General features: G+C 38.3%; 1 protein-coding gene across 1 annotated transcript; it reads left to right on the top strand.

Moving 5' to 3' along the window:
- The first annotated feature begins 15532 nt into the window (after positions 1-15532).
- Positions 15533-78511, top strand: pdlim5a (PDZ and LIM domain 5a). The gene is made up of 13 exons (XM_062416844.1): positions 15533-15638; positions 16160-16429; positions 32664-32815; positions 53851-53890; positions 54338-54765; positions 59869-60055; positions 60261-60289; positions 71142-71224; positions 73767-73962; positions 75307-75487; positions 77396-77516; positions 77783-77898; positions 78422-78511. The coding sequence occupies exons 2-13, from the start codon at positions 16331-16333 to the stop codon at positions 78509-78511; spliced, it is 1722 nt and encodes a 573-aa protein (XP_062272828.1). The 5' UTR covers positions 15533-15638; positions 16160-16330.
- Positions 78512-111107: the final 32596 nt, after the last annotated feature.

The raw sequence follows: 111107 nt of genomic DNA, 5'->3' as shown, positions 1-111107 counted from the left end.
TGATAGTGCAACCCTGGATTATGTTTAGTGACCACATTTTTGCAGATTTGATGCCACCATTTAATATATTATTTATATATGGATGTGCATGGAAATTACAATATGGTTAAAGAGAAAGTGTGGCAAAAAAACATTACAGCAAATAACCAGTGGTTAGTGTATGATATGGGTGTACATCAAACAAATGAGTGGCAGCCCAGGGACCCAGAGGTGTTAACAAAAATGTGTGTTCAATAAGTTTGAATATCATTTTAATCACAAAAAAGCTCTTGGTTCTTTGTTCTTCATGCAGAAAAAAAGATCAGCAAAAAAACAAAACAAAACAAAAAAAAAACACCTGAAATTTTGTGTACATGATAAACGACACATAATAATATGGTGTGTAGTATTTGGGCTACACCACAGGAGCAGATGATAAAGCTGAATGTTTGTTTAGGATGTTTTTCTGTTTTGTGTATTCATTTTTGTTGTAAATCTTTAACCACCCTACTCATAAATTCCAATATTTCAGAGTTAGAGGAATTTTAAATTCCTGATGCTGAATTTAAGCAGTTGGTGCAGCTTATTTTGGGCTGCCATATGGACAAGAGGAGAAGAGGAAAAATCTCCTCACATAGCTCCCTGAAGATTACTTCATTAATGAATAATAATGTTTCTAATGAAGCACATTATGTGCTGTATGTTGTTACTATTTCACAGTCAAATTATACTGAATTAAACAGAATAATGGTAAGAGTGAAATGGGGGAGTAAAGTTAGTCTTGCATTGGGGACTACAGTGTCACTTTTGGCATGATTTATTGCTCTTCCTCCTCTGGCTCCACAGTTTTATCAGCACTGGGTTAAACTGCTCTGAACATGTTACTTTCCAGAAATACCCTTTAGGACTCAAATCTGATTTAACAACACGTTAATTTGTCACTTTTTGCACATTGGTTTGAAAACCACTGAGGGGCTGCATACCAGTGCTCAGTATATACAAATACACTGTAGAGCAGATAGTTGGTGCTTTGGAGCATTTGGAATGAAACAATACAGCAGTTTCTCTTTAGAGCCTATTAATTCCCACTTGAAATATTTTTAACATTCAACTATCCAACTATCCCACTATCCATACATCCATGAATAACATTATAAATGCAAACACTAGGGCTCTCTTTCTTCACAAAGTATTTGAATACATTAAATGCAAAGCTCCAATGAAACTCACAGCACACTTCACTTACATCAACTAGATGAAAGTGCAGGATTTAACAGAGATAAGTCCCACTTTTTTACCCACTTGATTTACCAAATGTGTTTTCATGTTACAGGCTGATTGTGTGATATGTTTTTTCAGGCCACACTGGTGGTTTTATGATACTTCTTTTTTTCAAGATGGCATTTGCTGTTTTATGTACTGCTTTCCTTTCCATTGTGCTGCTGAAATAATGACTAAGATATAGTTCCTGCAGGTACAATAAAGTTATTTTTTCATCATTGGACATTTGTAAGCTACTGCACATGCACTCATGGTACAATAATTGCTCTTAAAATGAATAGAGCTGTGTAGAACTCCAGTCTGCACAACTGTTTCACTGCACCAAAGTAGGTTCAGGAAATATGTTTGACATAGAATAAAGGAAATAGATTTAGTCAGTTTTTTATTCTAACGTGGCTACATTAAGAATTATTTTAGTGTTGTGTTAAAAGATAGACTTGCCTCCAGCTACACTCTATACATTAGCTGTACATGCATTTGTAAGTCGATGGGTATTCATGCTTCATGAAACCTCTGGTTTCAGCAGAATAACAGATTGAAATACAAACTCAGACAAAGAATTTAAGGTTCTTACTGGCATGTGTCTAGGGTTTTTAGAACAGACAGACAGTGGGTTTATAATAATAATAATAAGTCATGCCAGCTCACTGGCATGGCTTACTAGTACACTTAGAGAGAAACAAACGTTAAAGGATAGTTTAATCATTTTTTAAGTTAGTCTTAAAACAAAAGTCAGTTGCCTATATGAACAGTGAAAAAGGTTTTCCTAGCTGTAATCATTCCTGTTCATACTGACTATTAAAATAAATAAATTAAATAATAATATATTTTTGCAAAAATGGCTTTAAAAGTTTATCTGAGCCTTAAATGAGGCTTATATGAGGCTGGATATCTGCCAGTCTATTTAGACTTGAACTGTGGTGGAACGTATATAGTAATATTGTTTTATGGAAAGAAAAACCCAAAAAACAAAACAGAACCCTGACACAAAGCCAAAAGCTAGCAACAGGCACCATACCCCACTACTACTACCACTGTCAATGTGCATGGTTATTTTATATGTAATGACAGCAATACACCACAAGAGAGAGGTAGTGAATCATATTTCTAGTGGTAATGAATTCACCCACTGTGTAAGAGGACGGAGCTTGTTTCTTTTGTGGCATTCGTGTGGTGTCAGAATAATCGGGAAAAAAACATCAAAACGAAGAATTGGCAGACGAAAGTAAATGTTTTGTTGGTGGCAAGAAACTGCATATCATTTTTTTTGCTCACATTTAGTTTGTAATATGTTACTGTAACCGTTAATTGCTGTCCATACAAGTCAGGTAAAGCAATATTTTAGTGTTAATAAACTGGTGCAGAAAAATCTGTGACAAAACACAACATATCTTTGTAGTGTCCATTTTGTTTCCACGACTTTTATTAAAATCTCAACACATTGAAGTCGGAAGAACAAGGAGTATTTTTCGAGGAGCACAATTTCGAGGAGCATGTGAATGCTGCATTTCTTTCACTATACTTTCTATTTCAAGCAGGAAAGCAAAAGAAAAAACCTAAAATTTCACATAACTCATAACGCGAGAGAAGATGCACCTATCATCCCAAACAATCAGAAAACTGAAATTGACTCTTCAGGCAACAGGTTTGACTTTTTTATTGTATTTTTTATATGACGACATCATGAAGCTAGACCTAAATCCGACCTGCAGTTTGAGACTGTTTCAAGTGGACAGAGGATGAAATATAACCCAATAAAAAACAACAACCATATAATACTACTATACTACTGCATTATTGTCCATTCACCCAACACTTAATGACAGACAGATGTATAAGAGTGTACTCTGAGAGAGAGAGAGAGAGAGAGAGAGAGAGAGAGAGAGAGAGAGAGAGAGAGAGAGAGAGAGAGAGAGAAAGAGAGATTACATCATCATGCAGGGAAGCGTAAGCGCGTGCAGTGAAACCAAAGCTGCTCCCAACTGAAACTGGAGATACACAATAACCAGTTAACAAGCATAACTTGCCTCTGATGTAAGTCATACCTGGCAGGAGACACCCTCCTTTAATGTGGACCAGTGTGACCGACCCCGCCTACCACGCACGCGCAAAGGAGCCCACTATGTACACACCTGGTCTGAGGTTTGTATCGGTCACTGTTAGCTTCATTTAAAATGTTTTTAAATCAATAAAAGCACAGTTCACACAATTTTCAGTTTAATTCTTAGTTAGGGTCCACACCCACCATGGCAGATGCCATGGTTACCATCACTTTATTTTAAGTTTTTTTATGGGGCCCGAGCACTGACAAGTCAGTGAGGGACCTATTGCTTTTGCCAAGATTCTTATTATTAGGGCCCGAGCAATATTAGGACCTATTTTTAATGCCAGGATTTTTCTCTTTTATTAGGGCCCGAGCACTGACAAGTCAGTGAGGGACCTATTGTTATTGCCAGGATTTTTCTCTTTTATTATTATTTTCGCTCTTATGCCGCCAAATGAATCGCATTTTTGGCGGCTTGAACATACATGAAAACTCATGAAATTCTGCACACACGTCACAGCTGGTGAAAATGTATTTAATTCAACGTGATTGGACGCAAGCATGGTAAGGGGACTCGCTAGCGCCCCCTAACGTCGGGTCATGTGACCACAAATCCTCTCGGATCGGCATGAAATTTAAATATGTTACAGCTCTCATCGGATCATGGGGAAATTAATTTTGTGGAATTTTTTTACCAAACAGGAAGTTGACCACGCGGCGTGGCGTGCACCGATTTCCGATTTTTCGAACACCGCTTTGAGGACTTTATGATGTTCACAGAATCATGAAACCTGCCACGTAGGTTTCAAATCATGAGTTCTTTCATCTGATACCACATTTGCCCAACATTTTGCCCCAACAGCTCAGTAGCGCCCCCTAATGCCTTTTCCCACCTAGGATGTACTGACAAACTCTAAAACTCACCAAATTGGACACACTCGTCAAGACTCACAAATATTATTTTTTGGTATAACCGCAACCTTTTAAGTGCCAAAATGACTCTACAGCGCCCCCTAGAACATGAAAAGTTGAAGCCCCGCCTTCTACATGCACGTACATGAACGAAATTTAGGATTCATATATATCATGACCAGACGCACAAAAAAGCCTCTTGGACCCATACCGTAACTCCAACACGAAGTCGGCCATGTTGGATCACAGGTGCATTTTTTCCGCCATTATCCCCATTTTCAGGCCTCGTACTTTAAAAAGCTCTTCCTACAGTTTTGACTCCAGAGACTTCAGATTCGAACTGTATCATCCTCAGACCTTGATGATGTAAACTTTACGACAGATTTTACCTACGTTATACCAGGTGGGCGTGGCAGTCGTTTGTTTGTATAAACTAGGGTGACCATATTTTGATTTCCAAAAAAGAGGACACTCAGCCCGGCCACGAGATAGCCTACTTAAATGATATTCGCAGTTTACTCAAAGATTCCTTATAATTTTAATATATTTAAAGTTTATATGTATGGATAGAATATTTTGTTATATTACAAAATAATATCTCTCAAAGACAGAAATGCAGATAGGCTTCTCAGAGGTTACTTAACTTTCTTTATTATGCCTCAATTGTAAAATATATATATATATATATATATAAAAATGTAAAATAAATGTAAAATCTCTGGAATAAAATAATGATAGAAATAATGTTTCTTCTGTGTTAGAAAAATCAACTTGTAAAATAATAGCTCTCTTTTCAAGTCTTAGTGGACAAATAAATAAATAAATAATATGAAATAATGTTCTAAATAATACCTCTTCTCTATTAGAAAAACCTGTAGCTGTGGTGGTGTTTCACAGTATGAAATGCCAACGCACCCTCCGCTGCATTTACAGCATTCTCTGTTTTTCCGGGTTTCACAAAGAACTCAGTCAACTTTGCTGAACTACTCGCACTTCGCACTGCTTTTTCATGTTTCTCTGTGTCCATGTGAGTTGTGAGGTCCCCGGCACCTTTATTGGACACAGACACATATGTACCAGCTTCGCACACGGTGCACTCAGCCAGTCCCGACCGGGTCGGTAAACTGGGAATTTTTCGCAGTTCATCTGTGAACGTGCATTTGCGCTTTGGCATCTTGAACGCTTCAGCTGCACCGCCGGTGTCTGCTGCTTTCTTGTTGTGAGTTTTGGAGATCCGCCCACAGGGCAGCCTCTAGGCCGGGGATTACGTTACACACGCTAACCCAAACAATGACAACCGGGGTAGAGGGGGCACACACATATACACACATACACACACACACAGAAGGAAAACCGGACATTATCATCAATTAATAAAACCCCCCCGGACGCCCCGGACGGGACGTAAAAAGTGGACATGTCCGGGGAAAAGAGGACGTTTGGTCAGCCTAGTATAAACAAACAACTCCTTATAACTCCTCCATACATTGTCGGATGTTTATACATGCAGCGCGTGAAAAGTCACACTTGGTGACGCCATTTCAATTTCAACATCATTGGGGGTGGGTGTGGCAAGGGGTCTCCATAGAGCCCCCTAACAGCAGGTCATGTGACCAAAAACTTTGTCTGATCTTAGTGAAATTTACAGGACTCATAGCAGTCATGGGTAAACCCCCAAATTAATTTTTTCAAAATGTTCACTCTAACAGGAAGTGAGTTATTGTGCATTTCCTGCGTCAATTTTCCGTTTTTCCCACATATTTTAGAGGACTTTCCCATCTTCACAGAATCACCAAATTTCCCACATAGGTTCACACTCAGGCGCACTTTCATTTGAGACCATAATTGCCCCTGGGCGTGGCACAACAGCTCAATAGCGCCCCCTAATGCCTTTATCCATTTTGTACATTTTACAAAACTCCTACATTCACTAAATTGTACACATACGTCAACAGTCACACATATTGACTACTGACAAAGTTTGGGATTTTTAAGTGAGAAGATGACTCCACAGCGCCCCCTGGAAGATTTCAATGTTTAAGCCCCGCCTTCTACATTGACATAGAAAAATGAAATTGACAACTCCTATGTATTATGTCAAGACGCACAAAAAAGCCTCTTGGACCCATACCATAAGTCCAACAGGAAGTCGGCCATCCAGGCAAAAATGCTAAATCTTGATGATTTTTTGGGCCTTCACCCACATTCCTTTGTGCTGAGAAGTCACCCAGACTCATTTGTGGTCTTAGTTTGCCATCTAGTGGAGACATTAACCGCATCACACAATGTTCAATTAAAGGCACAGGAGCAAAGACATCTACATGCCAGTTTTGACAGCCCTGCCACTGCCGCACGCACCAACGTGCACGTACGGCACGCGTTACAGTTGGGGGGAAAACTGGGGGGTGCGAGGGCCCTTCGACACTGCTTGCAGTTTTAATTTGTAGTTTACTTTGTTTAGGCTACATTTTGTCGTTAGCCTATTGGCTGTCATTTTGTAGTATTTTTCACTTCTCATATTATCCAATTGTTAAGGTTTGACTTTATTTCATGCATGGCAGGCTCTCCCAATTCTTTGGTGGTATGCCAATTGGTTAGGAGATTGGGAAAACGATAAAAACGTGATGGGCCAACAACTCAAAGTAACTTTCCAAACCTTGCTGTTCGGAGTTGAAGTAAGTCATTATTATTCATTGCCCTAGACGGTGTTAGGCTATAGTTTATTATTATTATTACTATTATTATTATTATCATTATTATTATTATTATTGATAATAATAATAATAATAATAATAATAATAATAATAATTATTGCCAATTGGTTAGGAGTAGGAATAATAATAATAATAATTATTATTATTAATAATAATAATAATAATAATAATAATAATAATAATAATAATAATAATAATTTTAAAAAATCATATTTGTTCAAATTTATGTTAATTTGCACATATTTTATTTGTGCTATTAAATCAAGCTCATACAGTTCATCTTTGGTTGTTATGATTGTCTTTGCAGGTTACAGATGAAATCAAGATCAGCCTATGTGAGTCGATGGCAGATAGAAAGAAGGTAATATAATAATGAGAGGCATGTAAATGTTCCTTATCATGTAAGATTGCACTAAGAAATAGATAAATAAAAACATAAATACATAAATTGTGTAAATATATACCCCCACATATTACAGAGGGAGGGAGGTGTAGGGAGAGTGTGGGGGGTGGGGTAGTATTGATGTTTGGTCATGCCTTAGTCTGTGCTGAATGGAACAGATGCTTTGAGTGTCCCTTGAGACCCTGCTCACATTAAAGCTCTGCCTCTGGTCACTGATATATGGACTGGGGTGGTAGTAATTTACACACACATATGCACACACTCACACATGCACACACATACATACACACATAGTTAAACATAATATAGGCTGAGGTTCAGTTGAATTATGATTACTTTGTCATCAATTTTTTTTGTTTGTTTGTACCTTTTCCCATCATGCTTTCGCCACCAGATGGTGGTGTGGGTAACTTAAAATAATGTCAAGTTTAGCAGAAATATGAAAAATAAACACTTTCATTTCTAAACATTTTGTCTATAAAAGGTACTGTTACAAATAATGTTCATAGTATGTGATGAAATATGAAAGTGACAAGTGCAGGGATTAAATGAGACGTGAAATGTAAAGTCCAGTTTGATAACCCCATCTCCCTTTTATGTGACCATTGTACAATATTTGATGCAATCTTTAGTCCATAGGCAGGTTAGAGTTAGGGAAGGGAACACACATTCAACTTCTGTTTTAAAGTTGTCTGCTGTGGGTCAGCTTCATTCCATTTCAAATTGACACCATTCAGCTGCAGTCACAACTATCCGGATGCAAACGCCACCTGTGTTGTGTGTGAAGGGGGAATTCATGAATTCACACACACAATCTCAGTTACATAACATAGCACAAAAAGTATAACAGCTCAGATAACAACACAACCGAAAGATAATGATTCAAACATTTACGCTTTTTGGTTTCAGTGATAACAGCATTCATAACAACTGTCATAACACTGATGGAAAGACCTGAAAGAATCATTGTAATTGGCAATGTAAACATCATATATTCAGTGAATGAAGATTATGAACATAAAATGCACATTTCTCACTAGAAATGTTACCAAAATGCATTTTAATACGGAAACTTACGGAATCTTAAAATATTGCAATTTCCACTGATATTAAAAAAAATACATAAAAGGAATAAAAGAAAAAGCCTCTTTTTTGGTTTGTTTTCACAGAAGGAAACTTGACAACAGCACATGGCCTTCGAGGCCTGTAAGCCTCCACCAACATTGGCTCATTGAAATAAACGGGTGGAAACCGCCCCCTGAACAAACTCATGGGCTTAGTAGGCCCCTACTACTCCATCTATTTGGCACAGATGTGTGATGATAATGTCTGTTCAATCATCTGATAACAGTCAAACCGGATATGCAGTCTTATCAGTCTTACTTCACCTCTCAACTTTCTTGATATCCTGTGTTTATTTCTTCCATCTCTCTGCAGTCAACAAAGAACAGCTGCTATCTACTACGGAGGAAGGAAGTAACGCATTGGAAAGACACAGAAGCTTACTCACTGTACCACAGACTGTCTTCTCTTTGCTTGTGAGTTCATGGGAGCATGTTAGCCTAAAAGTGGTAGGAAGCACACCATCCATGCATAATTCATAATCTGTCAAAGTCTGTGTCATGACATTGAGGCCGAGATTATGAATTCAGTCTGCTTTAGGCATAGCTCAAAAGTTATGACACAGCAAACTGTCAAGTAAGAAGACTCCAGGCATTTTGAGATGGCAATATCACACACAAGTGCTATCTGTGATACAATCAACACATGTTACAGATGATATTACTGGGCATTATGAGCTGTATTTGAGAGAAAATGTATTTTGGTCATGCCACCATAGTTGCATGACTGAAGCGTTGTCCAAGTTATATAGTATATGTACTAACGCTATCAAGAGTGGTCTCATTGCCATGTTGTTTGAGCAGTTAGTAAACAATATTCAGGAAATCATACAAGACGTGCGCCAGTAGACAACTATCATACTGCAATTTGTGAAACGTTGGAAAGCTACTGCCAATTTCAAATTTGGAAACTTAACAAAAAGTCTTCTGACTTGACAGTTTGCTATGTCATAACTTTTGAGTTATGCCTCAGACTGCATTCATAATCTCGGCCTCAATGTCGTGACACAGACTTTGATAGATAATGAATTATGCATGGATGGTGTGCTTCCTATCACTTTTAGGCTAACATGCTCCCGTGAACTCACAAGCAAAGAGAAGACAGTCTGTGGTACAGTGAGTAAGCTTCGGTGTCTTTCCAATGCGTTACTTCCTTCCTCTGTAGTAGATAGCAGCTGTTCTTTGTTGACTGCAGAGAAAGATGGAATAAATAAACACATGATATCAAGAAAGGTAAGAGGTGAAGTAGGACTGATAAGACTGCATATCTGGTCTTTTTCCTAAGATTTATTTATTTATTTTTGCTTTCCAAGATGTTTCTGGAGCTGTCTCACCAAATAGTAAATAGCTGCTCCATTTCTTTTGTGTATTACATTATGAGATCATAGTATCCATCAATACTGCACTCAAGAACCCTGTAAATAGTGTGCATCTTTGACTTTTCTTCTTTCTGTCACCTTTTCAGTCTCAAAAGCTGCTGCAATGTTTAATACAACCCATGATTCAAAGGTATTTCATCTTACAGACTCACCAGTAGAGGGGTTACTAATGTACCATTTATCCTTAGTCTAATCCTAAAGTAAAGATAGTGATTCATCTTCTGATGGGCATGAATATCATGACAATCTGCTTATAAGATTTTGATTTTGATTGTGAGGCTAGCGCTACAAAAAGGAGATGTTAGTGTCTTGAGTACTCTCCTTCCAAGTAGGCGTAGTAGATAACGATTAAGAGCAGCTGATCCCAAATGGTCTCTTTGTATGCAGTTTTTCCCAGAGGCGACATTACAGTTGGCTTTTAAAATGCCCCTCTTTGATTGACCCAGACTTGACCCAAACATTAATCAGTTGTGTACATTTGTGGTCAGAGAGAGAGAGAGAGAGAGAGAGAGAGAGAGAGAGAGAGAGAGAGAGAGAGAGAGAGAGAGAGCACCTGTGTTCATGTCTCTTTGAGGCTGAAGCCAGATTTCTTTCAGTTTATCTTTCATAGGAGGGACAATCGTTTGGGCTGAACTATGTCTCTCAGCATGTAAGTCTGTCTATCTCTGTCTGTCTGGTTGGCTGGTAAGCTGGGAGTAATATTTTCCACTGTGAAAGCTAGCAGTTATAAACAGTGACTGAGCTCAGACAGGAGATACAGGGTTCTGATAATAAGCCCATCTCTGGATTCCAGACATGCTGTCAGTGTTTATGTGTCTTGGGACAAAACGTGAATCTCAATAATAACATTGACTTTGTGTGGTATGTTTGAGTTTTACAATGATTTACAATCTTCTGTCCATCCAATCAAAATTATGTTTTAGTATTTTGCTTTGACTTCACTTCCGATTTTCCAAAAGAGCTACTGAATTAAAGGTATCAGTTTCATTTAGAAAAAAGTTCATTCTCATTTTTAATATGTATTACAGTTCAGTGGTGAAACAGTCTATACACTTTAAAAATTTTAAGACATTTGTCTGACTGGTGTGCCTGAATGCTTCCCAGTAGCATTTATTTGACAACTAATAATCATTAATTTCTGTTTATGGAGTGAATACTACCACTCGTGGTTTGGACAGTCACTCTGGACAGGAACCATTTCATCACTGTATTAGTAAAAACCAAAAAACCTTAGGAAAGAGAAGGCTACAGCACTAACTTTGCAGTATTTACAGAGATGGGTTGGAGGATTAGTTTGGCTTATATCAGTCTGGAGGGGTCAGACTGAGTAGATGGTCAGCAGACAAATACTCTCCCCAAAGTAAACAGCTTATACATGTTTGTCTGCCTACCTGTGTATGAAAATATGTGTATATACACCTGCGACTAAATTCATGTTTGTATACAGCATAATTTCTTTGTGTTATTATGGGGTTTTGTGTGTGTGTCTGCGCTCTCAGTGTAGGTTATTTAGGCTGGCATGCTGCCATTTCTTCCAAGTTCAGTCTAAGTGATGGAGACAGCAAAATACCTACAATTTCCACTCCTCTATTTTCCACTAAATAAAATTGCCTCGCCAAGGTATTTTGAAGTAATTTATTTAAATCAGATTATCTTTGTTTTGTCATGATGCTGTAAGGCATAGACATCCCTTTTGTAATATAAAATCACCTCTACTCTTTTTTCCACAGTTTTAAGATCCTATTTTTTTTAAACAAAACATGACAGAATAATCTTCTCTTTTTTAACATACAGTTAGATGTGCTTACATCAGGGAGTTGCCTATCATAGTATATTTATATTTTGAACAGTATACATTTCCCTGAAAGGGTTTTGAACTGACTTAGAATTGTTGTTTTTCACATCACAGCTGAGTGAGAGAGAGAGAGAGTGTGTGTGTGGGGGGGCAGCTGGCAGAATAGGGGGCGGGTGTCCCCCTTTATTCACGTTGGTGATGCATTAAATGTCATTTAGAGGGGCAGATTATCATACCATTAAGGGGTGGAGCTTGTCTCAATTTGTGTGTATGCGTGTGTGTGAGTGTGGGCATGTGTTTGGCTGGAGGCTGCTAAGCTGTGATCATTAAGCATGTGGAGAGGTGAGCATATGGGGACTGGAATAGACTATTTGACAGAACAAAGGACTGGCAGGGTGTCTGAGGTTTTGTGATATAGCACACTCTCTATTGTTAGTGTTTGATATCAATATCCTGTGGCCCGAAAATCTCCTTTGTTCTCTCTGTTACAGTTCTTGGCCAGTGGCCATTTTTGACAATACAAGCAAATAATCAAATGTCTTAGGATAGTGAAATAGATTGGCAGGCCAATAGGAAGGCCCATATTTTAGATATTATATCTACAATGGACTTAAAATCAGTCCTTGTTACATGGGAATTGGCATTGAAATATGTCACGTGCACCTTCGTTCACAGAGTCTTTTTTTTTGTTTAATTACAGTTTATACTTACCAGAGAGACTCATATCAAACCCCATTCTTTGTGTTTCCAAAAAGATGGCTTGTTTATAAAACCAGTCATTAAACCTGTGGTTAAGTGAAACATCACTTATTTCTGTGAAGGTGTGTTCTTTTAAATCTGACAGGAAACAAATGAAACAAAAATGTTTACCCTTAAGTGAGGGCAACTTGTTCATCTTTTTAAGGGCAATGCTGGGTCTCCTGTTTTGGGCAAAGGCGATCTGTTAAGTAAGGAATTCATCATTGTACACCACACTAGAAGGAAGGACCTTTTGATCTTTCAACCACTCTCAAATTATACCCTGAAGTTCAAAGTGGTCCTGCTCAAGCAACATTTCTGGATGCCGTTCTCTTGATGTGTAGGACATATGATTTATATCCTTACACATTTTGTTTAAAGTGTTGTTAAACAGGCCTACGTGTCACTGTGACAGTCATAGTAACCGTAGACTTGCTGGATGTTTCTGCCCTAGTGAGACATTTTACATAGTCAAGCCCTAAGAAGAATGACAAAGTACACTGGTAAATGGGCTTAAGCTTCCTGTGGTGACAATCTATGAATTTGTCAGACTGTTGATACTGTAATGTGTTTCTTCCTTATGACAATCAGACTGGACATGTTAGATCACCAAATATACTGGGATTTTAAAGCTTTGCCTAAAAGACTGTTCTGCCCTGAAATTAGAAGCATTAATCATTTGTCCAAAAGCGAAAACAAACTGACAAAAATGGCGATTTTGGACTGACAAGCATCCTATTATGTTGTTTCGTATCATTATTTTTTTAAATTTAGATTTGTGGTGACTACACTATTAATCACAATGCATGCACTCTCCAGATTAACTGTATGTTGTTGTTTTTTCTCATCTCTCAATTTGGATTTACAGATATTTGAGTCAGTCTTCTCTACTTTCCACAGGGCCTAGGTTCAATATCATAGACTTAACACTTCACTTTCCACCTCTCCACATTCCCAGCGGACTTACTGTTGGTCTCTGTTTACCTTGGATACCCCTGACCTTATACATTCTGTCCTAAATGAGAGCTGTTATCTAAAAGGGAAAGAAAAGGATGTTATGGTAGCTGATGTGTGGCCGGCTGTTGCAAGATGTGACATATGAACAATGATTATATCTGATCTGTGCCCTGTTTATAATTAATTTAACCATCTGGTGAAAATTCTCATTGTACCTTTATAGCAGACTCCCCCTGACTGTGACCTACTGGGCCAGGCAGGTCTGAGAAGGGTTAGCTCCCATGGTGTTCACCCCAGGATCAAACAGGGCCAACTAGAGCTTACACATAATCCATGTCATCTCCCCAAATAAAGTTGTGGTTTGTCCTTTTTACAACAGGCATGAGCAGCCATCTGTGCTATAGCTTAAAACAAACACTGCCTTTTGTAATTACATTTGCAGTAAAATTGTAGATAGCTATAACCCCTTTAAGACCCCCTCAGCTCTGCAGCGGAAACATTGTTAATGACTCCTTCGTCTCTGCTCCTCCCAGGATTTGCTCTATTGTTAAACGTGGCTGCTTTGGAGAAGTGCACACTGTCCACGTTGGACACTCCATGGGAACTTTTATTAACAGACTAATGAAGAGCATCTTGTTTTTATGTGCATGTTTTTGAGAGTGTTTGATCTTCTTTTGCATCCATCATGATATTATTTTATAGAAGGTGTTAGAGGCAGGGTAAATGTAATATTCATATTGTTTTATGGTGCAGAGGTCCAATGTTAGCCTGCTTCCTCCTCCTGTCTCTCAATCGTACATCTGTGTAATTCCTCTTTCTTTCTTTTTTATGTATCTTGAAGATCTTCCAGCCCCTGTCCAGCTACCTCTCTTCCAAGTTTATATCTATCTTCTTTCTCAGGCTTCCACTCTCCATCTCATTCTGATATTTTTTCATGAGAGATAGTCTTTTGACTATAGACTGAGCAGGCCTCTTTAACAAGCCCAGTGAACAAAGTACTGAGCTGTGACTTGGCAAGATTTACTATAGCATGTGTATGTGTGGTCAGGGCCAAGAAAGGAATTGGATGAGCGTTTAATTGAGCCACTACTATATCAGTTTAAATGCAAAGTCAATATTGATCTGTCTGGGCTAGAAAAGGGGAATGGACAAAAGCCAGTGCAGAAGGAGAAGATCTGCCAGCTGTCTCTAGATATAAATAATGAGGAAATGTACGAACAATGTTAAAAGATTAAATGGTGGTGCTGCACTTTAGCACTAGATTGTTTATTGATGCCAAATAGAATTGTCATCTCTGTAGCAAAATGCACAGATATCTTAAGCTATCTGATATGTTTATTTGTTTATTTGGAGTACAAGGATACTCTACCAAGAACAGTAAAATGTACATATATATTCAGATAATGCAGATATCAGTTAATCTCTTGATTGGTTAAACTTGTTTTTCAATTTTGGTAGGAGGTAGAGATATGAAACACGAAGACTACTGAGGTTGATTTGTTTAGGGCTAAAGCACTTTGAATACAATGGATCATTGTGGGTGACACAGTTAATTTAGTGGTGGTTTAAACATGTGAGTGTGACATCACCTGAAAGACAATCTAGTCACTGCATGGCTTTTCCAAAATGCCGGGGTAACACTGCTGCATGACATCAACATCACCCCAACAAGTCCTTTTAAAGGTGACCTTTGAGAGACCTTTTAATTCACGCCTTTGGGATGTGTTCTCAGGTCATGATCTGGGTATGGCTCATTCTGCTTTAAATGAAGCAGCCTGCAGCTCTGAGTCCATGTTCCCAAAATATCTGGATGAAAGATAAACCGTCCCCTCTTCTCTGCCTCCTCTCCCTCCCCTTGTCATTTTCTATGTGTGCCTTGCTCCCACACTCTTTTCTTTAATCCCTCTTTTAGCCCCCTTTTTGTCCCCCCCTCGTTTTCTCAGTGTTGTCTCCTCCCATCCCCTAATCTCCCCCTTCATATCATCTCCCTAATTTCTCCTTCTCTTCTCTGTTCCACTCACTCCACCCATAGCCTATTCCCCTCCTCTTTCTCCACCCTCTCTCCTCCCATCCTAACCTCTACCCGTTCTTCCTCTCGCCTCCCTCTTCTCCTCTCCCCTCCTCCACCTTTCCCCTCCCCTCTGTCATTAGCTAGTATATAAGAGCATTGCATCTCTGTCTACCTCTTTCACACACATACACACACACACACAGTTTGTTTGCTGGGAAGGGGATATTCCAGGGGAAACTGGGAATTATATTGTCTACCTGCCTGCAAAGGATTTATTTTCCTCTCTGGAATTTCCATTTAAGAGGTACAGTGTTTTTCATAATAATAATAACACTAAGGAAATGTGTTGCAGTTATATTGTTAGCAGTTCAAATGTCCTCTTGTGAGGGTTTTCTGCAGGATATTCTAAGTGTTTTATGGTACTGAACTGCTGCAGTGTGCTCTAGTGTAGTGAGATAAAAAAAAAAAATTGTGCTTTGCATGTCTATGTATTTATATTTTCACTCACTAAAGAGTGTGGAGCCACTTCAATGAATACATTTTTAATCTTTTTTTAATTTTGTTTTTACATTCTCTGCCATGAAATTAATGGTCAGTATGTACATTGTGTGCGGCTATAACATGAGTGTTTTAATAATATAATGTATTTATATATTTTCTCTTTTGTAATTTTCTCTTGCTTCACTTATCCGCCCTTTGCATCTGCTTGACCACTCTTTTCCTCTCCTTAACATCCATCACAGCATTTTCTCCTTGCCTCTTTTGTCTGATATAACCATACATTAACACATCTAATGTATACCTTTCTTTCATATCTTCCCTTAGCTCTTGGAACAACATCTTAAAGGGAGCTGTAGCACTTCTGGCTGAAATCTTATCTGTCATCAAAACTCAGTGACATCATTGTCATTATCACCTGATCTGCAACATATTTTCCTGCCATCAACATCATCACTTGCCAGCAACATCAACACCGGGTGCATCATCGAGGAGAACATGAGCAGCAACTACAGTGTCACTCTCTTAGGCCCTGCCCCCTGGGGCTTCAGGCTGCAAGGAGGGAAAGACTTCAACATGCCCCTCACCATCTCCAGGGTAAGACTAAAACACACACATATAAATCTGACACACACAGATAGACATATGATGATAGGTATATTCAAATACACTTTTCAGAATTTTGCATAACGTGGTAAAAGTACATGCTCCTGTTTCATCTCCACACACATGCACATGCACTCATTCATCTGAGGGCAGCTGTAGAGTGGTATTCCAGCAATCCCATTTGGCTGATAAGTGACTTTTAAAAAAAAAGCTGAAAACTGATTTCCATGCCTCTCTCCTTCCCTTCTTTCTCTCACCCGTCTCCATCTTTACACCACCTCTAGTGTCCACTTGACTCAACCCCCACTAACACGGTCATAGTAGCTCAACGGAATAATATGCCATCTGCCATGTATTGACCAGGGAGGAAAAGCCTTCTCGCTTTCCATGCATTTCACTTCTGTAGTGAATGTGCAGCAATCAAAGTTCTGGCTCACAACTCTTGGCTTCAGTCCTTCAGCTTGAACAAGTAACTTGATGGTCCCTTGGTTTCTATATCTTTCAGTGCCTACTCCTAACATTACCTCTTGTTGCCCTCACAGTCTGCTGTTCACTCCCAAACCCACACATGAAAGTTCATACAAGTGTTTCCTTCACCACTTAAACTATAGTGTGATGCTGAAACATGATAATCCATTTCTAAGCTTCTGTCATGTTCTGCTGTGGCTTCATTGGCACACACACTTAATTCAGTGAAGCATACAGACACACACACACACACACACACACACACACACACACACACACACACACACACACACACACACACACACACACACACACACTCACACACACACACACACACACACACACACACACACACACACATCACTAAAATTGGCAGTGTACAGGCGTATGGCAACATGAGACTGATGATGAATGGCTTGCAAGGTCCTATGCCAATCCCCCTTGAAGCCACTCTGGGTTACCATGTTTGTGTTATTACTTTGGATGTGATACTTTTCCCACTAACTGAAGCCATGTGAATTTTTACCACAATTGTGTATGTGTGTGTGTGCATGGATATAAAATTGAGGGATAACTTAAGAGAAAGAAGTGACATATACAAGACAGAAATAGCAAAATAAAAAATGTGTATGCTGTTACAACTGAGATCCTGACACAGTTCTGCACACTATTACATTGCAAATAATGTTTTTTAAAGAAAGGTGGCATTTTATAATAAAGAAAAGATGATAAATGGAAATACTTGGTGATGTTAATGTTGGTCAGTGAAGTTTTTCTTTTTCCCAGAGACGTAGGCAGTAAGTAAATTATAATTGTCTCAGCAGCTCACTCTAGCCTTTATTGCAATATCCCAATGACAGTTATATGGTTTGAGGTTTCAATACATTGGCAGCACTAAGAGTAAAGCACTGGTGCAGTTTGTGGTGCTGATACAGTAAACTTATGTTAGGTAAAACCATTGAGTGTACCATAAGAGGATGACATAGATGTATATACTTGTGTGAGCAATGTACACTGTTGCAGTTTCTTAAAGAAGCTGTGCACATATATATTTCCAGGTCCACATTTATATTCTGGGTCTGTACTGCTATAACATTGCATGATTTACACTTCACGAAAGTCCTTATTTAACTTATACTGGTCCTTCATGCAGCCCCTCAGTTCAGCCCCTCCCCTCCCCCCTAATGAGACCACTCTGATTTGTTAGTTTCTAGAAATTTAAACAAACAATAATAAAAGGATTTCGCTTCTTTTCGCCTTCTTTACTCAATAAAGTTCTCAAATACATCTGTACATGTTTTAGCCAAAATCCAATCTGAAATATACGAGTGGACAATGTGAACAATCTGTGAAACAGCTTTAGCAACAAAGGCTACTGAACGGGCGGCTGTTTGTTGGCATATATGAACAATCTGACATCATCACGAGGAGGCTTCTGACTTTAAGGGAGCATTTTTTATACATTCACCTGAAGTTTTAGACTTTTGACCATATTAAACACAGATATTTGACATTTTAAGAGTATAAAGTTAACTGAAAATCACAAAAAGAATGATACATCTTCATTAAGGCTCAATATTTATTTATTTTTGAAAAAAACAAACAAAATACATTTAAAACAGAACAGCAGTGCGTCGGTTTGGGAAGACTTATACTGAGTGGAGGGAGAGCATTGTGTAACTAAGAGAAGAGAAATTGAGATTAGCAGAGGAGAGGGAGAATGTGACTGAAGGTAAGGTGACATGATATATAGTGCATGGAAATCAATCTGTATACACTACACTTGGCTTATAGGCTAAGTGCAACTAAAGACTGATGACAGCCTCAGCCTATGTGACACAAACATATGATGTCACTCATCAGGTCATCTATCCGGCTGTTAAGTCACGACGTCACGCATGACGAAAATTCTATTTCCGGGTCCAATCCCCAGAGCGGCTCCGTTTGTGCAGTATGCCACAGTGTTGTGTCCCGTGTTGTCTCAACAGATCTGAATCAAAAAACGACATCAAGTTGTCGTTTTTGCGACTGCCTGATTCTCAACACGTATCTGCACTTTAAAAAATCCATCCTCAAACTGCTGTCAATCTATCTATCTGTTCTTACTTTAGCTGAGTGGCTAGCCGCTTATACTATTACGGCTGTGAGCAACCATATAATTCGTGAGTGGTCTTGAATGAATGAGGGCAATCTAAGCTTTCTAACAATGTATGGCATTAATATATATGTTTAAGGGTTGGTGTTTAAAACATTCAGAAGAACTTTCGCTACCTCACAACTTCCGACCTGTCCTGTTGGCAGAACAGCGTGTTTTAAACGGTTAAAGTTAAACCTGAAGAGTATGGTCCTTTTATATACAGTCTATGGTATGGTCTAGACCTACTCTATATGTTAAGTGCCTTGAGATGACTTTGTTGTGATTTGGCGCTATATAAATAAAGATTGATTGATTGATTGATTGAACGTGCAAACTAACCGCTAACTCACCTCAACTTTGTACACTTTCTTTTTCATTGATGCCTGGACAGTGCCCTTAATTAAACCATCAGGAAGAACAGTTACACCCTGTACTCTATTGGAATTATACGAATTCAGTCCCTTTTTCACTCTCACAGACATGTCACTACAATAAGAGGTGATCGTAAAAAGGTTCACGGGTTCCGCCATTGTTGTTGATTACTAATCGATGCCTTTGGACCCGGAAATAGAATTTTCGTCGTGCGTGACGTCAGACTTAACAGCCGGATAGATTTGTCTCTCTGCCCTCCTCATTCTTGTCATATTGTCACTTCTCAAACCTCCCGACTTGTTTCTCTCCCTCTATGTGTTTCTTAGATCTAGGACATGACTCACTCCTAACAGTACCAGTCAAAAGTTTGGATGCATCTTCCCATTCCCTTGAGCGAGAAAGTGTGTCCAAACTCTTTACTGGTAGTATAGTTTTCAGTGTAGATACAAGGATCAAGCCAGACCCTAATCTTATCCAACCCATTAAATCCAGATTATGATGATAAAGGGCATGGTTTCTGACCACTGATCACTGACACATACCCACATATGCCCATATACACTTAAACACAACAAACACACATAGATTGCTCACTGCCAGCCTAACCATAGAGTTGGTTCTAAGAAGGGACCACAGAGTATCGGTTATTAGAGAATGCAGCACCACTGCCAAACCACACTCACCCTAACAGCTGCTGTTGCTAAACTGTGGATGTATGTGAATATACTGTGTTTTTAGTTGATGGCCCTAGTCACAGCTGCGGTATTATCACACTGTACCAGTATTGCATCATGGGGTCAAGTAGTTGTAACCACGACCATACATCCTCCGCTATCTGTCCAGTAACTGCTGTTTATGCAAATTATACTCACTACTTGGTTTTTTCTTTTTTTGTCTGCTTTTTACAGTATAGAAAAACAGTTTTATAACAGGCCAAGATTGACGGTGTTGCTCCTCGAAGTGCCAATGAAACATTTTACCACGGCATCCCAGTTTGACATTGTCCATAAAAGGAAACATTTGGCAAAGAAAGGAATGCACACTGGCTGATTTTTTAGCAAAGTCAGCCAGTGTGCGTGAAGGAGAAGTATTGCTAGTTTTCTTCAAATATATGTATTGGTAGGCTGCAGTTTAATTTATTTTGAATTTGTTCTGCAGCCTTTGCCAAAATTCTATACACAATCATAACAATAACAAATACAATTTACAATTTAACTAATGCTTTTCACCATTCTGGTTTTCTATGAGCACACAAGTAAGGGGTTTTGCTCAGGGACAAATGGCTGATTGATAGAGAGTGGTGGTAGTTGATGCTGTAAGTTTTTAGCTATAATCTGTAACCAAACATTTAATTCATTTTCTGTTAAAATGATTTTATGAGATAATATGATAAGAGATAATAGTGTCGTTACTGTTAATTCCCATTAAAACTATTTCTTGTTAAAATCCATTTACTGATTCTGGGATTTTCAAGAGCAAGGTCCTTCATTTGAAGAGACTGAAAATATCTGCCATCTATTCCCAGTTACATTTACTACACAGTGAATCAATATTTAAAGCCTTCTGAGGGCAGCCCATTTACAGGATTCACTGCTAAAATAATTTAAGCGGAGTCAGCCAGGGGAGCATGTGCATTAAGCTCCTAAGAATAGATGCATCATCTCACAGGTCAGCTGCCATGACCACACCCACTCATGAGAAAAACTGGTCTCAGAGCTGTGGCCCTGTTTTACAAGCTCCTCTGTCAGGGCTGAATGTTGACCAGCATGAATTTAGTATTTCAGAAATGACATGACAGACTACAGGTACATGTTTGTTTTCAGTATTCTGTTCTTATTCCATAATATTGCATCTGAAAGAACTACAGTTGCATCATTTTTCTAGAGTTCTATATTTTTATAACTTGATAAAAACAGGTTTTGAAGTAATCACACTTGTCAGTGCTGTAACTACAGCAGAAAGAGCGGACAGCTTATCTATGTTAAAACCTGTTCATGGAAAAATGCAGTTCCTGGAACTACATCAGCAATGGTTGCCCCCTGCTTCCCCAGAGATGCTTTTCAAGAGGCGATAATAACAACTGACCACAGTGATGGGTCTATTTCAAAGTCTGTTCAGTTCTATATATAGTCTCTTTCTTTCTTCTCTCTTTCTGACTCTCTCTGTCCCCGCCCCTTACATGCTGAAGTGGCCCAAGTCCTTTTTTTTTTTTTTTGAGGGGGAAGGGGACACAGATCGCCCTTTTTTCACAGAAGTTTGGACCAACCAAATCAGTTCTTTTTCATTTTATATTTTGGCAACGTGCATACGTATGTGGTTCTACATTTGATTCAAATCCAATCTCTGGCTATGCAACCACTGTAAGAACAGTTAGATCAGAATTCAGGTGGACCTTTTTAACATCTCAGTTCTCTGCGCATGTGCATATTGCGAGATGTCATCATTCAGTGGTGGCACCTCACAACCTTCTTGTTCTCATGGTCAGCATGTGTATGGTCTGCCGACCTAAATAACAAATAACCCTGGACATGTATGCTAGCTCAGCCATTTCATCTATGTTCATGATATGACTTTTGCAGAACTGACAATATTGTTAATATTCTTGTATGCATGTGGCTCACATTTCAGTTTAGGACCTCAATAGTGTTCAAACCAGAGCTGAATATAAGTCTCTTAAGCATGAAAGTGAACCAAAAAGAAAATTCAGCTCTAACTAAACAATCGGAACTGCGCATTAAGGCCTGTAATGTAAATGTAGCCATATGTTGCTTTCGCACTAACAGTGTATCACTAAGTCTCAAAAATATATTGTTGCAAGCATCATGTTTTAAACTTTAATATCAGACGAGAGCCAGTTGACAGCTCCTCTATATTACTTAATAATACTAAAAAATCTATCTCAATAAAACAAGTTCCAACATACTTTCCTCTGAGTAGCTATCTATCTTAGTGAAATAGTCCCAGAGCTCATTCTCTGTGGCTTATTGTCATATCTTTAATTTTCTGAATTTGTCCGGCTGGTGTGTATTAGTATACAGGTGATGAATTTAGAGATTGTGCACATTGGGTGTTGAAAGTATCTGATGCCGGTGACCTCACTAAGGCATTTCTGTCTTCACCGGTAATGGACTGAATAATCCATTGTAAAAGCCCCGTCATTGTCTCACATGCCAATACAAGAACCATGCTGAAACGAAAATCACACTTAAAATACTTTTGGTAGTAAAAAGCATTTACAGTTTTTCTGAAAGGGTCATGTTTGTTACAATAGAGTTGAGTGATAATTTACTTCATTTGAGGTATTGAAATAGGTTACAGCATTTGAAAGGCTGTATCACTGATTCATAGTAAACACACCTTAGGAGGGATTTTATCAGGCAGCTTATCCATAGTGGTCAATTTTAGGACATCATAATTACTATCATCATTTACTGTAGCCTTGAGATGGTAATGTAACTAATTATTTTATCTGTTTAATGGCCAATAGATACGATTTTGAAAGACTGACATAATACCTTTACCACATGTCATTAAATATGTTAATTTGAGTAACACTGGTTCTTAAAAAGGTTATTTTATTGTGACTGGAATGAACTGAATTGTTTGAGGCCAGAGAAGTTTTATAACCGTGGCAGAACAGCACAGCCAGGTCATAACATGTACTTTAGTGAATTCACAATGAAGAGACTTGAATAACCTATTGTTTAATGTGGCTATAATGAATTTTCCACAGCGGCTACTTCTCCCGCCATGTCTCCTCTGTCTTCCTCTCAGGATACAGGGCTCATGGCTGGTATCATGCTTATTCATTATAATATTTGTTGAATACAGAGACTGACATAGATATGATTTAAGTGACTGTGGTAAAGAAGTCCAAGAGACACAAAAGAAAACTGTGTGTAAGAGCAGAAGCTGTCTTTTTACTTCTCTACTGAGCCTTTGTTTTAACCTTGTGAAATGAAGCCTAGACCCATCTGTGCCTCCTGGCCGAATAGAGGACCAAACTAGTAATGGCTATAATTCGACCAACTTTTAACTAGTCATTTATAAATGCCTGTTGCTCACTTGGTGCCTGAGAAGTTTTTATATTGCTGTTTACAGAAGCTGTCCATATATTAGGATACAAGAAGAATCAAATTAACACCAGTAGTCAGTAGCTATATAAACTCCCCCTTTCCTAAATTTATGGGTTTACATTTTTGTTTGCTAACTTTGCTGATTTGATTCTGAATTGGATTGCTTATTTTAAGGACCTTACAGGTGCTAATGAGTCTCTCTTTCCTTGTAATCTAAATATCAGGTTTTAAGATATTGTTCACCTTCATGCCTTCACTGAACTCTGAGGTACAAACCTACTCTAAAAGCAGTGAGTAATAATACTCATGTAGTTTTGTTCAGAAAATAATCGGAAAATAATTTAATCTATAACTAATTTTATTGTTTTCTGGCCAGATTTCTCTTTTCAGATGTTGACTACAAGATATTAGAAAGTATTGCACACACATTAAACATGGCACATTCTGTAAACTTTAATCATCACCTTCTTTTTTCATTATTCACACCCTCTGTGTTGTAGGTGTGTGACACTGATGAGGCACAAGTAACTTGCTGTGTTTCCATTTGGAGTAAAAACAATTCAGTCTTGTGCTCATATGGCTGTATTCCTAAATGTGTGTCCACCGGCTCCGCTCATGCTTCCAGTCCCTCAGCACCATGACAATCACATCATTGAGTCTGGCTGTGAATACTGGCTTGTTTGCTTCTAGTTTAGCAAAGTGCTGTTAGCTTTTACTACACAAAATAATGATGTGGATTAGTTGATGCTGGTCCTGTGGGATTTTTTAAACAATATTGCCCTCTGTTACATCACTATGTTAAGAAATGACCAACCTTTATTACTTGCATTTTGTGAAACTCAAAAATATGACAGGAATTATATTGTGAAAGTGTTTATTTTGTTGGTATACACAATCGACCTGCCGTGTCTGCTGCAATCGTGCACAACCAAAAATTACTTAAGAATTTGGTCACAAAGGTTTGTTCTTAGTGCACACAATGTATTGTCTTTCTTTGGCAACTTATCCACCGGACTAAAAAAAGATACACCACACTGACTCAGCACAATTTCTTTAATTGTTATTTTAATTTTTTAGGGAAATCCTGGTTTTACTGGTGTCTAAAACAACTTAGTATTAGTACTTTTTTGATATAAATAATATAATGCCTATCAGCGTGTATCAACTGGATTATGGTTGAACGGGGAGGCTCCTTGTAACCAGTTCTTTGCAAATTTCTCAATCTCATGTGTAAAGCCTTATGTGTAATGTGCACAATGTGTTTTTGTGGGTTTGGCAGCCATAGCTGCAGTGAATTATCCATGGGAACCCAATACGATATAGCTTTTTATTATTATGGTCTCTGTCTTTAACGTGCAGTTTTAGGGAAAGAAACCATTATTTTCAGATGGTTTTATTAGATTGAAAGTATGTGTGTTTGTGTGCCAGCATCAGGATAGGCATGACTACACATGCACATGCACAAACGCACATATGCATACACTATTACAGGAACGTTCAATCATTTAGAGCCCTAAAAAACCTGCTCAATACATTATATTGATATGCTATATTGATGGCAGTTGGAGTGCTGCCTTTTCTATGAAAAATATAATCTTCAGAGTCTTTATTGAATATGTTCCTCCAGTCTCTCTTTTATATTATTGTATCATGGCGTATGGTGTTCTCATTCTTTAAACCCATTTTAACTTCTGTGTGCTGATGTTATGGTTGTTAGACATGTCAGTAAGGTGTATTGTATGTTTCTATATACATTAATGGTGCAGTGGGTTTTAGATTCATTGGTCTGATCATCATTTTCAAGAACTTACCTTTTAACCTTCAGCCAGTCTGCCAACAGCAGACAAAAAGATGGAAGTGAAATGCACTTTTTGCACAGCTGAAAGACTGGTGGATTTTGTCAGATGAACACTTGATCCTGTTTCAGGTATTTCCACAATAGTGCTGACATAACCGCATGATTTACTTCATTCAGGACTATAAATTTCGACTGGAACGTTGCTTAACACAGTTTACTGTGTGTTAGTGATGGGTCCATAAAATAGATGGATCCATAAAGGTGAGTTGAGGTGATGTCTGCTTGTGCTTCTGTCTCCTGCACTTTCTTAATCTTCCTCCCTCTCTTTCTGCTATTTCGTTCAGTCTCAGCCTCATCAAACACACAGGGGAGTGTTTGATGAAATATACAGAATTTCACATTTTAAACATTATTCTGCTATTTCTGTGCATTTGCTAAAATAATTTAGTTTGCTCTTGTTGATAAAATCACTGAAGTGCCAGTGGACTGACATTGCTACAGAAACCAATGCGGTTCTGAGACAGCTATGTTCAGTACATCATCACCAGTAACTTGCTTTGCACTGCGTCATCTGAATAAATACCTCCACCTATTTGCTCCTCTCCTCCCACCTGTTCACCGTGCGTGTGTTGGGCTTGGAACCAAAATACACAGACAGGCAAAACAAATTCAGGAAATGATTGAAGTGCTGCTTGCTTTAGTTGTTATAATCAGTAAGTAGAGGCTTCAACTGTCTCTCTCACTTGCTCACTCTCTCTCACCAAAATAACCTGTTACCTATTGCATAAAAATAACAATCAGCAAGTCAAGTCATTCACAAAAAACTTCAGCATAATAGTTCAATGATCATCTTGGGGAGGTTTAACCTCCCCTAGTGCCCCCTGTCTTTACCTTTTTCATAAATCTCCCTCACCCTTTATTTCTTCCGCTATGTCTAACTACACTTTAATCTGTGTCTGCTTCCTCATAAAATGGCCTTGTTATTATTTAGTGGTTTTCTTGCTTAGAGGTCAAGAGCGCTGTAGTTATGTTATTCTTGAGCTGGCCAATAAACAATAATGTGTTTAATAACGATTATATTGTTAGAAAAATTGCTCTTGAGCCTTTTCTTGAGCATCAGTATGTTGTTTCCCGCATGGGATTCAAACATACCATTATTTTCTGTCAGATCACAGTAAAAACAACCTATTGGACATCTCTGCTTCTGACACAACAAGATCTGAAATAAACATTTCTACAAGGTACAGTTCAAGTATTTGTGTCTCCTGCTCAGTGTTTTAGTCATAGCGTGATGTGAACCATCTGCCTGTCATCTCTGTCACTCCTTGTGCTGAAAGCAGGCATTGTTCAAAGCACTCAAACTGGTCAGTGCATTTTCAAACCAGACAATGTTGAAGCACTCCTGCAAGGTTTTATTACTATGTGTTGAAACCAGATTTTTTCTTTCGGAAAGCACTCAAATCAAACAGTTTATGTGTTGAAAACTGACTTGCTGGAAGCATTGTGGCAAGTTCAGCTGTGAAGACTTTAACACACTGCATGTGTGTTTCTCATTCTTTTGCATAAGTGTTGACACAAGTACTCCCCATTTCACTTTTTTACATGAATATTTAATAAGTTATTGGCAGTATGTTGAATCCATATAGTGGATGTCAAAACAACATGCTGACTTTTGTACATTGTAGCATTTAGTTAGAGCTGTATTAAGTAATGTTTTGGGCCACCTGGAGGCAGAATATCTCAACACCATCCTAAAGACACTGATTCGGGATTATATATTTATAAACTTTTAATGATGTTTGCAGTTGTGAACAGTACTGTAATTACACATTTGGCCGATACAGAGTAACATTAACATTCAAATGTAGGCTTTCTGACATCTGATAATCATACCTTCCTTCCTTCCTTGACTTGTCTTCACCAAGTAGGGTTGGGTATTGTTCAAACATTTTTGATACCTGTACCTGTACTGATACCATAAAGTTGATACCGGTTCCTGAATGACACAAAAATAGTTTTATTTAGCCAGGTTAACAGATCAAAAAGAAGCAAGTGGTGGCAACAGTGTCTACAGCAGCTTCATCACTAACAGGTGATTGGAACAAAACATGTGACCTGCAGGTAAGACAAGACAAAGCTGTATTAAAATATCAGATACATCAAAACAGCTGTGGTTTGGCACCTTTCTAACAGCTGCTAAACTTGCAGAGCAGTCTCTATTTGACGATAACACTGAACATAACACAGGAGTCCACAGCTAATGTTTGCTAACGTTAGTCAAGCCTCACAAGACACTGTTGTCAGCCATTCACCAGCTGCTGCTGAACCACTACTGTTATGATGTCAAACGACCATCTTTCCGTATCTGCAGGTTACATGTTTTAGCACAACCTGTTTCAGAAGAAGCGGCTGTGGATGCTGCTGCTGCCTCCTCCATTGCTGTTTTTGTTGAGAAGCTACAGCCAGATGTTTCAGAAAGCTTTGCTCCCCCTGGGTATCGAAATTTGGCACCAAATGACAAGGCATTCGACAGTATTGAAGCAATTTGGTCGCTGCCATAACAGCATCAAAGTTTGGTATCCATCCATATCACCAACTGCTGAAAAAAAAAAGAAATTAATATGTGTTTCTGCTGTTTGGTTCTGGTACACTTGGTTTATCAGCACTTGTTTTCTAAAAACACCTGCTTGCTGCTGCCATTGGAAGTGGGTTTGATGAGAGAGGAATTTGCAGGCCATGCAACATGAACAATGAGCTAACAGAAGCTAAAAAGCTCTGTAGAGCTGCAGTAAAGGTGGACATGCATTGAGTTGAGTGATAATTCTCTATGGCTGTGTTACTATGATTTACACCTTTGACATCAGAAGTTATCATTTCATCCATGTTATTATAGAAAATATAATTCGGTGGTGCTTTACAGCAGATTTAAACTCTATTATATCTCTGTCCAAAGCAGCCACAGTCCCTGTTGTTGCAAATGAAAGATCATGAAAGAAGTTAAGCAAAATTTCTGTTCTTATTCCATATCGTTGACAGTGCTTGTTATCTGTTTTACTAATTATTTTTCACTGTTTGGATGTTTGTATTAGTGGTTCATCAAAGGGATTCCTGGGAAGATATTATTATACGCTGTGGTCAAGTGTTAACCGATGTCTCTGCACATTTGGAGCTCAAGTCAGCTGCTGTCAGAGAGTGTGTTTGATGAAACACCATATACATGTATGCGTGTGTGTGTTGTCTGCATACTAGTCTCCAGTAGACATGCGGGTAGTGTTAAAGCTGCTGTTTTCGGTCATGGCCCAAGTAACAATCCCATAAATCAAATATCCTGAGAAAGTTGTAGTGCTTGGCTTGTTGCACAGATAGATTATTTAGATTTCTGGTTCTGATTTTCTCAATGATTTCTTTCTATGTCTTTGATGTGAAAATTGAGACTACTTTGAGCTCTGAAATCGTTTTAATCATTGTGATTGAAAACAAATGTTTGCATTTCAAATCAGTTTTCCTTGTAACAAGGGCGATTTCTTTAAAACGTATATGAAATTAAGGCATACAGCTTAAATACTTAAATTAAAAATGCCGTTCTACTCTATTGTATAGCATCGCACCTAGTTATTTGAATGCAAGTTGCTTTGATGTACAAAAACGAGTAACTAATTTCATTGTTGTCATTTACACCACATCATCATGAAGTGCAGCATGCACAATGTTTAGATTTCAGTTTAATGATCTTTGGAATTCGATTTAAAGTGTTTCAGTGTTTCTTAAGGTCACGTGTGTTTCTGTTGCTGTTATAGGGGGCAGAAACAGAGCAGTAATTGGGGGCAGTGTTGCCAACTCCTCAGTAAGGAAAGTAGCTATTGGCTGTCCTAAAAGTCGCTAGAAGTCGCTAAATGACGTCATCACCTAATTTGCATAATTTTAGATTTGCGTGTAATTATAATGGACGCTGTAGGAGAGAGGAATAACATCAAAAAAACCTAAATATGTTTAGAAACTACAAATTAATATTCTTATGTTGATTATTGGTTTGTTTATTAAATTTAAATCAATTTTGTTCTGTATTGTTAAATGTCAGAATATTACATTTAATCAAAAGACTGTAATGCGGGGTGGAATTGCGCAATTTTTTTGCAGTCTGGATGCGGAGTGGTGTGGGTCTCCTCTCTGCTCTGACTGCAGCTGTGTCTGCTGCGCGAGGCTACTGTGAACCTGACTGCCTGTGCGTGCTTTGGGACGGGGGAGGGACTCACGGCAGCACCCGCTGCTCGTTGAGGACAGTAACTGCAGAGCTATACTTCAGTCTCAAAAACACCAGAAAAGTCTCCAATAACATCAGAAAAAGTCACTAGATTTGTCGCTAGTCGCCTTTGAGGAAAAAAGTCGCTAAGAGGGTTTGGAAAGTCGCCAGATTTAGCGAGAAAGTCGCCAAGTTGGCAACACTGATTGGGGGGAAACCATTTTGTAGTGAGCATTTTGTTCATAACACTGCCAGTGGTTAGCATACATGCACCACTGGTATATATGTCAAAATGTACAGAATAAAGAGCCCACGGATTCAGGATACTCAGTAGCGGTGTTTTTCACCCTTCCTCTCCATGCACACAATTGTAATCAATGCCAAGTCCATCCCTCATTACCTTCTTCTTCCTGCCCTCTGTGGTTGAGAAAGGTGGTGAGTGATGTTGCGTGTGCTGGGCTAATATGGCTATAAAAGGTTGGGGCCACAGAGCCTTAACACTAATCCGTTAGCAGAACCTCTTTTATTAGCCCTGCCTATGTCTGTCTGTCTTTGTGTGTGTGTGTGTGTGTGTGTGTGTGTGTGTGTGTGTGTGTGTGTGTGTGTGTGCACACGCATGTGTGTATGAGAGACAAAGATTGAAGCAAAGGAAACAGAAAGAGAGGGGGGTGTAACACACAAAAGACATCTCTACATCTACACATACACTTTCTAATCCTTCAACTCTTGTTTTATATTCAGCAGAAACACATTTTTTGGAAAGGCACCCAATTCAATAGCTACATTTGAAGTGATACTTGTCAGCTGAAAGAGTAAGTGCCACTTCACAGAGCGAGTAGTCAGTGTCCATGTGTGACCAAGAATGGTCAGAACTACAGCTGCAGTGGGGTTTTGTTCCCTAAAGACTCAATGTCAAAACAATATCTCAGTGCCATCTTATTGACATAAAAACATACAAAGCCAAGTTGTGTTTGACCACATGAGGTGAAGTTGTTTGACCCCTTACAGTGTATGCTCATTTATCAAAGTGAATTGTTGTAATAACCCAGGAAAAAGGTCATGGGAAAAAGATAAGTGATATAGTGTGTTACATCCCACGCACATTTCCAAATTTGTCACCATCTTCCCTTTGTCTACTGATAAGAATGGCTCTGGATTATATGTCACATGCTGATACAGTGATTGCCCTCTCTGTTGGGTTCAAGTAATAAAATACCCACTAACAGATGCTAATACTGTATTTCAGGTCATTAGGTTTTGTATTTTGGACAAAATTCACCTTACAGAATTATTTTGCAGTAAATAAACAGAATTTGATTTAATTTTTCTCCTAAATCTTTCACCCATAAGACAATATATTTCATTTCTTAAAGATCAGATATATCCCATCTATATAAATCTACATGATCACACATACTTCAACTTTACAAAGAAAGAAACAGGGCTAATTTCGGCATGATGCATGGTGCACAAATATAGAGAGCACATAATTACACATTTAATCCAATTAGATTTTATTTTGGTGTGGACTCAGGCCCACTTGTGTGCTTGTTAAATGCTTTGTTGCCTCGCAACATTTCTCCAACTCTTGTTTACAAAATATGTTCAGCATTGCTCCCAAATACACAGACAACAGTGGGTTACTTATGGGTGTGGAAAATGTTAGTTGTTTCCATTGCATAATTATAATTAGATATTCAACAGTAATGTCAAGAGCAGAATTGATACAGTACAGGATTTGTGCATGTTGAACAACAGGGTTTGTATCAAATACTCATCCTGCTGTTCAACGTGGGTTCTTTTGTGTGGGTTGAATCTGTTTCAAATTAACCAACTTCCCCCAGCCTAGGGGAAGCTGCAATTAAACTTTGTTTAGATGCAGATACTTAAAAACCATACCCACACAATATCATGGAAGACACTGAAAAAACACAGACATGAGAAATGGAGTGTGTGTGTATTTTATGAAGCATGCAAGCTAAGAGTTGTCTAGCTTGTAATTGCTGTTTCCTCAAAGTCCATAAAACTGGTATGCATCCACACCATGTAGAGTCCCATTAGCCATTTGTCACCTTTTAAACAGTGTTTTGTATGGAGTATAATGTCATAATTGCTTTGAAACATGGACATTTTAGTTACATTACTGCTGCTGTTGAAATTTGGTTCTTCAGTCAGGAGAAAAGACCTGCAGTGTCTGCTTTCTTTATGTCAACATCCATATGGTTCCCAATCATGCTCCACTAGTAGATCATCACTATGTTCTTCGTAGTTTAATTTTTTACTGTTCACCTAACCAAATATGCATTCAAAATGTCGTTTTAGTTGTAAGTTTAAAAAAAAAAAAAAAAAATAGGTGTCATTTCCCTGCAAGTGTGTGTGCACAGCATAGGAAATAAATGTTCCAATTGCAATCTTCCTGATTGATTTTTTTTTTGATTCGTGTTTTTTGCCATAATTTTCATCAAACAACCTACCAATTAGAAATAACTACTTGATATAAGGTAGTGAAGATATTTGACACAAAGACTACATTATGGCTTTTTTCAAACATGCTGTGGTTAAAAGACCTTTTGAGATATTTTCACTAACAAGCTGTAAGCCCAGTATGGCAGCAGGTCTTAAAGAAGGTCGGTAGTTAACTCAAAGATGAAGGGTCCTGCTATTAGACACACATCAATGAACATACAGGAATAGGGCTGGGCAATATATCGATGTTATATCGATATCGTAATATGAGACTAGATATCGTCATATAATTTGGATATATTTTAATATCGTGATATGGCATAAGTGTTGTTTTTTCCTGGTTTTGAAGGCTGCATTAAAGTAAAATTATGAAATTTTTTGAACTTACTGTACCAGACTGTTCTAGCTGTTCAATTATTTGCCTTTACCCACTTTGTCATTATATCCAAATTACTGATGATTATTTATCAAAAATCTAATTGTGTAAATATTTTGTGAAAGTACCAATAGTCATACCTTTCATTAGGTTTGTCCAAACACTTTTGTAGCTGAATAGAACAGAATGAGTGTGTACTTCCCACATCACCTTGACCTACCCGACTTAATGACTGTGATACTGTAATGGTTAAATAAATAATTGAATCTGTGTTGTTTTTGGTTTTCTGAAGCTGACAGATGGTGGAAAGGCAGCTAAAGGTGGTATTGCTGTTGGAGACATGGTTCTGTCCATTGACGGCATTGCCACAGAGGGAATGAACCACCTGGAGGCTCAGAACAAGATCAAAAGCTGCAATGGCAACCTAAGTCTTAACCTGCAAAAGTAAGTCATGAGCTCATACTCACACTGTGTGTGTGTGTGTGTGTGTGTGTGTGTGTGTGTGTGTGTAGTACTGGACTATAAAGCCAAAACCAAGCCACTTCACTTTCCAATGATTTAACGTGTGAATGTGAATGGGTAGCCATTTATCTCTATGACAGCACAGGATCCATATACTCCCTTCAAAACATTCCCAAACAATCCATCTCTGCATCAAATTTGTCCATGTTTCCCCTTTCAACCCCGGACGTCCCGCATACAGACAGATGTTCACTGTTGTTGTAGGAGTTAATCTTAGCTCTAACACACTGCACCACCATTAGTTCTGCCTGATCTAACATTCCTTAAAGGGAAGAGGAATAACTGAAATCACAGTGAGAGCATCACACATGTGGACCACCCCCTGTTCCCCAAGGTCTACTCCTTAGTATTTTGGTGGAATCCTGTTGTACAGTGGAGCTGATTTATCACAAGCAGTTGTGTTTAAGTGTGTGTGTGTGTGTGTGTGTGTGTCTAGATTCATATTGGTTCTCATGTGGTTTGAATTGTCTGGTTCCTTGGCAGCACTTGTAGGCATGTGTGTTTTTGTTTAAACACTGCGAGATGTTCAGAGCTCCCACACTTGTCCTTTTAGTTTCGTCATCATGAAAGACAGAGCGGATATGCAGGATACCATACATGCAGAGGTAGAATTAACTAAACTGACTAAAGTAATAAAATACTCAGTTTTCTTCTCTTTGTCTTTGTTTTGTTGTGTTTTTTCTTCTCTGTCTCAATATCAGTTTTCATCTTTCTTTCACCCTAACCCTCATTTGAGGCTAACTGAGTGTGTCCTTTAATTTGTGTCCAAATGATGACAGAATAAAGATGTTTTCTTTTGGTTGGTGGGCAGAAAACACATACCGTAGCACCACAGGGCTTATAATAACTCAAGGTCAGTGTGTGGAAAGAGAGAACTACGATCAAACTCTTCATTAAGACGAGGGGGGCAGCTCTTCAAATAACAAATGACGAAAGGTCATCGATGGATAAGTTACCTGTCAAAGTGGGAATTTACATTCCGATGGATGGCCAAGGTTTTTACACTGAATAAGGTCACCAAGTTTTGCTGACAGCAGTTTGGAGCATATGCAGCCACTGAAAATGAAATTGTTTTTGCAGCGGACAGTAGCAGTCATTTGATTCATACTTGAATCTATTTATATTTTGAATACGCAGCACTGCCTGACTCAGCAAATGGCTAAAACATCAAAAAAGGTTTCTTAGTGATTCATTTTTATAATCATTAGTTTTAAACAGATTAGGGCAAGTACAATTTGTATTTAGAAATGATCCAAACTCTGGCTCATGGTTTATATAGTCAAACAATATAACTAACCATCTGCTTATAAAGCTGCATTAGAAATGTGGTTAATAGATCCAAAATTTCATCTTTGGTTTGGCATGGTGAAAGAGGTTGATATGACTATGCTGCTTTGCAACAATTTTCACATAACAAAAACCTGTCAAACATATTATTTGTTACTGTCACACCATAACGTCACTTAAAGTAATAGTTTGATATTTTGGGAAATCTGATTATTCTCTTTCATGTCTAGAGGAAGATGAGAGGATGACTCATGTCTGCTCATTTAATATGATGCTACATAGTTTAGCTTAGCATAAAAGGAAGGCGCTCCAGTGGCCTTGCTGTCCAAAGGTAAAACAAATCTGTTCAGTCCAGCATATTACATCTTGTAAAACCACAGGTAGTCATTTGATATTTGCACATATTTTTTTCCCTGGTGGTGGTTTCGATCTTCTCATCTAACTCATGGCAAGGAAGGAATAAGTGTTTTTCCTAAAATGTCAAACTGTCCCTTTAACACTCATTAATCTTTTCATTGTCAGTGTTTTTCAAATGTTGTGACAACCAAAGCTAGATCTAAAACTGTCCTATACTTTTGTTTTCAATTAAGGTGCCAAAAGAGCTGCCAAGTGCCAGTGTAACTGAACAAATCTCATGTAAGGGTGCGCTTGTTTGGGAGACCAGTTAAAGGATTATCTGTTCTGTATCGCTCTGTGCTTTGGGGCAGACATCAGCCCTTGAAGGGTTGATTAATGCCCTATTGGAAACACATGGTAGGGCTTGTTTCATTAAGAGGCAGTATTACATTATTAAGGATGTGCGACCAGGCAGCCTCTCTGGGGACAGCTGGCTCCATCTTCTGCTTTACTAGGATACTAAAGGGCCCAGAAGAGTGACAATAATCCCAGTGCTGTCTTCAGACTCCACATACAATAAGAAATAATATCAGAGTTTAAGGTTTTCTGTTTGATGCTGGGCATTCATTGACACTATGAGTTAGACATATGGTATATTCAAAGAGTGTCATGCCTAGGTCAGCATCTGGACTTTAATGGGTTTACACGCGTAATGGAAAGAACCAATCTAGTCCCCTTGTTTCTGTTAATTTTTATAGGCGTCACTCACTTCTCTTCATTTTTCCTCTCTGCCTGCACATTTTGAGTGAGTTTGTCACTGGTTCAGATAGCAAAAGGAATGATAACAGTGAGAAGGTACAGAGAAATGCTAACAATGCAATGTGGTGTCTGTATGTGTGTATTTTAAAAGGAGACAGGTTGTTATTGCTTTTCCAAATAAAGGGGTGATTTAGGAGGAGGGATGGGTGGAAAGAGATGGGCAGCAGATGTGAGAAGGACGAGAATGAGCAATTCTGTAAAGTAAAGTTGTCTACAGAAGAAACATTTAAGCTGACATAAAGCAGATTTTGTCCCAGCAACAATTATTTTTTAGATTAGATGACCAACAGGCAAAATTATCCTGGCACTGACCAACCTCTCCATCCAGTAAAAAAGCTTGAACTGAACCAGGATTTATTAACTATAAAGTAAAGCCAGATAAATGCATGAATGCAAATACCATGGTTACAAGAGCAACCATTGCACATCAACATTCATTTAGCTATCTGTGAGACTTGCGTACCAGTGGAAAACATATTAATGCAATCAGTGCTGAAATTGTTAATACCGGGCAACAGGTGCCAACACATCAGGGAAGGTTTGTTGTTGTTCCCTTCATCAGATCAACGAGTCTCAGCTGATCTAAGCTGCATAGAAACAGATTTAAAGAGTTCAAATGAGCAACAAGAAATCTGTGCATTATGTTACAGAGATTACACTCTGAGGAGAAGCAGATCAAAGATGTCTTTGATATTCTCTTACTCCTTTCACAAAACTTGTTTCAAATTTTTAAAGTAGGTTCTGGCAGTCATCCTATCGGGTGCGATCGGTCTAATAAGCGGCAACACAGAGTTATAAGGATGCTTTGCTCTCACACACGCTGCATTTATAGTCACACAAACACACACGCGCGCTGTCACGCTCTAGTGTGCACTCTTGCTCGTTCACTCAAGATTCCGGGAGAATACGTCTCATTTGCGGGCGTCATGGAGACACTATCAATATGCGGGAGACTCCCGGAACTTCCGGGAGAGTTGGGATGCGAGCGGTGTAGAGTTGTCTGACTGGTGGTGGGTGGCGCATCAGGCCAAAACACAAAATGACAACATAAACATTACTTGTGGGCTGCCACTTAGTTTTTCAAATGTGAATATTCTGGCTGGACTACTAATGCCATTGATATCAGTGTTTGAAATTAACATGATTCCTTAATGTCTGGTGACATATCAGGGCCATTTTATGATTTCTTGGAATATATTTCTGACATACAGCTACTTTAACATTTTAGACTGTTAGTCAGACAAAACAACAACACTGAAGACATCACGAGGCCTCTGAGAAATTGTGTCATCCTCGTTGTGTTTGTTGTTTTACTTAAACTAACACTCCTTACCAGAGTTTGTTCTTCTGCCTAGGAATGCACTCTGTATTGTTATGTCAATAATAGCTCTCAAAACACAAACTTTTAGTTCATGACCTTTGGAACCTTCATGGATTCCTGTCAAACAGTGTCAGTGGAAGTGTGTATTTGTTTATGCAGCTCTCCTGCTAAGAAAGGGAGGTAAACATAGTGAAAGAAAAAGAAATAGGAAAGAAAGGAGGATGGAAAGAGCTAAAAGACATCCAAAGAAGTCAAGTGGAAGAAACAGCATGGAAAGAGATGAAAGAGATATAAACAGTGATGGAGATGAATTCTCCACGGCCTACAGTTTCTGATCAACTTGGCTGACTTATGCAGTTTCTGTAAACAATGGATCACCCTGTTTGATGGCACCAAGCAAGAATGTTAAAACATCACTGCTACATGTTTAGATTCATAGATATCCATAAAGTTTTACTATGATTGCTTGCACACAGCTGTGGAAAAAATGTAGTCAAGTTTCTGGGAATATTTTCTTTTCAATGAATAATTTTTCCATTCTTATCTTCAGTATCAATCTGAATTCAATTTGATGAGACCCATAAAAACAACTATCTTGTTTGCCAGGCGAACTGTTTTACTTTGTATGACATGTCACATGTGGAGCACATGTGTTTGTAACACACACACACACACACACACACACACACACACACACACACACACACACACAGACACACACACACACGCATGCATGCACACACACACACACATACAGAAAGAGAGAGAAACACAAATAGACTGTCAAAGGCTTGTTGGTTTGGTTTTGGCACATTCCATTGGACATCCTTGGTTCCTGTAAAAAAGAACAGATGACAATGGACAACTTTACTTCCCTTTGTCTCCTGTCTTCTATATAAATTAAGATTATATACAACAAATAAATATGAGCAAATTGTAAATAATTAAATAACCCACTCTGTGCAACTAAAACATGATTATATTTTTGTGATTATCTTTATTAAAAACACTTGGTTAAGATTAGAGAAATATTGTGGTATTGTTTTGTTATTTAAATGAAACAGTCAATAGTGTTATTAGGCACCAGACAGGAAGTGTTCACTTTATTAACATTTAACCAACACCGTGCACGTTTCCACACCTAAACTAGAGTGCTTTTGTTGCCTATACCAAACTATATGTGGGAGTCAGGATGCAAATCGAAGCAGAATTTTTTCAGGCTTTCTATCGTTGGACAAACCACGTTGTTGCATGGTGTTTGAATCATTGTCTTTGTGGTGTGTAATTATCTAAGCTGTTATGTTGTTTGTGTTGTTTTATGTAACTGGTGGTTATGTTCTTTCAATTGAAAATTTCTTTAAATAATATCTTTAACATTTCTCAACACAAAAACATGAAAGTCGTCTTTGTAGCTCAACAGTGCAATAGGTTAATGTTAAGGCCATCAGTTTTGATTATTTCTCCAGAAATTAACCAACATCAAACCGACCACCTCCTTCTGATTCCAACATATTGTATCTGACGCACTTCCCACGCTAGGAAAACAACTTTGCCAAGGAAAATAAACCAGGCAGCAATTACATTTCCCATCAAAACATGACTGGAAATACTAATTGGTAGTATATAAATGTAATTACTAGGAGACATTATTGCAGTGCAGGGTTAGGGTTCTCAGGGAGGGGTCAGCAGAGTAGGACGGACAGAGAAATGGTTAGGGAAACAAGTGAGTTGGTGGGTAAAAAAAAAACTTAATCAGGTACTTTAGAGCATAAAACAATGGAGTGTAGCTTAACATTTGGACATTTCTGAACACTTGCACAACCAGAAAGATCCTTCCTCTAAGCTGATGGTTTTGTCCTGGAGCAGTCCCACTAATATAGTGCAATCACTAGTTTCAACGCTTAAATTAGGCTCTTTAGCAGTGTAATTATTCTCTTTAGAGGTACAACAAAGTATTAAACTGTTCATTTCAACCAATCATGCAGTACCTCAACAAAACCACCTTTGTGTTACACTGTTATGTACGTCAACTGCCAGTGTCTGGCTAAATGCTTTATTCCCCACAGTAAAGTCTTTTCGAAGCCGATTTGACTATTTAATGGGCCTGTGTGCATGTGTTTATTTGAGTGCCTTCCAGTTGTAATGGCACAGTCTCAAAGTCTTTATGTTTTTGAGGGAGTTAAAAGCTTTAAACTGAAACACAGTTGACCTGATGCACTCATCCACATATACGTAGGAACATCACAGTACATAGGGAATGAATGCATGATTTGAGCAAACAAGCTACCAGGCAAAGAAGAAAGGTTTTGAAGCAGCTTTGTGTTATGCTGAGTTAATTGGTTCCACTTCTCTTTTTATCAAAGTGGAGATCTCACTCTGTTGAAAGGACTTCAAATAGAATAATTATAGTGTTTGACAGGTTGGTTCTTTGTGACTGAGTGTCTCAATGGTGGAGTTGTCACACACATTTATAATAGGGAAGGTTATGCATTCATGTAGAACACCACAAGGACAGGCCATAATAAGTCATGGATAAACACAATCAGCTTTTATATCTCTTATGCATGTGTGGTTCAACGCAGTGGGTGTTGTTGTTTTGCTGCGGTGTTATTGATGTACGGGCCTCCCCTGCACATGTAAAAACACACTCACATCAGTCAGCAATGATATTAAGGTCACCTAAGCACTCTCTGTCTTGTACACACATTAATTTGAACTCCTTGGCCACATGGTTAAAGGTACCTTGTGGAGTGTTCTGACCCTTTATGAGTGGGATCCCATTTGTTTGTATTGTGCATGTGGGTAACACGCACAATACAAGTGGCTGTGATGTAACAAGGAACATAGCCATGCACCAGCAAAGGCCCAGAAGAATGACATGTAGCCTACATGTATGTAAACAATGCAGGATTTAAGGGGACCTATGATACTTTTCCTTATTTCCAGGTATATATGTAATGTTATAATAATATAATATAACCAAAGCGTCAAATAATGAGTTGAATGTACGTAAAAGTAATCCCTGTGAGCAAAAAGCACCAGCTTCAGACTGTTCTGAATGCTCGGTTTCTACTTTTCTTTTTTCTACTTTGAGCCCCAACCAATGTAGGATTGTTTAGGATTTTATTACATGGTCATTTGCTTCATGCACAGCATGCAAGTTCACCTCTCTGCTCCACTAACATTATGGCATTTTCCCATTGTTTTGGGGGTAGTCATGCCGAGCTATGACTTGAGTTGAGCTGGTATGCTGTAACTGTCTTTCCATTACACAGCAGGGCAATGTAAAATAAGTAGTTTACCTGTTTGAGGGGTGCTAGTTGTCTGCAGATCCTCATCAAACATCATCATCACTGTGATTGTTTCTGCTTGTACTATCTCTCCCTGCATTATTTCTAACTGATCTGAACAAATAGCTCCAAATGTTGTTGTATCAACTGGCTTTTAGTGCTGCTAATGAAGCTCTACTTATTTGGTGAGGAACAGGTTTAATTTCCTGGAAATTCTTTACAATAAAAGTCTCCTGTATTTCAGTTTTTTAAACATTTTGAATGTGAAGCAGGAAATCTTGTGTTTGCATTGGCAGTAACTTCACATGACCCTGATACAGCTGCCTCTCAGCAGGCTTCCTGAAAGCTGCCCATAAGAACAGAGTGGGCTCATTGGGATGGGAGCCTTAAAGAGACAGGAGCTGCAATGACCTGTTAAGAGACAGAGGCTGCAGCAGCAGATTTCTTTATGAGGAAGGAAGTGCATTCAGCTTGTTTGTTAGACCTAAACGATACAGACAATGGGTCAGATGCAAGAAACACCAATGATTCACCAATTTTCTCGTATTAAGGATTTTCTCTAAGGTACGAATAAAATTTACAATTGACAAAGAGTGTCGTACCTGTCACGCACAACCAACCTGTTGTTCTCCAAAGCAATAAAACATGACTTGTTGCTGTCCAATTGTCTAATGGTAGTGTGCCAACGATATCATGTCTTTTAGGGGAACTCAAATTTTTCCGGGGTGGGGGGTGGGCTGACATCGTATGGATAGGCAACATATGATAATTAATTAATGAACACATAACACCTCCATACGGGTATCAAGACCAAACAACACTGTATGATACAATACAGCCAAGCATGGTACGGTAGCTATACTTTGCGGAGTGATGTAGCCTATTTTAGTTTATCAGCACAAATAAGACACGGAGAGGCCGAGCTGTTGAACTGTTACCCTCATCTCCAACTTCTTCTGCCGGCTTGTCCTGCGTTGTCATCCCGGGTGATAGCAGGTCTGTGCTGACAGCAGTCCCGGCAGCAGGTGTAACATCAGCGGTTGTCACTAACATAACATTTGTGGTAGAAGATGCCACTGCCTCTGGTCTTCAGAGTCAACTGACATGGATTTTCTTTGTAACATCACTGTATGCTGACTACCACATTAAAGAGAAATTAATTATGTCGATTTGCAGGCTGACCATATATTATTTTTGTCAGTATTTTAGAAACCCCTCCGCAAAAAAAAGTCACAAATCAAGGGCGCTCATGTCTTATTGAGGAGAGCCAAGCTCCCCCTGGCTCCTCTGTAGTTCAGACCCAGAGTAATGGGTTATGTCCCGTTCATTGAATTGCACTTCTGAAGCCATAATCATGATGACTTTACTCTGTTTCCAAAAGTATTTAGGCTACTTTAGTATAAAGTAGTAGGCTATTTAACGATTTAGGTAGATATATTTATATTTATGTCATTTAAATTGACAATTGAAACTATGATATAATGCAAGCTTACAATATATCTATTAGCGGCTGAAACTACAAAGGGACTTGTCCACAGTTAGGCCTACTTTTCCACAACACAAACTGACTATTTATTAATTACTTTTATTCATTTAATTAAAAATATTGTTGATCGAAATTATAGTTTAGCTCCCTGGCTGATGACACCCCTAGCGAGATATTTTTGGCATCTTATTCATGTTAAATCATTTTAGTTTTTTATTTCTGTGACGGTGTGTGCAACAGCCGAGACAACGTTCACAGCACGGGTCATTTCTGTAGAAATGTTGAGGATATAAGTAAAATTCGTCAGTAAATTATCCGGTCTTCCCGGGACCTATGAAGACACAGCAGAGGTAAAATTTCCTGGTTAAATATTGAGTAATAAAGCGTTTATGTTTTTAAAGTAATATATTCGTGGATTACTGGATTTTAATCAACAGATTACATTTCGGGGCTATTTTAAGAACTGCCATGAGACTTGGTTGCGCAGGCGCACTGATCACTCGTGTTACTACATGTATTTAAATTCGTATGATGTCATACGAAAAGTAGTGCACAAATTTTCGTAGGATATCATCTGAACAGAGGATGAGAACGGCATGTTGGGTGCGTCATTCATGTTAATTTACTATTCTCGGGAACACGCATTCATTTAGAACAGGTGGGATTCATCATGTTTATAAATGTCATTTACAACTGTTTCCTGGTGATACGAGTGTTTGATGAATCCGACGTGGCACACTCGTAAATTCCACCTCATGAAAAAAGTATGACAGATTTAAGAAAAAAAAAATACAAACATGTTCTTGCATCTGGCCCAATGTGTTCTGGAGTCAATGAATGGATTACTTTTGTTTGTTCACAAAAAAACTCCACAGTGCTCCTTCAAACTTGGAGATATGTAGATACTGAATGTTTGTCTCAGAACTAATGATCATTCTTAACAAACTAATGCACACAAAGCGACAAATATAATCATGCACACTCAAAGAGGTTTCTCACTGACAGCTGCTTCAGTTATTTTGAGTCTGGGAGTTGGCTCTGGGTGCTCTGGCAAATGGTTGGGTGAGGGATGTTTATGTAGAGTCAGGGTATCTGTTTTCATTATGACTTTGTGTTCTTTGAATAGAGACAACAATATTCCAGAGTTGTACTTGCATATATTGATGCTTATGCACAGTCACATGTCCAGGAAACACAGGCATAAACTCATGCACATGCACCGGAGATGCCAATTAACTATAGCATGTTATAATCTAGTACTTGGCTATTGGCTACTTCCAACACATAATTGGATGTCACACTTTCTTTAAATGCATGGCTGTGAATTCAAAAAAGACTGTACACACTCTAGTCCATATCAATACTTATTTATAATTTTATTATCCTTAGCATATACTGGACTACTGACCTCTCATCATATCAGAAATGTGACAATATATCAGTCGCATAATTAGTCAGCCTAAGTGCTATATTTTCACTTTGGTTGGAATTAAATCTGTTGGAGCTGAACATTACTAGTGTGCAATAATGTATAAGAAAATCATTAAACAGTTTTAAAGCCAGTGTATGTTCACATAAATATTACTTGTATGTTCTGGAGGCTTGTGGACCTTGAGGGTGAGCTATAACTAAAGTTGTGTTTATCTCTCAGTGTATGGCTGGCTCATTATAGCCCCATCTTATAATTTTGATGGCAGTGGCTTTACCAGTACTGACATTATGTGTCAACAACAGTTAATACTACAGATGTCTAACTCACTGACAAAGAAGAGCCCTATAATGATGAACTTAACCCAACAATTAATAACTATTACCTCTTATGTTGATCTGCTTGTTAATTAAACACCATAAATCTAGTCAAAATGTGGCACATACTGATATTACAAGAATAGTTTTGGCTTGAAAAGTTACAACTTGGTAGAATTGTTCTATAGTTGCAGATATTCACAGCCCTATGCAAATCCTCTGTACTAATACACACCGTGCAGCTGCCATTGTCACTTACTTGCCTCTGATATTTGCCAAAGATGTTCCAAAGCCAAGGGTATTAAAGTGGGCTCACCTGTCTCTGTCTTTCACTAGTCTGTCGTATTTGCCAAAGTTCCTCTAAAACTGATAGCCGTAATCTTTGGCAAGGCATGTAGCAATGGTCAGTAATATCCTAATACCAAGAGAATGTAGCTACAGCTAGACACACCTGTCTCTGCCTGTCTTTTGCTAGCCTGTTGTTTTAGCCAAAGAAAATATGAATCCCAAGAACATTAGGGGTCTGTGAAGGTAGCCCACAGATATTCTTAGGCCAAGAACACTGTGTTAAGCTCATCTGTCTCTGCTTTTTTTTTTTTTTTTTTTTTTTTAACTCTTCTCTGCTGTTTGCCAAATATATCTCACTGTAAGCAAAGAGCACTCATCTTTAGGCCAGCCAGCATTGTTAAATGATATGCAAACGGGCAGCTGGAACAGTGTGAAGAATCATCTGGAATGATTAATTAGAAGCTACATCTCATAAGCACTGAATAATTACTATCAGTGGGATTTCAGGGTGTCAGGTCAAGTAAACTACATATTCAGCAGTTTTACTCCAAATAAAATAAACTTATAATCATAGTTACAAATGAATCTATAATAAATTGTAATCAACATATTTTGAAACCCAAGACAGTTATACAGTATGTCCCAGACACAATTTGCAGTTTCGTGTCAGTTCCTACTCAAAGCTGTTGTGGAAGTCTGCCCTGTTATCAGTTCAGATTGGCCAGGATACATTTAAATTCACCCAAATGACTCATTGTGTGTTTATTTTTTCCCTGATTATATCACATAATCAGATGACACCATGTTCAACTCAGGGAATGTAGTCCCAAGAAGCATGTGAGATTTTGATAGAGTGTGTCTTTTTCAGATAACATATAGTCAGTGTTACTTTTACACATACTGAATGTTAATGACAAAATACATATACATATACAATATCAACAGTTTTACACAACAGTGCAAACCTTTTAATGTGTACCTCGTTCACTCTCATCCCTCCCTAACTTCTTTCCACCATTCTGCTCTCTAAGCTCATCTGTTGAAAATACTATGATTTTATAGTGGAAAAAAGAAGTTGATGGAATCCCGTATCTTCAGGTATTTGTTCGATATCAGAGCCAGGATTACTTTACAATCACTGCCATATCACTGTTGTATTACTTTATAAGACATGTGACTTTCAGTGTCGCTCAGAGAACTAATGGAGCACAATGTGTGTGAGAGTTAGGGAAAGAGTCAGAGAGAGAGAAAGCAAGAATGATTCCAGGTAAATAGAAACAGAAAGTTGGACACTGATTGGAGAATCCCAAATAAGATGGAAAAAAATACAGAAGAAAAGCAAAAAATAAGCCAGTAAATTGTGCATCACTGTGAGTGAATCTTCCTGAATGATACTGATGCACATTGATACCCATAACCCTTTCAACAGACTTACGGCCAGATGTTGAATATGGAAAACACTTCATCGTCCAGCTGCGGATCATTTTGATGGGCAGGCTGTCTCAGGCGCTGAGAGTTGGACCCAGTGGGTGTGCTGTCTCTTTAGCCTGTCTTTCTTTTTTCTACATAATGCACTGTGGTGTTTCTTGTTTTTGGTGCCTTAACAATAACTATAAACTGATAGAAAAAAGGAAGTGTTAAGTAGACAACACTAAAATAACTTTTTCCCACTCTTACTCACATTAAATAAGCATTTTAGGTAGTGTTGTACTCTTCATTATTCCATTGTTTATTCTTCTGTTGAGTTGATGTTGTAAACAATTTAAGACCAGAGTTTAATGCTGGATAAACCATACAAACCGCAGCTCTAAGGGCTTTAAAGGGGTTTCTGGTTTAATTCATCCCATTCGGGGCCCCCTTGAATCATGTGAATGTCCTCATCCAGTTTGGGCCCCCCGTACCACAGCTTCCCCTTACAGAACCCCAGCATGTACAGAGTTTGCCTTTAAGGCAGGGATTCCTAAACTTCTTCTACCCAGGACCCACTCTTGAAACATTGCAGTCTTCATCTGAGTCTTATGAAATCAGGCCGATGTTTCAGTAATGTTGTATGGTTTGAGTCAAGCTTGTCATGGTGTATTTCTTCAGTCATATCCAGTGAGAATGACAGCTTGCTTTTCTGCATTTCTTTATATCCTGTGTGTGTGGCTGCAGTAGAAATATCTTGTAAGTCTTTCACAAATAGGATGGCTGAACTCCAATGGCAGTCCATGCAGCCATTAATTTATTCAGTTACACTTTAAATCTTTTAAACGATGATGGCAATGTTCAGTGTGGGAGTTGCCATGAAGTGAGAGCAGAGGTATGATTCTTGGCTGGTTTCAGGTCAAGAGTCATTAACAATGAGTTGAAATTGCTTTAAACATGCCAAGGTGTGTTGGAAGAACATATTGTGTAAATGCATGAGTAGGCTGTGTTTTGTGTGTGTGACTACGTGTGATGATGTCGGTCCTGTCTCTGTTTGCCTTTCTTTGTTTCTCTGTTTATATGTACTTTTACTTCTTTGTCAGTCTGCTTTGAAACAAAGCTATAAAAGTTTAAATTAGATTTCAAAAGACAACAGAGGATTCCAGTCTTCCCATCTACTGTTTTACTACCCCGTGATTCCAGAGACAGGACAGGCAGTCAGACTGATGACGAAAGCACAGTCAACTAAATTACTCCTATAGAACCTAACATTAACCTAGCGGTTGCATTACTGTTTCACGTAAAAATAAAACATCTGTCCCCTGTGCTTTTAAAAGACGTGTACACACACACACACACACACACATATATATATGGAGATATATATATATATATATATATATATATCTACATAAATCCAGTATTACATTAGATTACTTTTATGATCTTTGGAAAACATGAAGAATTACATGCTGTTAAAGAAAGTCCTGTTCATGTGTTTTATAAACCTAAATTTGATATAAATATGAAGTTTGGTGTGCCATTAGATATATATACTACAGCAGTAACTCTTCTTCTTTGAAGTCGGAAAAGTGTCCATACAGTGTCTAAGATTTTACGGTTTGTCCCAGATATATTGTCTGCACCCTTTTTATTTGCAGTTTAACAGACTTCATGTCACCATTGCCCAAACTTGCTAAAATATGTGTACAGGAAAAGCAGTATGTTCAAGCTTAGCTATTTACATACCTATTCTATTTTCATCCATTTCTTTTGTTTTATTACCTTTACTTAGATAGATTTGCTGAGCTGTAGTTGGTCCTTGCTTGAGAAATAGATGTACTGCTCACCCCTTCTCCTGTTTTCCGTCGGACTTTAGATGCAGTACTGTTGAACTACAGGCTATTGGAGACATTGCCTCCTTTCTCTTGTCCTGGTGGGGCTGAACTTAATGTGTCTGTTTCCTCTCATGGTCTACCTTTAAGACGCCTTAGGGCACCAGTCTACTGCTGCTTGTTTTTCTTAGAAAGTGAGCTACTATAAAATGTGCTTGTTTGTTGCTATGTAACCACAGAAAACAGGGTTTCAGTATTGCATGTTTGGGCATTTTCTGACAGTTCTATGTCTTATTTTGCATTCACTCACAATTAAAAAGAGGACTTTACAGGAGTAATCAGAATCTCTGATTATATCCATATATTTTTATGGTTTCAACCAAAAGAAAGTAATAAAAAATGTGTTACATCTACCAACTACAGTAGCTTAAAACCAACCATGTGGTAAGACATATTGACCTGAATGTGAAACAGGGCTGTATTGACTCTGTGTAAAGCTTTTGTTTTTTATTAGATAAACAAAAAACAGGCGTCTAATAGGACTTGGCGATATGGATAAAGCCAAATATAACGATGTTTTGGACAAAATACCTGGATGTCGATATTGCAACAATATTGTAGAGATTATTATAGACTATTGGTGCTTTTAATGATATATTTGATAAATAATCATCAGTAATGTGGATATATATGGATATAATATTGATATATTGTCCAGCCCTAGCAGCTAATATGAGACCCTCTTTCATGGTGACAACTACTATGCAGTGGATTTGTAGCCTAAGGCTTTTTGTCTAGACATATTGATCTGTAGCTGGGGATAAAGAAACATGAACATTACACCAAATGTGTAACATAATACCTAACTGCTAACATGGACTACATGGTGCGTTGCTTGAGAAAATGTATTAGTGGGGAAACTGATGGATTGATTGTTGAAATTCAACAATGGAAATTTGATTTAAGTTTTTCAAACAAATGGTGCTTTTCCTCAGAGTTTATTTTACTGAGTAATGTTGTTTTTGTAGTGAAACCTCTGCAGTTTTAACTTTTTCCTTGGTCTGGTCAGTGTCAAAGCTTCTTTTGGGATCTCATGTGATGTCATTTTCAGCTGAAAAGCCTATCAAGGCCTCTGTGGAGATAGTAGTGGGAGGTAGTAGATAAGGAATTGGGAGGATCACACACACACACACACACACAAAATATACAGACCTACAGTACTTGCCACAGTATGTGCTCTGTAGGTGACCCCTGTCTCTTATGGTCTTGCCTAATGTGAGGCCTGATAAAGACAGACAGACTCAGCTTCTAGATCTATTTAAAGGCCATTTCTAGATAAATTCACATATGGTCCTTGAAATAGCAGATACAAGTGCTGTTTGTGTACAGTATGTAATCACTCCAGCAAAGAAATGTTACACCAACTGGTGAAATCAGGGGTTATAGTCTACATTCACTCATCATCTTTCTTTCTCTCTTCGAGTATGCACCCATAACAACATCTTACTCACACTGAGTCCTTCTCTCTCTCCCTAACCCCAAACTACCACCACCACTACAAACACATGTACACACACACAAACACATAAACTCACTCACTGTAGACACCCAAACGCTGAACCACACGTGGCAATAATTCTGCCAGTCACTCTGTTCTTACTCGGTGCCCTGGCATCCTCTCCTGGTCACGTTGGTTTGTCTGCTTCAGTTTAAGGTAAAACTAAAAACCCCTGAAACCAAACCGGCCCACTCTTTTCCCTTTTTCCTAATAAGGCACAGAAAGTGAAATAAATAGAGAAGGGCTCTGAGCGTGTGTCCCACCTTCAGGGAATGACGACTGCATACATTTCAGAGGGCCTTGTTTCAATAATCATTATCACTTTTGTTTAAAAAAGGCTGACCTCATTCCAGGGGAAGACAAAAGAGGGCATAAAATGCAAGAAGGAGTAAGTAAAAGGAAGGTAGCATGATAATTAGAACAGAACAAAGTATAATGGAAAGGTACAGAGAGGGGATAAGAAAAGAGAAAAAGAGGTGAGAATAGAAATAGAAAGAAAAATAAGTCAAATGCAAAATGTTTTTTTAGTTAGACAAAAACAAACAAAAAACAAAGTTAGAACTTAATGGCTCTGGAGTGCAGTTTTGCCTCTACATAAACTGCCAAAGTGCAACAGTTCCTGATTTATAGAGTAAGAGAAGGACGTTTCTTTCTATCAAAATCATGTGTTTCATAGTTGAATCTGTTTCTACATCCATTGGAAAGAAATACAAGTTTGATCTAGTCAAAGTGTGGGTCACTGACATATATTCACATACATGGATGCACAGACATACAAAGACAATGTTATCAAAATATTGCCAAGTCACTGTGTGAGTTTCTTTCTCACTGTATGTTTCCCATCACTTCTAGTATGTGCTACCAAACCAAGTCAAAGGGAAGGAAGGGAAAAACAATTCTGAAGTCAGAATGAAAAAGGATATAATGTCAAATATTAAAAAACATTGATTTTTCAAACACTGGACTGATTTATTGACTTACAGTGTTCTGACATTTCCTTCTGTCCTTGACACATACTAGACCTGCCAAGAAATGTCTCAACAAGATAAATTGGATGCAAGTCGACGATAAGATCACAGCTTATAAAAAGCAGACTGGATTTGAGGGAAATATGACCAGAATACAGCTCAGGTGAAGGAAAGTCTTCTTTCACTTGGCTGATCAAGTTTTCTGCACATTAGAGTATGACAAAAGTATTTGGGCATATCCGTATTGGGTGAAGCTAATCTAAAAGTAAACTTTGGTACATATACACTGTTTGTCTGCATGTATGGATGCATTCATTTGCATGTGCTGATGCAAATAAATGCATGCTGATGCTGTGGAGTGTATAACCTGGTCTTTATAGTCTGTGTTATTGCACTATGCCAGTTACATTTCCTGTCATGCCTGAAATCACAGTCACCCCACCCTACACAATATATCACTGTGTGTATGTGTGTATATATCTGTGCATGTCAACTGGCCTTTTTCCATTTATTACTTTTAAAGATTCTGTCATCTGAATGGCAGCACACTTCATTAAAGACCTGGTTTATGCTCAAATACAATGATGCGTGCATGGGTGTGTAGTTTTGTAAACAAGATTGACAAACATATATATTTGCAAGGAGCTATACATATGCAGTTTGTGCATGTCTTTGTATATGTATCATTTTTCAAGTTACACCCACGTGGTTAGTTTTTGTGTTTGAGTAAATATACAAAGACTTTCTGACACATTCCCTATATGAGGGGTCAAACACATGAAGGCGCCATGTGACAGAATCACTTCCACTTGTAAAATTCCTCCAGACGTGTAGCGTGAATGTGTGTGTTCCTTGTTTTTGTATCTGCGCCTATATTTGCGTTTGGGTAATGTAGAGTGAGTGTATGGCTTCTGGTGGTGTTGCTAACCAGTCAGTGCCACCTCCACTTAAACCACTCCTGCTACATGACAACCCCTATTTAAGACCTAATACCACACATACAGACACACACATACAGGGAACAATCTCTTATTGATTCAGTATGGCTGGGTGCTTGCTAGTGTAGTTGATGGCATGTCAGGGCACAGCCCTGGAAACATCGGTCAATGAGCTCACTGGAGTAAGAATAGACCAGAGAGATTAAACACAAATGCACAACTAAGAACACAGAACAGCCGCAGGACCAGGGGTGATTTGAGAGGAGATGAAGAATAGATGGCATTCTCCTTATCATGACAAATCAATTTAATACATGTGCATATAGTATATATTGTAGACTATAGGGAAAGCTGTAAAGATATTCAAAGTCACATAAATGTAATATATGATGACACATTAAAACAGAAGATGGAGCTGGAAAGAGGATATAACAACAAAAACCATGCAGTTTTGTTCTACTTCATTTGACTGCAACAATGCACATATTATTATGTAGTGTTATATAATAATAACTAGCATTTGAAGAGATGTAGATAAAAATATTGCCCAGAGGCTCGGAGAATGGTAGAAAACACAGGGCTTGTGCATAATAACAGGAAGACCTAAAAAAAAGAAGAAGATATATATATATAAAAGATATAACACCACACAAAATTGGCTCAAAAATGTACATATACTGTAGTTTAAACATCCTAACACAGGTGCATAAAACAGTTAAACATTACACCAACAGTATTTTCTGTGGGTTATTGCACTGGATTGCATTATTTTGTAAAGTGCCCTGTTTTTCTGTCCATTCCAAAAAAGAAAAATGTTGGAGAGCGGAAACAACACAAGGAAAATGGAGCAGCCCATGAAAACTTGTTGCATGCTATCAGTGTTACATAAAAGCTTTATATCTCCAAAATATGTCAGGAAATCACCCCAAATCAAATGAAGGAGAGAACTTAGAAAACATGTTTAAAATGATTATACACACACAAACACTGTTGATCAATCTTCAAAGACTTCTTCACAGAAGCAGACTGAATATTATCTTAAATTATTTTTTATAGTGTATTATTTTTAACAAAATATGGAAATATGTTTAAGCACTGCCACTGTTTCCACAGCATACACTCGGATGTGGTAATGTATCAAAGCAAGACCAAAATAGCTGTCACCACAAAGAATTGCCAGGGAAACAGAATCACGAACAGACCTATTTTTCTGTTATATGATTTAAAACCTCACCATGAACATGAAACAGAGTAAAGGTAACACAGACACATAAAGCCTGACAGTTAATATGGAACACACATAGTTTCAAATGCAAACACAGGGAACAGAAACATGTTTAATAGCAACTGCTCTTAAACTGAATCAAATTAGATATTGGTGGGTCTCCACACAGAGGCGAAGCACATACATGTACAGCCTGGTGAAAGTCTCCATTTGGTGTCCAGGAGGTAATCATATAATATGTCATGTTTGTCACTGTCACATTGACACTGTTTTGCATCCACTTAACTCTCTGACCCTCACACATTTGAGTTATGGAGAAACATTCCTGTGGCTGATAGAGGGTGCAAGGTCCTGTTGTTGTCTTGGTATACTGTGAGCACCCAACACAGAGGCTCAAACTCTAGTCTCACATGTTTTATGTTTCAGTTTAGTTACTGCTATTTTAATGTTTACAGTATCCAACCAATGCAGCACAAATCACACAACTTTCTCTAAGGCTCCACTGATAATGACAGTTTTATTTCAGAAAGATAAAGCCACTGAAGATAGTTGTAAGTAACATAGGCTCTGGCTAGACCTGAGGGTAAAGATTCAAAAGCCTCAGTTTAATTAGAGTTACATTAAAATCTGATGCTTTTTCTCCCCCTTACCAAATGACCCCAACACATTTCCATGTTGGAGTTCCCCTTATATCTGTAGTGTATTATGGGCTACAGCACAGGGAAATGACAGTGACATATTTAAAATGCATACTTAGTTCAGTACAGACTTTCTGTTAAGGCAGCGTACAAATCCCACCTTATTTTTTATATGCATTCTTTAGGAATTGTATGCCTTATTAAGTAGCAATGGTTGAGAGATGACAGGAAATGTATGAGGAGTGAGATGGGAAGCAACAAAGGTGCAAATCTTGGATGTGGATGTGGATGTGGATGTCCAGTAGGCTACTGGCCAATTCCTCCCTCTTTACTATGATTTTCAATCCATAACCACAATCAGGGTTCTAACAATAAACCCTAGTATTTGATTGGTAAACCTTGTTGGGTACAGTACATACACTAGGAGGTTCACTTTAGAGCAGATTTAGCTAAGATGTTCATCATTCTCCTACTCTCCTCTCCATTCTTCTTTGAACTTCGCTTGCCCTCTTAGTTGGATATGGGAAGTCCAACAAGCACATTCTCTCAAAAGATTATTGCCAAAATCCTCAGTTAGGATGAAAGTTGTCGTGTGACTGCTCAAAATAGGATTGAGGCTGTTTCCCAGAACTGCTCCTGTGGCAGTTCAGGGGAATAATTGAGTTATTTTATGGTACAATGTCCTTTTGCTTCTGGTGTTAATATCATGTAAAACTCCCTCAACTGACGAGGAATGAACACAACAGCTATATCAGGGCACTGTTGGCACGATATAGCTAGCGGGGCACAAGTGTCAGACAGCAGGAAGCCAGGCGTATGAGTAGCTGTATCTGCAGACTGACGTGTTTCTAGCTACTACAAGGCTGTCTGTTCTAATTTACAGAGGTGAAGGACATGAACGTCCCTGAGGAAGTTTCTATAAGGGCTGTTCTGATAGGAATGCAGGGCTGCTGACATTCACATGTCTTAAGTTACTGCACAGTTTACATAACCTTTGATTTACATATTTTTCAATGAAGTTGTGATGCAATGAACAACCATTTAAAATACATTAATATGTTCCATGTGTATATCTGTACTTTTAAAATATTTTAACTAAATAACAAACAAATCCACTGATTCTTAACTGTAAATTAATTAAAACCTGATCCAGTTTACTTTTGCGTCCAGAAATATCATTGTAAGCCAGGCAGGTCAACCAAGAACCAAATGTATCAGTGTGAAGAGAGATGAAATGATCTCAGTAAAATTAATATTACGATGACGTGTGTAGCTGAGGTGACTTCTGAGTAAATTTAACAGTGTGTTTACAGTAATGTTCCACAGATGACCTTTATGGGAGCACATTGCTCCAAAAGGGCATCAAGCGTATCAAAACCCAAGAGTATCAGATTGATACAAGCCTTTATGGACTAAAAACAGCTGCCTTCAAAAGCATTAAGAGAGACCACACTTTTCAGCCCCAGCAACTCATGTTTCATAGTCTGACATGCAGACACAGAGAGACAGAAACCTCTCCATGTTGGTCTCTGATGGCTCAGGTTTAGTCGTAATTAACCATAACCACATTTTCTGTAAACCCCAATAAGATCTGAACATTTTACAATGTAGTCTTAACAGTTGTGAATGGCTCCATAAATAAAATGACATTTTTGAAAAGCTTTTGCTATTTACGCACATGGTGTTGGCCGACAGAAATGTATACCTATAATACAATTAAATGTAGAGATTTTTCAAATTAAATATTAAAATGAAAATGAATTTTTTGGGTTGTACAATTTTAAATAATGGCCTCTGTCTCCCACTAATTTTCAGGGCCTCCAGTGTTCCCAAACCTCCTCCTGTGGCACCAAAGGTAAAGTACCAGAGTCACTGAAATAACAGAATTGTTTTCTTTTTTACACTTGCGGGCATTGTGTTTTTATTTTTTGACAGAATAATTATATTTTAGTTGTAATAGACTTCCATGCTATAAGTGCTTTGATTATTTTTCTTGAGTGACTACATCCTTCTGAAACGATGCAATGCATACATTTTTGTTGCATGAGAACTATTTTCATATTTTTATAGTAAATGTCAGTTAATCATACTGACGCCTCTCTATACCCAGAATACATTTAGATTAATGAAACTGATTGATCAAACGTTGATATATGGACAAACTATTGCTTGCATTTAGAGCCTATAGGACAAAACCGATTTGAACCCATACATTATACATGTGAGAGGCATCAGTATAGTGTGTGCTGTGCTGTGATGTGTTTTTTGTGTGTATTTGCATGTTCTTCCCTCACACTGGTAGGTTGACAGATCAGACATCATAAAACCAGTGGCCATCACCCATCCTCCTCCTCCACCCCTACCCCAACCTCACTCCTACAGCCCTTCCACTGTCCCTCACAACAGGGCCCCCAGACCTTATGGGGGCTGCGGATCAGAGAGTGAATACCCTCCTTCACAGTCCCCTTTTGCTGCCTTCATTCCATCCCCATCCTCTGCCTTCACCCCTGCCTCCTCCCACACAAGTCCTCCTCCACCTCCACCTCCTGTTTCTTACCCATCCTCTTCCTCCTCCTCCTCCTCCCCCCCTGTCCTCGTTCCGCCTCAGCCATTAGTGTATAACACACCAATCAACCTCTACTCCACTGAGAATGCGTGTGAGGTTGCCATGGGGCAGAGGCGGGGCCTATTGGAGAATCAAGGTGGAGCCTTGCCAATGCAGTTTAATGGGTGAGTGGTGGTCTTGCTATCCAATCAAATAAATCAATTATTTCACTGTCTCCAACATTCCCTTGTCTTGGTTCTGTTCAAGGTGTGAAATGGAAGCTTCTTGATGTGTCTGTTGGCTGTCTGTTGATACTCACAGATTCATACAAGAATTACAAAAAAGGGTGCAGTAGCCACACCATTTGTAAGATGGTGTTTCTAAGCTTTTGTAAAAAAAAAAAAAAAAAAATCAAAGAGAAAAAGAAAGTATATTGATAAGTATACAATTTAGAAAGAAAGAAAAACATCCACTTATGTCATGAGTTTATGTTCCTGAATGAATTGTTAACTCCATGCAGTCCCCCTGACCAGGCACGCCACAATCCATCTTAAAATCTTGGCAATGATTTTCAAAGTTCATCTATAGAAGAAAAACAAACAAACAACAACAACATAGGAATTTATTGCTGTAGTGCGCACACAGTAATGAGATACATGGTGGAGTTTGCAGGAAAAGGCCAATTACGATGCCTCTGTTTGCCACTGTTGTTTATTGTAGTTTTAAAAAGTGACTGTCACAGCTTAGGAAATGTGCCATTAAGAAAAGTCTGGAAAGACTGATATATTCATTATTGCACCATTTGCTTATCGTAAGAACTCTGGAAGGGATATTCTGTCAAAGAGATATTTCATCTTGTGATGGAAAATAAATATATGCCGCAACTTGGCCTTGTGGAACACCAGCTTGAAGTTGCCCTATCGCACGGGCCCTTTCAGATCAGTCAAACATGGCATGCTTATTCTTGGAGCAGACACCAACTGACCTGCTCACAGGTCCTGATTGGTACCTGATTGTCAGTGCCTGGGGGTACCAGAAGCACAAAAACAAGAGTCAATAGCAACAGCAAAATAAGCTGTTTGGCATTGGCAGAGAAGATTTGCCACATTTTTCATGGGCGCAACCCACATACTCAGCTCTGCTGCTCATCCCACAAATGCATGTTCCTTACAAATGTGGCACCATTTAAAAGGGAAATAAACAGGCTTTCCAATGGTTTATTTAGATGTATTGCCAAGAAGCATTGTTACAACAAAGAAATACTCTACCAAACACAAATGTCCTTATTTTTTGTGCTATTTTTATGAGATATAGATTTTACATTTTTCAACATTATTTTGCCCTGCTAAAATAATGTATTTAATGTATAAATAAAGTATTTAACATAAACATATGGTTTAGAAATGGATATAGAATTGAAATCACTATTTATATATGTATGCAAGGAGAAAGTAAATAATTCATGTTCCATGAATTATTGATATTATTCTGTAAAAACACATCTTTGTTCCACTACTGTTGAAAAAGTGGACCTCTCCACTATATTCTAAGTGGAAGTTCAACAGGGGTCATCAGTATTAACATGTCAATAACATTTGAAGAGAACCGATATTGAGTCTAAACTCACCCTCACCTACTATGTTTGCCTTCTCTGCCTCTTCCTCCTTTTTCTGTCAATCCACAGTATGTATTAATTCATTATGTTTCATTTTTCCGCTGTCATGCCTCACACCCAAGCTGTCCACTCCTATCTTTCTCAACATAATTCCTGCCATCATCTACCATCTACCCCTCCTCTCTGTTTTTGTCTTAACCCCAACTCTTCTCAGTTCAGAGGCATAGTGAGTATAACTATGTTATGATGCTATGACTAAACTGAGTATATATAGTCTGTGTTGGTAACTCAAGCTGTGTGGCATTCTCTTTGCTCTAGTAGCAAATGAGTCAGTCGGTATGGATTTCAACCTGAAATCCATGTAGCTTTACACATACTCTCTCTCTCCTCACAGACTAACACAAGTTCACCAAACTTTTTTTATTCACTCATTCAGCCAAATGTACTGAATGTGCTCCTTTTCTTACTCACAATCTATACATTTATTTCAAGTTTATGCTCACTGTGCTCTTTTCTCTGAGCAATACACTGACAAAAGGATCACTAGTTTCTCTTTCTTTGAGAATCAGCAGACATCAGTAATCTGTACAATATAATCTTTCACCATGCAACCATGCAACACACATAAGCACACTAGCTGCAATTCAGTTGGGTACATAGCTTTCTCCAAGCATCACATATTACATTTAGTAGCATACACAACTTTATTGAAGCAGGATCTTGTCTGTATTTGTATAGTTTTTACTTCTTTACTTTCTTCCTCCACACGGACATTTCCTTGTTTATAGACAGTTACTGTAGGAGTGGTACCTTTTTATTGACTTTGCGGTAGATTGTGCTGGCAAAGTCATGTTATACTCATCAGCACACTGTGGACTAGATAAGACCATAAGATGACAGCCTGTTAGCTTGACATGATCTATTACTTTTGGCTGATTAATGTTGAGTATATGTGCATTATCAAGTGAATATGTATGTATTTTAAATTGTATAGTTGTCTGTTCAACAGTAGAGATCAGCATACAGGTTCACTGTAACTGATAATCAATATACAGTTGCAGGTATATGTTGTGTAGTCAATAATTAATTATGGACTGCACACTGTAATAATATAATGATTCCTTTTGGGAACGCACTTTTCCTTTAATATTTGAAAATTACTCAAATTAACAATTTTCCTCACTTCTCTGTAGAAATAGCAGCATTGTTTTCCTTCCAGTATCTGTTCTTTTTTTTTTTCTTTTATGGACAGTAAGGCAGCATGTCCATCCTTGCATGCTGTTTTCGTGCTGTAAATGAGCTGTGTGGTGTGCTTCGTTTCAGAGGGAATTTTTTGCTTTACAGTTTTGAATAATAATACTGTAAAATGGCAAGAATTTGGACATGTGTATGTCATTTTTCTCTGTTTTCTCTGTTCCTTTCAAACTGTGTTTCTCTGCCTTGCAGACTGCAGCAGCTCAAGTCACAAAGTTAGTCTCTGAAGCATGTCTGATTCTGACTGCATCCCATCTTTTTGAACCTTCCACCTCTTTCTGCCTATGTGTGCCAACTGTATTGTGACATCCGCATGCATTTGCTTATTAGTTTACTGCAGAGCATTGTTCTTGATGACGTTTTATAGTTTAATTTTCCTAAGTATGTTATGCAAAACTCCACACATGCATTCAGCTAATTAAACTGAAAAAAATTATCAAACTGTTTGTATGTGATACAATATGCCAATGCCGCAATATATTTTTACCTCAACTGTAAATGTGTCACACACACGCGCGCGCGCACGCACGCACACAAACACACACACACACACACACACACACACACACACACACACACACACACACACACACACACACACACACACACACACACAAAGACACAGGCTATACGTGTCAGACACTTCCAGTAAACCTGTAAGTGTGGGACCAAGCTCGCATAGAGCTGTCAACATTCCCACACCAACACAGCTGCTGTTGTGACAAAAATGTGTTGAGAGACACCCATAAATCAGTCTATTCAGTGCGCTAGGTGAGTGTGGTGGGTGTGTGTATTTATAGGTGATTTATTGACAGCAGTGCCTAAGAAGTCTTCAATGCCCCTGTGTATGGATGTGTGTGTATGTATCCTGGGAGTTGATTTATTGACAGCCAATTAGTAAGGGGCCTGTCAGCACCCTGTTGCCAAGGAAAACTGAAGGATACACAGACGCACGCATGCATGCATGCATTCACATGCAGACATACATACACAGACATAGTCATTATAACTTTAATTTTGCTGCAAACTCACCAAACAATGTTTTTCAATACCAGTTGAATACATATAAATACTCAGTAATACTTAATACTTTCCCAACTGTACAAATAATGACTAACAGTTGAATACTAGACAGTTATGCAGCACCACCATGTGGCTGAAAATAGAACTGACTTAGTTTACAAGTTCACCTTTCCTCATCTTGATGCTAACAGATGTCTCCATGGATATTTGTCTCTGTGTTATGCACTGCATGCATGCACTGGCAGTTGTGGTCCATAAAGTCATGTTTTTCTATTTTCTTCACTTGTTAACATTCAGTCTGATTCATTCTTAATTGTTTAATTCATTCTCAATACTCTATTTCTTGATTGACCTATTCTACTTTACCTTCCCTCTAGTGGACCTCATAGTATCTTGAAGTAAGTCTTTTCACACAATTCTATTGTGTGTGTATATGACTGTAGTGTATGTGTTTGTTGTATTTTTCTCTGCCTTTATTTAGTATATTTTATGTTTATTTCATTTTCCTCTGTTTTTCTCTTTTTTTCTCTGTCATTAATTTTCAAGAAAACCCCAACCACCAAGGTATCAACCTTGTTCAAACTAGACAGTAAACATATTTAACAAAGTGTGGTATGATTTTTCTTGTCTCATAGGAACATATTGTAGTTGATTAGTGTTGTGATGTCTGCCTCATCCCACCTCATGAAACCTGCATTATAAACAACAACAGTTAAACTGACTTATTGTTTGTTAACACATGTATTTAATCTATTTAAAACACCATTGAAAGTAACCTCCTAAAAAATCTAAAACGTGTCTTTGCCTCATGTCATGCTGATTAATTACAATAGAAGGTCGAAGATTATAAAACGTTTTATAGGTTCCTGCAGAATTTAACTTATTTTTCAACCTGGACCCTATTTTCATCTTTATGTGTCTAATTGACTAATGGGGACAATCATTTTTTAAAAATTGGTCCAGTATTGAGTCAGAGCACTGCAACTGGCACCCGCAAAACAGGCGGTAATGTAATCTGACAGGGTTAACGCCCATCAATGTACATCCACTAAAAGTGCTTATTTATTTACTAACAAATTGTTATTATATGTGTCTGACACATAATAGAAAAGACCATACAGAGAAATAGAACATAATTCTACCGAGACTTGCTCAAAGAGAATTCTTGTTTTAAACTTTTGCGAGAGTTGAGTTGTTGTTGAAATCAGCAACATTTTCACCCAGTGAGACATAAAAATAAAAAAAATGGAAAAATGTGGTTCAGATTGAAAAATACTGAAGATTCCCTTCAAGCAGCTTATAATACCTTTATGGTTATATAACATGACAGAGAAATGTAAAATGAATAGAACATTTGCTAATATCATCTATTCTGTTCCATTCTGCCCTTCCTCAGAACTCCCAGGAAACATGTTGTGGACACAGACATTCATTTTTACCATGTGCCCACCCATGCTGATGCCAGCAGGAAACGCATAACGGAGGACACAGAAGACTGGCGCCCGCGCACCGGGACCACTCAGTCCAGATCCTTCAAGATTCTGGCCCAGATCACTGGTACCGAGAATGGTATGTCACAGGCTGTTGTTACTGCACTGTTAGTTGCTCAATACATATGGCATACACACATACCTGAACTGTCGTGCTGATATGGAACCATTTCCGTCTAAATCAAAAGCTCAGTAAAGCACGCATTTAGATTGACAAATTCTAAAAGTTACAGCTAATGGTGTTCTCAAAAACATTCATTAATGTTTCTGTTTTGCCCCATGTGCAGTAGCTCAAGAGGAAGAATCTGACACAGCCAAGAAGACAAAGTAAGTGCCTGGCAATGGTTGTGATAAACCTTAATATCCTATCACTGGTTATTGTTGTCTGGAAAATCGCATTTTCTGGAATTGAAATACCAGCATGTATTTCTCCAATTGATTTTCATAATGTTAGTTCATTTAACCATTTTGATTGGGTGCCTCTAACATATAAACGCTACACTTATGCAGCAACAGAAATCTCTTTCTAAATCTCTCTGGCACAGAGATGATTTTTATTGCTGTGTCAGGGAAGAGTTGTATTGATGCTGTGTGGGCTCTTCCTGTCTAGACAGCAGAGAAAAGGTCACATTTAAGTCATTATGTCAAAGCCAGACCTCTGTACTGTACAGTATGTCCAGTATGTCCAGAAAGCACTTCTGATTCATTTGCCCTCTCAGATTGAATGTTGATTTTAAACACTGTTATGTCAGCGGAAGAAAGTGTTTCTGCCTCTGCTTACCAGTTAAAGTGTGGATAGATGTGATAGTTTCTCTTCTCCTCATTGTTGTTTGTGCATTTGGTTGTTGCAGTGCTGCATGTTGTATAACCTGTGATTGTGTTGTTGACAATCATGGCTGGACTGTGGTCTTGTTTTCAGTGTGATGTGATCCATTGGCTGTCCATCTCTCTTGCTGGCTTGTGGCGATACATGTGATCACCATGTGTTTGTGATCACTTGTGTTAACTTGCAGACAGTCCCACTGACTGTGGGTGTTGATGTGTGACTTCATGACTGAGTGAAATCATCATTTCAGGCCATATTTCATGGGTAGTATTTTGACATAAATAAATACAGACTCTTTTGACACAGGAAATGATTAGATTGCAGATTACTGTATAGTCCTTCAGCCCCATTTGAGCCATCTTAACTGCATCTACATATTTCCTGTGTGTCATCAGCTTTTCGTGTGTGGTAATAGCTCTTACTGTATCATCCAATTTTCCTTGTGGCATGGCATATAGTGTGTCTCACCACAGTTTGCAGGATAACAACTTCTCCTACAGTAAATCCTTTTTTTCTCTCCCTTTTGGTTTGTTTTTCTTTTCTTTTTCCCTCTTCTTACTCGTGTGTCCTGGATGGCAGAATGAACAAGACCACTCGGTTGGTGATTGGCCCTAAGTACAACGAGCTGCGAGACTGGCATCATGGAGTGTCTGCTCGCACCCTCAATGTCCAGTAGACAGTGTGTCTACGTAGTGTGTATGTGTGTGTGCCTGTGTGTGATTGTCTTTCTATAACTGTGTATGTGCACACACTATATCAATTGGACTGTTGTAGGTGGTCATTTATGATTTGGACTGTTGAAGTGCTAAAAGCTTGAAGACTGACGGGAAAAGGGCACGTAAAGAAAAAACTACTGACATGAGAGCTTGTAAAAGAACTGTTAGAGTACTTTTGTGTGTTTGTGTGTGTGTGTGTGTGGGCTTGTCCTTAATTATTATTTTATATGTGCACTGCATACGCCTCATTCAGACCTTTAATTAAGTGTTGGATACGTGCTGAGCCCACTCCACTGAAGTGGAAAAATGTATTAATAGACATCCTTTTATCAGTGTGTGTCCACTTTGACTTCATTGTACATTAATTTTGAGTTAGATTACAGTGCATTCTACTCTCTGTGAACACTTGAAATCTGTCACTGATTTCATAAACATGGAAGTATTTTCATACTAGTTAACATCAAAACATGAAATATGATTATTATGATGATAAACTCTACAGGAAATAACCTTTCCTTGTGTGGCTGTGTGTGACATCATTTTCCAATGTAACAAAGATGAGAAACAAGAAATCTTAAGGGATCTAATATAGTTGTCACATATGTCAATGTCAATCCACATCAATGCCTTTCTCAGTACTCATAACAATACATGTAGTCTTGACTGCAGTACATTTTACTGATTGTACTGATGTGTAGTATGTAGTACATATGTGCTGTATGTCAGTGCTGGCTGCCATAGAAACAATGAAAAAAAACAGTTCCCACAGTAATGAGAAAAGACAAACAGCCTGAGGCAGCCTGCTGAGAGATTTGCAGATAAAACATTATGAATCATTCATAATGATTCATTCTTTTTGAAACATGGTGATGATACACAGAATTCCTGATTTATGGCTAGACACATCATGCACCATGCGTTCTGGAAGTCTACGTACATCTACTGAGAAAGCAACACATAGAAAAGATTGTTATTCCCACTATTTACATATACACTACTTTAATAGGCTGGTGTTTCACCCTAGTTGCCTTCTGTACCACTAAAATGTACATGTGACATGAAGTCTGTGTGTGTGTGTGTGTGTGTGTGTGTGTGTGTGTGTGTGTGTGTGTGTGCGTGTGTGCGTGCGTGTGTGTTAGAAGAAGGGCTCTAATTTAGTGATTATTTAAGTGGCAAATCCAACATCAGTCTACCTGACAGTACACTGTGTACATCTAAATACAGGAACTTGACTGTATTTTATCGATTTAAAAGCTTTAATTGCTTGTTTACATCTGTTGTATCTTTTAACTTTGGCTCTAATTTGGCCTGTATGTTACAAACAATGGCTGGTGTTTAAATCATAAGAAGAGATTACAATCTGTCAAGTATTTATGCGTATACAAACCACATGCTATGCTGCTGGGATGTAACAATCCAGGGTGGTGCTTTGAGACATTTTGTATGGTACAAGGATTTTGCAAGTTAAGATGGTTATTTTCAGTGAGCTCGTTGTTGAGGTTTGATGGTGTGCAAAGTAACTGTATAAACGCTCTACATGGTTTTTAATGCAAAAGTGTTATTTTAAGGCCCTTGCAATGTAAAATATTTCTCCAGTGCCTACATTTACAATATGTCATCCCTATGTTTACTGATTATGCTAACTTTGATATATAGATTGAAATAGTGTTACCTTTTGAAAACAGATGGAAATCTAGTGGCTGAAATCTCTCTCCTCTGTGTTTTGAGTTTGAAAAAGTATTATTCTCTATTGTAGCTAATAAAGTGATTGCATTTTTTTCTTGTCTCCTTTTCTCTCTGCTTCTGGTGTCCCTCCTTTCTTTACTCACTGTCCTTTCTTCCTACCTCCCCTACTTCTTTGGTTCCTGCACTCTCTCCTCCACAAGATGCCTCACTGAATCTGAGACAGACAGTGGGGAGGTCAGGTATAAATCATGAACTAACTGAACTTGTGACATCACCTTTTCACCTTGTATTGTCCCTCAACACAGTAATCACAAAACAGTCACATAAAGGCCTTTCATTAAGTTACATGAACTAACTGACCACTTCTAGTCTTGTGAAATAAAAAACAAAAAAACACTCTACAATAATATTCTACAGCCTGAAAATGTAATCCCTATAGTTTAATTTGATGCACCTGGATATCGCTAGCTTTATCACTTATTTCACATAGGTGCCTGTTTTTCAGACTTTCACTTTCACGCTAATTACACTAAAATACACTTTCTTTTCTATCTACACAATTTCTATTTAAAGTGTTCTTTTAAAATATACCAACCCAATAGTATTATACTCTGCTATCTGTTATCTGCCAGTGACAGATCTCCAGTACATCAATCCTCTGACCAAGCTGGGGTTTTATGCACAACCTTCAGTGGAATGAATAATGCAGAGGCCACACCAACATCTCTTTACTTTGATCAACTACAGCCACAGACAGCAGTGTCATCTGCCAGTCAGCAACGGCCGGAGGAGGATGCTACAATACCCGACCATGTCCTCATTTCCAATCCTGGCAGCATCTTAAAAGCCCAAAATCAAGAGAACCATGTGCCATCTACAACACACCTTCATGTAGTTGCCATCCCAATGTCATACTCAAGTTCTGTTGACATGTTTCGTCACATGCACCCAACATGTTCATCTAGTATGAACTATCCATTAGCTCCATTGCTGGTACCTTTAAACTACACTAGCCAAAGCCAATTACCATCTTTCAAAGATATGCCCCAGTCTTTTCTTGGGCCAAGTCCTGTTTGTACTCAGACTTTAGAATCCTATTCACCTGTTTTTAATGTATTACCAGCTCAAACAGTAGGACTTTATTCTTCAGCTTGTAGCAACTCTTCACTAGTTCAAAACCAATCACCAGAGAGATCTTCTGATTTTGTACCTGTCCAAAGACCAGCTGCTTCAGATGGCGCCTTTACAGAACCACCAAGCTTTGAACTGTGCACCTCTAAAAGGTACATTGAACCAGGGATGTTTTATGAAAGCACACATTATTACCCTAATATGCATAAAAGATACACAAATGGCTTTGTCAAAAAAATCTAACTTCAAATAATTTTTGCCCTGGTCTAGCAGTTCTCCTTTGCCACCACTAGAGGACAGCACAGACTCAGAACATTTTGGGTCAAGACACTGCGTGACAAAGTATGATGACCATGAATTAAACAGAGCTGTTATTGGGTCTCTAAATGCATCACAAGCTCAGTTGGACCTTTCACCTAAACACAGGTGCTGTATACAGCTGTAATACATTTTGGTGTCTTTGAGTTTTCAGTGACAGGTAATTTAATAGCTTTAACTATCTGTCCAATCTCTGTCCTCTCAGTTCCCAAGGCCAAGTCAATAGTTGTCATCATGTATTATCTACCAAACCAGTCAGGTACAAGGTTATGATGATTTTTGAAGTTCAATGCCAAGCGGCCATACTTACTTACACAACATTGTTGTTTATTTCGTCTGCGTTTTCGGTTGAGACATTTAATAGCACCAACTGTTTTGTGTTCCTGTCTTCTGCCGTTGTCTTACTGTATATGGGAATGTGTATGTGTGTGTGTATTTGTAAATAGGGGAGAGCTCCTGTTAAGTCCTTTGGAGTTCTTGCCCAGAGCCGCACCCTACCCCCCTCCCCTAACCCTCAGTGCTCCAAAACAGCCCACACCAAACATGCACGCTGAGTGCAGTAGTCCATTTCAGGCAAGGTAAATAGAGTATGCCAATGTAGTGTGTGTGGATTTGTTTTTGCTCTTTCAGTGTATTCTCCATCAACAACCTATTTCTTTCATCTTTTAATTAAATTCCCCTTCAAACCCTTTTGTCTTTCCCAATGTGTGATGAATGGTCAGAGTAACTGATCAGAGCAAACCGGGCTGGCCTCCTGAGAAGGCAGTGTCTCAGTCATTATTGGACGCTCTGCTCATCACTCCGATAACTCAGGGTCCACCGCTACGCTTGAGGAAGAAGAAGCAACGTTGCGTCAGTGAACTGCATCTGCCAAAGAACAAGAGGTAGATAGGGCAGACCTGGACAAAACTAGCATTAGCTGTAAAGCTAAGCAATAGTCTAAATTGCTTAAGAACTGCTGTTTTAATCAAAACAATCACTATTTAATTACAGCATTCTTCACATTGTTGTTATTTTTGTTTAATTTTTTAAAATACAGTTTTGTTCAGGTCTGAGTCCAGAGAAGAGTGACTACATAATATAATCATGTAGTTCACAAATAGTGTGATACCTTGTGTTGAGACTCATTCACTGTGGATACAAACATGCTGTGATGCATGCAGCTTGCCAATAATAGCACTCATCAACTAATTGCTTGATAGCACTAGCAAACCTATGGACTTTAGGATAGAAAATACTGTTCATCTTTATTGTTGTAACACTGGATTCTAAAGCAAAGGCTGCTTATTCATTCTTACCATAAGATTGTTAAATTAGGATTATAAATATTTTGTTAAGTATATTTTAACCCACGGTCCAAACAATGTCCTTGAGTCCACTGTACATATCACTCATGGCAGTGCAAAAGCCCTGTTTGTTCATACCACTCCAACACCAGAAGACACGGTCCATATGTCTCTGTGGAGACAGCTCATACCAACTATGACATTCTGTGGTCACTGAGAAACAACTTGGCAGCATCTCACAGAGATCCGTCATTGGCTAGTCGACACAACTGTGCGCATTTAAACCATAAGTATGAAAAGCGTGTCTGCGTGTGAGTCTGGGTGGGTGTCTGTATACAGTAGATGGATGTCTTTGTTGTTGTGAGTGTTTGTGTGTGTGAAATTGTGCACGCGTGCATGGTATAGTGTGTGTGAGGATTGAATTTGATCCAAAGAATATCACAGTGTTAAATTATAGACCATCTGTTGTGTGGTGGAGAGAGCTGCTGGGCAGCAGTCAGCTATGTTAATGGACCATTTGTTCAATGCTCAACAAAACCAACACATTTATGAGATGCATAATAAGTCCTGCATAAGTTCTTGTTGGAGCTACAGTACACAAGGGGTTACTTTACATATGTGAACCGTGGGGGGACTGAAATATATTCTTTTTGTCTCATTATCATGTAATATTAGCATACAAGAAGTCTCATTATCAGGCATCATGTAGCACTATAAATAGACTTCAGGCAAACATATAAGATAAGACAAACACAGGAACAAAAAAAAAGAAGATGAATAGCATGGCCACCGATAAATTTGTGATACATAAGTGTAAAAGATGGTGATGTTTTACTGTAACAAACGGTTAGGGTTAGGGTCAGGGTTAGACAAAACAGGAGAGATAAAAAAGACAGACATGAATATATTCTTCTCTCTAGGCCTTCTTCCTACCATTTCTCTTTAATCATCCCTTCAGTTAACAAGGTTCATATGTGGCCCAGTACATCCAGATGGTCAGCGCTCTAACTGGCTGCTATTGAATCAAAACAGTGGGGTTCTCCATTAATCAACCAATCACAGTCTAGCAGAACACAATTAAGCTCCCCTGTAATTGTCCTGAATGGTGGAGAATATTAACGAGCAACGCTGTAATTGGCTCTAATGAATGAAGGACTGGGGAGCATCTTATTTCCTGTTCTACTTGTCACCTGTTGTTAGCCAATTACCCCAGCTAATGTGAATGAATGTTGTTAGCTTGTTCACATAGATAATTTGAAAAGATGGCGCTATAGCCTGTAATCTCATAGAGCTAAAATAGCCTAATAGCATGATGAGGATGATGTGTTTCCTGTTCTTTACAGGGTAATTTTACTCAATAGGATGATGTTATCAAAACATTTGAGGAGGTCACAAGGCAAAAAGTTTGGAGCCACTGACTAAAGTATCATAATACAGACAGGAAAATCAAATTCACAAAGAGAAGCAATAGAGTCAGCAGCAGAGTGACCTTTTAAATGAATCCAACCTGTAAATTGTTAGAATTAATCTGATTACTTTCATTTTATTCACATTTACAAGCAGTTATATTGCAGAATTGGAGAAGAGAAACTAAAAGCAGGGGTGGAGCTGCAGATCATTTATGTAAAATTGTTATAATAGTTACAATGTAAATGTAATAAAGAGGGTAATGGTATGGCAGTCATTTGGGACTATGGCCAAACTCATTCAGTTGTGTCATTGGCTGTAGCTGTAAGAAGTCAGTGAGCACTGTAGCGTACAAAATGATGAGCTGATAATGAGAATGAAAAGATATGTTCTGCAGTCTGACAGTCTCTTTCCTGTGGGATTACTTAGATTAGGACTGTGCCGGCTATAGGCTGATTAGCTGGAATCAATGCTAACACAACAATCTGCTGGGTGCATTTATCACAATCCTTGTCATTACAATGGGCTTGTTTATTGTTTAACAACGTGTATATTAATCAGAAGCCCCTTCTAATCATTTATCCATTCAGGGGAAATTCACCTTTTCGGAGTGCACTGAAAGTAACAACTACTAAATAAAATGTGACCAATTGTATGAGGATGCCATTTTTGACAGCTGTTTGACCAACTCTCTCTCTCTCTCTCTCTCTCTCTCTCTCTCTCTCTCTCTCTCTCTCTCTCTCTCTCTCTCTCTCTCTCCCTCTCTCTCTCTCTCTCTCTCTCTCTCTCTCTCTCTCTCTCTCTCTCTCTCTCTCTCTCTCTCTCTCTCTGTCAAATGGTGTTTATTGTAGTAGTTTATACACTGTAATATATGATACTTCTCTTCTTACATCAAAGGGTATCTTGGCATCAATCAGCTACAGAGGAGGGAGACCCTCTCTTCTCCTCTCCAGTTAATGCTGTCTATGTCTTTAGGTAAATGTACCCTCTCCTTTGCTCTCCTCTTCTCTCCTCTCTTCTCCTCTCCACATATGTCACAACTATACATAGTTGAATTCTTCAAGTTTAGAACGTTTGTATCAATGATTTTGGAGGTAGTCCTGTGTGGTGAAACAAATCAAGTGCTGCTCTTTAGGGAGCATTTGATATTATGGATGTCCTGTGTGTTGAGATGAATTGTGTGACCAGGGAAGGTCACAGCGGAGGCAGGGAGGGCAGCTGAAACACAGAACATCTACTGAGACGAAGCCAGCACACACACAAGTGCAACATTCTTACTCTTTCTTTCTCTCTGTCTCTCCCAGCTTATCTATTCACCTCTCAGACTCTCTCTCTGTCTCTGTCTTTCTATCCCACTCACACACAGGCACAACTCAATGTAACTATGACTGCAGTTGCCATAACACTTGTCTCCCATGAGTCCCCTAACAGCCAGGCACAAGGGGAAGACAGCAATGATCCAACTGCTGGCATTGGCTGCAACTATGCATTATGGGTGTAATATGTCTGGGGAGAGGTTGTTGGCCCACCCAAGTTCCTCAGCTGCCCCTGATGAACACACATATATTTAAACATGCTTACACGCACTCCATTTTACTCATAGATAGGTTTTTCATTTTGCATCATTTTTAAAAGGCATTGGAGAGTTTGAGGCCTGGGGGAATGTTTGATTGAAGAGCAGAGACATTTTATTTCCCTTGACGTCGATAGCTGGATAAGCTCTGGCATCTCTTTACAGCAGTGATGCCTACAAGATAGGAAGTTAATTGAGAAAATTAGTTTCAAAGGTCCTCCATACTGTTCTTTAAAACCTACAAAACATATTTTTCAAAAGCAAAATCAAGGAAGTCTTGCTAGATATTTGTCCTTAAGTGGTGCAGACAACCATGAAAAAAACTAAGGCAATACGTCTCCAGGTTAAATAACATAGTGAATTTATTCTTTCAGCATAGGCATCAGGGTCTCACAGACTCCCTGATGAAGACTTAAAGTTGATACGCGTTGGTCTGCTTGATTGTCTGTGCTCAAAAAAAAATTTTCACTATGTAATTTAACCTGAAGACAGAGTGCCTTAGTTTTTTCCATGGCTGTCTGCACAACTTCAGGACAAATATCTTTTGATAGACATCCTGGATTTTGTAGGATCCATCAGAAACATGCAATGCTTCCTCCTGTTCCTAATAATAATAAACCTAATAATGACATATAAGGTGATATAATAATTTCAGATGTTTATTGAATAGTTATAATTAGTGGCCAGTTCATCAATGCAATCCTAAAGACAATTACAGTTTTCTTAAAGGAAGTCTGTCTACCAGAAGTGTTTTTCCCCCAATAAAAGCATTTTTGGCTCTCAACAACTGTATTATGAGGGAGTATTTAGCTAAGAGACACATGTTTTGTCTTGTAAGGGAACATTTTGACCTGAGAGAGAATGTGTGACCCTCTAAGAGAATATTTTGCCAACAGAAAAAATGTGCTCTCTTAGATCTTGCCATGTTAAACCTTGGACCAGTTTTCAAAACAATGCCGCAAATAAAAAAGTGTTTATATTTCTTTGGAGACTAAATCTGTCACCCTTTGCCACAATGCTATTCATAGCATATGAACACAGTGCTAGTATTCACAGAATATGAACTGACAACCTAGCATAGCATTATGTGCTAAATGTATCTATTTTGTGTAGAGAGCCTAGAAATACAGTATGCTTGGTCCCATGAGGTCATTTCTCTATTCCGTCATTTGAATTAGTCTGCTGGTATCATTTGATGTGATCACTGCTAAATATTACTGCAGTCTCTTAAAATCACTCAGCCTTTGACCCAAATGTGAAATTTGGTTTTATATCCTGGGGCCCATGAAAATGGACAGCCAGTGTTACCAGGCCCATTGAGTTTCCTCACAACCTCAGTGAAGTGTCCAAACCCATATAATATGCCTTCAGAAAAGGGGTGGTTAGAATATTTACCTGTATGTACACTACTTGTTGAAAAATTATACACAGAAACTTCACAAAGCGGAGTGAAATGAATGTGGTCAAACTCTGCGCTCCAGCACGAGAACATTGTCTCCCCTCCATCAATAGCACTGGTAGTCTGGCATCTGTCTGCACTGCATCTGGAATAGGCAGTTTATTCATTACACCACGCTATTTTTCACTCCACTGTTGTCAATTACCCTCTGTTGAGTCATTTAAATTGTGCTATGCAAACCCACTCGTCTCATATCCATCATGAGCTGCAGTGACCTGGACTCTGTTCTGCTGTGAAAGTGGCACATGGGCAACATTTTTGTGCGTACTGTAATCATAAGTAGGAAGTGCAGCATGAAGTTGAGTACTGTACTGTTTTGGCTGCAGCTGAATGCTGTGTTTTGGTTGGTCCCATATTTGTCTCTGCTCTGTCAGCAGGTAGGTGGTCTGGAGTCTGTCTAACTGTATTTTGACAGGAACTTGAAAGATTAGACTGTGGTAATCTTTTTTTTTTTCTTGTCGTTATGCTTGTCCTTTATTTTTTGACTGTGGCTATGAGTACAGTGTGCTCCTGAAGATATTTTGCTGGGGATGACATCTTTGTAAATATAGAAAGTTGCGTACATACTACACAGTACATACACACAGAAGACAGATTTGACTGAGCAGAATGCAAATAGTAATTAGGTATTTTGCAATTTTGGGATACAAATTATGTTCATTAAACATTTGATGTGGAGTGGAAGGGTTTCTGGTGTGTTATTCTTAATTAAATACATTTAATTACAAAACATATTGATTAACATCTCATCTGCTCTCTATTTTTCACTCCACACAGTGAGGAGGGAGAGGAGCCAGAGCTCAGCAGCCATGAGTCTGCAGTTGTCAAGACCATGATCAAAGGACCTGCAGCAACCCAGGGTAAACACTGTGTGTGTGTGTGTGTGTTCTCAACTGTCCACTTGTGATAGCAGCATATCTTAAAAGGGATTTTATTCACTTTTTTCCACACAATTCACAATGAGTGCTAGTTATTATGATTGCCAGCTGTCTTTTTCCCTGATGTTTAAAATGTGATGTATGGACTTGGAGCGAAACCACATATGGCATGTCTCTTATTAACTGACTGAAATAACATTTCCACCTTCGTGAACACATATTACAGATTACAGTATAAATACATAATACATGGGTTTCAGTGACTAAAATACATTTTTTGTTGAACCAATTGCTGCATAAAATCTGTGGAACAGTACATTAACTATGCTGCCAAATTCAACAAAAGTATATATGTGTGCCTATGTGTGATGGTTTTTCTTTTTACTGTAGGCATGTTGTGGTGTTTTTTTACTAAATTAACTAGTGGAATAGGTGCCTGAGCTGTTTTCTTAGAATAAGTCACGGGAAATGCATGCATACTCAAAATGTAGACTCCCCCAAATATAATCCTCAAAATAAACTCTCATTTAGAAATTGAACACAATCTTCTTTCAAGTATGTGCTTTTATTGATGAATATATCCCTCTACAGTTAAAAAGTGTTATTTTTACTCAAACTAAAAAATGTTTGGTCCCAAATCCTGGCAAAGTGTAAAACTGATTTACTGCTGTTGGACTGAATGTTGTTGCAGCCAGTTAGCAAGGGGAAAGAGGCTTATTTTCCATGGTTGAAGCGTGACATATGTTGTGAAATAGGTCATTTCAGACTTTCTTTTTCTTTTCTGGTCTTTTTCCTCTGTGGAAGCCCATTAAGCAGGCGAGAAGGCCCCACTCTTTCTATGGTGCCTTGCTCAGTCACACGTGCAGCAGTTCTACTCTGTCAGAAAGATAATATTTACTGAAGGGACCTGTCAGGAGTTATGAATAAAGTTTTACGGGTATGCCACAGAGCTGCAGTATAATGCCCCTAAAACCAGGCCCAGAGATTCCAAGTTTAAGTGTTTTTTCTGTGCATTATCCCGTTTATCATCTACTAAGGAAAAATTAATATATAAAATAGATATCTATCTATCTATCTATCTATCTATCTATCTATCTATCTATCTATCTATCTATCTATCTATCTATCTATCTATCTATCTATCTATCTATCTATCTATCTATCTATCTATCTATCTATCTATCTATCTATCTATCTATCTATCTATCTATCTATTATTATTATTATGATTATTATTATTATTATTGTTATATAATATATACTATAACTATTATCTATCTGTTTATATGCAAACAAGTTTTCCCTATATGAACATTACCACCCTATGCTTCAGCTTTATCCCATCCAGTCTTTTAGTGCAAAACTACTCCTCCATTTCTCTCCCTGATGTAACTGCTGCTCAACAAAAATCGTAAATGTAGTCACTCACCCAGGGACCAGTGCTCATGAAAATATACTGCTAGCCATATAGTACCCCAGCAGCAGTAAGCCACTGAGCCATTTGAATGCTGAGCTGCAGTTGAGCTAGCAAGGCCCTCACTGCCTTGCAGCAAATGCCCATTGTAAAATAAATTGGCATGGTGTGAAAATTTGGCACACACACGCACACGCACACACACACACACACACACACACACACACACACACACACACACACACACACACACACACACACACACACGCACAATAATGCTGCATCCTTCACTTTTCTGCTCCCACACATGAACGAGCTTCATCTTCAACACACAACCTTATGAGGTGCATGTTGCTGTGATCAGTGGCAGCTTCCCCAACAAGTTGAATAGTTAAACCATGTATAATTGTTCAACCTTGACTTTTAATTACAGTTAACAAGTTAAGGGAAGGAATCCTGGTTTAAGCAAGTGAGGAAGGATTCATATCTATGGAATCTGGAAGCTTCCATCTATCAAACCCAGCTTAAACTTAAGTCATCTTTTTATATGATGAGGGTTTAAATTAATGCCCTGCTAACTAACAATAAATGTAAAAACGGCATATTCCCTGCCCAAAGACAGATATTAAACATGACATGTAATAGTAAAGCCAAGCTCCAAAGGTAGCCATTCCTTCACCATGCACACGCATACAAAAATACTACATGGAGATCAAAGGCTAAGCTACCTGTTTAGCCAGGTGTTTGGGTTGTAGCTGCAGGAATTTCTCAGTGATCTGTGTGCGTGTGAGTGTGTGTGTGTGTGTGTTTGGTCATGTGTATGCATGCACATATGCCATAGGAATGTGTCTAAGGTTGAGTGAGAGATTCTGTGCATTGCTGAAGATTGATGTGGTGACTCTATGGTTGTGACAACAGTTGTCAGCTAGCTGCATACACCACTGTGACACTTGCTGTGTGCAAATACAAAAAAGTCAGAGGTCAAATTACTTATACACCTGGGAAGAAAAGACACACACATCCTTTTTGATTTTGCTAATCCTTTTTTAATTTTTTAATTTTTTACATTCTATCAATTCCTCTTTCCTTTTTACATCTCTGCTCCCACAGGTCCACGGACTAGTTTAATCACACAGTCTTTTGGCATGAAGGGTAATGGAAGTGCAAGTGTCCCAAGGGGTCCTGTCCCATTCCGACCTGCACCTCAACCCCACCCTCAAGATGAGGACTCTCTGGTCCAAATGGCAGAACACATCCCTGCTGGGACTCGCACTCCCATGTGTGCCCACTGCAACATGGTCATCAGGTGAGGGAAAACTGGTCTGCTGAATATTTAATTGAACACATAAAATAAATTAATATAATCAACAATGGTTAATAAGGTATTTTATCAACTTAATGAGAGACTTAATAATCTCTGTACATACTGATTTGTAGTGTTTAATATCTTAATTTTACCTTTTTTTAACTTGACAACAACAATTAGAATTCTCTTCAGTGATCATTGTGGTAGTATCATTCGTGACGTAGCAGAATGAGAAGGAAGGAAGGAAGGAAGGAGAAAACATGTCATGGCCAAGTTCTTCATTGTATCTTGCTCATACACTGATTGCACTAGCATAATGAAAAATGAAAAAATCTCTTCAGCTTAGCAGCGCAGACATCCACTTGTACCCAAGCAAACTGTCAGTATGAAAGGAAAATACTTCCACTCTTCAATTATTCAGTGTCCCAGTTACGCACTTAAAATAATTAACTTGAAGCCATCTCGAGTAAGTAATCTGTGTATGAAACTGTAGAACTACAAAGATTTGACTGTAATGTAGATAAGGGTAAGGGGAATTAAGTTGCTCCTGCAGTACGTCTTACTGTAGAGAGATGTTGCATGCATAAGTAGACATACATAGACACATTATTGCACACATGTGGGTGATACCAACCCTTGTTTTTGCTGTCAGTCTCCCATTTAAAGTTGGAATGCATGACTTTTGTCTCCCCCCTCTGGCACTGAGAGTAATTACAGAAACACTGCACGCTTATTCCATCGCTACTGTTGCAGCTGTAAAACGTAAACATAAATTGTTTTGAGCTACACAGAAGCCCCTGCAAAGTCACGTTTTTCTCCATCAGAATTTGATCCATTCAATACAGTGTTATCTCCTATTTTGTGTCACCTTACATTACATATCACTCAGGATAGGGTTGCCGACACGCTAATGGCTGCCAAGCTTGGGCCACTATTAGAGTACACTCAGATAAGCACTGGTATTGTGTTGAGTAAATTAATCTCTATTCTTTTCCCACTTTAGCTAATCATGAGAGTGGACAGGGTTGAGGTGCTATATGATTGGATGTGGAGTGTGGTTGGATTTCTAAAATGTGTTCCTATTTCTGAAGTAACATTTAATGACCTGAGTGGAAATGATTAATTGATTAGTTGATCAAAGCTTTCCCCCAAAATACAGTAATGTAAACATTTTAGAATGTTATATCAATGTAAATATAAACCCTTTGGCGTGTTAGTCTTCAACTGTTCACTAGTCAAAACCACCAATTTGATTATGTGACTAAGGCTCTGGCCATTTTTCACTATTTTCAGAATTTTCAGAATTATTATATGGTCTTTGCCTGTCTTTTTTTTTTCTTTTAGGGGGCCATTTTTGGTAGCAATGGGGAAATCATGGCATAAGGAAGAATTTAACTGTGTCCACTGCCATACATCCTTGGCAGATATAGGCTTTGTTGAGGAACAGGGATCTGTATACTGTGAACACTGCTATGAAGAATTCTTCGCTCCAACGTGCAGCCGCTGCCAGACCAAGATACTGGGGGTGAGTTGGTGTAAAGGGTGAGAGATGGAGCAAGAGGGTGTGTGTGTGTCTGTGTATGCCAATGTGAAGGCTTGATAGTGCTTATCAACTTGATGTCAGGACACCATGAGTTGTTTTGTTTTTTTCAGCAGAATGTCTAATGAGATTCTGAGATTCATTATCTTGGTGACAGTAGCTTTATTACATACTATATCTGAAGATGATGATGAACACCAATAAACTTGAATTATAGATGCAAAGAATGATTATGGCAATAACAGTTGCTAGTCTTGTCATATTTAAGCATATGAAGATTTTAAGATAGTCACTTACTGTTCAGCTGACCTTGACATTGAGTGTGTCTGTCGGTTTCTGTTTGTAGACTAAGAGCAATAATGCTCTTCTGTGGTATTCAGTGCAAACCTGTCACACATATCAACCTTTCTATACTTTATGGAGTTCACGTTTGTTTGTCAAATTTAGTTGCCAACACTTATTTTTCATGTTTTTGCCTTACCTTTTGCTTAACTTTAACCATGCTTTGGAGAGACTAAATAATTTGCAAAATTACAGTGCATCTTAGTCTCTATGAGAGGCTGTCTAACAGCAACTACATGGACCATTTAGTCAGAGTCATTTTTTGTCACTTTTCCACTATGAAGTGGGAAAATGGAAGCATTAAATTGCTTAAAAGCCAACACCAGATACAAATTAGTATATGGACCTCCCAAATGTGAGATACTTGAATTTTAATAAAACTATATTTTTTAACATTAAAACTGAGTGGCTTTGATGACTGTAAGAGTTTTATTGGGACTTGACACAACATTTGAACATGACTATGTGCATTGTTGTCCCAAGCTGGCCACTCTGACTGGAGAATTATCTCCTAACTTGTGTCACTATAGTAGTACTATGGATAAGACTGGTTGTAGGTGCTAATGGCTGCCATGCTTGGATAAATATCAGAGTGAGCTCAGATTATCGTGGCCACTCCATTTTTTTTAATAGTTCTTTCTAATCTGTATTGTTATTGTTTGCTTGGTTTGTCAGGAGCTGTTGTTATCAAATTGAAACAAATTGTAAACTAGCATAAAATCTACGTGAAGCCATCATCAAAAGGTCAGGTTAAAAACACTAGCTGCATTGCTGCCACTCTATAGTTCTAACCTCAAAGATGCAGGCAAGTATAGATGGCTGAGGCAGAAAAGCTGCAGGTTCAGGGAATTTCTATAGTGACCACCACTAAAACTCAGGAATGCAGTACATGTTGGGTGTTAGTAGAATTCGATTTAGTGGCCTAGAGGCTGCAGGTGTAGCTTTAACTCGGACTGTTAGGAAGCTGAGATCTGTGATCTCATAACAGCTCTGACATTCATCCCTCACGTGTTCTAACCTCTTTAGGCTCAATCCCTTTCAACCCTCTATTTCTCACACATCTTCAACCAGCTTATGGGTTCTTATTAACCTGTTTTCTCACTCCCTCTCTCCTAATCCTTCATTTTACTCTGGCCCACCAACTTTCCATTGATTCCCTGACTTGTCTTGTTCTCACAGTTCAAGGGTGGGAAAGCAGTATGTCTATTTTAAGCTGGGTCATGCGGTCCCAGAAGAACAAACATAACATTTAAGTGTGACATGAGAAAAGAGCACAGTGTCTGAATGACTGCATTCCTGACACATGTAACACTTGATTATTCTAATCAAATAGCGACTGATAATAGAAACTGATGACCTTTGTTGAGCAATGTTACAAATGACCCAGTAAGCAAGGTAACACAATCTTTCTGAAACTCACTGTATCCTCTTCACTTTCTGGAGAAGTGGATCTAATCTTTCCAGTTACTGTGAGTGACACGCATAGAGACCAATGCTCTTAATAAAGTGTATAATTTTCCTGCTAACCTCTTTGTTTTCATTTGCACCTAGGAGGTGATAAATGCCCTCAAACAGACGTGGCATGTCTACTGCTTTCTGTGTGCTTCCTGTCAGCAGCCAATCAGAAACAACACCTTCCACCTGGAGGATGGAGAACCATACTGTGAACAAGGTGAGTGATGATGAATGCCCAATAATCTGTGGATGGAAGGACAAGAGTAGCTTTCTGATATGAATTCAAGTTTAATAACAAAGACAAAGAAATGAACTTGTTGAAAACAGAGTGTTACTGTTTAGTTTAGTGTATGTCTGTGACTGACAAGCATGTGCATCTTCAAGCACAGACGTCAAGATTCAGTAAGTGCTACTAAAATTAATTGGGTCTAGCCATCATAGTCAGTTTATTTGATGCATGCCATCTTTCTCTGTGTCTGAAAGATTTCTACAGTTTGTTTGGGACTGGCTGCCATGGCTGTGAGTTTCCCGTTGAGGCTGGAGACAAGTTCCTGGAGGCCCTCGGCTACACCTGGCATGACACCTGCTTTGTCTGTGCTGTAAGTCATGACCAGACAATGGTCATACAATCCCCTACCATTACAGGGCTTGCAAAATTGCTTGCTCATAATCCCACCTATGAGTGACAGGGATTTCAAACAGAGAAAAACAATTCACTTTCATTTGATTAAGATTTAACTTTTTTGTCAGCAAAAACAAAACTTCCATGTCATTTTCAGTGAATGACACGTGTGTCTTTAACCATTTCTGGACATGGTGGCTCTTATATTCCATATTATCATCTATTAAGGTTACACAAGGCAAGTAGTGTTTTTTTTAAAAATGTATTAACCGCCACAGTGTTCAGTTTATATCAATCCCTTTGTCCAAATCAGCCAGTAGTTTTTTTGTTCTCCTTTAGTAATGATATGAGTAATGGAAAAACATAATCAGGAGCAGATGAGTCGTCTCTCACAATAATTTTTTCAGAGAAAATGAATTATACCAATTAAATTTTACAGCTTCACCTCTGTAACCTTTCTGTTTGTATTCATGTGTGTGTGTGTTTTGGCTTTTTTTCAGGTGTGCTGCACAACTCTGGAAGGCCAGACCTTCTTCTCCAAGAAAGACAAACCTCTTTGCAAGAAACATGCTCATACACTGAAAATATAATGTCTGGACCTTTTTTTTTCCTTTCCCTTTTGCTGTAGTGGGGAGGCTTCTTAATGATAGTTAGCTCATGCAACATTAAAACTCAAGCAATACTCATACCAGCATGGTGGTTGATCCTGCAGGTGAAAAAGTGTCTTGTCCCCGGTCCACTGTAACATTGTTTAAGAATACACAACTTACTTTTGTTGTTGTGTGATTCTTACTTAAAGCAGAAACATATCTTGCAGTTAAGACTTGTTTTCACTTTTAACCTTTTTTTTCTAAAAATGCTTGAATGTTCTAAAAAGATATATTTTACCAAGGTTTGCACTCATACATATATAAGTAAAACAATCTTACTAAAACAATGCTGCAGGGTATGTACTACCAGTCGGAGTTGGACATATTCTTAGAGATACACATGATTTTGTCATCCCAGTCTTTATTAAATGCCTGTAAAATTACACATGGCTCATTTCAATGTTGTAATTAGGCAGTAACACACATGGTTGAACATTCATACTCATACTATATGAATACAGTGAGAGAAAAGGATATTGGACAGTTATTTTCTAAGCAGGTGTTTATTTTATTTTTATTTTTTTGACCTGCAGCTATTGAGACAAGTTCCAATTCCCTGTGCCAGACTGTGTTATAAGTTGTTGTTGTTGTTGTTATTGTCTGTCTGCTGCACACACAGAAGCTAATGCAATATTTACTTATAAGGTTTCTGACTTTAAAATACATTTTTACCTGGCCTTTTCCTTTGCTGTCCATATTAGGTAAAACTATGTTATGTCAGCCATTAAAATATCACAATCTGCACCAGGACATTTCCAGAACAGATCTGCTGTGCTTGTACAAGTTGTTTTTAATGCAGGTGGGGCTGGATGTGTGTGGTGATGGTGAAAGCCGATTCTTTTGATCAGCGCTTATAATTGTTTGAACTTTGTATTTTATAAATGAATTATATTTTATTTGCTGTTTGTTCTGTGAAACTGCCTGGTAACAGTGGTATGGTCACATTTAATATTAATATGGAACAGTGAGGCACTTCAGAAAGACGGACAAAGAGGAGTGGTCTTGATTTTATGGAGGACTGAATTAGCCCTGAATATAAATGAAATAAAAAATATGCATACAAAATAAATGAACGTATACAAACATAACAACTATAATGCCAATATTTGTATATTTATGCATTTCTCTTTACTATGATAACAAGACTGTTTCATTCAAACCATTTGCATCTCCTCAGTGAAACAAGTTAGTAATAGTGCATGAGACTAGCATATGCATTGCATCTGCGGAAATATGTTTTCTGTAATGAGTGCCATATAGTTTAATGAATCATATTTTTATTTATTTTATCTAATGTTATTATATATATTTATTTTGTATTTTTAATAGTTGCATTAATTTCTGGTTGATTTAGTCCTCAACATACTCCATTAAAGGGAGTCGCTCTTTCTGCCCTAAAGGGGCAATATAGACACACATGGATACTAATCCTTCTGTAGTAAACTCTTTATATTTGATCTTGTTCACGGAAGAGAAATATCTTATCTGACATTATGTATGCTGTCTGGTTTGTGATATTCAGGGATGGGATGGGGTGTAATTTCTTATGTGTCTCAAGTGTCTCACAAACTGTCCCACTTTGTCAATATTTACTTTTCATACTGGCTTAATTCTCACTTACAAAAGTAGGAACTATTACATTTGATCTGAGATGTTAAATAAATGATATGCTATACTTTTAAACACCCAATACAAATATCATGTGTTCCTTTTCTTTTATATCAGTGTAATTTCATCTCTTTATACTAAACTTGCTGTATTATTGCTTGATAAACCACATAATAGTACAGAAGAGTCTGACATAAGCAGTGTGAAATCCAGATTTCAATGCATGTCTCTTCTACTGTATGCTGAGAACGGTCAAAGGAGAGAGAGGGACAGAGAGGTGAAGTGGATACTGTAGAGAAGAGAGTGTGATCATGGTAGAGTGAGGGCGTGAGTGACAACATGGTAGTATCTATTAAACCCTAAAGTGGCTATTTGGGTCAAACCCACTCTGAAGGACATTAGTCTTTGGAAACAATTTATCTTTTCATCACTGAGACACCACTGAACCGTACCACATCATTTACACAATCGTGATGGTCTTCATTAACCCAAGAAAATGTGACTAGTGTGTATGAGGGGTAGTTTTATAGAGCAAAAGTGTAATTTCACATCAAATTAAAGTGGAGAGTCAGGAAATGTTCTAGCAATTACAAAGACTAAAAACTGAAAATAACCACACATTTGGTGAGGCATTTCAAGTAGGAGCTATATTTTCCTGGAAGAAACATCCACCGAGGATCACTTTTTATCATGATGCAATCAAAGAAGACAAACTGTAAAACTGTAATCAGTGTTCAAATTACAGTGTGGCTTTCTGGGGTCTCTTTTTCTTTTTCTTTTTTCTTTTTTCAGCTGATGGACAGACGGTGGGATACTCAAGTTTTGATACCCAGCAATGAAGACTGTGAGCCTACTGAACCCAAGGCATTTCTGGCATGTTGTGCTCACACAGGCAGGAGATGTTTGCTCTTATCAAATAACTTCTTTGTGGACTGGTAGCAAAAAACTGCACCGACCGGTACTGCTCGGGTTGCTAAGAATCACTGACATGTCACTACAATACGAAATCAGCCCACAGCCAATACTTACAAAACTGCACATTTAATATTTTATGCACAATTGAATATTAAATACAATGAAGAATAAAAATTGAAGACAGAAGAAAAAAACTGACCAGGATAAAGAAGCTGCACATTGCATTTGAACAGATTGATTTGTGTCATATCATTCACTGCAGCATTAGAGTTGCTTTAAACTAATGGTTGATTGTTATTTTCGAGAACCCCCATTTGAGCTTTTGTTGCTTTCGGGAAACACTGACTATAATCCTTTAAATAAGTATACCAAGTTTATAATCTGTCAGCTTTCTGTCCATAGTTTGCTGTGGTTTTTTTGTGACTGAGTTGTGGATTACAGTTAGGCAGCGAGGTTACTTTACTGTTTTCATTATTTATTAGACACTAAGTACAAGTGTGTGCTGTGGAATCCATTCACTTAAAGTCACTGCTAATGCGCTCCTTCTATGTGGCATTAATCACCCCTCATACAGCTGAGTGACTTTAAGAGGAGCAGAGGTTTGCATGGGTGAGCTCCGGGTGTGTGTGTGTGTGTGTGTGTGTTTGTGTGTGTGTGTGTGTGTGTGTGTGTGTGTGTGTGTGTGTGTGTGTGTGTGTGTGTGTGTGTGTGCGTGCGCACGCGTGTGTGTAAAGTGTGAGGAGAGGGAGAGCTGCAGAGAAAGAGAGAGAAAGAGGGGAAAAGCCACCACTCCGGCGTGGAGAGCAGAGGCTGAACTCACATCTGTACCCGGAGTAGGCTACCGATCTGCACAGCAACTTTTCCAACTTCTCCCTCGATACAAGAAAGTGAAGGTGAGCATTCACATCAGCTTGAGATTGATGACATTTACGTGCAATTTTGACGTCGTTTTGGGCGTTTGTTTATAAATCTCACCTTAAAAAGTTTGACAGAGGTGCGTCGCTCTATTTGTTTGCTTACGATGTTGACAGTCTGCTTCTGCACATGTGATTGACTCGTTGCTTTGTAGATAGTTTGAGATGTTGCTCACCGCGTTTATGTGACTGTAACCGAAAACTGATGTGACATCCTAAAAGTATTAATAGTTTGCCCACAGCTTTGTAGTAGCGGTGTTTACATTATTCTCAGCGAAGCACTGTGTTTTCCTTGAACTTTTGCCTGACTTGTATCGTTTTAAAAGAGCAAACTGACCCATCTCAAACAGAAGTAGGCCTACCTATCAAGAAAGAATAGGGCAACTATCTGTTGTAGGAAATAAATTCACTCTGTGTTCATTAAGGGCAGATTTACTACAATAGCCTATCCTCAAATTTAAACAGACTGCAAAATGTTTTGCTGTGAAAATGTTAGGCAGTAGTAAAATGTTCCAAAGTTAGTAAGGAATCTAAATTTGGCAATGGCAGTAAAGTTATAATTTGTTTTCATACTGTAATGTTTTATATTTATTATTAGTCATTTAAAATACCAGAAGAAAGTATATATAATGTTAATAACAATAGTAATAGTAATAATGCAAGCTGTAGTCAAAAAGACACATCCACAAAACAGCAGTCAAAAAAACAGATATAAGACTAAATTGATGAAAACAGATCTGCTAAAAAGCTTTTGAAGTGATGCACGGGAGTGGTTTTACATTGTTGGGAAATTGTGGTTTGTCTCACCTGTTTTGTAGAGATCAGCACACACATAGTAAGTTACAACCATTAGAGCAACAGTAATTTAATTAGATGTGAAAACACAGGCACACTGCAACCTTCAACATTCACACAACCTTAATTGCTACATAACACTGCTGGGATTTTTCCTTCCAATTGTCAAATACAACATTTATTTGAAAGGTATCTGTAAAATTCCTTTTTACAAATTGTTTCAATTGAACATTTCACTTGTGACTCACCGCCTAAAAAACAAACACAAAAAGAAAAAGGCTAGTTAAGTTTGAGAGAATGGGTGTACATTTTATAGCTGCAACAACTCCTACTGTTAATTTTTGGGAGTTGCTGAAGTGAGCCCCGTCTTCAAGGGCTCAGAAAGAAGGAAAAATAAAATAAAATGAACCCCAACACAGCCCCCAGCAATGAATAACCTACAACCCAGTATTTCCCATATGCCCCTCTTACACACACTCAAACACACAGGCATGCACATAGTATACTCTTAGTCCAGTAACTAGGTCCAGGTGTTTGTCAGTGTGCGTTATGACAAGGGTATATCTGTATGTGTGTCTGCGTGTGTGTATGAGCAAGCATGTGTGAACGTATATCCAGATGGCATAATATTGTAGCTCCAAATCTTACCTCACCTCATCTGAAGGGTCCGGGGGCAGTGACGCCAGGGGACCACGGAGGAAAACACTCAGCAAATATGAATGAGCGAAGTAGAGGTCCAGATGTGTGTGTGTGTGTGTATGCATGCATGCATGTGTACTGTTTCGTTTGTCTGTCAATCTAGTACAGTAAGTGTATGCAGTTGTTGAGGTTTCACTGGGAACAGCAATCTTACTTAGGTCAGGAACACATCATGCAAATCTGAGAAACAGCCACATTCTCAATTGGCTGTGTAATTGAGTTTCACATAGCAGCTGTAAACAGAATGCTTCCCTCATTTTCTTTTCTTTCTCAGTAGGCACTCATGAATGAATGTGTGTGTGTGTGTGTGTGTGTGTGTGTGTGTGTGTGTGTGTGTGTGTGTGTGTGTGTGTGTGTGTCAGAGAGAGAGTGCAGTCAAGACATTTAATGGTTTCAGACACCTCGTGATGTGAGACGAGGTGTCTGATACTGTATGCATCTTAACTAATCATTGGGGGAAGTTTCACTCTGACTACATTTGTGCAGTTACCTAGAGAAATTAATTAAATAACACCAAGAAAGAGAGCAGGGCAGAGAATATAAAGAAGGTAAAAACAATTCAATTGTTCATATGAACCTGTGAATAGTTTTCCAGCACTGTGCTTCTCTAATTTCCAATTTCCTCATCTTTAGAGATGGAGTTGATAACAATCAAAAAGAGATAAGAGCCTCCAGCCCGAGGCCTTCTCCCCAAACATTTAACTCCCTTTCTTAATTACAGTGTCAATATGATTTATAGAAATGTTCCAGCTGAAACACAGAATCATAGTATTAGCTTCAAAAAGCTTCAAAGCTCATGCCGAGATAATAAATAGCCTTTAGGTTTTTGCCAACATGCTTCAGCTCTCTGGCTTTGAAATGCAGCAACAGCTTGTGATAAGGTTTTGCTTGTCTTGTGTGTGGTGCAAGTTTGATGTTTACCCAAACTGCTGTAACTGCCCACAATTGTTCAACTAAACAGGGCCCTTTTTTAAGAAAATGTAGATTTAGAGCATTTTCTAACCTGATAAAGCAATGAATTCCAAAGACACAACATTTGGTACACAGTTTAATATTTAGGTATGTTTTTTTTTTCAGAAAACATTCCTTATATTGGAACCTTAGTACAACCAAGAAATTTAAGTGGTCCTAAAAGTAGAGGTGGACTGTTTAAGATACATATTGTACACAAGTTCATGTCTGCTCTAAGAATTGCACAAAAATTCATATTTTAAATACTGAAATTATATTTGTTCTTGTAATTCATGTTTCAAACAAGTGCAGGAAAAAGGATTGTTGTAGTTTTAGTAGTGCATCTGATACTGTTTAGTCTTACTTACACACCTCCTTGTTTACTTACCAGTTACCAGATTTCTGCCAACTTGAATAAGAAGCAGAGGAACAGGCTTTCGTTGCTTCAGCTTAAAAACGTAATTGACATATTTTCCCCAGTAGAATGGCACATCCAAAATCATTTACACCAAAACAGGCAACCCAGGAAAAAAGCCAGTTCTGTTCAAATAAATGGGGGTAATGCATTTATAATGTAGGAGTGGGGACTGCATGGGGTGCAGCATAAAAACACAGTGGCTGTATAGGAAGAAATTGAACCAGAATTGATTTTTCGTCTTCACACTGCATAGTCGATCACATACAGTACATGCAAGTGCATATTCTTGGTGGATTAGTTTTTTTAACATGAACATCGTATTTGGCTGTTAAACTCATTATTATCACATCTGTGAGTTTTACAAACCGCTGTGCAGTGTTTTGGCTTCTGATAAGTCCCTAAATGCATTAATCTGTAACTCCACCTCAACTTTGTGGATTGTATTTCATTGTCTCACAGGTACCTCAAAGAACTCACCCTCACCATTGTAGCCCCCTGTATCATAGTGCTGCATTGCTAGAAGATCATGGTGCTTTTGCTTTTTGGATGTAACTTGTGTTACAGCACACCTCAGCAACTGGTTCAAGGCAGGTAGGTCAGGCCGTGTTGTAAAGCCTTAAATATAATTTTGGAAACTAAATGTTGATCATGACAAAAGAAAAAAAAGGAAAAGTAAGGCCCAGGGTGAAAACAAACCAAAAAACAATCAAGTTCTGCCTTTAGATTTTCTTACAAAGCCAAATTCAAGCAATGCTTGAGGTGGTCATCAGTATGGTAAGGACAGAGAGGACAGATCTGCTTTTCAGGTTCTCAAATGTCACACAACAGAAGTCACTGCGGTTTTGTTCAGATTTATCATTAATATTATTATTATTATTTTATCCACTCAAATTTTCCCCAAGGTGGTACCATCCCTAACAATCCTAGTTTTTTTATACTTTATCTTAACAAAAGACTCCCAAGAAACCTAAGCGAGAAGATCCTCATTTAAAAAAACATTTTCCAATAAATACTTTACTTGAATGTCTTCACTGTCTCTGACCCACTGTGAGCTGTGTTCTGCTCTGTACACTTTCTTGGCTTATTAATGAGAAATTATTTGTCAGCATTCAACCTACAGTTGGGACAGTACATTAAAACCAGTGACTGAGTTAGCAAGATTACGTGTGGGATCTTTGTCTTCGCACACATGGATCCCATCGGTTCTTCTTCTGTTGTCCTCAAAAGCTGGGATGAGTTAAAAATTTGACACTCGACTTTTTAGGTGGAAATTGTGATCTATTGCCTGTGCTGCTTTGATATGTTCAAACAAGTCTGCACTGACACATGCACACTCACAGACTTCAAGGCTCAAGCATGAACTTTTTAAACTTTATAGATCATATGCATCTCTTAATATTTTAGGTTATATCTTTTAGGTCAGAAGAAAACTTTTTTTTTGTTTAATCTTTAAGTATAAGGGTATGTGAATATTGAAATGTCTTTCTTTTTTTATTGTCATTATTAAAGCATTTATAAATACATAATGTGGTGTTGAGGTATACAGCATTTTCTCAAGACTGTACTAAACCACTACCTACATTATCTTACTTAAGTATCAGTTTAAAGGAAGCCCTTGATTTGTGTAAAGTGATTATCATGATGAATCAGGGCACTTTTTAGGTAAAATATTTACCTCTGCACCTCTGAAATTGTTGTAAACATTTGTTTTAAAATCCCTTTAGTTTACAAAAAAGAAAAGGGGAAAAAAAGACATGCTGGTGCAGAGCATGAGCTGCAGAGATAAGATATGATCTGCATGGAAATTTGCCTACTGGGTTGAATGCAGCTGTTCTAGATGAATGATGAGGAAGAGATAGAGGCATAGCCAGTCCGCTGAGGTGAAGAAGTGGGACAACGTGTATGGTTGAACAGTGTCTGTGTGTATCCATAGCCTATAAGATTATAAAGTTGGGGTTTCTGTGTCTGTATGGTTACATGTAATTTACATGTGCGTGCATGTGTGTGCGTAAGTGAAGGAGGTGCAAATGTTAGGATGTGTCTGAGGTGAACAATGAATTTGTGTGAAATTTACTGTATTCTATTGCAATAGTACAAGTCATAGGAATATGTTGGTGTGTGACTGTGTTAGCCTGCATTTATATAATACATATCTAGGGTGCACTAATGTCCATGTTTGGGCTTATCAGTCTAGCCCCCCCCCCCCCCCCCCCAGGGTGAACATTTACACCAATGATCCTGATCTCATGATGGAGTTATTCTGTCTGTCCCTGTGCTCTATAATTCACACAGAGTGCACAGTTCAGCCACTCCTTCCCCCGGTGTTCCCCTTTTTCCTTCCTTTGAACAATGTGACTAAGGAGTTGGCATCAGCACCTTTTCGAAACAATACTTGAAATGTTCCAGCCCCTCTATTTATTGAAGACAACTACAGGACACAAAGAGAGATCATAGTAATCAGCAGAACTTTGCGGCTAAAGTAAAGCTGCTGGCCACAACACTGCAGCATAGGTCAATACTATAAAACGCATTTAAATTATGATTTATTAACTCAACTAACAGCCTACAGAATCAGTTTAGGCCTGTGTCCCACAGGGCGGATGTTAAAACATACTACCAGCCAGCTTCTGATCTCATGATTTGGCTATTTTCTCCCAGTGCTCTCTAATTCACACAGGTCGCACAGCTCAACCACTCCTTAGTTGCTTTTCCTCTATTTTTTTCCCTATGAGCAATGTGCTTAAATTGTTCACCTCTGTAATTTTCTTGCTAGCTTTTATTCACTTCTTATGTATTACAGCACACACATTTTCTAGTGACTAAAATCAAAATAATACACATGGCAAATGATTCCTAGGAACAACCCTGGTCACAAACACAAACAGGTTGAGAAGTGAAGATGCTTTAACTTACAGTACATGAAGATTTGCCTTGAAATGAAAAGCACACTGTCCTTTATTCACAGATTCTTATTCTATTTTTGTTTGGTTTGGCTCATCTCTTACCAAAGTAATCACCAGGCCTGTAGTTCACTCAAAAAAAAAAAAAAGAAAAATGATGGAGTGATGAGTGGGGTACCGGGGGAAAAAGAAGATAACCATCTGGATCCACTTTGGGATAATTTCTTCCCCCTGCTCCCCAAACTTGAGACCCTCAATTTTCATGGTGCCTCCTTTTGAGGTGCCATTCCATCAGTGATGGGAGAAATATTTGCCTAAGGGAAAGTGTCATTGTTAAATTTGAGGCGTTCACCTCTCGGTATAGATGCCCCCTTACTGCTCAAACTTTATTAGAACCACCACTTGCAGAATTGGTTTCCTGGATCTGTTTTATTTGGAGTTGTAATAAAACTTAGGCTGAAAATCCAACAGATGTGACATTTTTGCACAGTCCCGAGCACTTTGCCTCTCTCCCGCTACTGTCAACAAACAACCAGCACCCACCAGTACAAAACTCTTATAATTTATCTGACTAGAAACACCCTGCAGATATTAGCTCTCCAGATCTGTTACCCATCCAATTGGCTGGTGGCTAGCCACCTAACCTAACATGCCAGCTATCACAATTTCTAGGAATCTACCTACCTTTGTTTTTTTGGGGGATGAGATGGATCAATGCCTCAGTTTGCGGTTCGGGTCAGATTTGGGTCAGTTGGTTGACAGGACTGGTAGGTGCGGGTATTAAAAAAAACCCTCACCCGTGCATCACTACCAGTCAGCAACCACAGCACAGCAGGAGCCTCTGTACGTGTGTTTTCGTGCACATGTACAGCGGTGTGTGTGTGTGTGTGTGTGGGGGGGGGGGGTCTAACTAGGAGTAAGAGATGCTTTGTTGAAGCACCGTGCAAAACAAAAGCTAGATCTTTAATGATACTATAAGAATGTGCAAGTGAGGAAAGACATCACCTGCAATAGTCTTGTCCTGCTTCTCACTCGCGCTGGCAACAGGATGCTGACTGCAGCTCACTTAATGTGTCATTAATAAAAAGGAATTTCTGATTATTACATATAGAACCTTTTAAGTGGAGGAAGAAAATGCAACTATATAATTTAAGTTATTATCTGTACCATTCTGTGATATATAGCTCCCTGTTTCACCCCTTTTTTTGTGTCTCCCTCTCTTTTACTTACATAGTCTGTTCTGGCTCTCGTTGTATAGTCCTCTGCACACATGCATTGAGGTCTGGAATGATAAATAGCTTTCTTTGATTTGCACAGATGTGTCTTTGGCAAAGGTTGGGCTATAATGTGTATAATCTAACTCAGAAGCCACTAGTTGTTATTATACTTTTTCTCTATGTCTCTTTCCCTCGTCTGTCTTTTTCTAAAAGCCCCTCGACTGACCTACGCAGATAAGTAGCAAATGTGCTGCTGTAGATGCCCTGTTTTGTGTCATGTCATTGATAGCCTCCTTAAATTGCATCCACATTGCTTGTGCAGGCACCGCCTTCCCATGAGACACAAATTTCATGATGCACTCGTCAATGTGTTCTCAAAAGCCATTATTCCAAAGTAATTAAATCTGATTGAAACAAAATCTAATTTTGTTCCTTAGATATTGAATCTGATGCATATGAAATCAAATCTTGAGGAGACCTGTTTCTTCACTTATATGTCCGGTGGATTTATACATTTCCATCCCACAAGGAAATTACGGTGTGAAGCAGGCCAGTGGGAGTCTTTGTGTAGCGCACTGTGCAACTGTGTAATGCTTATTGAATCAGCTTATTGATAGGTGTAGCCGGGGGGAATTTGCTGATCACTGACATCTGCTGGTGACTTGAACATGAGTAAGATATTTATGATCAAGTCTACTCTATAGTTTCTTTAATCAGTGACCAGTCGCAGCAAGTACATGGCGGAAATGTGATGAGGAGGTTTGTAAAAGTTGTATATCACATCATGTCAGATAGGAGGAGGGATTTAATTAGGTGACATAAAGTCACAGCACTTACCAGATGTCCAACACTGAATCAGCTCTGCTAGATCAGGGCAATGGGGAGATCCACAATGAGGACAAATTCTAGAGTATAAAAGTCCAAGAGATACCAGATGTCTCTAACAGGCCACTGTAGGTTCCCAGCCAATTGCCATCAAGTTCATGACTAAATACATAAGGCAATGTCACTCGTGAAGTGAGCAAGAATTACGTTGTTATAAATATTTATATTTACTATTCAGCTCTATTTATACTTATTTAACTCTATTTATATTCATTATTTATATTCATTATATTTACTATTTATATGAACCACTTTATCTCACATTTGAAAATTGTTGCACTTATATGCACATAGTGTTTTTCTGCTCACAATCATACACACAATATATGCTACCAGCATCCTTAGGTCCACATACATAACCAGACAGGTGTGTTTTTGTGTGTGTCTCTGTGCGCATACACACAAATTTGCACCACATGCTCACCAGTTTTATATCCAATGTGATATGCTGGGAGCAATGTTTTTACAAGCCAAAACCCCTGAACCATGTCCACTCAGCTTCCTGTAGGAAAAGAAAGGAAAATCCAAGCAGCCACCCTGCACCCCTACCTTGCAGCAAGATGTTATAATTTAGGGAATATCACTTATAATTATTGTGGCTATTCTACTATAAGTACACAGTAGAGTGAAAAGGGAGAATGCCTGATATGAAGGTTAAAAGACAAGACTGAATGTTATATTCAGGAGCCATGTGCTATGAGCTTCTTCCAAATAAGCCATCAAGAAAGAACTTAACCTTGTCTATGGCAGCTGTATAGATAAGACATGTCAACATTCATACTTCTGTAACTGCATAAAATAAAGTGTAAATAACTCTTTGCAAATTGTATTTAATCTGTTACATATTGTTTTCTGTGCATTGTAAAATAAGATGGTCACTCATAAAATTCCAATTTGATACACTAATAGACAAAATATGTGCAACTTATTTTTTTAAACAAAGATATTTTGTTTCATCAGTACAACATTAGAAACAGAAAGGACTACAACTACTCAGCTTTTTTAGGTTAAATGGATGAAGTATCTATTGAAGTTATTTGAATCCCTGTACAGCTGCAGCAGCTTAGTTATATCAGCAGCAGGCAGAGAGTGATCAGGAGGCCGACAGACATCAGCAAGTTTTTTTTCTTTTGTCAATTCAGTGTGCAGGATTCTACGGGTCTGCCTTCTTTGAGATTCCATTAAGCCAAATTTGAAACAACAAGAGTTGACATGAACATTGTAAAACATACCACAGTTTAAAAGCTTACTGGCCAACAAGGGCAATATTGTAATTTATTTTGTTATCTAAACCTTGTTTCCATTGGTCCTCTGTTTCAACATTACCAGTTGCGGCAGACACAATGAGCGGGGATTAATAGTAACGACAGCACTGCAATGTGTTTTCTTCTGCATGTGTCTGCATGTGTGTGCGCAACCTCCCCTCGAAGGCATCTGGTGCAGGTTTCAGGCACATGTTACAGGATTAAGGAATTAGCCATAACAAATAACCTCATACACACACACCCATGCCTGCATTCACACAAGTCACCACATTACAAACCCAAGAATTACAACCCGAGACCACTGCACACATCCACACATGTTCCTCCAGTGCTTAGATCTTGTAAGCTTCATATTCTTCTCTCATCTCTTCAACTTTATTCTCTTCTATTGAATCTTGGTGACAGTAAAGTAAAAGAAATGGTATATTAGTAACAATGAAAGTTGACTCAGTGTGAGGGCTACATTAGTAAAAGATAAGGTAATAGCACAGGGAAAGCCAAGTTGTCAGAGACTCCCTTTCTCTCAAAAGGAAACACAATAAAGAACACTGAGCTTTCCAGTGTTGCCCCTGGGTTCAGGTTCTAGCTAATCAACGGTGCACACAGCCGTGACTGTTCTGTTCCAGGGGACTGGAGATGGAAGGAGGGGGTAGACAGGATGAGGGTCCTGCCTGAAATGGGGGCATAAGGGTGGAGGGAAGGAGAGGGTGCCTGCGGTTGCATGATTGAGGTGTGTGTATGTGAGTTCACGTGTCATGTCTTTTGGCCTGTGCAAAGTCACATGGAGCCTGTGTGTGTGTCAGTTCAATCTACATGTAGATGAACAAATTATGTCAGTGGTACCAAGTCACTTAATAGTGGAGAGTTAAGTGAGTTGTGTTTCTGAGGTGCTTTAATCACTATCAGATGTCTGGGTGGAGGAGAGGGACGTAGTGAAAGAGAAAGAGACCTAGTGTAATGGGTGTGCATGTTTGAATTTGAAAGAGGAAAAAAAGAAGACACACAAAAAGGTGGAGAAAAAAAAAAGAGAGACAAAAATTATATGGCTGCTGTATGTGCATGACATAGAATGCTACTTATGCTTATAACATACTTTATGTGTTTGTATTACTTGCCAAAAAAATATATGCACTCACTTCACTAGACTTTATACATGCATTGGTGTCTCTTATTTTAATAACATTGAATTTTAGCATTTCTACATTGAGGCAAATGGATTTTGCTCCAACTAGTGTGTTTCATGTATAGCTTGTGATAGCAGTATCAGTACCCAAACAAGTGTGTAAAACTGATGTACAAAAAGGGAACATTTATGAGTCCAGTTGTCCAATCCATTTTCTCTGTAACATCCTTCCAAGTTTAATTTGACACATGTTGTCTGCTGTGTATCCTGACAAGAAAATGAAGAACATCTGATCATTTTTGCTATTACTAGTTTAATATGTTCATAACTTCACTGCTTATAGGCATCTCCAACCTGAATCTAAAGACTTGTGGGTGGGTGGCATGTTTTAGTTTTGCTGCATATAAAGGTGTGTTGCAGCAATTGAGTGTGCAGGCTCTACTCATATTCAGCGAGGCCATGTCCTAATCATTGTCAGATGGTGGACAGAGTCCTTGCGTCTGGAGCCATTTATGAGGCCTGCAGCCGCCTGGAGGGGGGAAAGGGGGGGGGAAATCCACCCAACGAGGCTGTCCTTTGTTGTCTGAGAACGTGTGAGATGGAAAGTAAGGAGCATATGATGGAGAATTAGTGGTCAGCCAGTAGATTTGTTGAACAAATGTTTTGTTGATGCTCCAACAAAGAGTTGGAGAGTTTTTCAATTTTTGCAACAACAATTGTGGGTTTAATGTTCATATACATTGTTTGTCCTTTGTATAACAACCAGCAAAGATAACTAACCTTTCAATTAATAGCATACATTAAGATTAAAGAAGAGTTAAAAATCTAAATTATGGTATTACATTGTGTATAGTATTGTATAAATAGGTTCATTAAATTAATTCCCTTTGGCATACTGAATGATTAAATTCACCATATATTGTTAGATTATTGAAGACGTGCAACAGCTGAAAAAATAACATATAATAGTAACCGTCCATAGATACGAGGTGCCTTACCTGTTTCCAAGTATAAGCGTTTTGACTCGTGGATATCATTAGTCATGAGTCTTGGCGTAAATGAGTCCAACAAAAGTCAGCTTAGTTTTGAGAAACATGGTTTGAACAGAGGCCCTTGGTGTAAAAGGAGGATTTACACTGTTGTTTTCCTTGATCACAAACTTCTGTTCATACTTGGCTTGTGTAGTGGGAATATTTTCCTTTGCCAATGAGCAATAACATGCTCTAAAAATGTTAACAATTTCGAGCCAGGAACTTGACTCAGCTACATATGTTGTTTGACATCTTGTCATTCCACAAACTGGCAAAAAGTTGCTTAGAAATGAGGTGCAGGCTCATAAAATAGTTAAACAATCCATTTGACCAAACTTAATATTCTTTTTTTTCCCAGATTTAATAAGATTGGCACAGACAAATGTGCAGGGCTCTGTTGGGTGAACTTAAACTCAACAGATGTAGGTGAAGGATGTCAAATAAAATATAAATAGAATATTCAACATGCAGATGGTAAAACAATGAATGCTTTAAAAGACTGACTTAAATATCTTGTGTTAAAATACCCTCACTGTGGAGGGGTTCTGAGACATTTCCATATTCCTTCATTGTATTTTCAAGAAGTGTGAAGTGTTACATGTTTGAATATGTATCTGCTTCTTACCATTATTTGCACTATGCTGTTCTTCTTTGTTCTTTTTCTCTTCTATAAACCTTCCACTAAGGCCTGTCAAGATAACTGCTTTTGTTGGACGATATTGTCTCAGAGTTCATCGCAATAAACAATATTATTGTCATTTGAAGATCATTTTAGGAAGGAGAGGAATGGTGGCAACTCCTCGCTTAGCCAATGTGACATGAGTAGCCTTTTAGCTGCTAATGCGAAGTATGACAATATTGCAGTACAAAAAATGATCAAGGACATGTCCATCTATCATATAAGTCAATAGACATGATAAGTCAATAATGTAATTATTCTTGTCGAGGGACACATAGCCTCAAGATAAACCAAACTCAGTATTGTTAATCAAATGTAAGACTGAAAATGGAAGTTAGGAAGTTAATCATAGTGACTTGTTTACAGTTGATCGTCTTCTATGCCACAGTGACATGCAGATCTCTGTGGCTGATTCCAAACCTTTTTCTGACCCTTTGCAAATGTAGGTATGTAATTAAGCAATGAAAACTTGTTTGAGCTGTGCCATGGCCAAGCCTGCTGCTGCAGGAAATTAAGGATAATCTGGAGGCTGTGGGATGCTATGTTGCCACAAGGCTTTCTCAAGGTGAAGTGGCTCTCCTTCAAAATTGTTTTTCATCCCACTTGAATTAGTTTTGTGTGTTTCTGCCCTTGCTGTGCCCTTCTCATTACCCCTCATGTTGTTATCTGTCTGCTTGTGTGTCTGCTGTCTGCTTTTAATTTATCAATCAATGTATCTATCTATCTCCATCTACACTATCTGTGTATTGTGTTTTTACTACCTGACCAAGAACAAATACATATATTAATACGATAAATGAATGAACTTGTAGTTTCTTAGTGTCTGGTCAGGCAGGATTATCTATCAAACATTAGAACAGGTGTTAAAATAACCTGCTTGAATATACTTGTAATTGTCCTTAACATATCTGATTAGTTTACTTCTAAATACATTTTGGAGAAAAAGTCATATTTATAAGATTTTTTTTTTTACACAAAACAAGCTGCTACAAATGACAAGTAAATATATCTACAATGTAATAATGTAAGAAAAACATTTTTCCTTTTATTATTTGAACATGTCATAAATGCACATTAATCATGTCGGACAAAGCACACTTTCCCCTTAAAGTTAATGTTCATGCCATGCAGGCTGCAGACATACGGTACTACAGTGTTACACTGTTAGCAACCCGTGCAAACAAATTAATGAGTGATGCCTTACTCTGATTATTGGCCATAATCACATTATTGTGGAACACAGACTGCTAAGTGATCTCTGGAAAGTGCAGTGAAAACATTACAGCAGACTATCAAACATTTAACTTTTTTTTGTCTCTGTCTGCCCGATGTTTGTCTCCTCATTCTTTGGGATTTAGTCAGACTGGACTTCAGGTAGCGTAGGCCTTGCATATTATATGTTATGAAAGCGCAGCGAGTGGGTCTACTCGATGGCAGTAAGTAAGGGGCTCTGTATGTTTTGAAACCTAAGAAGCAATCAGTAAAATGTTTACAGCAGTCCATTACAAAAGTCAGAGTTCAATTTAAGTTTTAAAAACACTCTTGCACCCAAATTGATAAAATGCTCGCAAACTTTGAATCCAGATACTGTCATAATATTGGCTTTAAATGTGTCCATATTCAAAGAGGACAACTCGAACTTCCTTGACTGAAGTTCAACAGTGAATGCAATTTACGTTTGGAAAACATTTTACTTTCTCATTGATTTGAGACACGAGAGCAAAATTCCCCAGATTTACTCAAGAGTAGCATGTGATTTAACAGTGGTCCTGCTTCACTGTAGTGTTTAGTCCCCGTGTGTCTGTTGTTGTGGTTGTCTGAGTGTAACAGAAGACGAGAGGTTAGGGCGACCATATTTTCAAACCTTCAAACTCGGTCCCTTTAGTGTATCACACGTTCATGCACATGCATGTGCTTCTGTACACACCATAGGTGTTTTTTACAGGGTGGGGGACAATTATTTCAGTGCTAAGCACACCTATTGAGCACACCTATCAACACCATCCACCAAGGTATTTGTCAGTGTACACAAACACAGGCTGCAACTAAATGGCCGACTATGACAGCTTCTTCTCTGCCTCTCTCTCTTTTTTTTTAAACAAAATAAGGTACAAATCTTTCGTGGCCTATAAATATTATACAGGTTATAACATGAACATAACTTCAACTTAGATCTTCACAATGCTATGCCACAAGCTGATCGCAAGTCTTCAAAGATTAAAATGTCAAAACATTAAATCACAGTTGAACCTCATTAATAATAAAAACCGACAAAGAGCCTTTAGGAGAAGTTGCCTGCAACAGGATTGCTGGGTACTTGCTAGATGCTTTGCAGTCTTTCTTCTTTGTTAGTTCCTTTTCTAGAGCTCTCGGCTCTCAGGGAAACCCTTGCTTATGTTTGGTTGTCTTAATAAGATCTTTTATATTGGCATTGCAACTATGTATGACCAAAAATTTACTCTTGCCATGTGTCCAGAACACAGCATGTACTTTACAAAGGAAGGAGTAAGCCTCGTGGAGCTCTTTAGAAAAAAACTGACTCTATCTTCAGCATGACAGCTATACGTTAGCATGCTGATAGTTTCTATTAGAAAGAGCTGCTAGCAACAGCCTCGACAATGACACATTGATTGTGTGGTGCATTGTTCATGTTTTTATATTGGGTCAGGTGATCATGAGTGGGACAGAACATGATAAATGTCTATGTGAGTGCTAAAAACAATTTTAATGTTATAATTATTATTTTAATTGCGGTGAAAACTGGGATATTTGAGTGTTTTACAGATATTTGTCAGGACTTGGGACACCCCATTTGAAACCAGGACCAAGATGTCTTCTCACTATAGGAGAGGTGTCAAATTAATTGACTTGCAGGATTGTTTCAGGTTTCAACTGTTTTATCTTGCAGGCATATAAGTGCATCCATCAAGCTGTTTTGTTTTGTTTTTTTTGACACCAAATACCCTGTGTCACAGTTCATTTAACTTTAACCGGAGACCCATTTTAATTCCAAGAAGTGCACCTTTACTGACCCCTTTTTGTGTGTGAATAAACCATAAAAAGGACATCTAAAATCTTATGAGAAATAAAACATAAAAAATAAACTGCCTGTTTTAATATGTCTAATGTGTGTTTTCCATTCTAGGGCACATTTAATCTGTTAAAGTTGTTACACACAACACATATTCACCCGCAGCATCAATGTGAAAAAAGGATCCAGAGCGAACAGGCGGAAAAGATTTGGTAACCTGGCAGGTAAATGGATATGTTCCATGTTTTAAGTCTCCAGGTAGAAAAGGTACATAGTGAGGGGTCTATCTAGCCAGAAATGAGTCATATCCTTCAAGCTGCTGCTTTCTATCTCAGACACCTCCTAAAATTCACACTGAATCACGCACATATACATACAGGCGCACACATAGCTTTCTCGCTCACATACACAAACATAGACACAGGCGTAGTTCTAACCTATTCATGACTCCATACTGTACTTCACACCTCTAGAGGTGTTTTCAGGGGAAACACATTACGTCAGTCACCGACGTCAACGCGTCAATCAAACTGTGAAAACACAGTAGATGTTTTCTGACAGGTGTAGCCAGCAGGGGTGGTCTGCAGATGCTTTGACTGACAGATGAACTTTTGGTGAGTCTCTCCTGTGGACTGTCATCGGGAAGCAGAATAAATAGGCATATACTTAATAACAAGATCTTTATAGTGAACTTGAAGCAACACACAGACAGGACATACTGTACCAGGGCAAAGTTTAAAAATAACGCGGCCATCAAATGACAACCAAGCAAAAGTAAAGTAAAATTGGAAAAGTTTGCTTTGCAGAGATAATATCTACCATCTGTGGTGGAAACACAGTATCTATATTACATCAAAGAGGTTAGAGCTAAAGAGGAAAAGTTCAGCTGAGGTCATGCTACATGCAAAATACAGTTACCTGGATTTTATTGGAGTTGGCGGGAGTTTGCCTAAGATAATTAAAGCTCCCTGTTTTGTACTGCTGGCGTCAGTATTACCATTGTCTCATAAATAGGCCCCGGGAATGTTTTTCATTACCAAATAAAAAAAGATGAACATCCTTGACACTGTGTTCCACATCGTATAACTCTTTTGAATTTTAAATTAAACTGTGAGTGTCTATGTGCTTGCATGCACAGTGCTATTTTAAATTGGAATGCAAGTTCAATGGAAGCTGTCTGTGTGCAAGATCTGTTTTTTAGTTGGATAAAACAATGATGTGCTCCTTATTACAAATGATTGAAACATCAGTTCAGTTTTCCAAGTCACTGAACTCACTCTGCCTCCCTACTTCTGTATGTATGTCTTCCTCAGTCTCTTCTTCAGTATATTTTATTCATCAGTAAGAGATGGTCATTAAATCCATTTATATAAACGTTTCCATCTTTCCCTTAATTATGTACATTATCCATTTTCTGCTTTTTCCTGATTCCATCCCGAATAACTCAATGTCAAGTCCTAAAAGGATATTTGAAATCAGCAGCCCTGTTGTTGATGCCTTTCTGGGGAAGTCTCTGGACTGTAAATGAGTTGGGTGGTTTTCATTGTAATTTAATCCAGTCAGGTCACTCTACTGCAAATACAATTACAGAATTGCTGCTGGCTGTGGAATATAGTCTTCCCATTAATGTGTGTGTGTGTATGTGTGTGTTTTTAAAAGAAAGACAGAGAAAGAAATGGTAAAAACAGGGAGGCTGTGAATTTAAAGTGACCAGTTTCTCATTGTATGCTACACTGCAGCCTATCCTTGCTTCTAGTTTTTTGGGGTTGGATTTGTTTCTTTAGATTTGCAATTTTTTTCACAAAAAAGCATGTGCATGGGTTTCACATTGGAAGGCCTGGGCATCGGGCACATTGCCAGGTAGACATGCATGTTTTAATATGATTGCTGGTGAGTGCTTTTACAGTGTGGGTGGGGTGCATGTGTGTGTTCCTGTGTGTCTGTTTGTGTGTGTGTTTGTGTGTTGGACCAGCTAACAGAAGTGCCTCAGAGCAGTAATGTGTGAGTAGGGTAAAAGGACAGACTTGCTGAACGATCGCCACAGCACCCATACACTAAGCATGAATAAATCTTCTGTTCAGACATTTGGCTATTTAAAGACACATGAATTTGATCATGTGTTTTCTTTAAATGGTTTTCTCTAGGATTTACTAAAACCTCTATGGTGGCACTGTCTTACTGCATAGTACTGTAGATGGTGGAGAACGGGTGGAATGTTGGGTTGCAGAATGGTCTGAGATCAGAATAGAGTTCATGGCAAATTTGTCAGTTCTTGATCACAATCTTATAAATGCAGTGACATGGAATAGGATTGTGTTTGAAGGTAGTTTTTCCCATTTAGAGAATTTATTTCAGTTGGCCAACATATTAACCCTCACCCAAAAATGAGGTAAGAGTCTGTGTGGAACTGCAGTTGAAGAGTTCATGTCCATATAAGTGAAAAATGATTTTGTCATTCAAACAATAGGCCCTGAATTTATTGTTGTTCTGCTACGGCTCACGACTCTTGAATATTGGAGTGTTACGCCACTGAGGCTGGTCGCCACTAATAAACTCTCAACCTACGGGAAGTTAATGTTTTTTGTGTTCATACAGGTGTTTACCTGCACATGTGGACAATGTGTATACTTCCGATGTCCAGTTCATTAGGTAAACCTGAAACTAATATGATACAAAAACCCTGAAATAAATCCTACCTTCATAGAGGTTGTAATGGTCAGTTTTTTTCCACCAGTGATAAAGTATACAATCATCATGTCTGATTTTTAAAGAGTGAACAAGAGAATATTGAGAATTTTGATCCTTGACATTAAAGTCTGCTGCTTATATTACACAGAGAACACTCAGGCTTTGTGTGCATCAGTTTATGCACCCATGCATATTCTTGTTTATCTTAGGGATTACACAACTGCCATAGTGAATTATGTTACAATCTGACAATCATCAAAATTCATTACCTTCACATCTGTGCTCTCCAAAAAAAACAAACTTTGCTCACATTCACACAAGGCTCCACATAGATAAGGATAAGTGCATTACAACAAAACATGCAGAGCTTTCAGAGGGAAACACGGTGTAGGAGGACACAGCACATTAGAAAATATGTCTGTCTCCGTTTACATGTGTTTCTACTGCTTCTTTTCTCGAGTCACCCTACCTATATCAGTGTTTTCACTGGCTATTGTAAAGCAGAGAGAGAAATGACAGTTTGTAGGACCTCAGTGAAAGAAGGGATTTAGGCAGTAATCCTCCTCACTGATCCTTTTAGAAACAACCAACTGTCTGGCACACTGCCTGGCTCTCGCCACGACACGCCTGCTTTTGATACCTGAAGGCTGGGCTGTAAACTGACACCCACAGTGGCATTTTCTGCTTCCCACACACCTCAGATCAGACATGAAGTAGACTGAGGCTTGTTTACTCAGTTGGAAAAAATGACAAATGCCTGACTGGCATCCAGGTGAGTTGAGTTGTGCATCCGAGGGTTAGTGCACACTGATGGCTTCCATCAGGTTTTTAATACAAATCTTGAACTTGTTGAACTGGCAGATATAGTGGGTATTTAACCATGGAAAATAACTTATTTTTTAATACTTACGTTTGCATGTGGCAAAACCGAAACAGTAAACAGTTCATAATTTCAGAAACATTATTCCTCACAGTCTCTTAGCCATACTATTTGCAAGAGTCCTTATACTCATCATGTTATGAGTTATTTTACCCCTCTCAGCATTGATGTCAAGTCAAACATAAACAGATAATATTGTTTAAGAACATACGGCGTAAACACAGACTGACATGTAAAATTGTCTATCAGACTCGGGCCTCGTGTAGTAGGTGTCATCTGTCTAGCTTATCCAAACATTGTCCAAGTTTTTGATCATTTTCACGCTGATATTCAGTAGTGCCATATGTTGATAATCAGTGTCAGTTCAGTCCGTCTTTAAACAAATGTTCTCTGTCTTTTAGAGTTAAGCAGTTGTCAAAAAAGAAGATTTTGACTAATTAATCTCACACTATCAGAAACTGTCCTTTCTTCTTTAAATCAAGCCTGGGCCTGGGTCATATTTTCATGTTCTTATGGAACTAATGATGATTCTATGTCACACATATTTGTGACCATATACATGACCATTTTGAAAGCACATCTGAGCATACATTTAATTTCAATATGGATGAAGCTTGCTCTCTGTAATGACTTTTTAGACATGTATAGCCTAGGTCCCGAGGTCAATACCATTCTGGAGCTGTGTGTGAGCTAAATCCGATTTTATTCCAGACTTTTTGACCCACAGGACTTGCACCTTTATTTGAGTAAATGTTGTAATTGTATATTCTTTTTCCACTAGTGTGGCTTGAGAGATGTATAAAGTTAGCAGCACTTTGATTTATGAACAATCTGGCCTCTCTAACGCCTAATATGAATTGACCTCTTTGTCTAATGGCTATTCTGACTAAGGGGAATAACACATGTAGAAAATGCCACAGACAGACACACAAATCTGAGAGACAGATGCATACTCTTATACACACACACACACACACACACACACACACACACACACACACACACACACACACACACACACACACACACACACACACACACACACACACACTGGAGTGGTTTATTGGGTGGCAATAAAAATAAACTTTGTGTGAAATGAATCCAGTGTGAGTTACAATGTTTTGGAGGCTGTGTTTTCTTAGAGATGAAGAAATGGACCTGCCCCGAGTGTCATGTTTATATGAATAATTTTAATTTGAGTTAAATTTTCCAACTCTACAGGTGGGAATCTGTATGACCTGACCCTCCAATCACAAGGTCTCATAAAATGTGCAATCTTTGGCATACAACCTGTCTGTATTACAGAAAACAAAATGTTATAAAGTCACTCTATATGCTTTTTCCTTTGTATGACATAATTTAAATTTAATTTAACTTGATACATCAAATAAAATATAGACTAACACAGGAGGTCTATGAAAGCTGCTGGGCAAACAAAAAGAGCTATTTCTGAGTTCATACTGTAGGATTTTATGTGAATTTGAGGAAACTTTTTCATATGATGTTATTGGATACAATAATAACAGTCCTTATTGTAAGTTAAAAACCTAACAGGTGTACAGAGTAAGTTCAGCTCCACTGTGCAGCCCACTCTCAAGACTGGTTTGTGTTTGTATGAAATTCTTTATTGATGTATGATACCGCTTAGGGAGTAAAAACATTCCGATATAGATTTATCAGCCAATATTCATTCATTATGTGTCCTATAAATATAAATGATCAAATACACATAACATGCTGCCTATATAACTTAAAAATAAAATAAAAATATTGGTGCATATCGGATGACTTATTCGTAAGACCGGTAAAATCAACCGATATATCGGTCAGGCTCTACTTAGATCCTTGTCATAGACTTTTACAGGAACTCTGATTATCTCAGATTTTATAAGTGGGACTTCAATATTTTCTTACTGTATATTCCATGTGTGCACAGGGATTGCAGAGCTACGTGGCCCTGTCTGTGGAAGTGAAAACTTACATCAAAAGCTTACATCAACCTTTCAAATACAGGTAAGAGAACAAAATTCCATCAATTAATCAAGTGATGAGATTATAAGATTAATTGTTTTTAGGACCTCCCACACAACAATGTATTCTCTCAAATACTGCAAGATCATTTGGATTATTGTGTTCATAAAAAAGCATGATGCCACTCAAGTACTGTTTTTATGTGAAACCTTCCACGTACAGTATGTTACCCATCAAGTGTTTGGTTTAATGAGGAGATAAGGCAAATTTATGTCTTTGTGCAACTCAGTGGGGATGATTGATGCTAGGGCCAGGGTGATAGGATAGACTAAGATAATAGTTATTAAATATTTAATAACTGACAAGTACAACCAAAGTTGGAAGTTTGTACACAGAAAATTGAAAACACTGGAGCATACAGACCATCTATTGTTTTAAAGAAACAGTAGATGATCTGTGTAACCAGGCCACTGACTCCAACTTACTACTTTCTTAGCAAGTACTTGATACCAAGGAACTAACCAAAGTAGCCTGCAGCGTGCTGTTACAGTATATCCCATAATGAGGAGGATGGAAGTGAAAGTAGTCAGTCTCACGTTGCATTTTTCTCTAAATATCCAAAATTACCAAAAGCAACATAGAAACAGTGACACCAAACTCCTTCATAAATTACCCTACATCTGACTTTTTGAAAACAATATCTAACTTGAGCTGTAAAGGCTCCCTTATAAGATACATGTTCAAAAATATTATACTACCTCTTCAGAGAGTTTGAGATCGAACCACAGATGTGTGTACACTGCTTGTTTGCAAAAATAAATGTTACCACTGGGATAGCAATTTGTAAACTTAGTCTACACTAGCACAAGTTATTTAGTACCAGTTGCCGAGAGAAAATGTATTAGTATCTTGGAGCATTTTATAGCCAGCTGCATTGACAATTAAGACAACTAATGAGGTTTGTAATGTGTGAAAGCAGTGTAAAATGAAGCAGGGATATTTTGCATTTGAGTATATCTGTGCTGCATAATCTTATGTCAGCGATTACCATTGTTACTGCGAGATAAAGTACCCAATAGACTAATTTCTCACATTAAGTTGTGCCACTGGATGGTGTGGGAATGCACAGCAAAGGGAAAAGGTCATTGCATGTGTAGCATGGAATGCTATTCACAGCACAACTGACATGTGCACAATCATATTCACCACCATTGCATTTTAGTTTCTTTGAGAACACTAGGCCATTGAGTCAGGGGAGGCAGGTGCTGCTAACTGCACAACATACGGATGTTTTAAATGAGGACCACACTGCAGCCGGCCATTTAGAATATTTAGAGCAGATGGTATGAGGTGTCCTGGCTGATAGTAACATGTTACATCATGTGCACACTTATTTGTAACTGGTGCCTACAATCAGTAAGATAATATGATAATGCTTGAGAAGATTAATTGTGGACTGACGTGTGTCACCATCAGTGTGAACGGCTTGTAACCTCTGTAAGGATATGGTACTCTTTTCAGGATGCAATGTGCACCTTTCATATGGATAAGCTGCGTACCTTGATCTATCTGGAGTGTGATAGTGAAGTCTTAAGTGGCTTGCAAAGGCTAGAAATCATGTATTCCTTCCATGTTTACTATAGAGGGTGGCAATGAAACTTTTAGTAGCAGCTTAAAATGTATTACATTACTTTTAATATTGTTTGTTAGGTGTCTCCAGGTTAAACAGGTGATGGCACAGTAGGTTTTTGTGTGTTATTGTTTTATAGATTATCCAACATATGGCATCTTCGGGTATTTTCTCAGCTTTACTAAATTATGTATGTCATTAATATTGAATAATCATCCATATAATGATTATGATAAAATATTTGTAACAAAAAAAGTCTTCTTAAATTGAATTTTCAAATCTGAATAGGAAATCAAAACTAGTGATCTTATCACTCCAACAATACTAATACAGATATAAATAGTCGCTCCACTGCGGATTCTAAGAAAAACCTTCCTATCTTTAGGATAATGGTATCAATTATGAAATGTTGTCTAATGCAGCACATAATTTTGCTATGGCATTAAATACGTTTATTTTAGTTAGTATATGAAATACTCCTCAGGTCAGGTGACCCACCCTGTTGTAAAGGAAAACATTGCTGTGAGGTATCTGTATTAAACAGCAGACTGGGTCCATTGAGTGGGGGACATATGTTTCAGCAGGGCCGTTAATGCTATAAAATGAAAACTTGTTTTCACGTGAGCACACACAGATACACACAAGGAAATGCACATGTGAATCTGCGTGCACACACACACACACAGGTGTGCTGGCAACAGTATCTTTCAACATGACGGGGCTCTACCCTGAGGTACACATTGCTAAGTGGAGAGGCTGTGTGTGTGCTTGTGTGTGCGTGTGTGTGCGCGCAAACTTGTGATGAAAAAAAGAATGCTTCTTTGAGCTTTTCCATTACATCTCACACGAAGGACTGCTGTTGTGCATTTGTTGTAGATACCAGATTGTGCATAAATATTCTCTTCATTGGATAAATGTTCCTGTTCCTATTATTTCTCCCTATTATAAAATAGGTGAATTTCCATTCAAGGCGTTGGCAGCAGAAAACATACTAACATTTGTGTAGCTGCCACAGTAGAATGGTGAAAGAGTGTCTTTTTTTAACTTTTTTTTTAATATTAAACAGAGTACTAAAATGACCATAAAATACAAGTAAAAATGACATGGCAGTTACTATTTATGCATCATATTAATTGTGTTACATTACAGTAGATGCGTCAACACCTCAAAAACAACAACAGAGACATGTGTTGTGGTGTTCTGCTGTGACACCTGTTTGATCCACAACAGACACTCGGGATGTGTGTCATTTGTCCCCAAGGGGGCACCATACTTACAACTGTTGCAATCATCAAATGAACATCAACAGACAAGCAGACAGATAAAATACTTTTTTTCTTCCTTTCTTCACTTCATAGAATTTTACAGCTAAATACACTTCATTACAATCAAGGTTTCACTGAATACCAAGCATGCAGTAAATACATTATACGGTTCCACTCAGTTTATCAGACAGATCTCAAGTGCTGCTCACTCGTCGCTGTGTGTGAGCTGCTGATGGTGTTTTTTCAGTAAACATAGACGTTCTCATCGCCACCTATTTTCTCTCTCTCTCTCTCTCTCTCTCTCTCTCTCTCTCTCTCTCTCTCTCTCTCTCTCTCTCTCTCTCTCTCTCTCTCTCTGCTTTATCTCTCTTTTTCTTTCTCTCTTCCATACACAGCTGTCTGTATGCTTCAGCAATCTACCAGCCTTCAGCAGCAGCAGAAAGTACTTAGTGGTCTAAAAGAGGGAGCAGTGGGCTTTGTTATAATCCCTGTTTGGGCTAGAACAGACTCCTAAATAAACTGCTGCAATGAGACACCACTGTTTACCATCAGTGAGCGGATTTTATTCAAAGTGTAGCGTTGTTGCTTTTGTAATCACTCAGCTGTGATAAACAAAAACTGAAAGCAATCTGGCATGTTTGCTGCACTGAAAAAAGTTTCGGTGGAAAACATACAAAAAGGAAACTTTTCACAACAGATTTAGTCAGTATTTGGAACTTGCTTGTTTGAGATAATAAGCTATCCTAAGCACTGTAAACATGCTCGGTGCAACAACTTGTGATCATCCAAAATAAAGTCTGACATGAAAACAAACTAATTATAAACCTCCACTGGCACAAGATACACTCACAGAGGAGAGCTGTTCGTTTATGTGCAAAACAGAAATAGATAAATATTTGAATAGAGCATCAGAATATCACTGCTTATATATGTCAGACAATGTGGGATGTTTGTAGATGTTATCTTTGTTAAAATACAATAAAACTGCTGTATTTACAGCACATGTTAAATTCAGTCACCCTATCTGGATTCTTAAAAAATGTATTCGTAAAGCTTAGTAAAAGCTTGATATCGTGTCTCCCCAGTAATTTAGAGGCATATTGTGAACATGTATTACAAATACAAACACCCAAATTATATATTTTCAGAAAGCAAATACTGCAAGCATATTTCCCAAAATGTCAAACTATTCCATAAAGAGAGTGGTTCACAATTTCCAAGTATGTCCTAAGACAATAGCCAAATGAACACTGACATATTGTTCTTGCTTTAATCATTCCTCCTCAACTGACAAGATCTCACTTTATAATGCACTTTTATGCCCTCTACCTTCATGCAAAAACATATTTGAAAGTTTACTCGTAACTAACATGAGTCTTCAAACAACATGAGATCTTTCAAAGTTACAGTCTTTTTAGTGCCAAATGCCCTCTTTTTTGATCATCATTGCACTGCAGCTGAACAGGAAAACACTGTCTGGTTTTTATTTTTTGTTTTTTTTACTAAAAAGACAAACTGTGAACGATTTATTTGACTCCATCAGATGGCTGAAGCCTCATATAATCGTCAGATAAATACATTTTCATCAAAATGAAGGCTGCAGATTTTGTCCCCCATCACTTGCATTAAATAAGCACTTATGAGAATCTTATGAGAAAACCCTTTTTCTGGGTTCTTAGGGGCACCTTAAAACCGCCTTTAAAAATTATGAACCTATCCATTAAGCCCCTAATGGTGTAAAGCCTAAATTCCACTTAGGTCCATGTGGTAGTCCAAGTACACAGGACTGTACCCCAACTGCAGATTTTGGCTTCAAAAGAAACTGATATGAATGTGTGAGAAATTGACATTCTTGACATTCACAGCAATTTAAAGGACAGCTAAATTCTTAATAAAAATGTACTTCAATCAAATTAAATGTATGTGGATTGATTTCTGTGCAGAACAATACTGTCTTGTTTGAGAACAACTTATGTTTCCAAAATCATCTCTACAAAAAAGAAGAGAAAAGGTTGACCCAAGACAAATACCACATATTCGCATAAATACATTTTTGCATGTCATACTCACCTCCTAACCCTGTTTCCTGTCTCTCTCCAGCTGTGGAATAAAGACTAAATTACCAAAAAAAAAAAGGTTTTTAAAAGAAAAAAGATTGCTTGTAACATATAACTGACATGTAAATCCTACAGGTTCAGGTTACGCTCTCCATCTTCCCAAAGTACACATACACACATACATGTGCACACACCAAAAGTTGGACTGAAAAACACACACTGACCTTGAGGGTGTTAGCGGTGTTGACGTTTGTTTGGATGGTGCTTCAATTCCTCAGACTGCTGCGAGGTCACATGGCTTGACATCAAAGAAAAGAATTTCTTCCTGGGCGACACTGAGAGCTGGGTGTTTATTCTAAAAGTCTGACTGTCTCGCTGTCTGTGTTTCTGTCTGTCCATGGTGGTGGCTGCCTTCATGCCTCCCTTGTCTGTCTGTCTGTCAGGTTACTTGTGTTTGCCTCTTTGTGTCTCTTGTTCAAATTCTTTCTCAAACTTTTTCTTTACATCTTTCTATCAATCAAAGTCAGTCTCATGCACCCTGTTTTTCCATCATCTCAAAAGTAGGCTCTTTATTTTGTTTAGTTTTGGAAATAAAATAAAAAGATCACTCTGACCTGTGCTTTCACTAGAGAAACGAGAACTGTGTGCTACACTAAAAAAGCATTTGTTTGTTGCCATGCATATTAAGTTGTCATCCCAATGCCTGTTAATGTAGAGTGACTGGACTTGGCCAACTCTTCTGTGCTTTCCTATTGAGTGTCATTTAGCGAAAATTGGTGATTGCTCCATTTCTCTCCGTTTTAAACAAATACTGTTTTGCTTAGCAGTGCTTCTTTTTAACCGCAGCCAGCTGAAATATTGAACAGAAACACATAGTTGTTCTTTGTGGTTTGGAGTGTTTTCCACCTGTCTCTTATAACTCGTGCGTGTTCATCTTCTAGCAACAAGTCTAGTCAAAATGAAGTGATTTGTTCCTTGTTTCCTGGTGACAGATCAACTTGTTTTAAAAAAGGCAAAAACAAACAAAAACCATACAAGGGGAGAAGAGACTCACTACAGTGGGGGATGTGATTGAGAGTAACAGAACTGGAGTCTGTATAGAATTACAACAATAGCAATAACCTCGGCACTCTGGATACTAAGTTTGTGTTTGTTTCTAAAGGAAACTATCATAAAGTTCTGCATGTGATCTACATTTAACAGTCTGTCACAGAGTTAGAAGCACCAAGCTGTGTTTTCACTGCAGAATAATTCATGTGAATGGTGAGCTGTGAGGTTTTTTTCCCCTGGGGATGTTTTGTTTTGATGTCCTCCACTGCGGGGAGATGAATGGCTACATGGAGAGCCTGAGGGGAGGAGGGGACCTTTGGACATGTTAAAGGACACCTGTGGGGTTTTGGGGGGCCTCCGCATGATGGACAGGGTTCCGCTTCAGGTGGCAGTAATTTCTCTAAACCAGGGGGAGGGGCAGTGGGGTCGGATTTTTTTTTTTTGTGTGTGTGTGTGTGTGTGATGGTGTGGGCCAGTGCATGCAGTGTGCTTGCTTTTTTTCTTCTTTTCTATTAGCTAAAATAACTGCTCCCCTCCACTGTGCATAAGTGTGTATGCGTGTGTGTATATATGAAGCCTATCTCCAAGACAGTAATTGCTTCTAATACCACCAGGAACCACCACACAGATCGTGACTGTTTCCCCCACAGCTAATGATTATGTAAATACGATAACCATCTGAATACATGATTGTGTGTGTGTGTGTGTCATGCCAAATATACTTTTATCTCTTATCATCCGGAGATCAGTTGTAAGACAAATGTGGCATTGTGAAAGCCTGCAGTAGAGCTGAATTTGTGCATGCATGTATGTGTGTTTGTGTATGTAAAGCTGGGCTCTGCATGGTTCAAGGCCTCATCTGTTCTCTACACCTGATACTGAGCTCGACCAACGGACCTGGAGAACTTGAGGTATTTTAGATGAGAAAGACGGGAGCTTGTTATTAAATGTCACAGGCCGATCTTCTAGAATATCCAATAATGCTCCAACTACAACCTCGGCCCCCATCTCATACAAAAACATACACACACGTTTGTCTTTATATCCTTGTGAGAACACTCATTTTCATAATGCATTCCCCAGCCATTTACCCTAACTTTAACCATCACAACCAAATGCCAAAACCGTACTCTTACCCTAAACTGAACCTGAACCCAAGTCTGTCCTCAACTTTAAAACCAAGTCTTAATCCTCAAAAAATTGTTTCTCTCAATAATAGAAAGATACACGCAAACATACGTACACACACACCTACACACGCGCACAGGCGCGTGTGCGCGCACACACACACACACAAGTTGTTGCATGAGCATGAAAAAATAGATGAGAAAGAAACAAAGAACACACAATAAATGATAGTTCGATAGATAAGAAATTCTCTGTTGTTTGTTAACACTGGGCACCCTTTTATATTGTGTTCCATATCACATGTAAGGGTAGGTACATCCTCTTATGGAGACAGGGACCCCAGTCAAAAGCACTCAATTCCCTAAGCAGTTTTAATAGATGGAACTATTTATTGAGCCCATGTTTGCCATGGGGCACTCTGTCACTCAGACAGAAGCAGCAGACAGAGATTTCCTCATGTTCTCTGTGGTCAAACCTAAATACTGCTCTTCCCAGGGGTGTACTGGGAAAGGTTTAACCCTAACCCTAAAATAATAGTAATTAGGATTTTTTTAATTACATAACTAATAATGTTTTGGGAAGAAATAAGTTAACATTTTGCCATGATGGTTGTTTCTTACAGTAGTTTATTCTTCCCACTCCCCAGTGGCCCCAGTCGGTATTCCTTGTATGCTAAATATATTGGTAGGACATATTTACTGGGAATCTACTGGAGACTTAGTCAGTGAAGCTGATAAAAGTTTTAACTAATTAAAAAAAAAAGGATGTAGATATAAACCTTTGCACTGTTTTGCCAGGTTGTCAGTATGTTTAGGGACAGACAGTAAAAGCCGAAGCAGGCACAGTGAGATAGAGAGATGGAAAGGTTGATAATGCATCAACAGAGGTTGTTTAAATGAAATGGCCTTATAAAGCCACTAACTACCTTTTATATTGCTTGGATAATTTAAAGGTTCAGATAATGCAATACCAATATTATCACAGCTGTACCTACTTCATTACAAATCAGTGCAGAGTCATTCATTTCTACTCAGTATAACACGTGCACGCACACACACACACACACACACACACACACACACACACACACACACACACACACACACACACACACACACACACACACACACACACACACACACACACACACACACACACAAACATGTCAAGGGTCTTTTTTGTACTCTGTAGGGAGTAATCACAAGATTGAGTTACTCTGAATGACTTGTGCTTTTGTTGATACCTTAACCAATATAACTGCATGTTCTCCTTGCTCAATCTTGACCTTCATTACCTCAAGCTGCATTTCCGGACAAATCTTATGAAGAGCAATGACCAACAGTAAATGATTTGTTTATTCACAGTGGTTCAAATGTATGTTTATATAAAAGCTGTTTATAGTGAGTATTACATTGAATGTTAGTTGACGTGCACAA

This window comes from Scomber scombrus, chromosome 4, assembly GCF_963691925.1.
Source record: "Scomber scombrus chromosome 4, fScoSco1.1, whole genome shotgun sequence".
Lineage (NCBI taxonomy): Eukaryota > Metazoa > Chordata > Actinopteri > Scombriformes > Scombridae > Scomber > Scomber scombrus.
The sequence above is the reverse complement of the archived record's forward strand: the minus strand, read 5'-3'. Positions and strand labels throughout refer to the sequence as shown.

What these genes read in the sequence shown, in the direction of transcription:
- pdlim5a (XM_062416844.1), top strand. Translation starts at nt 16,331, where the DNA reads ATGAGCAGCAACTACAGTGTCACTCTCTTAGGCCCTGCCCCCTGGGGC. An exon ending in TTGCCAATGCAGTTTAATGG is followed by an intron (nt 54,766 to 59,868) that starts GTGAGTGGTGGT and finishes GCCCTTCCTCAG; the next exon opens with AACTCCCAGGAAACATGTTG. An exon ending in AGAACCATACTGTGAACAAG is followed by an intron (nt 77,517 to 77,782) that starts GTGAGTGATGAT and finishes TGTGTCTGAAAG; the next exon opens with ATTTCTACAGTTTGTTTGGG.